This window comes from Corvus kubaryi, unplaced genomic scaffold (genome assembly GCF_017639235.1).
Source record: "Corvus kubaryi isolate FWS band 111438036 unplaced genomic scaffold, C.kubaryi_AGA036_p1.0 37353, whole genome shotgun sequence".
NCBI lineage: Eukaryota > Metazoa > Chordata > Aves > Passeriformes > Corvidae > Corvus > Corvus kubaryi.
Genome location: NW_024581115.1, coordinates 3,028,989 through 3,159,039, shown reverse-complemented (window position 1 = coordinate 3,159,039; position 130,051 = coordinate 3,028,989). Strand labels below are relative to the sequence as shown.

The 130,051-nt window shown below is 53.8% G+C and overlaps 8 protein-coding genes across 16 annotated transcripts in view; 5 read left to right on the top strand and 3 right to left on the bottom strand.

Moving 5' to 3' along the window:
* Window positions 1-16,993, bottom strand: part of OTOP2 (otopetrin 2) — a 25,917-nt gene extending 8,924 nt beyond the window's left edge. Inside the window, exon 1 of the mRNA XM_042032490.1 lies at window positions 16,790-16,993. The gene's annotated coding sequence lies outside the window, so the exon portion shown is untranslated. The remainder of the gene's footprint in view (window positions 1-16,789) is intronic.
* Window positions 94-10,550, top strand: USH1G (USH1 protein network component sans). Of its 2 annotated transcripts, XM_042032491.1 has the most exons (3): window positions 95-852; window positions 8,255-9,496; window positions 10,185-10,550. In XM_042032491.1, exons 1-3 carry the CDS (start codon window positions 689-691, stop codon window positions 10,186-10,188), a joined length of 1,410 nt encoding a protein of 469 aa, XP_041888425.1. In that variant the 5' UTR covers window positions 95-688; the 3' UTR covers window positions 10,189-10,550. The 2 variants fall into 2 exon arrangements, with proteins under 2 accessions (XP_041888426.1, XP_041888425.1); XM_042032492.1 differs by lacking the exon at window positions 10,185-10,550 and having other exon boundaries at window positions 94-852; window positions 8,255-9,500.
* A 10,007-nt stretch (window positions 16,994-27,000) lies between the features above and the next one.
* FADS6 (fatty acid desaturase 6) lies at window positions 27,001-32,387 on the top strand. Of its 2 annotated transcripts, none has more exons than XM_042032489.1 (7): window positions 27,001-27,177; window positions 27,406-27,758; window positions 28,504-28,670; window positions 28,926-29,106; window positions 29,919-30,106; window positions 30,663-30,842; window positions 31,750-32,387. In XM_042032489.1, exons 1-7 carry the CDS (start codon window positions 27,143-27,145, stop codon window positions 31,897-31,899), a joined length of 1,254 nt encoding a protein of 417 aa, XP_041888423.1. In that variant the 5' UTR covers window positions 27,001-27,142; the 3' UTR covers window positions 31,900-32,387. The 2 variants fall into 2 exon arrangements, with proteins under 2 accessions (XP_041888423.1, XP_041888422.1); XM_042032488.1 differs by having other exon boundaries at window positions 27,005-27,177; window positions 27,403-27,758.
* A 2,555-nt stretch (window positions 32,388-34,942) lies between these two features.
* Window positions 34,943-44,811, top strand: FDXR (ferredoxin reductase). Its single transcript, XM_042032487.1, has 12 exons — window positions 34,943-35,274; window positions 35,359-35,456; window positions 36,573-36,668; window positions 37,853-37,975; window positions 38,497-38,610; window positions 39,121-39,222; window positions 40,462-40,569; window positions 40,782-40,866; window positions 41,487-41,680; window positions 41,988-42,159; window positions 42,562-42,735; window positions 43,416-44,811. Exons 1-12 carry the CDS (start codon window positions 35,244-35,246, stop codon window positions 43,544-43,546), a joined length of 1,428 nt encoding a protein of 475 aa, XP_041888421.1. The 5' UTR covers window positions 34,943-35,243; the 3' UTR covers window positions 43,547-44,811.
* A 6,298-nt stretch (window positions 44,812-51,109) lies between these two features.
* On the top strand, window positions 51,110-66,179 carry GRIN2C (glutamate ionotropic receptor NMDA type subunit 2C). Its single transcript, XM_042032482.1, has 13 exons — window positions 51,110-51,738; window positions 55,789-56,212; window positions 57,753-58,348; window positions 58,861-58,975; window positions 59,497-59,708; window positions 59,824-59,992; window positions 60,335-60,488; window positions 61,779-61,904; window positions 61,996-62,225; window positions 62,429-62,589; window positions 63,129-63,316; window positions 63,822-64,054; window positions 64,434-66,179. Exons 1-13 carry the CDS (start codon window positions 51,125-51,127, stop codon window positions 65,841-65,843), a joined length of 4,632 nt encoding a protein of 1,543 aa, XP_041888416.1. The 5' UTR covers window positions 51,110-51,124; the 3' UTR covers window positions 65,844-66,179.
* A 3,238-nt stretch (window positions 66,180-69,417) lies between these two features.
* TMEM104 (transmembrane protein 104) lies at window positions 69,418-113,331 on the bottom strand. 3 transcript variants are annotated; one of them, XM_042032483.1, is made up of 10 exons: window positions 113,242-113,331; window positions 111,801-111,925; window positions 109,884-110,005; window positions 107,905-107,986; window positions 106,888-106,990; window positions 106,417-106,497; window positions 101,973-102,072; window positions 101,084-101,192; window positions 84,762-84,855; window positions 69,418-73,005 (listed from the first exon to the last, which is right to left on the bottom strand). In XM_042032483.1, exons 2-10 carry the CDS (start codon window positions 111,843-111,845, stop codon window positions 72,245-72,247), a joined length of 1,497 nt encoding a protein of 498 aa, XP_041888417.1. In that variant the 5' UTR covers window positions 111,846-111,925; window positions 113,242-113,331; the 3' UTR covers window positions 69,418-72,244. The 3 variants fall into 3 exon arrangements, with proteins under 3 accessions (XP_041888417.1, XP_041888420.1, XP_041888419.1); XM_042032486.1 differs by having other exon boundaries at window positions 101,084-101,189; XM_042032485.1 differs by having other exon boundaries at window positions 113,187-113,278.
* Window positions 113,332-113,693: 362 nt separating this feature from the next.
* Window positions 113,694-117,143, top strand: NAT9 (N-acetyltransferase 9 (putative)). 5 transcript variants are annotated; one of them, XM_042032478.1, is made up of 6 exons: window positions 113,694-114,060; window positions 114,787-114,896; window positions 115,847-115,981; window positions 116,202-116,261; window positions 116,421-116,515; window positions 116,604-117,143. In XM_042032478.1, the coding sequence occupies exons 1-6, from the start codon at window positions 113,837-113,839 to the stop codon at window positions 116,748-116,750; spliced, it is 771 nt and encodes a 256-aa protein (XP_041888412.1). In that variant the 5' UTR covers window positions 113,694-113,836; the 3' UTR covers window positions 116,751-117,143. The 5 variants fall into 5 exon arrangements, with proteins under 5 accessions (XP_041888412.1, XP_041888411.1, XP_041888413.1 ...); XM_042032477.1 differs by having other exon boundaries at window positions 115,808-115,981; XM_042032479.1 differs by lacking the exon at window positions 115,847-115,981.
* Window positions 117,144-119,604: 2,461 nt separating this feature from the next.
* Window positions 119,605-129,581, bottom strand: SLC9A3R1 (SLC9A3 regulator 1). Its single transcript, XM_042032476.1, has 6 exons — window positions 129,120-129,581; window positions 122,927-123,088; window positions 122,003-122,156; window positions 121,415-121,455; window positions 120,789-120,887; window positions 119,605-120,659 (listed from the first exon to the last, which is right to left on the bottom strand). The coding sequence occupies exons 1-6, from the start codon at window positions 129,510-129,512 to the stop codon at window positions 120,507-120,509; spliced, it is 1,002 nt and encodes a 333-aa protein (XP_041888410.1). The 5' UTR covers window positions 129,513-129,581; the 3' UTR covers window positions 119,605-120,506.
* Window positions 129,582-130,051: the final 470 nt, after the last annotated feature.

The window sequence follows — 130,051 nt, the reverse complement described above, 5'->3', positions numbered from 1 at the left end:
AATATAAATATAAATATAAATATAAATATAAATATAAATATAAATATAAATATAAATATATATGTATCACTCTCTCTCTCTTTTTTTTCCAATGGGAAAAGCTGAGCTGTGAACACCCCTGGTATTACTTTGGAATCAGTCACCAAACTGCTCTCAGCCAGCTCTGCACAGAGCAGGATTATCTATCACAGGGCTGTGAGTGGAGGCCGTGGGGGCTCGTGCTCCACTGACCCACTCTTCCTCCTCTGGCTACTGCTGCCCCTTCCTTGAGATGGGGTCGCTATGAAATACAGGCATATTGGGCAGGACACAGCCCAGGAGAGCCTTTCTGACAGCCTGCTGTGCTTTGGGGACACGTAAACCTGGCGAATTGTCACTGTGTGACCCCGTGCTGAGCCCGACAGAGCGATGCTGCTTAATTGGAGCTTTTAATGTGCCGTGGAGCTGGTGCGTGTTACAAGGAGCCGGGGCCGGAGGATGCTTAGGACCCAGGGGAAGCGCTGTGGAGCCTGGCTGGCTGGGCTTGGAACAACTCCTGCCTCCCCGGCCAGGACTTCTCAGGTGTCCTGGTACGCGGAGCTGTGCGAGGCGAGCGGGGCCCTCCTGGCAGCTGCCCCTGCCCCACGTCCGTGCCCATGCTCTGAACCCCCTGAGCACCCATGTGCTGGCCCGGGGACCCCTTCACACCATGAATGACCAGTACCACCGAGCCGCCCGGGACGGCTACCTGGACCTGCTGAAGGAAGCCACCAAGAAGGACCTGAACTCGCCGGATGAGGATGGCATGACCCCGACCCTATGGGCCGCCTACCACGGCAACCTGGATGCCCTGCGCCTCATTGTCAGCAGAGGGTGAGTGTTGGCCAGGGCACGGTGCTGGTCTGGGGAACAGAGTAGCGGAGACCCCCTTCTTCCCCCTTCCCTGCTCGCAGGTCAGTGCACCACACAAAATTATGGCTTCTGTCCATAAGACCCCTGCTCCTGTCCTCCTTGCTGTTACTTTTCTCTGCTTGTGGTGCTTTGAATCTAATCCGACACTCCTGGTAACTGCTCTGTGTTTTCCCAGCTCCTCTGACCCTGTAAGTGCTCCTGCCCCCAGCCCTGCTTGCAGCACCCTGGGTAGGGATGAGTTGCCCTTTCCAAGTGCTTTGTAATCTTTTACAGCTCCTGTAAAGACAAACACATTCTGTTGCTGAACTGAAAAAAGCCCTTTAAAGTGAGGGGGCAGAGAGAATAACTGCTCCCTCTGTCCCAAGAATGCTCACAGAGGGATGTGTGCAGTGCCAGCTGGCAGTGGGTGGCACTTGTCTGTTTTACCCAAAGCAAGGTCTCAGTATGTGACCTCTGGGCAGCTCGTCATACACTTGGAGCCTGGAAAATTCGGGTTTTCCAAGAGCAGATTTCTTTAAGCCCAGCCTCCCCCACAGGGCCTGCTCCATACTGGTCTGTCTCTCTGTACCTCACCCTGGGCTGCCAAATCTTAGAGTTTCTGGCTCCCTAAATGTGGATGTGGTGGAGAGGTGGGAGTGGGATTTAGGGGACCTGTTAGACTGGAGGGATTTACGCCTTGGTGTTGGGGGAGGTCTGTGCTAAAGCAAGATCTGCCATTCCTAGTTCTTCTGGGACAGTCTGTGACTCTCCAGTTCTTACCAACCCCCCAAGGACACATCCCAGTGCTTCCTTCTGCTCCAGTAGCTTTTCTGAGCATCTCATCTAAAGCCATCCAAGCTGGAGTGGCTTCTGCCTTGTGTTGAGAGATTGCTGGTGCTGATTTTGATTTATGTCTTGCTAATATTGAGGGATGGTACTGAGGTCAGCAGCCTGGATGGACATCACACCTCCTTGGAAGGGCTTTGCTTCTCCATGTTGGGCTTGGTGGGGCTGTGAGCTCCCATGCAGGGATTTTTGGTCCATCCTGTGCTGTGTTAGCAGCTCTTGTACCTGTCCAGCCACATCTCCACTGTACCTGTTCCTGGGCTCTTGCCATCTCCTGATACTCTGGCTTGCTTGTGCAAAACCTTCAGCCAATACCCCAGCTGTGCTCACAGGCAGAGCTCCTCCATCCATTGTTGTCCTTTCATTGTAAATCATTTCCTTTCAGATCCTGGGGGAAGAAAGGCTGTGTACAGAGTAGCTTTGAGAAGTCCTTGAGCACCTGATGCAGCAGGAGTGTGTTCAGGAAAAGATTGTTTCAGAGCCTGGAAGGGAGAGAGCAAGACAGTGCTCCGAGTGGAGCATCCTGAGATGGTCCTGGGCTGAGAACCCTGTGATGCTTCTCTGGGTGGGGGCTCTGTGACTCCCTGTGTACCTCCCAGGAAAGACTGCACCCAGCAAAAACCTGCCCAGAGCTCCTGTCAGGACAGGAATTGCTAGCCAGGGCCAGAGAGACATGGGAGGAAGGCTCAGGGGATGAGACCCTGAAGTTGAAAATGGTTCCAAAGACTTTGATGGCCAAGAAGTCAATCTGGAAGGCTCAAGCCGAGGATGAATGCCCCTTCAGAAAGGCAAAGCCTTTTGGACTGACTTTATAATCTCTTTACAACACTGTATCTCCTCATACTGCTCATCTCCATCACAGGGCACCCTGCAGCACCCCTGCCTGCCCTGCCAACCCCCATCCAAGCCAGCAGTTTCTGCCTCTCCACAAAGCCCAAGGGCTGCTTTTATAAACTCACATTGGCTTAAAAGGTCCTTGTGGGCTTAAATTGTGTTCGAGTGCAGCCTGGCTGCTGTTTAATTAACAACCTAATATACATTTGTTCCTGACGAGGAAAACAGCCTGGCAAAAGCCCAGTGCCCTTTACATGATGGATGGTGGAGCAAGGTACGTGGCTGTGCGACTGCAGGATGTGTTTGCATTCTTGCACTCATCTCCATGTGTCAGATCCTTGCCTAGGGCCACAGAAGGACCAGCAAAGTGCTTGGCATGGAGGCAGGCACATCCCTGCTCCTTGGAGCTGGCTTTGGGCCTGTGAGAGGCAGGGAAAGCCCCAGCCTGGGGACAAGGGTACCAGAGAGGTGCAATTGTGCAAGACCCAGGAGAGCCTGAGGGCAGACCTTGTAATTTTCTGCCAGTGCCCAGGATGATGTGCCACAGTATTTAAGCCTTGTTCAGAGATGAAACTTAATGCTGTGTTATATAGGTTACTATTACACCTGCACAGTAACAACTGTGAGGCAAGAGGGAGGGCTCTGAGTATCCCAAAATGTCAGGGAATTGCTCTCTGGCCTCTGCTGCCAAAATATTCCTCCTTTGGTTCAGAGAGCCCCACACTACAAGGCAGGGGAGTGTGGGACTATGGCACGGGGCAGTGTCTAGGGGAGTGGGGGCTTTGGGGCTGGCCTGGCTCCATGCAGGGATGGGGTGGGAGGCATCTTCAGGGTCTGAGCAGGCTGGTGAGCCTCCAGCTGGGTTGCATGGGGATGTCAAAGCACAGAGGGTGATGGGGGAGTCCTGGGGCAGCAAGAAACACCAAAATCTCCTTGCCAGTTCTGGGCAGCTGTGCCAGTGCCCAAACAAGCCAAGGCATAGAGTGCTGGGACCAGGCTGTTATGAAACGTCCTAGTGAGGGTGGCCAGAGAAACCCTGAGAAAGCAGGACTGTGGGAGGGGGCTCCTGGGGGCCAAAATCATGGCTCTAATGGTCATGCCAGGCAGGTGGGCACATCTAGGCTCTGTCCTCAGTGAAGGAGCACCATCCATATGTGCTCAGCAGGTTGTGGTGTCAGGCTGAAACAGGGAGGGGGAAAGAAATCCTTTGGTAGATCCTTGAGGGAAGCTTGTTGCCCCAACCCACATGGAAGGGGTAATGAAGCAGACTTATTGCTGTGCCCTTACCAGCTGCTGATGTGTCTGTGCCTCTGTGCCCCCTTTGCAACGGACAGAGAGAGGGTTTGGGATGGAGGGATCAACAGTGGCTCATCCTTCTTGTTTGCCACACAAAAAGCCTTTTTCTTCCTCCTGGCTGGGCTCCAGTGAGGAAAACAAACTCAATTAACATGATGGCTGGGAAGAGGCAGGCGAGCTGGCATTTAGCATTGCAGCTTTTCAGACACAGTAATTCTTCAGTGGGGTTCATTAGGAACCACGGTGGCCGTGGCGGGCACCAGTCCAGCTCCAGTTATAGGCAGGTCTGGGGGCCTTTGCTGGGATCAGCCAGGACTTCCTTGGAGTGGACAGCAGGAGAGGTGAGGATGTGTCTGCAGGTCCTCACTCAGCTTTGTCACCCAGCAGAGCTGGTCCTCAGTTTCCCTTCTTACAAAAACAGGGGGTGGGGATACTTTGAATGTCAGTGGCAGAGGGGACAAGTGGCTCAGCCATGGTTTGGGGGTGATGGTGGCTCCTGACATCAGCCGGGCTGCTCAAGGGCATCACATCACCCCAGCCAGGGCAGGGTTGCAGCGGAGGTTGCAGCAAAGGCACGTGAAGGTGATGTGCATCCTCTGCACGCCACAGGGCCGGAGGCCACGTGGGAGCCAGGGCAGCCTGGCTGTGCTGGTGGGGACATTCCCTGCTGGGAAGGTGAAGGAGCAGGGTGGGGCACTGCTGCAGCTTCGTGGCTTCCGGCACCTGAGCTGTCTGCTGGGAGTGAGGGTGAGCCCTGGGCATGGCGAGGTGCTGAGCCAGGAGACGTGGCCCCGGGCACTGCCCCAGCATGGACAGTCACCCGGCTCAGGAACTGCCAGCCCAGCTTTCTGCTGGGACAAGAGGCAGAGAGCCCTGGCACGACCCTCATCTACAGTGTCTCTGCTGGATTTTTTGAGATTTGAATTTGGAGAACAGCTGAATCCTTGGGCTACCACGACCTGGGCAAAACTTGGCATATAGGACCCAAAGCTCTGCTGTGGGCCCAAAACCTCATATTTTCTGTTCTTTTCTAGGCTTTACTTGGCTCATTGTCCTGACTGACTATGCTGAAGGTAGTGAGGATTGTTCCTCAAGCCATAAATTATTTTTTTTACTCTTCCTCTATTCAAAACCATTTTATGGGAGCCAGAGACACTCTGCACCCAGCTGGCTCCTGCTCTGAGGCCCGATTCCTCACACACAGCCAAGAGCCAAGGGTGAGCCAGCCCTTTGCTATTGGAGGAACTTCACACATGCAGCCAGGGAAGAACATATGTAAGTGCCACTGGATTCCCCACTGGCTAATTGGGATCCTACGGGAGAAGCACAGGGGAAAAACCAGCAGGAAGGGAGTGTGCATGTCATGGTGCAAACGCAGTGACTCAGGAGATGCACATGTCCACCTAAGGGGCCCAATTAACAGTGTTTTAATAATGATTATTACAGGAGTTGACTCAGTGCTTGAAAACGCTTTGAAGCTGAGAAGTGCTGCACTTTACACCTGTTATTAAAATATGTTCCCACTTAGTGGACCCTGCAGTCAGCATCTCCTCATGTGCAGCACCCTGGAGGTGAAGTTTTGCTCAGACAGACACCTGCCAGAGGGAGGGCCTCATGTTTATTATCTGAGTTGAATCAAACATCTCTACTTTGCAAGTCACCGTTCTTCTTTTCTTCTGATGCATTTTTAGCGCCTGTGGCAGGCATTTATAGGGCAGAGGGCCTGAGAGATCTCATTTTGCTCTGATACTCTTGCTTCTAGACAGTGGAAATGACCACGGAAAGCTGGTTTGGATGTTCTTTCCCCTCACTCTCTGAGCAAAGTAGACCTGCACATATGAAACCCTCAAGACCTCCCTGGCTTAGCCCTGAACCAGAGAGACCTGAGAATAGGCTCCAAAAGGTACTTTATGGATTGAGCATCCACACACTTGGTTTAGGGAGCAAGACTGTTTCCAGGGAGTCCACTGCTCAGTCACTGTGCACATCATGAGTCCATGTACACACTGGGACCCTCATGGTGTCCTGGCTCACCTGCCCACACGTGCCAGGCACACAAGTGCCCTTTCAGAGCACACCAAACAAACCAATAGCCCTTCACACACCAGAGTCTCTCCACCAGCACCAGCAGTTCCATGTGGAACAGCTTCACTGGCTCTTTAAATCCAGCTCCATCAATAATTTACTCTTCTCTTGCAATTCATCAAATATTTATCCTCCCCATGCATTTCCCAGCCTGGACATGTCACTACGAGGCTAGAAGCAAGGGCTGGGGAGTTACTGCTCCTGGGAACTCAGCATTGCCAGAGTACTATCAGCTCCCTTCTCTCCTTTTCTTGGCTTCATGGCTTCTCAACCCCGTGATCTCCTGCCTTCCCCCTCCCTATCACCCATCTTTGAAACCTTTTTCTCCTTCTATGAGAGATGTCAAAGGCTCTGGCTCAGAAGTCCTGAAGGGTTTGTGGGGTTTTTTTGCCTTACAGAGTTTTGAACCTTTTGACTAACTTGCTGAATTTGCCAATGAGCTCAAGGTTGTACTTACTACATTTCTGTGAATTTAGTGAAAACACATTTATGATGGAGTTACAGCTCATGCTCCCACAGAGAAAGCTGAGTGCACCTCATAGCAGTTTTCAGGGAGTTAGGAAGCTCATACTCTGGGTCCAAATAATCTCCAGCTTAAACTCTGGACAGGCTTTATTGTTTCTGTAAAACCTGAGGATTGCAAACTTGGCATTACACTGACTGGGCAGCTCCTCTCTGTCTCTGCTGCCCCTTGGAGAGTGTTCCAAGCAGGCAGTGGGGTCCCTGTGTGGGGGTGAATGTGCTGGATGAGGCTATTTCTGGGGTTTGTGCATTGGCACAAAGTGATGAAGGTGCAAAGCAGCAGGGCAAAGAGGTCCCTCTGCTCCTGTGATCTCCTGCTCTTTCCCTGGAGAAGTTTTCGGACTGTTTGAAGTCAGACAAGCCATAGCTCAGAGCACATGGGATTTGGGAGAGGGCTCTGAGCTCTGCTTCTCCCAGCTTTTGTCACCACAGAACTTAAAGCAGCAAGGAGTTAAGTAACCCTTGCTGAAGGTCTCAAGTGTGCATTTAAGGAGCTGGACTTGATGATCCTTGATGGGTCACTTCCAACTCTCCATATTCTATGATTTGCTTTCTGCACTCCTGGTGTCACCATGGATTGGAGATGAGGTCTGCTGCGCTCCTCCGGAGCTCGCTGAAAGGGTGGTGTGGGAACAGGCAGGAGCTGTGCTAAACCAGAGCTCTGCCAGGGCTCTGCTGCCCACGAGGAGTTGCTCCTGAGGGTGGTGGAGCTGCCCAGCCTTAATAAAAGGCTTTGCCATATCCATGTGCATGGAGGGAGAGCGCCCTGTTGACAGATACTGCTGCTGGCTGCATATCATTAGCACACACGCTCAGGAGAGGGCTGGTGCCAGCAGGGGTGTGAACTTTCTCTTGTTTCACCTGAGCACAAATACAGAGGAATGTCAGGAGGACAGACTTCCCTTGAATCCCAGGTTTGTGTTCGTCCTGGCACAGGGGGCAGGAGATGTGGGCAAGTGGTTGTGTCCTGCCAGCAGCTTGCTGGGGCAGGGGCTGCAGATGCTACTGGCAGTGTCCAGCTCTTGAGGAGTGCAGAAACCTAATCTCCACTTTCTCTGAAACTGGATTCTCAGGATGTGCTAATACCAACATGCTTCCAGCCGTGCTGTCAAGACCAAGCACAGTACGGCAAAATCCCCCAGAGAACCCCAATGCCGAGGCCAAGGACAGCCAATTCACTCTTATTCTCTCCTGCCAGCATTCCCCTTTGTGCCACAGATTTCCCCAGGTGCCAAGGAACAGGTGGGTGGGAAGGTACAGCAGCTGGGGGGTTTCAGAACCACTGCTGAGGATGGGTGTTTCATGGTGGGATCCCAAGGTCTCCCACCCAGGATGTGGCATACAGAGAGGCATTTTGGCATGCCCCCCCACAGAGTCTGAAAGAAGCCAAGATCTGAAGACAAAATCTGACTAGAATTTAATGGGATATTTGAGATTTGAAATTTCCTACCAAGCTTAAGGCCTAAGCTGGAATCAGACGCATACCTCAGCTCTGGGCTGTTCAGAACCTGGCTTGCCTTCCCCCAGAAGTTGGTTTGATGCAGGAATACATTTGTCTTGAGACCTAAATTCAACTGACATTGCCACAGACTTGCACGTGGGGCACATGATTCCACGTCAGTAGTACACCCCTCCAGAAGACCCCTTTAAAATTAAGTTGCAGGAACCAGAGGCATGTAGCTTGATATTTCAAAGAGCCAACAGTTCATGGTGCTGATTTGCCCCTGCACAGCTGGGAATATCTCAGTGGAGTCTGTCATCAATCCCTGCATGCTAACCAGTTGTTTTTCTTGCTGCCTAGGGGAGATCCAGACAAATGTGACATCTGGGGGAACACCCCCCTCCATCTGGCAGCAGCCAACGGCCACCTGAACTGCCTCTCCTTCCTCATCTCCTTTGGGGCCAACATCTGGTGCCTGGACAATGACTACCACACCCCACTGGACATGGCAGCCATGAAGGGGCACATGGAGTGTGTGCGGTACCTGGACTCGATTGCTGCCAAGCAGAGCAGCCTCAACCCCAAGCTGGTGAGCAAACTGAAGGACAAGGCCTTTCGAGATGCAGAGAGGAGGATTAAGGACTGTGTGAAGCTGCAGAAGAAGCACCACAAAAGGATGGAGAAACGGTACAGAAAGGAGATGTCAGATAATTCGGATACCATGAGCTTTTCCAGCTATTCAAGCAGCACCTTAAGCAAGAAGTTCCAGCACATGTCTATGGTGACTTCCCTGCCATATTCACAAGCCACCATCCACGGCACAGCCAAGGGAAAGACGAAAATACAAAAGAAATTAGAGAAGAAGAAGCAGGTGGACGGGACATTCAAGATCTACGAGGATGGGAGGAAAAGCGTGCGCTCTCTGTCCGGTCTGCAGCTGGGCAACGACGTCATGTTTGTGAAGCAGGGCACATACGCCAGCCCCAAGGAGTGGACTCGCCGCAATATCCGAGACATGTTCCTCACGGATGAAGACACTGTCTCCCGTGCCATAAGCGACCCGGGTTTGCACATGGACTCTGCCCACTCGGAGGTCAGCACCGACTCCGGACACGACTCCTTGTTCAACCGCCCCGGGCTGGGCACCATGGTGTTCCGGCGCAACTACGTCAGCAGCGGGCTCTTCGGGATCGGCCGAGAGGACGGGGGCGCGCTGGGGGAGGACAGCGCCGATGGGATGGGCGTCAAACTGCGGAGCCGCCTGCAGCGCTCGCCAAGTCTCAACGACAGCATTGGCAGTGCCAACAGCCTGCAGGAGAGGAACGCGGAGGAGCTGCCCTGGGATGAGGTGGAGCTGGGCTTAGACGATGACGACGAACCAGACACCAGCCCCTTGGAAACTTTTCTGGCTTCCCTGCACATGTTTGAGTTCATCTCCATCCTGAAGAAGGAAAAGATTGACTTGGAGGCCCTCATGCTGTGCTCAGACAATGACCTGAAGAGCATCAATATCCCATTGGGCCCCAGGAAAAAGATTGTGGATGCCATCCAGAGGAGACGACAAACGCTGGAGAAGCCAGATGTCATTGTAGACACTGAACTGTAAGTAGGAGATGGGGTGTCTGAGAGGTTAAACTCTTCAGCAGGTGGAGATGTGGATAATGTAATGTCTTGTTTTCAACCTGCTTGGAAGAATAGGAGTCCAGGTAACCTCAGCACTTCCGCGTGTGGGCAAATTCCTGCTCGTGTGGAAAGGATTTGGAGAGGTGGCAGTAGCGTTAGTTCATTACTCAACAGCCCTAATGTGACTGGGCAGGACGTGAAGCCCTTGTTTTGTTTCATAACCCATATGAATGCAGACTGCTCTGTGGTCTGATGCTTCTCAGTCCCTGTAGCTGAGATTTTCAACCACGCTGGGGCTTGTCTTGACTCTTCACCTTTTGAAGACGTTAGGAAATCAACCGCAATTCCCGGTGGGAGCTGGCTGACGGCAGTGCCCGGTGGCATTGGGAATCCTTCCCCAAGTGCTTGAGATCTTACTCAGGCCTCTGGAGATTGCATATCTGGGTTGGAGCTGTTGCTGTTTTATGGTGTTTCCAGGGTTTGGTTGGTAGAGTTAAAGGACCGTGTGCCTTTCAGAGAGGTGAAGGGAAGGCCACGTGCACTGACACCCCAATTCACTGGGTTGTTTGGGCTTCCCAGCCTTCAGATATCTGTGTGCTGCTTTTACAGCCTTTTAGTACAGCTTGTTCTTGGAGGTGCTGATAGATTTTTCTCTCTCCCTTTGCAGATAGCAGCAGCATCTTTTTTTTTTTATGCTCGAGAAACAAACCCAGTTCTAAGTTGCCAGAAAACACAAGCCAGAGACTCCCTTCCTGGGGCAGCTGAAAGCTACAGCCATCCCCACCAGTCCCACAGGACTGCTCCCTTGCTCTGCTCCCTGTCTGTGTGATGCTCCTGGGTGGTTCCTGGCACAGAGATCGGACCAGGCAGCTCCAACCTGCCAGCCTTCAAGGGACCACTCACTGGAGGAAGGAGTGAGCTGCACAGCTGGCTGGGACGCTGCTGTCACAGGCTGTGAGACCACACCAAGCCATGAACGGAAGGAGATAACATGATATTTTCAAAGGGATCCAAAATAAATAATTACAATCCATTCTTCCCTGAGCAAGTGGTTGTTTTGGGGTTTGGGCTTGAGGAGAGGAGGGTTGGGGAATTTTGCTCTCTCTCCTGGTGAGAAGGATCATCTTGTCTGGTGCTGTGTTTTTGGAAGGGAGTTCTGATTACCGTGGTCTCAGTTTGAGATGTGCCAGCCCTGACTTTGGCCAGCTGGTGCCCAGTAAGTCTGTGAGTCTGGTCTGTGCTGTCTTGAGGGCAAAATCCAGAATGAAGATGATGCTTTGAACATGTTGGTAGTTGCCTTCCAGTGGTCAAATGGCTGTTTCACAGACGCAACATTTCTGTCCCACCTCTCCGGGGCACTGAGCTGTGTCAGCAGGTTGTGTGCAAAGGACCTTGTCTCTGAAATCCAGGAATTTCCCAGGACTGAGCACAGCAGCGAGCTGCAGCCCAGAGCCTCTTCTGAGCATCCCTGATGCATCAGTGCTCAAAGCACAGCTCTGAACTGCAGTGTCAGGTGTTTCCACAGACCCGTCCCACTGACCATTGCACTCCCAGCTCCACTGCAGCATTTTACAGGTGATCTGGGAATGGCTCCTGGGGGGCAGGAGTTTCTGGGGTGCAGCAGCAGGATGGGCAGTGACAGATCCTAATGAGGGAGAGTCAGCAGCCCATGCCATGGGGTATTGGCAAAGTGCCTGTTCAGGCTGTGATGCAGACTGCCAGATCAGAAAAATGCTGCACGTTGTTACTGGCGTTGCTTATCCACTTTATTTTGCAGGGATGCAAATGATAAGGAATGACCTGTTTGTGCTCGTCCCAGGCCAGGCTGGCATCTGGACCCCACTTAGTCCCTTTGGAGCTGCAGAGGCTGTGGTTATGCTGTTTGGAAGACAGGGACTGGTTTGGTGTGAAGCAGCTGTGCTACTCTGCCTGTGCTTGCCCTGGGTGTGTGGGTGTAGGGGAGGAAAATTACTCTTTGCAAGTTAGAAATACTCAGGTGTCCTGCTGCTCCCCAAGTGGCTGAATCCCCACCAGGAGAGGTGTGGGGTCCCAGCCTCGTGCCACTGCACACAGGGATGCTCCAGCATCCCCCACACACCACCACTGCGCTGAGGATCCAAGATCTTTCTGCACAGATGCAAACTGATTTGCTTTTTTTAAGCATTTTGTAGACCTAACAGTGCATTTATATTTGAAATTACAAGTTCTGCATAACTCTTGGCTCAACTTCCAGGCAAAAGGGGGAGAGATCAGATGTGCTGAGTCAGTGAGTTCTCCAAGAAGGCTGCACTACCCCGGCCCCAGCACTGTTTTCTTTGGTCCCTTTCCAAAGCCCAGGGCTGTGTCCCAGCAGGGAGAGCAGTGCTTTGGCTGATGTCACAGCTCCCTCTGCCGGGACCGGGTCTGGGAGAGCAGGATAGGACCCACAGCCCACTGGGATCCACTGCTGCCAGCAGGACGTGCACCCTCAGGCCAGTGTTCAGGTGAGGCTGTGATGACTAAATTCACCTCTTCCTCATGCACATGTGAAGCTCATCCAAGCCCTCTGGCCCTTCTCTGGATAACTGCCAGAGTGCCAGCTGCCCACCACAAACCAGTCCCCAGCCCCAGTATCCCCAGGGACGGATTGTGCCTTTGGGTCTGTGCTGGGCACAGGAGGGGAGTGACTTGCCATGGCTCACTCCAGTGCCACTCCAGTGCAATGGGGACCAGTTTATCCCAGCAGATGGCAAAGAGAAGTGGATCTATTGGCTTGGCACCCACTGGAGACCTTAGCAGGCCAGGCACTGGGATGTGGAGGGTATTTCAGAGCTCTAGGCACTTGGGGTGTGCACACTCCCTAACTTTTGCACTGTTGCTTAGGAGCACCCAGGCAGTTGCTGATGTTGAGCTGATGCTGACAGAGATCTTTTCTCCCAACTTGTCTTTCCTTCAAAGAGCCAGTGAAATGTTTGGTGACATGACAGTACCCAAGTGCCATGGGACGTGTCGTGCATAGCTAAGACCAAGCCCAAAAATGCCATTTGGGATCACCAAGCCCTGAGATCAACGTGGTCACCTCTGTGATGCAGGGAGAGCCAAAACTGAGCTGTGGCATCAATGCAGAGCCAAAGAGATGGGCTCTGTGGGATGAGGAGGGTGGTCTGTGGGCATGGGGTGGCTGTCACTGGCATCAAAAGCCCCAGAACAAGCACCTGCATTTGGATCTCATGTGTGTTCCTTGTCTTGAGGTTTGGTCCACAGTTTCCAGCCAGGTTTGTCTCACAAAGTGTGGGGCCACAGTCCTTGCAGGACACAACATCCAAAGCCCTGGCCAAAGAGGTGTTTCCTGCATTCCAATCCCCCCTGTCCAGCTGAGTTGCTGCATCCCACTGGGCTCATGATGCAGCCAGGCTCCTCTTGCCCTGGGCATGAGGAGGAAATGTGGCTGTCCCCAGGTTCTCAGAGCTCAGCTTGCCCTGTGGCTGCTCTGCCCATCGGAGCTTCCACGGGGAAACCTCACGGTGCTCATTACACTCCACAACGAGAACAACAAGCTCCTTTCTGAGAGGGCACTTGTGAAAGCAGGGTGGAGATCAAGGCTGGCACACCCTGGAGAACACCCTTAAATACCCTCCCAAACAGAAACCCAGCCAGGCAGCAGGTTTCCCCGTCCCACTGCTGCCAACCAGCAAACACAGTCCCTTGTCCCGGCCTGTGGCACCAGAGCAGGCAGGGCCTGCAGTGGATGGCAGCATGTGCCCGTCAGGGAACCAGTGACCCTGGGGATGCTTGTCCTGTAACACCCCAAGCCACAAACACCAAACCACCCTGTGCCTGTGTTAAATGGGGCTTCCCAGCAAAACCCGTCCCCTGGGTTTAGCTTGGACACGTGTTTCCTTGCTCCTGACGGTGTAGAAGGTGGTCTGTAGGGAGTGGAGAAAGGCCAATGGGCCATGCCAGTGGTCAAGCCATGGCATGGACACTCCATCCTTAAGCTGGACATCCTCAGCTCCTCAGCTAAAGGAGCATTGCTCACATGATGCTGATTCCCAGGCCCTGCCTTTATCCCCAGGCAGCTGCTGCAAGAGGGGCTGTACTGGCACTCATTAGCACTCAGGTGCTCCAGACCACAGTCTGGAGCTGGGAGAGAGCAGGGGAGGTTTTTGGGGATGACTGAGGTCCTACAGTGGTGGTGTTGGAGATGTGGGTTTGCAGGCACCATTGAAGCATTCCTGCTTGGCTGCTGGGTACCACCACTCGCCCATGGGGACGTGGCTGCTTCCCCAGGCTGCTGGCAGCACCAGGTTATTGGCTGCTGCCTTCAGATGGCACGTGTGCTCAGCCTTGCCACGTGGGATTGACATGGGAACTGAGAAAGGACATCGACCACAGGACACTGGGTAGGTCCTACAGGACACTAGATAGGTCCTACAGGTAGAGAGGACCAGGAGAAGGCATCTTCCTTGGGCTGGAGCACCTTGTCCTCAGCCCTGCCTGGTGCTCCTCTCCCCCAGGCTCGCCCGGAGTTGGTGACAGCCACGGTGCCCACACCGGAGGGTGACTCTGGGGTCCAGGACCTGCCAGGCCAGCGTGGGCCATTTCACCCCACTTGCTTAACTATTTCCTGCCCATCCCACCAGGGATTCACTTCCTGGCCCAGCAGCTGAGTAATGCATGGCTGCAGGAAGGTGCATGGCCAGGATGGAGGCGAGGGGCAAGGGGATTGTTGCAGAGCACCCCCGGCATGCTCTGGCTTTGCCGTGCCTTGCGTGGTGTTCCCTGGCAGCCCAGCACAGGGATGGATGTGCCACTGATATGGGTTGGATGCAGCACCTCACAGGGGCCTTGCAACTGCTTTTGGGAGTCTCCATGGCTATTCCCAAAACCGAAGTGCCCCAAAAAGCAGAAGCATGGACACAGCTCAGCGTGTCTTCCCAGTGGCACACTTGCTGAGTGGGCCAGGAAAGTGGGAGAAGTTGAGGGCCATTTTATTTAAATTCTGGCTTTAGATATTAACAGGGCAAATAATTTTCTACATTTACAACTCATAAATTTTCCACTTAATGCCCATTCATAAGTATTAGCAAAATATCAAGCAATGCCACGGATTCTGACACCAGTTTTCTCAAGGCTGGAGTGAGCTCCCTGGTACCCACTGTCCTGGTACCCATCATCCTGGCTTGCTCCCAAGAAGGAGCACAGGGACACATCTGCAGATGGCACCGAGCATCCCAGGGGGGAGCCAGGGCAGAGAAAGGTGTGAGGCATCACCAGTGTCCTGGGCCCACTCAGGATTCATCCCACTGGGCACTGACAGTGCTGCTGGGAAAAAGTGTACTTGGAGCACAGGCACCACCTGACTATCCCAGGTCATTGCCCAGGACATCATCATCCCCAGCTGCTGAACATCCCTGGTCCCCCATGACACCCAGGCCCTGGCACAGCCCTGAAACCTGCAGGGAGGATGGGCTCCTGGAAACACTGCTGCAAGGAAACTGAAACTGGGGAACTATTTTAGGAGGACTTGACTCAAGCCCAGTGATGGAGCTGGCTCTGTGCCCTCCACGTGCTGGGGTGAGAACACTGAGCAGTCAGGAACAGCCCCAGCACCACAACATCCCCTGTGTGAACAACAAATCAGCTCAGCAGGGACACCTGGGTCCCAGGGGTGATGGCAGGTGGGAAACCCTCAGTAACCAGGACAATACCAACAGTGGCTCCTTGGCAGTGCTGGTAGCTGTGACCATGCTGTGCCTGGGGCAAATACTTGCACTGCAGGATTGATGCTCTGGATGGCCTGTACATCCTGCTCTGGACACTTTGGTGGGAGAAAGTGGGGGGCAAAGGCACTGAGGGGGTTGTGGGACCCTTGGCTGGTGTGGGGCCAGGCCAATGACTGTCACTACATGTGCCGTGGCACCGCCTGCCCTGTGGCACCGGGGATCCCTGTTCACAGATCCTGAGCTCCAGGGTGCCTCTGAGGGCTGTGGTGATCCCAACTTTCATCATTATCTCTCTCCTTCTTGGAGTGACAGAGACAACCTTCCTGCTGCTCCTGATCTCTGTCTAAGCTTTAATCTTTCGGTCTGTACTTTGACAACAACTATATCTTCCTATTCTAACACATCGGCACTCTACACAGCCAGCAGAGCCACCCAGCCCAGAAAGTCCTGGTGGGACCAGGAGCAGCCATCACCAAAGGAGACACCTGGGTGAAGGCTGGGCCACCTAATCCCTCATGGAACTGCACTGGCTGGAGCAGCAAGTACAGGGCTGCCAGGGTGGCATCCAGTCCAAACACCACCTAAACCCAGACAGTAAGCAAGCATGGATGGACTTCCCAAGGCTCCCATCTCCTCTCTGTTGAGGCTGCAGCCACCGCTGCCTGGGCAGAGGTAGAAGCAGGCTCAGCTCCAGCCCAAGGACGGGCTCTGCCCTCACAGGAGGCGCCAGCGACAGATCTGTCTGCCACAACATCCCTTTGTTCCCATCCATTATCTCTACCCCAGGAAACAGCAAAACTCGGCGGGCATGACCATGTCCAAGCAAAGCCTGGGATCCTCACCCACGCTCATCCCCCCAGGACACTGCCCTGGGCTCTCTGGCTGCATTTTGGAAATGCACCCATGTCTGGGATGGCCGGGCTTCACACGTCCCTATACGTGGAGTGCAGTGCCAGCAGCTGTGGGCAGCACTGGTGACCCGTGTAGAGAAATGTGTGGGAATTCCAGAATGCCAAAAGGCCTGAACAGGGCAGAAGGCGGATTCTGGAAGCAGGCCTGGTGCTGCCTTTTACGTCTGCGGTGATAAACCCACAGCCTGGCCCTTCTCCACAGCCACAAACAAACAAACACTGAGCGTGGCACTGTGGCTCGGCTGACCCGGGATGCCTGCGTGTCACAGCACCAGAGTCAGACGGGGATGCTACCCCCAAACCTTTCCACATCCCTGGCACTGCACACCTCCCACACCAACGCCCCTTATTTCAGCACCTCGACCCCACCAATGTTTTGGAGCAGACTTCCCAGGGCAGGGGGATGCCGTGGGGTCCCACGAGGCCAGGGAAGGCTGAGCAGCACAGCTGCCCACCTGGAGAGGGATGGGAAGCTGCACAGGGCATCCATGACCCCCTCGGAGCCGCTACCTCCGGAGGAGCAGGGAGCCCAGCCCTCGGCCCCGGCTCAATAACCGAGCTAACGAGAGCCGCTGTCAACAAGTCCGCAGCTCCCCAGCCGGCGCAGGAAGGACGCCTGCTCCAGGGATCCGGGAGGAGAAACCTGTTTCACTGACCTTGCTCCATCACCGCCTTCCTGGCTGCGCCGTGGGCGTTTGGGGCTGCGGCGGGGGGCGAGCGGCTCGGCGGCCCCTCAGGGGCACGGCGAGGAGGAGGAGGAGGAGGAGGAGGAGCGGGGCTGGGGCCGCATCGCCGGCGGGCCGGGGCGCGGGGGACGCGCCGGGCGGGAGGGAGGGAGGATGAGCCCCGCTCCGTCGATGCCGAACCTCGGCGCGGCTCCTCGCCTGCCTGCGGAGCCTCGCTCCACCCCTCATCCGCTAATAAAGCCTCCGCCGCGCCGGTCCCTCCTTTGCCACTGACTCACGAGCTGACCCAGCCCAATCCCCGAACTGCCCCGCACTTCCATTTTCTGACCTACAAAGCCCGGCTCATCCCCGCCACTCTCCTGCTCCTTTACATAAGAGCACCCGGCTCCAAACCCAACCCTGCGGCACTGGGACACTCTCAAGGGATGCCCGAGGGGCCACAGTGGGTGCTCGATGGCGGGGTATGGGCTCGGTCATCCGTGCCCAGGGAAGTGGACCCCAGCTGTGGTTTCATGGGTGCTGCACAGCCCTCGAGGGCACTCGCTGACACCCACAGACAGCATCTCCCCAGGGGCTTTGCTCGCATTTCAGGGAGTGGGAAGGGAGGGTGAGCAGCAGGTGCTGTTCTTGGCATGGTGTCCTGCCTGCTTTAGTGCCAGGGAATGCCTTCACCCCGCTGCCCTGGTGCATTGGCACCCCTCCAGTACCCCGAAACCCAGCCAGTCGGGTTTGAAAAGCAGGCCAGGGATGGCTGGGGAGGTGGAGGCTTTATGGGCACTTGTCAGACTGTGATGGGATGTGCTGGACTCATCTCCACTGCTGGTCAGGGAGCAACTCTGGCCACATCCTGCCCCTTCTCTTCTCACCTGGGAAAAGCATAAAAACATCTTTTTTTTTTTTTTTTTTCCCCAGTTGCTTTCACAGGCAATGGCAAGTGCTGCTCTGTGAGAAGCAGGACTGTGCCCCAAAAGGTCGTGAGGTGGAGGATGAGCATCCTTGGGTCACAGTGGGGATCAGGTGACAGCAGCTGCCAGCATCCCTGCAGGAAGGCTACAGGGCAGAGAGGTCCCCAGGGTAATCAGAAGATGCAGGGATCCCCAGGGAGTGAGACCTCGGAGCTCTGTGTCCCAGGACTGGATGCAGTGCCAGGCCAGGATGGGTTGGGAGAGGAGCTGGCTCAGCCGTGGCCCAGCACTGCCTGACGTAAGGGGTTATACAATCCAGTGCAGGCAGGGTGCTGGGAGCAGCACTGGCGTGTCTGTGACCAGAGCCCTGCTCCAGCTCCAGGGTAACACCTACAGGAATGGAGACAGCCCTGCCCTGTGCTGGGCATCCCTCACGAAAACCCGGGGTGCAGTGAGGGCTCCCTGACCCTCCCCAGGAGGCATTTTGGAGGTGCCAAGATAGGCTCCCTGGTGCCAGCGAAGCAGCATGGCTCCTCCCTGCTGGCATCAGGTGAGAGATCAGCCCCCGGTATTCGAGGCAGGCGGCTGAAGGTGTTACTCACTTGGCCCGGGGCTGCTTGGCTCCACCGGGCAGAGATGCCACGTGCTCAAACTGCCTTTCCCAAGGGAGGATCAGCCAGTGCCTCCTGGGTGGCTTTCCGTGCCAGGGGGGATGAGCAGGTCCCCAGCCCTCCCCAGGCATCCCTCAGACACCAGGGCCTGAAGGAGGTGACATGGAATGGGTGTCTTCTTCTGTGAAGGGGACCGCAAGCTCGCTTTCTCACCACCCCAGGGACAGGTGATGCCAAGGACTGTGCCTGCCCTGACAGCAGGATAAAGCTGTGAAGGGACTGAAGGCTGAAAGAATTACCTTTTTACACTGTTTCTTCCCAAAATTATTATGTATGTAAAGAAGGGGTGGGATCTGGCAGCTCTGACTCTCTCTCCTCAGATGTCCTCCCCACCCTGGATCCCCACCAGACCTGCCACCAGCAGAGCCTTCCCAAGGGACTGAGGGCAATCTGCCCTGCACTTCCATGGGACAGGGAATGGGCACTGGAACCTACTCATGATATCACTGTGGACTTGTCTTCAGGAAAGGTAATTTTGTTGACCACAGGGCTTCTTAGGAAAGGGAAACCTACTGCTAGGGGAAAGCAGAGATTATGGGGATATTTTTGCTGTCGGATAGCAGGTTTTCTCCCACTCTAGAGCAGATGGAGTGCGTTCCTAGGTGACAAGTTGTCCCATCAGATTTGGAAAAGCCATCAATCCATGTGCAGGCTCAACATGAGATTTCCCATGAATTTCAAGGAGGCTGGTTTCACCCCTTTTTCCAACAAAACATGAGTCTTAGTCACTTCCCGTCCAGCAAATTTCCTGGTTTTCTGAGGGCATCACCTTTGCCACGTGCCAGAAGGAAACAACCTTGGAAGCAGGCTCAGGCTGGGCAGAAGGGCTATTCCCAGAACTGCCTCTGGCCTCTCTTGGCAAATTCTGCTATCAGCTCCCTGTCTGGCTCCAGCTGGCTGTGGTCCAGCCAGGGATGTGGCCACAAGATGCCTTCTGTGTTTTCTGGCAGGCCCAGCTGCCCTTGGGCTCCCTGGGCTGGCAGGTGCCAGGGTGGTGCTGGTGGCACCTCGTGAGTGCTCTGTGTGTTTCGCAGGAACCCTCTGGGCTGTGCCAAGGGCCCTATGACTCTCATGGTGCCACTGTAGGTGCTGCAGGAGGCCAGTCTTATCTCACCTTGTGCCCAGCTTGGCTCATTGTTGATTGTTCTCTTCCCAGTTAGGAAGAAAAGTAAAAACAAACCCTACTTTTTCTGCAGAACTTCTCTGAGTCTCCATTTGTGATGTGTCACTTCTGGGTGTGACACTTCTGGGGCAGCAAGGACCCTCTGGAGGCATGTGGCCATCCGATGGACCAGAAGAGCCCTTGCAGGATGAAGCAATGGCTTTAGGGCTGAGCTCTTGTTCATTTTGCACCCAGCCTCATCCCTGGAGTCCCTCTCTCCCTGTGGCCTCCAGCCCAGCAGCTCCCAGAACCAGAGGATGGAAAACCCTGGAAACCTGGTGAGGATGCAGAGGATGGCTCGGAGGCGCTCTGGTCCCCTGGGCTGGCAGGGCAGCCAGCTCCACCTGCCACGGCAGCTTCTACACCCACAGTTTAGCCCTAACCTGGTTTCTATTCTAAGCCCTATTTTTTTTTCATGGGCCTCCTCCCTCTTTTGCTGTGCCCCACTTTGCCCTCCTGCCAGTGAGGTCCAGCTGCCACTGACCCCGATCCCAGCAGGACCTTGCTGAAGTCGGTAATAAAATGCACTGGTGAGGCGAGGTTGCTTGGGTCAGGGTGGCTCCTGCTTCCCCATGCTGGGATTAAGGAGCAGCACATTGGATTTACCTGCAATGGCTTATGGTGGGAGGGGAAAAGCGGGAGGAATGGGGCCAGGGAGACTTTTCTTTCATGGGAAAACCACTTGGAGGATTAACAGCTTTTCCGGTGTTTGTGTTTTCTTAGTGGGCTGCAAAAAAAGCCGTTTTTAAGGTGCTGGGGATGGAAGGCAGCTTCTTCACCCAGTGCTGCTGGCAGGGCTGGGTTTGAAGCCATGTGCCAGCCAGAGCTGACCCACAACCTCCTCAGGGCTCGTCCAGATATTCCCTCGGTCGACTGGGAACCAGAGCACCACTTCTCCAAAGGTGTCATTAGAAGAATCATGTTTTTCCGAGCTAACTGGTTGTATGGGTCTGGCTGTGCTGATGAAATAGCTGCCAGGCAGCATGTGAGTTATCCCTCTGGATGGCAGGGAGCATTGGGCACTCACCTGGAAGAAGAAACAAAAACTGCCCTCGGTGAGTGCCCAGTTCAGCAGGGCTCTGGTGGTCTGCCTGTGCCCACTGGGAAGGATGTAATGGACAAAGTGGACACACTGGGTGCTGGTTGGATGTGTCCCTAAGCCTGGCAGGAAGATGGAGCTGAGACAGACCCTCTCCCCATCCCCTCAGCTCAACTATCATCTCTCCACAGCAGCTGAGAGTGGGAAAATAGGTAACAGCCACGCGAGACTGGTGAGGTGGGGATGCATTCTTGGAGTCCAGCTGGATTTGGGCAGCCCTTTGGCTCCCAACCAACTTTCCAGCCCGAATGAGTGACACAGCACACTGGATTCCCAGGCTGGCTGGGCGGCTCGCTCCCTTCCAGCACTGCCTCCCGGGCACAGCCAGTTACATCATGGCCCTGGCTGCCCTCGCCTACCCTGCGGCCGGAGCAGCATGGGGTCGGGCACCTGCCCGCAGACTGTGGCACCTAATTGCTGTTTGCATCCAGGGTGGCACCAACCTGCCATGCCAGGGAAAAGCGTGGACACATGCCCAGAGGAGGGCAGTGCCCATCTCAGGTGCAGGGGCTGCACGGTGCAATCTCTCCTCTTGCCAATTAAAGCTGTACTGGGGCTTCTTAATGAGCAGGGAGCTTTCTGTCTCGCAGGAATTCCTGGTTTCCATGAATTCAAGGTATCCTGATACCACAAAGAACAGGAACAGAGAAAAGACAGGTATTGGTTGGTGCCCACCTTAGCTCTGGTTTCTTAAAATGGGCAAACACAACAGCCCCAGCAGAGCCTGTTCAAAAACTCCTGGGGAAGAAAGGAAGAGGCACTCGGCCTTGAGCCCTGCACTCCCTGCCAGGCCCTTTCCCTTCTGGCATGTGAAGCCAGCAGTGGAAGCTGGCAGGGAGAACTGCCCCCCAAAAGCAGCTCTGGGTAGTGACACTCAACCACCCCAGCAAACCGTCCTTGCTCAGTCACAGATTGGCCCAAGGTGGCAAGTGCTGGCTAATGCCATCCTGGGGTCCACATCCTCCTTCTGCACACTGAGGAGGTTGGAAATGTCCCTCTTTCCTCGAGAGGGCAGAGGATGGAGCCTGGAGTTACACTGCCTGCACCGAGTGGTAAAAATTTTGTGTGGGCGTCTGATAGGAAGCTGCCGGCCTGGGTGCCTGCCTGCAGGGACATGTGTGTGGCCAGCCCCAGTGGCTCTGGCTGGGGACCAGGAGGGCACCTGGGAGCTGGGAGGGCTGGGGTTGGGTAATGCCATGTTTACAAGGAGAAACATACTTAATTTTTGAGGACTGGAAGCGTAGAGTTGTGTCCAGGAGCATCGTTCCAGCCGCTGGCTGCTGACTGGCACTGGAGCCATGGCTGGTTCCCTCCTCAGGGCTGATCCTTGCCAGGACAGGACCCCACAGAACCTCAGGGTTACAAAAGAGCTGCTGGGCTGGCAGAAGAGAAGACTCGGCCATCCCTTGGTGGCACTGTTGGGGGCAGGCTCAGCATTTTGGCAGCGGAGAAGGACGGAGCCCACAGCATCTCCACCGCGCACCTGCGTTGGGTAACACCTGGCCAGGCTGTGACGCCAGGGACACAGGGGTGGGGGCAAGCAGTTTCGGTCGGGGCAAGAGCAGAGGCATCCAAACCAGTGATTACCTTGGCCCTGAGCTGCTAAGTGGAGGAAGTCTGTGATTAGTTGACACCTCCAGCCAGGCTTTGGAAATTAAGCTGGGCTGGAGCAGGGGTGGATGACAACTGCTTTATTCACTGCTGATATATAAAACTGAAAACACAGCCTAGGCACGGTATCAGGATATGCTGATGGTGGATATGCAGTGAGTCCCCAGGGGCTTTGGGGGTGCTCAAGGGGAAAGGTGGATTTTGGTGCTGTGGATTTGAGCCCTGGGCTGGGATGTCCAAGGACTCAGAGCAGGGCTTTTTGTTGGGTTTGGTTTTCATGTGCTTTGAATAAACCTCTGTTCACGAGCCACTGCTGCGAGTCTCATACAGCCTTGGGAAGTAAAGAAATTACACGTGGTGCTGATCCCTGAGCTTTGGGATTCTTGTGTTTGCACGTGGCTACTAGAAAGGGAAGAGGGGAGATGGTTGTGTTTGGATCTATGGCACAGCTGATACCAGGCACGTGTTTGACTCTATGCAGGGAAGAATCTCCCACTCTGTCAGGCAGTCTCACGAGTCTGTCCCCACCCTGCAAGTGGGGGGATATTCGTGGTCTATCCCTGCAGCACAGCAGCACTCTGGCCTAGCTGGGGCCTGGAGGACCATTGTCCCAATCCCAGAGCCAGGAGGGTTCAGGCTCTACAATGCCATGTAGCCCCTACATCTTACAGGAGTGAGGAGTTAGGTTGATGTCTCCATACCTGGCTGCTGCTGGCAGGTAAATCCCAGCTGTTCTCACCCCGGGGTGAACATCACTGAGGTTTAGCAGAGCAATTCCCCACCTACAACCCCTCCAGCATCCATCTCGGGGTCAAATGGATGAGAAAAATACAGCAGCAATGAAAAGTATGGTGTGAATGACACTGGGGGTGTGGGGCCTCCAATGCCTTTCTGGCTGGACAATGTCCTTTGTGGGGTTTTGCCATTCAGCCGGAGGTGCTGGGGCAGCGCAGGGCAGAGCTGGACCAACATGAGGCCTGGATAAGACCAGACTTCTGTCCACAATTCCTCCCCCACAGCCAGTGCATGACCCAGGGCTCTGCCCGCCCCGTCTCGCCGTCATCCGGTCTGTGCCATGCAAACAGGTCAGCCAGATTAGCCAGCAGCAGGATCCAGCTTTTTCCCGGAGCTGCTGAGCATGAGCAGGAAGTTTTCTGTGGCCCAAAGTGGCCATTTGGGCCCTGCAAACAGTGAGACATCCTGGGGAGGATTATTTTATTTAAGGTTAAAAGCATGACCTTGCCAAAGGAGGATGTGGACTAAAAAATAGCCCTTGATAGGTCTGGCATCTCACCCCCCCCTGCCAGCACCACTGGAGCTCTCAGAGAGGCTGTGGCTGCACCCAAGGTCTTGATCCTTAAGAGGGGAGTTTGCAACCCATGGGATGGGGCTCAGTGTCTATGTGCCCCCCAGCATCCAAGCTTTTGGTCCCTGGAAGGGGACTTTGCAACCTCTGGGTGAGGGCTTGGTGGCTGTGCCAGCTCTGGTGTCCCCTGAGAGCTTGTTGCCCTGACACACAGATCAGGCTGGGTCTCACATTTTGGGAGCCCAGCAGCTCAGGGCTAAGCATCCCTTGGGAGTCCACCAGCTCAATTTCCTGCACTTTTGGCCAAACGACAGTGCTAGCAGCCGCTGCACGGAGCTGTGACTCCCTCTGGTGCCTGCCCGGTGGCTCCCGAGCTCGTCCTTCGCCCTTTCCTCATTCCACAGCCCCAGGCAGGGAGGGTTTGGGGTGCCCCAGCTGGCCTTGGGGTGGATGAGTGAGTGGGGACCGGAGCTAATCTCCCAGCTTGGCAGCAGCTGCGGGAGCTGCTCGGCTCTGGAGCTCGGGATATGACGAACACCGTGTGCCAGGGCCGGAATGCGGGAGGAGGGAGCTGGTTTTGGGGGTGATGGAGGCAGAGCTTTGCCTGCAGATGGAGCTCCTCGCTCGGCCTCCGGGCTCAGGGAAAAGGGAGGAGTGAGGGGATGAATCCGGAGATTTTCTCCTTTTTGAGGACCCCGCAGCTCAGGCAGACCCCAAAAGACAAAGAGAGGCGGTGCTTAAGGTCTCCCTGCTGGGCAGGAGATAGTGGTAATTAATCCCTCATTAAGTTAATTACCCAAAAGCGCTTGGTCTAAAAGAGGTGGGGGGAAGTGCCGCCCCAAACCTGGGTATTATAAAAGTGAATCTCTGCAGACTCAGCCACGTCAGGGGAAGGGGAGGTGGTGGTTTTGGGAGTGTCTGGCTGAGGCAACCAGGGGATCTGGTGGTGTCCCACTGCCAGCCCCTGCAGCCTGAGCCTTCCTCCCCCAGGGAGGAGGATGAGGGTGTGCAAGGTAGGCAATTGGAGGGAGGGAGGGGCTGCTGAGGGAGCTCTACCCCCTCACCACGGCCCTGGGGTGCAAATACTGCAGCTTTTCCAAACTCCTGGATTTGGGCTGGAAACTGCACTTCTGGGGCTGCAGCAGGTGCTGTCCCACGAGCTGGGGGGAGCCTGGGGGGGCTCAGCAGGGAAGCATGTGCAGCTGCTGGGTCCTGATGGCCTGACGTGTGTGTCCTTATGCCAGGCTAAAATGACCTGTTTTCCCCTCTTTTGGGAGCAGGGACATGGGGGGAGCTTTTTGGGAGCCAGGTGTAGCCTTTCTAGGAGCTCAGTTCTAGGGGCAGAGGGGGTCAGATGAGGACCGTGGCGGGGTTCTGATTCCCATGGCTCCCTCAGGCCGGCAGATGCCTGAGGAGGCAGTGGGGGCTGCCTGTGGGACCCTCGTGCTGCCCAGGACAAGGGACAGCCACAGGGTCAGCAGCTGCTGGCCAGAGCTCGCTGCTCCAGGGATTACATTGATCCCCTCCAGCTGCCCTGCTGTGTGCTGAAGGATTTCTGAGCCTTACACGTGTTTTCCTTGCTAAATTGGAGGTCTTTGTGTCCACGGTGCAAGGGCCAGGCCAGCATTTGCTTTGATCTCTAAGATCTCAGCTGTGTCAGGGCAATGGTGTGAGTTGGTGTGTGGTGGGAAATCAGACGTAAATTGGGGTTTAAAAGTCTATTTTGGAAATGGAGCTCTGTAAGGTGGCAGATTTAGGGTTACAATCCTGAACCTGCTGCCTGTCCTGATGGCTCTGCAGACTCCTACAATTTCTGGTCTGTTGTCAGCATTGTGAATCACACCTTGGCTGTACCTTGATGGAAGAAACTCTTTTGGGTTCAGCACTTTTCCTCAGGAGCCAAAACTCAGCCTCTCCCGTGTAGTTTTCAACCCACTATTTGTTCTCTTCTCCCAGGTGGTCTCTGGTCCTGGTGGCAGCACAGAACTGAGCGATGCCATGCTGCCTCTCCCTGTGCCAGCTGCAGTGGGATCCTCATCGATCGTGTTGGTCTTGGATGTGTGGCTGATTCCCACCCCCTGCTCCTCCTCAGCTGCCACCATGTAACCGGTTCTGCCCCGCTGTGCAATGCTCGCCCTTGGCCCTGCCAAACAGCACCCCCTGAGCAGGGCTGCCACCCTCCTGCCGCTGTCCCTTTTGTGGTGACATCCGAGGTGTGACAGTGAAGGTTTGTGTCTCTCAGGAGCAGCCTCAGCCGCCCCACCCGATGCACCTGTGGGTCTGACACCCTCCTCCCCCGGCCTGGCAGCACCCATGGGTGCTCTCCCAGCGTGGGCAGGTGACAAAAGCCATTCTGCTCATCAGAATGAATCGCTGGCTGGGCTTCACACACTGCCGTGATTCCTCAGCGCCCCTGGCTCTAGAAATGGTCTTTCCTAAATGAAAGCTCAGCAGGTCTCTGATGGACTCTCAGCTCTGCCCCTTTTGCAGCAGCTGGGATTTTTTTTTAATTGTTATTAATTTTTTTTTTTCCCCAGAGGATGATGGCAATTCCCTGGGGCTTGGTGTAACTTGGGCGTGGGGTTTGCTTCCCTGCAAATTGCGGCAGTGACGTAGTGTTACTGGAGGTGCTGAGCCCATCCCAGTTTGAGGCTGGGATACCCTAGTGATGGGTGTAGCTAACCAGCCTTGTTTGTTGCAAATCCATAGGGATTTGATGGATGTCAATGTTCATTAAGGTTTTGGTGAATCAGTTGAGCTGATTTGAGGTTTGGCAAGGAGAAAATAACAAAGCAAGAAGAAATCCAGTGCCACAGCGAGGAACAATGCGATTTTAGCTTTCCTTCATAAAGAAATACGGCTCTGGGGGTCCTGGTCTGTGCAGGGGCATCCCCAAAGCTTTTGGATGCCTGTGGGTGGGTGGAGGACAGTGATGGAAAATGGAGGAAATTCACACAGGAATAGGTCAGAAGAGAAGAGAGACCCTGCGGGGGTCAGAGCTGGTTGCCAGAGCTGCTAGGGACAGATTTGGCGTGGCCTGGCCCCTGGCGGGTGCCCCCGGGCTCGATGTGCCCCCGGCAGAGCGGAGGGTGCTGGGCGGCTCTCAGCAGCAGCAGTTTGGGCAGGCGGGCACAGGCAGCCCCTCCTTCCCGCAGCCTGCTCCTTGCTGTGGAAAAGGTCGGTTTTCTCCCCAAAACGGCTCCCTCGTGGGACAGACAACGTTTGCTCCCTCTCCCTGGCAGAAGCGAAACCCTATCCCTGTCCTCTGTGCTCCGCTTGGGTTTCTCAGGGCTATTCCTGGCGCTTGGCTTCTTCGCCTCCAGCATTTCCAGCCTCTCTCCATCTTTTTTCCACTCCTTCCCTCCTCTGCTGCCGTCGCTTCCCTGTCTCGCCGAGCGTCCTCCCCGCGGCCCCGCTGCCACGGCTGCTCCCCGAAATGGGCCACCAAGGCGGATTATTGCCATCGCTAATCTGCATTCGCCCTCCCCCAGTCCTCCCCCGCTCCTCCCTTCTCCAAATCGCAGCTGCCCTGGTGCGCGGAGCCGCACGGGCTGCCCGGCCACCCTGGGATGGCCAGCGCAGGAGCCACCGAGCCAGGGCTGGCGTGAGTAGGGGGCTGTGGTGGCCGGGGTGTCCGTGTGGTGGGAGGATGGGTGGCTCCTCCGGCCGTCTCCGCTGGCTGCGTCCTCCTTGGATTGTTTGTTTTTTTTTCCATCCCTGCCCTTCCCGTGTCCTTCGGCGGCAGCAGGAGCCGGGAAGCCCGTCCGCGGTGGGTCGGGGTGCTGGGGTTGATCGTCTGGGGGTGACACCCTGCGTGGCCTCTGCTCAGCAGGGAGATGCCGCTGGAGGATGGGGACCCGGCGAGGCCGAGGGGACGGCAGGTCAACGGTGAGGTCGGCGGTACCCCCCGGCTCAGGGGGATGGGGGACCCCTCGCTCCGCGGCACGACAGCACCTGGTGGCAGCAGGACAGAGGTGATGGCAGAGGGCTGGGAGTGGGGGCCAGCACTGGGTGACGGGGACGTGACCCCCGGGGGAGCCCCAGAGCGAGCAGGGCAGCCCGAGGAAGCCCTGATGACCGAGCTCTCGGAGCTGGTGCAGAAGGTGGTGAAGAGCAGCAGCTGGTGGGAACGGCACGGTGTGGACATCAGCATCCTTGCCTGCAGCTTCCTCCTGCTCCCAGCAGGTAACCGGGCTCAGTGCCCCCCAAACCACAGCCAGGGGAGTCCCCAGGGGTCCCACTGCCTCCTCGTGACTGCTTTGTGCTGGGAGCCTGTTGGCACCTATTGAGGTTGTAGCAAAGCCACAGTAACTCCTTCACCCCGTGACTTGGTGCACCCTGACCCCACAGCGGGTGACAATGACACCCGGGGGACAGCCTGGGGTGTGGGGACAGTGGTATCTGGGGTACAGCCTGGGCTGAGGGGATGGTGCCCAGGCAGATGTACACAGGGCAGGACGGGGAGTGATGTGTCCCACCATGGGACAGGGAAACCGTGGTGGTTTTGGTGGCAATGGCCCTGGCTGTGGTGGGTGCAGGGGAAAACGGTTGGGCATGGGTCTCTGGCTGGAAAGCTGGGACCTTCCCTTGCTTTTGAACTCCTGGGGATGCTGAAATCCTGGCAGGGTCATGACAGCAGGTGGATCCCACATCCCAGAGCTGTGGGGTGGGATCGGGCACCTGCAGCACCTGTTGCCATCAAGGCTGGAAGTGGCCAAACCTTCAGCACAAGGGTGAGTGTGACTGGCCCAGTCATGAGGGTGATGAGGAGGCAGACTCTGACTTCTGTGGTTTAAATACCTGTAACTATGGCTGAAGAACAGGTTTAGAGCCGTGGCTGGCGTGTTTGGGTGTAGCAACACCTCCAGCCTGGCTCAGAGGGCTGCAGGACGTGCATGGCCGAGCTCCTGCCCAGCTGGTTTCTCCACAGGATTCTTGTGCCTGCGGTCAGCCCAGGCCATCCCTTTCTTGGTGGGTGTCCTCACCCTTGGCGTGGTGCATCACACCCTCACCGTCAAGGGCAGCCACCTGGCCAGCCACAATGCCTTGACTGAGTCCAAGTCCTGGGGCAAAGTGTGGGCTATCTTCTTCATTGAGGTGAGTGAGGCAGCCCCCAAAAACACCCCATCAGCTCCTTGCTGTGGTGGGGAATGTTTGGAATGGTGGGAATGGTTTCTAATGCTTAACTCTTAAAAGTCCATTTCCAGACTGGTTTGGGGTCTGTGGGGTGCAGAGCATCTCCCCATGGTGCTTCGTTATGGTTCCAGAGCATCTCCCTGGGTTCCTCCCACACAAGCCCAAGCCAGGCAGTGCCCAACCCTGGCACCACAACTTCTCTCTCTTCCCTCCCAGCTCTGCTCATCTTTCACAGTTGAGCAGGCCACCTACAACCATGTGAAGATCCACCACGGCTACACCAACGTCATCGGCCTGGGGGACTCCAGCACCTGGAAACTTCCTTTCCTGAACCGCTACGTTTACATGTTCATCGCGCCTCTCGCAGTGCCCATCCTAACCCCTCTGGTTGCATTTGGTACGTGTCCCAGGCACCTGGGGACAGGGTGCTGGGTGCAGGGAGCTTGTACTGCCCACCCCACCCAAGGGTCCTGCTTTGTTTGGAGGCATCACATTAACTACACCAGCCCCTGGAGGGACACTGGGCTGCAGGAAAGGCAGGAGATGCTGCACTTGCCCTGGGGACCCCATGTGCTGCATCTACTTTCTGCTGATGCTGAGAAAACCCTTCACCATTTCCTCTGTTGAATGTCGAAATCTCTGGCAAAAGCCATCATGAGCCTGAAGCACCCCAAATCCATTCTCCTTTAACTCAGATCTGTGGCCATAATGGGTGTCACAAGTGGGTCTCAGGTTGATCAGAGCATCACACAGCGTGTTTGATGGCTGTGTATGGGGTGGAGGTGTGGGGGGCAGGGGCCAGACATAAAGAGCTTGGGCAGGAAAGGTGATGGTGCCAGAAAACAATCAGGGAGAAGAGCCCAGAGAGCAGTAAGAGGCTGGGGAAGCAAAGCCCTCCAGGCTGCATGACCCAGCCCTGGGCAGTGCCAAATGCACGGACAATGACTTGGCAAATTGTAAGAAATGAAGATGCATCTGAGTCCCCTGAGTGATGATGCACGGCTGGATCTGCTGCTCTGGGGAGGCTCTCAGACCCAAACCCCAGCAGTTCTATAGAGTTTGGGCCAACCTGGAGGATGGGGAAAGTGAGTTCATGGGCTGGGCTGGGCTGTGGGGCTATTGGCACACTGGGCAGCCTGGCTGCTGGAGCAGCAGTGGTGGTAAGGAAACAACACCTCTCCCATGTGCTGCCTCCTCTTCCTTGTGCAGATTTATTGAGGAATGTGGAGTGGAAAGCAGCTCTCCGGACCCTCTGCTGCATGTTTCTGGGGTTTTACTGCCACTACTGGCTCCTGCTCCACATCTCAGGCTTCCAGTCACCGTGGTCCGCCCTGCTCTGCATGCTGCTCACCCGCTCCCTCCTGGCCCATCCCTACATCCATGTCAACATATTCCAGGTAGAGACCTGAAGCTTCAAGATATCCCAACAGTGCTGGAGACAGGCCAGCCACCACCCAGGGCTGGTGGCAAAGCCCTGATGCTGATGGCTGGAGCTTGTGTCACCTTAAGGCGAGTGGGTCACCTGCCTTGTGCTGATGTTGTCACTGGGAGGATCAGGCTGGTGGTGCTGGGTGGAAAGTGGTGGTCCTTGGAAAATGTCAGGGCAGATGAGTGCAAAGGGTGTGAGGATGATGTCCTCTGCAGTGGCTGGCAGGATTGGGAGGGCTGATGTGGGTTTCAGGTGGTGTTACAGGCCCTGGGATGGGGAGAGGCTGGTGGCTCTAAGTGTGGATGAGTTGGGGGAACAGAGCCTGGGAGCTCCTTGGTGGCTCCATGGACAGACAAACACAAGATGGAGTGACTTTAGGGACCAACCCAGCTCTGGGGCTGGCAGAGAGACCCCAAAATGTGGCTCTTCATGCCCACACACAGACAGAGCTGCCATTGGCTCTGCTGGGAAGAGACTGGGGAGGTGACAGATGCCACAAGGTGCCCACCCTGCCTCTCCCACAGCACATCGGCCTCCCCATGTTCGCGGCCGACCGCAAACCCAAGCGGATCCACCTCATGAGCCTGGGTGTCCTCAACCTGCCCCGCAACGCCCTCCTTGACTGGTCCTTCGGCCACTCGCTCATCAGCTGCCACGTGGAGCATCACCTCTTCCCCAGCCTCTCTGACAACATGTGCCTGAAGGTGAGACGACCCCACAGGGTGGCTGAGAGTGCTGGGAGGTGACATGGGGATGAGACATCCACCACCTCCGGTCCCCACTGCCAGACCTGTCTGTGCTGCTCCTTCCCGTGTTGGAAAGCACTCGCTGCTTTGCCACAGCCCGTAACCCACCTCCTGCTATCCCATTCCTGTTTCTCCTGGGTTTCTGCTCCCTGCCCCTTCTCCTGGTCGCAGTTCCAGCCTGCAACAGCCTTTCTGCAGTCCAGGATCCTCCCAGTTATTCCATTGGGAAAGCATCCCCAGCACTGTGCAGTTTTTGGTTCAGACAACATCCAAGCAAACCTCCTATCACTTTGGTCATGCTCTCGCTGCTCTGAGGTGTGGGGTGTGTTTAAAACGTGGGCTCTGAGCACTGCCCTGGCTGGAGGGGATCCCAAGGCAGGTCCACACACTGCCCTTCAGCACAGGATCGCCATTCACTTAATGCTGTGCCCTTATTTTCAGTGCCCTTTGCTCAAGCTCACAGGGCTGGCAGAACCTACCTCCCCCAAAGGGGTGTTGCAGGGAAGGGGGTAATTAAGTCTGTGGGAACTTCCCAGTCCCATCACCGAGCTGGCTGTGTGGGCACGTGGGGATAACAATGGGTGTGAACGATGAGCATTCGTGGCTGGCTCTCATTAGAAGCCTCATTAGGGCATCTCTCCTAATTCAGAGCCCTACAAAGGCGTTTTGCCAGGGTGAACTCCCTGTGATGCTGCAGCTGGAAACTACCTTCCTCTTAATGTTCACAGCAAAGATATTACAGCTGGTGCTGCCTGCTCCAGCCTAGCTTTGGGGATCGGGGATGGGTTTTCTGGGCACGTTTCAGGCACCGTGTACAAACACCAGGGCGTCCTGCACAGAGGTGACGCTGCCTTTGCCTTTGCAGATCAAACCCATCGTCTCCCAGTACCTGAAGCAGAAGAAGCTGCCCTACAACGAGGACACCTACAGCTCCAGGCTCCGGCTCTTCCTCCAGAGATACGAGGAGCTGATGGTCCATGCTCCCCCCATAACGGAGCTGGTGGGCATCCAGTGAGGACCGTGGGGGCCACAGCACTCGGGGGGCTGTTTCCCACAGGGACATGCAGCAGGGATGGTTTTAACAGGACCAACACCTCCACGAAGCCGTGGCGTAGGAAACAGCCCTCCCTGAAGTTTTGCTTTTGGCTAGAAAATGGTGCACGGAGCCACTGCAGGGGGAGAGCCACATGGTGCAACACCAGGGACGGAAAAATCGGGGTCCCCCCACAGTTATTCCCAGCCAGGGCTTAGTTTTATTCACTCTGCTTTCACACCTGGGGAGAGGAAACCTCCCCCATCCGTGGGGGATACGGCGCCACATCCAGGACATCCAGAACTGAGAAGCACCAGGATCTGTAGGATGGAGCTGCAGCTGTGTGGTCGGGGTCTCAGGGGAGGGGTGGATGGTGGGGAGGGGATTGTGTCACTGCTGCTTGTGCTTTGCCTGACTTTGGGCTAAATCAGTCGCTTCTAGGAACAGAGATTTGGCAAATTCAGCCTTAACACTTCGGGGTGGATTTCCTTTATCGTTGGGTTTTGTTGCTGGTGGAAGTCTTACTGGTATCCTGTGGTACCCAGGGTAGGACTGGGGGAAAGACCCTCACCCCAAGGGTGGTGTCTGCACTGGGGTCCCAGAGGTGACCCCAGACCTGGTCATTGCTGTGGCAAGGATTTATCAGGGCAATCATCTGCCAGAGGCAGGCAGGTGTCCAGGGCTTGGGAGATTTTCCCTGTTTACGAGGGTTAACTTTGCCCCCTGTGCTGCTGCCAGGGGCCAGGATGCTCCTGTGGCCAGTTCCAACCTCCTCTGGGAAGCTGTGTCTGGCTTTACCAGGGTCCTCTGCTGTCCCTGACCCACAAGACCGATGACAAAGTCCACCCCAGTGTCACGGTGGGGAGCTGGCAGCAGAAAGGGCAGATGGCCAAACTGGGATCAGCGTGGCTTTGCTCTGAGCCTGGGGTTTTATTCCCTGATTTGAGCTCTCCTCCCATCAGGGCTGGACCCCCACAGTCCCACAGTGTGGATTTATAAGGCTGTACAAACAGATGTGTCCCAAGGCACAGGGAGGCTCTGCCCGGTCCTGGCCCATGGCAGGGTGATTGTTGCAGCAGGCAGTCCATGGTGCTTTACCCCGCTTCTCCTCCACCAAGACCAGGAACATCCTCAGATGCACTGTGGAAGTGTCCCTGTGATGTGAGGCTGGAGCTGGGATGACCATGGCATTCCTGTGTAGACGATCCAGACTCAGGACAAGGAGAAGTGGCCCTGGGTCCATCCAGTGTGACCCCTTTGGCATCAGAAATGTTGAATTATTGATTTATCCTGGGCTGGTGCCCAGGGAATGCTGATGCACTGATCTGGTGGCATTGCCACCTCTCTCCAGGCCCATGTGGGTCATCGATCCAGGACATTATGAAACATCCAAAGGGCAAATTCCCATCCTTTGAGCATGGGTTAGGCTGGGTCTGTAGGTAGGGGAGCAGCTGGAGGGGTTTGACCAAACTAAATGGCCTGAATGGTCCCGGGGGTCAAAGACCCTCCCCAGAACTGCCTCCCTGATTCATCTCTCAGTTGAGCATCAGAGAAAAATTAAGATAAATGTGATGAATTAGCAGCATTCCCAGCTCCAGTGAGGGGGTGAGGGTCATTAGAGGTGCTTTTTGTTCAGGCAGGGTAATCTCAACCTCACGTGTTCCCGTTTGAGGGCACAAGATGCTCTTTTGCCCTCTCCTGCTGCAAAGAGATCAGCCCCAAATTGTGCCAAGCACTGGTGGGAGCAACAGCCCTTTTCCCAGCCGGATTTCATGGGTGTTGTTTAACGCAGTGCCATCTAAAGGCGAGCGTTTGCAGGTCCTTCAGCCAGCGGGGGACGGCCTGTGACTTGGGAAACAGGTGCATTATTCCCTGCCAGAACTGCTGGATACAGAAGTTAATGGGGGAAAGGGAGAATTCTGGGAAAAAGGAGGATTCTGACTCCTGTGATTGGAACCCTCCAAATTTAAGCGTTCGTGGATGACCTCTATGGTGATACTTGGAGCCTTCAGCCTTGCCTCTCTGGGCAGGGGGTCGATGATTGCTGTGCTGACCTGAGGATGAGGGGTTGGAGCCGTCGGAATTCCTGGTCCTCACTACAACCCCCCTGAAGGAGCAGCTGCAGAGGGAGGCACAGAGCCAGCTGCCGTTCTCAGCGTGTCTTTGCAGAAAGCCATCAACTCATTTCCAGGACCAGGAGAGAGCGTGTGGGTTTTATGACCTGTATTACAACCGGCTCCTGGCTGTAAACTCCTCATGGTCTTAATTGCATTTAAAAAGGCCCGTGAAGCACTCGCCTGTGTGCTCTGGCATCTGGCCAACTTTTAAACGTCTGCTGGGCCCGCTGAGCTGATATTTCTGGCTGGTGTGTTGTGCAGAGGCTGAACCAAGATGGGATGTGGTGCTCCTGCATGGGAGGTGTGAGCGCCAGCATTTGAAATGAGCTGAGTGATGGGGATTAAGGAGGAAATAAGGCAGAGACCATGGGGACGCTGGGCCAGGAGCTCTGTCATTTTTCCACTCTCTCTGGCGTTAATGTTTGACCCTCTATCGAAGGATGCTGTGAGTTTCTCCTGGTAAGAGCAGGGCGGCTGTGCAGCGCATGGTTAAAATCACTCTGAACTTCTTTTTCCCTCGGTTGACCTCGGCAGCTGGTCGCTTTTTTGGGTGATAAAGGGGCGCAAGCAATTAGCAGCATCAGCGATGACGACGCTGCGAGAGCGCACCGGGTACCGCGGACGGCTCACCATAAAGAGCGGCGGTGCGAACGGCCGCCACCCGGCCGCTCCTTCCCCGCTCTCTATGGTATCGCCTCGTTTCCGGTCAGCCTCAATGGAAACGGCGAGCCGCCATTAACTGTCGGGGCGGGGGCGGGGCCAGGCGGCGGCGGGGGGCGGGGTTATGCTAAGCAAGGCGCTGTCCGGCCTCACGATTGGTCGGCGGAGAGGAGGGGGCGGGGCCGGACGGGCGGGGGCGGGGCCCGGCGGCGGCGGAACCGGGCCTGGGGGGGCCGCATGTGCGAGGGGAGAGCGGGCCCGGATAACCGGGATAAGCGGGGCAGCCGGGGCTGTGGGCCCGGGGGGCTGCGAGAACCGCGCCCCGCAGGCCCGTGCGCCAGCCCAGGGGGGACTGAGACGCACGGGGACCCCGGTGCGCGGGGTCGGGGGTCTCGGTTCTGGCGCTCTGGAGCAGCTGACACCCCTCCGGGCACCCCGGTACCGCCGGCCCCGGCCCGGCCGTAAGCGCCAAGGCCCCTGGCCTAGGGGTGTTTCCGCCTGCCCGGGTGCGGTGCATCAACCCCGGCCGCTCTGTGCTCCGCTGCGGCCATGGCCGGCGCGAGGGGACGAGCCCCGCCGGGTGCGTGCCGGGCTGCAGGGAGGGGCTGTGCCGGCCCTGGCCGCTCCTGTGGCTTCACGCCCTGCCTGTCCTTGTGCCCTGCAGGTCTGCGGCGGTGGCTGTCCTCGCCTGCCGCGGCGCCTCGGGTCTGCGTGGTGGGCAGCGGCCCCGCCGGCTTCTACACGGCTCAGCACATCCTCAAGGTACCGGGATGGGACCTGGGCACCGAGGGAGGCATCTCTGTGCTGCCTGGCTCTCGGCAGGTTGTGGGGTGGCTTAGTGGGCTCCTGGCCCTGCTCCAGCCGGGTCTGTGTTGTTGTGGGGCTGCTTGGGACAGCCCAGACGCCACAAGGTCCTCCTGGGCCTCTTTGGTTGGGGTAGGTAGCGCTGCTTTCATCCCTGCCCTGTGCCTGGCCCGTCCATTCAGGATTTAGGTTGGTTGCTGCGAGTTCATTCCAGGTGATTTTTCTAGAATCAAGTAATCAGCAGGAATCTGCCTCTCTCAGAGCTGTTGTCACCCAGCAGGAATGACATTACCTGTGTGTTAAAAGTGGGTGTGTAGGACCTGCTCTCCTCCCTCCTCCTTCCCCACCAGAATTAAGGCACATGGGTGGTGCTTTACCTTGTGTCTGCAAACTTCAGTGCTCCAGGCAGTCAGGTCTGTTGGGAAATGAGACCTGAACACAGAACTGGGCTGCTGGCACCCTCCAGAGATACAGCAGCTTAACCCCATCATTAAACCGTGCTGTGTTGTCTCTGGAATATGTTGGAAAATAGCTGTTACTAAGCCTCAGGGACGAATTTCAGGGCTGCTTAATCTTGGGAAGAGGCTGACTCAAAATACAAGATAACAAAAGCCTTGAAGCCAAACATCTGTCTACAGCTCTGACCCTGAGGTGACTCAACTCAGGGCATGGGCTTCTCTACTGGGGACTGGGAGATGTCTGGCAGGCCCCCCAGCACCCAGGGTGCTGCACTGGGAGCTTCCCAGCTGGCCTGGGGGCTCTCTGATCAGCCCCCCGGGTATTGGATCCCACCAGGTTAGTGTGGAAAAGGAGCTCAGGACTGGGTAGGGACATGGAGCCCCACAAGGTGGACTTGATGGTAGTTGGGGGTTGCTCTGTGCTAGACCTTGTGGTCTGAGCTGGCAGTAACAGGTGCAGCATCATCCTGCTCATGGAAAACTCTGGGTGAGGCTGTTTCTTACTTGCTGCAGCCCCCCCTCCTGCCCTGCATTTCCCCCAGTGGCAGATGACTGTTGCTAGGCTCCTGTGACCTTTCTGTCCTCATCCCCTGACTGTGACTTTCTTCTCCCACAGCACCATGGCGGGGCCCTGGTGGACATCTATGAGAAGCTGCCTGTTCCCTTCGGGCTCGTCCGTTTTGGGGTGGCCCCAGACCACCCCGAGGTGAAGGTTGGTGCTGGCTCCCTGCCCTTGCCTGTGAATGTGGTGACAGTGGTGGGTGCAGCTGAGGTGGTCACTGTCCTTCCTGGTGCGTCAGGCTCTCTGTGACCTGGAGCTGTCACACCAGAGAGGTCCAGATCTCCTCCTTGTCCATGCCACGGACAGGTGACATGGAACACCTGGTATTAGGGCTCTGGACAGCGGGTCAGAACCAGGGGCTTGTGATGGGAGGTGCTGCTCCTGGTGCTGGTCAGCCTGGCCCAGAGCAAGGCCGAGGAGCATGGATGGGTTTCTTTGTCCCTGGGCACTTTGTACCAGCAAGATCTCACCTGCTCATTGCTGCTGCCGTTTGCCCCTCAGTCAGTACCCATTCTGGGAACACACAGAACTCCTCATGGGGGCCGTGGAGTTGGGCTGTAGGTGCTCTCCTGGGCAAGGAAAAGCTAAGCCAAAGATTTCCCGACCATTTTCCTTTGCCTGGCAGTGAGTTGTACCCAGGGGTATCTGCTGTATCTGAGCTGGAGTGGAGGAGGTTGGAAGGGTAGGACACAGGAGATCCAGACACAGCAATATCTTGCAGCAATTTCCTCAATCCCTGGAGATCATAAGACCAAAATGCCTGGATCCCTTTGTGCTGAGAGAGGAGGAATGGACATACTGCAGATGCTGCCCCAGCTGTTACAGTGGTATCTGTCCTGTCCTGTCCTGTCCCCAGGCTGAGTCCATCTGGAGCTGCAGGGATGGGAGTGGTGGTTTTGCTGTGTAGCCCTGATCACTCAGAAAAAGGTCTGGATGCCATCCTGGCCTGCATCCTCTCTCGAGGCTTTCAGGAAGGGCTGAGATGAGATGCTGACAGAGGCAGTCGGGTGGGCTGCACACCTCATTTTTGGGAAGTTCTCCCCTGCAGAGGGGTTTATTTTGAGGGGCTGAATGTACTGGTAAGGTCTTGTCCTCCTCAGGTGGGTGCAAAATACGGATTTTTCTTTCACAAAGGGTGGTGGAGAGTCACAGCTGTGCTTATCTTCCCTGTGAGTTATCTCTGGCTGTTGGTAGATAAGAGTCTCAGAATAGCTTGACTGGGATGAGACGGTGAAGCATCTCAAGGCTGGAGGGGATGGGGACAGGGATCTCCTGCTGGCAGTAGGCCTTGTCCCTGGCTGTGGGACATAACTCCAGGTCTGTGCTCTCTGCAGAACGTGATCAACACCTTCACGCAGACGGCGCGCTCGGAGCGCTGCGCCTACTACGGGAACGTCACCGTGGGGAGGGACGTGATGGTGCCGGAGCTGCAGCAGGCCTACCACGCCGTGGTGCTGGTGGGTACCCACCACCTTGGTGCCCCAGGGGTCCTGGGAAAGGTCTGCAGGGTTACTCCCCACTAGGATCTTGGGAAGAGTGTTTGGGTGAGGTGTTTCTGGGTGCCCTGTTATCATGGGAAACTCTTTCCAGCCTTGGGACAGCTTGGGGATTGTCCGAAGTCCTTGCAGGGGGAGTGTGTGCTGGAGCTTGGCATTGAGTGCAGGTCTCTGAAACCTCTCCCTGTGCTGGCCAGTGCTTATTTCAGCCTGCCATGCATTTGTCCTTGCTGCTCAGTCCTCAGCTTGTCATGCTCTGCCTTGGACCAAGGACGTCAAATTTGGCTCTGGAGCCCAGGATGATGAGGTGGATGAAGCCCCTCTGCTTGGGCTGTGTTTAGCCCTTCCATTGAGTATCCCAGCCCTTGGCATGGGATATCACAGCCATGCAGCGACCCTGGCAGCAGCTGGAAGGGGAGATTTGTGTTTTGGTGTCCAACCCTGCACATGGTGACATCTCTGACTGTCTGCTCCCTCCTCAGAGTTATGGTGCTGAAGACAGCCGGGTCCTGGGGATCCCAGGGGAGAACCTCCCTGGTGTTTACTCAGCCCGAGCCTTCGTGGGCTGGTACAACGGGCTGCCCGAGAACCGGGACGTGAGTACGGCCCTGTGCTTCCCTGCCCTTCCTCCCATCCTTCTTCCCATCCCAACACAGGCATTCATCTCCAGATTAAGTCCTGAAAGGCCTGCAATTGGAAAAGATTAGCAGGAGCCATGTTAAATCCTTCTTAGATGGTAGAAATGTGAACAATTTGCACATCAGTGAGAGCGGATTAGCTGGCTCTGCACGTTGGCAGCACATTTTGGCAGGGCCAGATGGGAACCTGTAGGGGTGATGCTCTGCTTCCTGAGGAGGCTTTTTGGCCAAAACAGCTCCTGCTCCCAGGAGAGCAGGCAAGCTGGGAAGAGGGATCGTGTGGGGTGCCTGGGGCGGCTCTGTTGCTGTGTCTGCTTGGGGAGGAGGCTCGTGTGGAGTTTCCCCATCTGCATCACCTCTTTCTGAGGCAAAGCAGCGTGGAAGGGAATTTGAGTGGTAGGAGCGGGTCTAAAGGGCTGGACATCATGGAGGCCATGTGGATTCAGTCACAGCTGGGTCTCCCCACAGCTAAAGCCTGACCTGAGCTGTGAGACGGCGCTGATTCTGGGTCATGGCAACGTGGCACTGGACATTGCCCGGATCCTCCTGTCTCCACTGCAGCTCCTCAGGGTGAGTGATGGGTCCTCTGCACCATGAGGGCAGCCCAGGCCCCAGATTCCCTCCCTGCTGGGTGGCTGCTGGCTCCCACCCGTCTCCTGGTCAAAGACAGACTCCCCTGCCTTTGGGATCTTTCCCCAGGGAAGGCTGCTGCCTCTCGGGTGCACCCATGGATTCACAGTCTGTAGGGAGTGATCCAAGGCTGTGGCCATGCCTTGGGTGATGCTGCAGAACCCTCTGGATTGCTCTTCTGGCATCCAAAAAGTTGGAAATCGAGCATCATCCCTTGCTTTCCCATGAGAAGCAAAAGAGGAGCCGCTTTCCCTCTTCTGCCACCAAACTGGAAACTTCTGCTGGGGTTTATCTTTTCCTACTGGAGCTGAGGGCAGCAGTCTGGTTTCAGCTGGTGGCACTGGGCAGACTGGGGCACCTCATCCCTACAGACAGCTGGGAGCTGGTGTGCACCAGCTGCTGCCCCAGATGTTGGCAGCAAAGGCTCTCCCTCTGGGAGAAATGCCACGAGGTTTGTTACAGCTGTGCAACAACTTCCTGTATTAATATCTAAATTAATTTAAAAAAAAACCCCAAACTTGGAGGCTCTGCCAACCAGTGACTAAAGCCAGCTGGGAGCTGTGCTGCAAAAGACATGGCACTGGAATGAGTGCCAGGGTGGGCAGGAATGGTTTATCCTGGTTACCTGGTGTCCCTCCCATCTTGTTTTCTCTGGAAAAGATCGTGCAATCTAGATAAACACACATGACTGAAACAGAGCACAGGATTTCTGTGAGGTGCCAGTGCCAGGTTGAGGCCTGGCCGTGCTTGTGCTGGAGCTGCCTGGGGCAGGCAGGTGGTGATTTGAGCTGTGGGTTGCAGCTGGTTTCAGGCAGAGCCTGTATATCCTGAGCTGGGAAGTCACCTAACAGCATCTGCAGGCACCTCAGAATGGAGCTCACTGGAGGGCTTTGCTCTGTTAGCCCCAAGGTGAACCTGCTGGGTGGATCCCCTGAGGCAGTCAGGGAGTGCTGGCTCGTTACCTCTGGTGCATTATGGCCTCAGAAGGAACATTCAGTGATGAGGGACCAGCTGTGCAAATAGCTCTGTGCAAAGGGAGATGAGTTGTTTCCCGTCCTCCCCGGGCTCTCTGCATGCACAGCCAGCTTTTCTGCTGATTTTTCACCTTCAGAGGCTGTGCCTTCCCCCCAGCTCCCTCCAGATCTGCCCTCGTCCCACTCTGCTGTCTCTGTTTTGCAGAAGACAGACATCACTGACAGGTCCCTGGCAGCTCTTGCCTGCAGCAAGGTGAAGCGTGTCTGGCTGGTTGGGAGGAGGGGACCTCTCCAAGTCGCTTTCACCATCAAGGTGAGGCTGGAGGTGCTGCTGTTTCCCAAAGTTGAGCCCCAAACTGCTCGTCCCTGGTGGGGAGAGGTGGTTTGAGGGTGAGTGTGGATCCCAGGCATCCTCCTTCCTGCACCCATTTCCTGGCTCCTAGCCTGGACTGCTGAGGGAGGGGCTCTGGGGCTGTTGGATGTCCTCTCTGCTGGAGGTAACATTTTCCTGCCCACAATTCCCAGGAGCTGCGGGAGATGATAAACCTGCCTGGTGCCAGAGCTGTCCTGGACCCTGCCGACTTCACAGGCCTCGAAAATGCTGTTAAAGGTGAGGGAAGTGTGCCATGCTCCTCCAGACAGGGAATCACCTTGGTAGGCGAGCATCTAGGAGCAATCTGGAGGTGCTCAGAGTGCACATCAGAGAATTTCTTGTCCTCTGCTTAATGCCTGGCTCGTGCAGGCTCAGTGACCATGGTGTGTCACGTCCTCAGAGTGCCAGGAGGCACCAAGACAAGGGAACATTGTGTATCTCTGTTTGTGCAGCCACTCAGTGCTTACAACCTGAGTGATGAGGGCAGGAGACTCAGGAGGGCTGAGGGAACCTTGCAGGGGAGATCCCAAGGCTGTTGATTTAAGAGTTTCCTGTAAACCTAAAAAGAAAACACTGAGTTCAAGGGTGTCCAGAGACCTGCTCTTCTCCACAGGCTGCTGCCTCCAAGCACCAGCAAGACAGGAAATTGCAGACTTTGATTTGTGTGTCCCACTGGCCTCAAGCCTCAGGAGGTCCCCTGGTCACTTTGCCTTGCAGTTTGTCATCTCAAAGGTGTCAGACTCCCACCAACATGACAGACTCACATACTGACACTGCCCTGACGCAGCCTTGGCCCCGTGCTGTGTCCCGAGGGGCTTTTGCTGATTCCTGTTGCGATGATTTCTCTCTTTTCCTAGATGCTCCCAGGCCCAGGAAGCGACTGACTGAGCTGATGATCAAAACAGCCCTGGATAAGCCAGTGGAGGTGCAGGAAGGGGCAGCAGCCCCTCGGGCGTGGGGGCTGAAGTTCCAGCGCAGCCCCCAGGAAATTCTGCCCAGTGCTGATGGGAGGAGGGCGAGGGGCGTCCGCATGGCCCTGACCCGCCTGGAGGTACCAGGGGGGCTGGTGTGGCCCTGGGAAGCTGGGATGGAGCAGAACACTGTTGCATCCCTTGGGAATCTCTCCAAGGACAGCTCTGTGTTCCCTGTGTGGCTGGAGTGGCCTCTGGCAGGCTCTCAGGGGATCTGGTACCAACAAGAGCTTCTGGTACCACCAGGAGTTTTTCCACAGGGAGCTTCTTCCCTGATGCTGCTTTTAGCAAATACCCAGGGGTCAAAGATGCCAAAGGGGACTGGAGGGGGTTGCTGCTCTGCAGTGGTGACTGGGGTGGTCAGCAGCCTTTTCCTCCCTCTCTCAGGGCTCGGGTGACTCTGCCAAAGCCATTCCCACTGGAGATGTGGAGGAGCTGGAGTGTGGGCTGGTGCTCAGCAGCATCGGCTACCGGAGCCTGCCACTGGACCCGGCTGTGCCCTTTGACAGCCAGCATGGGGTCATCCCCAACAGCTCGGGCAGAGTGGAGGGTGTCCCAGGTCTGTATCCACAGGGATTTGCATGGGACATGCTGAGCACAGCGGGTGGGTTGGGGGCTTTGGGGTGGGAAGTTCATTCACCAAGGGGATGGATATTGCACACCTTAGAGGGTGGAAGCTGGGGAAATGCTGCCTCCATCAGGGGTTAAGAGCTGGCCACTCTCCATCTCTTTTTAGGGTTGTCTGGTTTAACACAGGGGGGTTTTACTGGATGCTGTTAACTGAAGTGACACAGCCCACACAGCTGCTTAGGGCTGATCTGCAGGCACACAGATTCCTGCCACAGCACTGTCTAAGGGTCTGTTCACACCACCAAGGTGGGGAGCAGGGCAAGGACTTGCAGCCAGAAGGGTCTGAGGGCATGTGCTGACCCCAGCCTGGCTGCTCCATGTGCCCCTGCAGGTCTGTACTGCAGCGGGTGGGTGAAGAGAGGACCCACGGGCGTGATCATCACCACCATGAACGACAGCTTTGACACTGCCCAGTCTGTGCTGGAGGATCTCCAGCGAGGTGTGCTGGATATATCCCCCTCCAGAGAAGGCTTTGGGGTCGTGGAGAGCATCCTGCGCAGCCGAGGTCAGTGCAAGGCTTGGTAGCAGCCAGCAGGAGGGTTCAATGCAGCCAGACTCCTCCTGGATCTGTGAGGGAGCAGAGTCTGAACCATGGGAATGGATTTTGCTGCTGTTTCGATGTTCCAAAACCCAGGGAGAACAGGACTTGAATTTTCTCAAATATCTGTGTCATTGCTAAGGTTAATGACCACTTTCTGGGAAGGGCCATTAAAAGCAGCACAGACCTTGGGTAAAATGTCACTGTCAGCTGCCGAGACAGTGAGCTATTGCTCTTGAGTGGTTTTCCTAGTAATCCTTCCAAGCAAGTTAGGGGAAAGATTAAAATGCCCAGGAGAGTAATTTCTTGTAGCCGTGTTTAAAGACATTCAATTAAAGTGTGTGTGTGTTTTGCCTCTTAAACTGTCTGAGGTTTAACAGTGAGCTGGAAGCATTTTGTCCCCTGAGGTGGTTTGTGCTTGCAGTTGTTACGGCTCACAAAGGTCTGACTGATCCGAGCCGACTGGAACCTGCCATCCCTCTCCTTGTGGCGTTAGAAATTATTTCTCCTTTGCGAGGCTGAGCTCTGGCACCGTGTCGGAAAAGGGCAGCTCTGCTGCCACATCGGGGCCCTGCCAACGGGGAGGTGAGGCTGAACTTGTTCTCACCTGGTTAAGTTCTCTCTCCTGTCTCTCACCATCACCCCAGGGGTCCGTCCTGTTTCCTTCTCGGACTGGGAGAAGATTGATGCTGCTGAGGTGGCAAGAGGCAAAGCTGCTGGCAAACCCCGGGAGAAGATCGTGGATCCCGCGGAGATGCTGCGGATCATCGGCCACTAAGGCAGCAGTGGTGGGAACGTGGCACTGCTCCATCCTGGGGCAACACCAGTGGGTCATGAGCAGAGCCTGGGAGCCCAGGGCTTGTGCCTGGGGCTGGTGGTGGCTCCAGAGGGGTGTGTGACACTTGAGGCCTCTCTGGTAATGATGAACTCTGGGTTCCCAAAATCTCAAGACCTGAGGCTGCTGGCTGGCCCCACATCCCTGCAGCCAGCTGCCATTCCTGGGGGTGATTCTTGTCGTGTCCTTGGAGCATTAATGAATCATGTACTGCAGGTGAAGGGAGGTGTGTGTGCACCTGGGGGACTCCTGGCCAGCCACTTTCCCGTGGCAAGTCGCATGGAGAAGCTTCCCTGTGTCTTGCTGCCTCCCCTTTAGCCACCAGCCAAATGGCTTTGTTGCCTTGTCATTTGTGCCAGAGCAGGCATCTTTTAATAATGATTGTATTTTTAAATAAACCATTCCAGGGAAGCCAAAACAGACCTGCTACTTGAGTCTGGCTTCTTTGTCTGCCACTGCCTTAACCTCGGAGCAGCCTCTAAGTGCTGCAGCTCCTGCAACATCCCAAGGCAAGGCAGCTCTGGGTGCTCTCCATTTGTGAGCTCTACACAGGCAGAAAAGGGCATTAATTTGCTTTCTGCTTCCCACAGTTAAATCCTGGGTTCTGTTTTGTGGGGTAGGTTGGGATAACAAGCATGTAATTGCTTTGTTCTGGATCAGAAGGGGTCCTGTGTCCATCAGTACCTGCCAGTGCTGACTGGTGCAAGCAGTGCCTTGAGCTCTTTGTTTCCTTTCACTGGTGAGGTTATTTTTCTGGCCTGTGTGTTTTGAAGCTTATTAAATGCTTCTCTTAGCCCAGATTGCCTACAGTGACGGTGTCAGGTTTTAAGCCAGATTACAAGCCGTGAGCTGTAATCTCTTCTTTATCCGTGGCGCAGGGGCAGCGTCAGCGGGGCCCCTTCCCTGGCTGTCCCTGACCCCCCCGTGCTCCCCGCCAGAGCACTGCAGGATTGCAACCCCTCCTCCCTGGCCTGTGGAAATGGTGACGGTGGCAGTGGCTCTGTGATGGAGGCAGAGGGTAAACCCACCTCACGGCAGAGGACTTGCCCACAGGGCACTGTTCTCCCACCTCATCTCTGTCTCGACTCAAGGAAGGGAGATCTCTGACTTCTCCCTATTTAAATCTCATTTGCAAGCTCATTAAGAAACTCAGGAAATGTGATAATGGGAACTCGTACTCAAACGTGCAATAAAGCTTTTGTGGAACAGCTGCTTGTGTGATGTGGCTCTCCTTATGTCTCGCGGCTGATGCAGTCCTAATGCTGAACTCTTGAGCAGGAGATTACATCAGTGCTGGTTTCTGAGGTGATTCAGAGCTTTGGCAAGGGGGGTGTGGAGGTGAGGGGGGCTGCACCTATCATGGGGAGCAGCAGTTCAGGTTGACAGCCCAGCCAGGAATGTGATGGCAAAGGGGTTGTTGTGGCTGCATCAAATCTGAAGGTTTGGGGAAGAGAGAAGACGGCTCCTCCCCAGGGTTTTCTTCCACATCGCCTTGAATGTTGATGCCAGGGTGCTTTTGTAGCCTTGGTAAAGGCCACCGTGCTCGCGCTGAGCCTGGCACACGGCTGTTCCCAAGCTGAGGATGCTTCAGGGTGGTTTTTGGGCTGTGATAACAGATTAATGGGAGTGTCTGTCCTTGCTGAGCTCAGTGACCTTGCTCAACCCTGAACTTGGCCAAGGCCCTGGGGTTAATGCTGGTCTGTGGGAAAACCATGGGATGATGAAGGTCAGTGAAGGACAGGGGACTGAGCCTCATGGGCAGAGGGAGGATGGTTACAATCGTGTAAATTCTTATTCAACACCTCCAGCTCCCCTTCCTCTGCCGCCTACGCTCCCAAGCCCCAGCCCCGTGTCCCGGTTTTTCCAGCCTCCCCATCGCGCTCCCTGCTCTCCATCCTCCTGGGGGCAGCGGGATGCATCCAGCACCGGGAAGGGAAGGTCCCTGTCCCCGGCCGCCGTGTCGTTAGATGGCGCTGGGAGGCCGTACCGGGGAGCGGAGGGGCAGGGAGGGCAGGGGGGTGACCTGGCACCCCCGGGCCGGGGGGGTCTCAGCGCTCCTGCTGCCCGCCGGGGCTCCGGGCAGCCTGGGGGGCTCTCGCAGGCTCCCGCTCGCATTCGGGTTCTGCTTTTAGGCATGAATAACCTTGTGTTTGCTCCAGGTGTGTCCCCACCGCGGAGGTGAGAGAGAGCAGCCTCGCTGGGCAGCCGTCCCCTCGCCCTCCGCTCTCCCGAGCTGCCAGAGGAGCAGCTCCAAGGCAATTTTCTGACGCAGGTGAGGAGCTGGGAAGGCGATGCTGTGACTGACACCCGTCTGCTGTTGGAAAGAGGCCTGAAAGTCTTCGCTGCCAGCTCTGCATGTGGATTGCCCCGCTCGGATGAGTTATGGCTCAGCTTAGCTTTAATGAGGCTGCACAAAGCTGCTGGAGGTCAGCATCTGGTGAGCGATAGCCTGGATGAGCAGGACATGGCTCCCTGCTCCGTGCTCTCCTTGCTGTCTGTGTGCTTCTCCGGGCTGGCTGTGGGGCACAGCTTGTCACACTGTGGGCTGATGCCATGGTTTCGTTGGGGTCTTTGCAACTTCTTCTTGCTGCTTTGCACTGCCGTGCCTCAGTTTCCCTGTCTGAAAGACTGTCCAGGCAAGCTCTTCGTTGCCCGTGGGCTCCTGCCTTGGAGTAGCACATCCCAGTCTGACACATCCCAGAAGCTCCTGTTGATGCTGCGTTTTCCAATCACTCCCAGAAGACAAGTGCAGGTCTCTCACTGGCTTTGCTAGTTGACTGCCTGCTGAAGTTGGCCTTTTCCAACGAGTATTTAGAGCCCACGAAGCAGGAGGTTTCCTGCGCTCTGGAATAAGGGAAGAACCAGCTTGAGTTGGATCTCTGGCCTGGCACTGAGGTGGTGTGTTGCTCTTTAAAAGCCAGCTCACGCGACCAGAAAAATGGTTGAAAAGGCTTTTCCCCAACGTGGCTAATACACGATTTCCCAGCCCCATCCCCGGAGCTGGCGTGGCGCAGAGGCGGTGTCCGGCTCTACGCCGGCCCCTCGCCGCGTGAATCACCGAATTGCGGCACCCGCTGCCGGGAGCCCGGGCGAGTCCGTCTGCGCCGGGGCCTCGCCGGGAACAGATGGCTCCGGAGAGTGCTGACTTCAGCGCCTTGGCTGAGCACAGCACCGGCCCCTGCCTCAACCCACCCTCGCTGCTTGCTCTCCCGGGCACATCCCTCATGTTCTTTTCTCCTCCAGATCCATCCCCAGCCCTGGGCAGGGGTGGAGAACATGTTGGCATACCAAGCTCCGGGGTCGTTTGAGCGGGATACCAACCCCACTGTGCCCAGGAAGCCACTTCACGCCAGGGACATCATCATCCCTTCTCCCAGAGGACCCCAAGCATGTCCTTGACTCCAGGCCCACCAGAGGCTCATGGTTTCCACTCTCAGTCTTACAGATCCAGCCTTGCCAGGGTTCTGCACTCGCCAAAGTCCTGCTTGTGGTTGAAGGGTTGTGCAGGGTCGGGTAGAGGTGCTGTAAGCCCAGATGTTTTCCCTCTGCTTGGGATGAATTACTTTGGAAATTGGGACTGCATGAGCCCATTTCCCAAGGTCAAGAGAGGAGCAGAGGTGTAGGAGATGTTTCCAAGCAGCTGTTTCCAGGAGTTATTTAGGGATACGACAGAGGCAAATAAAGTTGTTGGCGGGTGATGGCTAGTTACGCCCCAGAAGGAAGCGATTTCCTCCCTTCCTGGGAAATTTCCATTTCCAGCAGCTTTGTCTGCCTTATCCCCAACCTCTGGGGCAGCCCTGCAGGCACACAGCACCCCAGGGGGAGGAATTATCCCTGCAGGGATGAAACCATCCCTGTTTATTTTTGCTCCCTTAATTACTGTGAGGGTAGGACATGGTGGCAGCAGAGCAGAGCTGTGCCAGATCGGAGCTGCGCCGGATCCGTGCCAGACATGCACCGTGCACAGCACCATCCTCGTGACTTCTGTCCCACCTTTCTCCTTGCTCCACTCTCTGCCTTGATTGTTTTTATGGCTGCTGGGGATCCAAGACACTGGCCAGCTCTGTGTGATTATTTAAACACTGAAGCCCTGAATTCTCTAGGGGATGGAGCAGATAGGGGAGGTGGGGAAGGAGGGGTGGTCCTGTCAGCTCAAGGTGGCACAGGGCGGAAGAAGGTGATCTACACCTATGTTTACTTCTTAAGTGAGACCCAGCAGGACAGGGTCAGGTGGGTCCAGGGATAGGAGCAGCTTGGCTCAGATCTTCTTAATTTTCGGCCAGACTTCTTGGGAAGGGGAGGTTGGCAGCCAACAGGAAGGATTGGGATGGATGCAGGACCGGGACAAGTGCAGGGCAGGGAATGGGTGTAGGTCCATGGCCAAATCTCATGTGTCACAAGTGTCACCAGCAAGACTCAGCTCTGGCAGAGGGACCTGTGGGCATCTGATGTCAGATGCCATTAGTGGGATGCAGATGCCTGTGGAGACAGCCCAAGAGGGCTGTGTCACCCAGATGCCACCCTGCCTTTCCAGGGACAGCTCTGGCTTTGTGCTGGCAGTGCACAGACGCAGGTCCTTCCCCAAGTCCTGGTTTAGGATGCACATGGGTTAGAAACCTTAGGCTGACTTTCTCCTAGGAACAGGAGGGTGATGCTGGGGTTTGCCCCACAGAGCTGGAGAGACCAAAGCCTTGGTGTGTTGCTCTCGTGGCTGGGGATGTGCCCTGGGGTGGATGCTTTGAGTAGGGTCTGGGGTGCAGGTTTATGCTGGAGGTGGGGGCTCCCAGAGGCTCTGCCAGGCTGGAGTTCTGGGGGAACCAGAATGGAGGCGGCTGGGCCAGGCTGTGGGGCTTTTCCCCAGTTTAGGATGTGGGATGCCAGTGGGGTTGCCGTGAGTTCTGAGGAGTCTGCATGGAGCCCAGAGCACTTCTCTGACTCTGGTGTTGGCCTGGATGGGCCAGTGCAAAGCTGGACAAACATCAGGGTCCCAACACGACCCTTCCACATTCCTCTTGCTCCCCTGGCCCGGCTGCCAGCGAGCTCTTCCCTGCAGGAGGTGGCTGCACACCAGGAGCTGTCGGAGCACAGTGCCTTGCATTTATCAACCTGCTTACAGAGCCTCCTGCAAGAGGAGATGCCAGGGAAAGGTAACGAGCCAGTGGAGAAGCTGGCTGAGCTCCCTTTTGCTGAGACTGTGCCGTGGTTAAGGGACAAGCTGGGATGCCGAGGGTCACACACTGGGGCACTACCACAGCAGTGGGAGGGAGGACGAAGGTGGAGACAGGCACTTTGTGCCCGTGCTGTCGCCACCCAGCCCAGAAAGCTGGGCAAAGAGGGCACAGCATCCCCTGAGAGAGTGGCACCAAGGGGCTGGGGAAGCAAGAGGAAAAGTGCAGTTGCATTTCCTGGGGCTGTGGGCTTCATCTTGGGATGCTATTGGTGCTTGTGTTTCAACCTGGACTTTTGTAGCCATCAGGGCACTTTTAAAAAAAATATAAAAAGGACTTTAGGTGTTTAAATGCACAAATGAATTATTTTGATGATGCAGAACAGCCCCCACAGGCTGCACGGTGTCTGGTGGCCCAGACCCAGCAGCAGGTTGGATTTGGGAATTCACTGCATTTTCCCCAAAAAAAAATGTTGGGGGTTTTTGTTTTTTAAGACACTGAAGGACTTGGCCAGGAAAGCTGCAAACCTGGAGTTGGGCTCTCGGTGCAGCTGCTCACTGTGAGCCACTGGACCCAGTGGAGAGGAGATGTGGCTGGGGGGCCTGGCATGAGAGTGTCACCACCAGTCCTTGCCCTCCACTGCTTGTCCCCACTGCAGACACCTTCCAGCTGTGCCCAGTTGTGCACCAGACTTGGGGTTGTCTCTGTCTCACATGTGGGGATTGGGCTCGGATGGGGATCAAATGTCCCATGGGATGGGGATGCTGGGGAGTCATGGATGTGATGGTGGAGCTGGGTATTATCCCAGGTGTGGGGTTGCTGTTGCCCCCCTCAATCCACCTGGAAGCTCTGCTGGGAAATATTTGTGAGCCAAGACCCTCTGAGGGATCCAGTCCAGGGAGCAGCCACTCCTGGGAGAGATAGATGAAGACCCTGAGCTGCTGGAGAAGCAATAAATGTGTGGGAACAGCTCAGTGCTTCTATGCCAGCCCCAAGGAGCCAGATCCCTGGGAAGCTGATCCCCCAGGCCCTGTCACACTGGATCATGAAGGCAACAGAAAGGGTTAAATGCAGCCGCTGCCTCCTTCAATGTTAAACCCAAGATCGGCCCTTTTGTAGTCCTAGGAGAAGAATTTGAGGCATTGAGGACCTGTTGCCTACCCTTACATCTCTCTCAGGGCAAGAGAGGGACAATGCTGCCAGAATCAAGCAGACGTGGGCAGCCTGATGCTGGGGGAGCAGGACACGGCCAGCAGGGATCCAGGACAGGATAGATCCTGCATCCCCCATTGCCCCGAGCCCCCACACTGCAGCAGCCTCAGAGATTTGGCTGAGCTCTCCTGCAGAGAGAGCGGGTGCTGCTTTACAGGGATTAAAATGTAGCCTCAGATGCATTTTTCTCTTCAATTTTTTTTGGCACCTCTTCCATCCCCGGGGTGCCCTGAAGGCACCCTCAGCACCTGGGCAGAAGGTGGCCAGGCTGTCTCAGGGACTAGGAGTGTGTGTGGAGGTCCTGCATCAGGCAGCTCATGGCTGAGGACAGACAGAAGGTTTTTAGGCAAGTTGAAACCTCTCTGGAAACGGCCTCTCCAAGCCCAGCAGCCACAAGGATGCTGTTGCAGGTGGCTGCAGTGCCAGTCTGGGTGGCAGACACCCAACCGCCCACTTGGGTGACCCTGTCCCGGAGCCAGGCGTCTGTCCCTGGGGAAGGCAGAAGCGCAGTGCCTGGGCTCTGTTGAGAGGGCAGCTGCTCTCGGGGTGATGCCCAGTGTTTTGGTGGCTCTGAGCCGGGACATGAGGAGGTTTGGGAGAATCTGCCCCCCACAGTGTGGTCTGAGTTGGGCTCTAACTCCGGCCAGGTCCTGCCAGAGCCGTAGTCCCTTTGCCCGCAGACAGTGGCTCGTTTTGGGGCAGAGTGGGCACCACCCAGGGACAAGGGAGCCCCAGCAGGGCCCCTGCCTGTCTCCCCCCTTCCTTTACTGTATCTCCCCCCTTTTCTCCCCCCCCCCTCCCGTCCCCCAGTCTGGCTTGCTCTAAACCAGTGCTCCGGGATCAGCTGACGCTTTAATACTGGCCCTGGCGACAGCTGGAGGATGCTGCTGCCTGCGGGGGCTTTGTTCAGTCACCCCCCTCCCTGTGACCGATGGGGACCCTGAGGCTATCCTGCACCGGCTGGGGGGCACCAGGGTGGGCAGCTGGCCAGTGCCCACCACTTCAGTCACCAAAGGGATGGAAGATACTGGCGGGAGGGAAGGAGTCCAACCGCATTCCTCCAGCCCTCCCTGGGACTGGGGACGGGCAGTGCCCAGAGACGGCGTCTGTGCCATTTTGCCATGGGTTTTCCCTCCTGGAGATGGAGGAGAGGGGCGAAGGAAAGGAGGGGGTCTTGCCCTCTTCTCTCTCCGGCACTGGGGCCGGCCCCGGTGCCAGGAGAGGCGGGCCGGTTTCTGGAGGGAGGGCTGTCCGTCCCCCGTCCCCCCCCTTCCACCGGGGCTGGCGGCCAGCCCCGAAGTTGCGGCGAGGCGGGAGGACACACGTCCTGTCCTTCCACCGCCCCCGGGCTCCCCCCAGCCTCCATCCCCGCATCCCTCCGCGCTCCTCCCGACCGTCCCGCCCGGACAGCCCCGCCGGTGCCGGGGCGGGGGGAGATGGCTGCCGGGGCTCGGAGGTCGCCGAGACACCTGCTGCCACCGGGCCCCCCCCCGTGCACACCCGCTCCGCTCCCGCTCCCTCCTTCCTCCGCTCCCGTCCCTGCCTCCAGCCGCCGCTGCAGAGCCGCCGCCGCCGCCGCCAAGGACGAGCCGGGACCGACGGCGGCCGCCGGAGCCCCCCGCCAGCCGCGGCGGGGGCTGACCCTGCCCCGAGGGGCTGCCCCGCAGGAGGAGAAGCTTTGGAAGAGCCGAGCCCCCGGTGGGACGAGCCCCGCCGGAGCCGCGGGGCATGTAGGCACCGAGCAGCGGCGGTCCCGTAAGTACCGGGCGGGCTGGGGGCAACCGGGGCCCGACGGGCTCCGCTGCCGCCCCGCCATCGCCGTCAGCAACTTTTAGGGATGAGGCGGTTGTTTTTTTGGGGTGGGGGCTTTCCCCGTCCGTCTCTCCCTACCTCAGCATCCCCCCGCATCCCTAGAGCTGCCGTTCCCCATCCCGGGCACGGGACAGAAATGAGCCTTCATCCTGGGCGCTGTTCTGGGGGGTTTTGGGGGGAGTGGGAGGCAGGAAAAATTGAGGAGACCTCCCTGGGTGCCACCAGCCCTGTGTCCCCCGCCGCCACCTTGCGTAACCCAGCGGCAGGCAGGACACTTGGCGTTTATTTTTGGTTAATCCATATTCGACCTTTTTAAGCTGCGTTTAGGTGCGTGCGTGTGTGGGGCCCTCACCATCGCCCCGGCCCGCAGCCCCCGGCCCGCAACTGTTGCTGTCGGAGGTGCGGGCGAGGAAGGGAAGGGTGATGAGGAAGAGGAGGGTGATCCCGGGTGGTGACGGATGAAGGTTGAAAGGAGACGGTGCTTGCCGGGGGCTGCCAGTGCTTTTCTCTCCCGAGTCATCCCCCCTGCATGGGGACAGGGATGGTGATGAGTTGTCTTTGAGGAGGTTTTGCTGCTTTTTCCCCTTCTGAGGGGCTTCATCGTGGTCTCCTTGTTCCACAGGGGTGTCCCCATCGGGGCAATGACAAGCCCTGGCACATCCTGGTGCCCTCCTCTGTGCCGCCTCTCCTCCCCACCTGGCTCCTGCCATGTTTGGCTTCGCTCTGTCCTTTCCGTCCATCAGCAGCACTTCCCCATCCCCTGGCGCAGGCTGCGTTTTCCCTCTGATTTCAGGCTCGGAGGCTTTTTTTGGGGGATAAGGTTTCTCTTTCCTGAATGATATTTTGCGTGTCGGAATTTTATTTCTCCCCTTCCTGAGGTCAAAATATCTGCATGAGCTCTCCCTCTCTTGGAGCAGGGGAGGGAGTGAGGGCAAAAAAGGAGGTTTAAAATTAGGAGCAAACTTTCCCTGTTGCATTAAAAATGACATCTCAGGGTCTGGTGGGAGGTAGGGGTTCTATCGGTGCCTTTAGCGTGAGGCTTCTGTGAGTTTGGTGCACCAGAGGAAGCTGTGCCTAGGAAGGGGGTTAACCTGCTCAAAACTACCCCAAAGCAACAAAAACAAGTGCCAAAGCCATCAAGCAGCTTTGTGGTGTCCTCTGGGGAGGCTGCCAGGAGGTGGCATTGCCTTGCCCAGTCTCCTGGCCATGGCCACCTTCTTCCTGACCCAGACTGGCCACTGGCGCTTCACCCGGCTGGAAAACCTCCCTTTTGGGAAAGCCTTTTCCAAAGGGACCGATTCTGCAGTGCTTCCTACGAGGGGTTGGAAAATGTGGGTTTTCTTTGAAGTCAGCAGGGCTTTGCTGTGTTGTGCTGAGCCCAAGAGCAGCCCCAGCTCTGGCAGTAGCTCAGGAATGGGCTCAGTTTCTCCTCAGCCTCCACCACTTTCCTGCAATCTGTCATCCCCCGCCAAAAACCCAAATTTTCCTGGACCCCTCCAGCTCAGTACGAGAAACAATGGGCTGGAAACGCATGGTGCTGGCTGGGCTGGAGGAGCTGGCTGCCCTTTGCCTCCCAAATTCGGCCATTTTGGAGTGGCCCTGTCTCCAAGCTGTGCATGGACCCCTTGGCAGCCATGGGCTCTCTGGCCTTAAACCCCTCCATCCTCTTCCATGTCTGCCAAAGGCTGTGGTGAGCCAGCCTGACTCTGCATGGTGGCACTGGGTTCCTGGGAAGGATGGAAGTTCATTGCCCTGATTGCCTCAGCACTGGCTGAACGATGGGATGAGCCCGTGCCCACCTCCCCTCTGCCGCTCCAGTGCGTTCTGGCTGTGAGGGATGGGGATATTTTCCACCTGTGGCTTGGTCCATGGGAAACCAGATTGCTGAACCCTGTCCCCAGTCACAGCCAGGAGCAGGGGGTGACAGAGCTTAGCATCGCAAGGGGCGTCAGCTGCTCTGTGCCTGGATTACTCGGTACTGGAAGAGGCTCCTGAGCTTGGGCAAGAGCTGGGTTGAGGAAGAGGAGGATAGGGCCCTGGAGTAGGTGAGGTGCCAGGGCTGGCACAAGCAAACCCCATCAGCCACCACAAGGGCCCAGAGTATATTTAAACGTCCTTGAGGAGGGCTCAGACGGGCAGTGCTGCTGGCAGGGCGGTTCTGTTTGTTTTGGGTGGCGTGTTGCTCCCCTTCCTCTCTGCTCGGGTAGCTGATGCCGGATTCCCGATGAATTATTTATCACAGGACTAAAAATACTTGGGAATTCGCAGTGAGGAGCAGGCAGCGCAGGCTGCCCGGCCACTGAGCTGGCCGTGCCAGAGCATGGGATGCTGCCAGCATGGCATGACTCACCTGCTGCCCTCTCTGGCCAAGGGGCCCTGGCTGTGGCCATCGGTGTGGCGTTGTGGCTCCTGCAGCTCCACCAGCTGTGATGGGAGTGGGGTGGGGGATGTAGTCAGGTAGGGTGAACCCGCTGGGTGATGGTGGGTGCTGGGGGTTGATGACTCCCTGATGAAACTCACCTGGTTGAGAGAGATGCTGCCCGGTGAGCATCAGTGCCTGGACAGCTGCCTGAGCCTTCCCGGTACCCATGGGGCACAGGAGGGAAATGTAAGGTTTGTGTTCCTTGTCTTCTGGAGGTGACAGTCCTGGTGCTCAAATCTGCACCACGCAGCTCTTGCAGGGTGCCCAGCCTGGCAGTCATTGGGTTTAAATCGCGCATTTTGAGTCCAACATGCCGGCAGCGTTTTCGCAGTGTGCTGAAGGGGTGTCCGTCACTGCGGCACGGAGGAGTGTTGGGGTGCAGGTCACTGGGGCAGCCCAGACCCCAAAACCAGCTGGGACTCAGTGAGAGAAGCATCTGGCTGTGCTGTAAACACGTTAAGCAACAGCAGCTTTTAATTGCAAGTGACGTTTCTGAGAACCAGCTGGCACCTTGCTGCATGAAGCAACACCAGCGCGTGGCTGGTGCCACCACGGAGGGCTGCTCGTCCCCCTCCCCGCTGCCCAGCTTGGCACGAGGGTGACAGCCCTGGGGGAAATGGGGCTCAGAGGGGCTTGGATGCCCCTGACCACAGGTTGGTGGGCTCTGAGGGGTGAGCTCCTGCACAGGGGTGCATCACTGTGGGCAGGGATGTGTCCCCCTTCAGGGGACTGTCACCCCAACTGCTGCAGCATGAGCACCCACTGGCAGTGGGGAACTGGGGACTTGGCAGGGAGGATGTGCCCAAACAGCCCCTGAGAGCCTGGATTTGGGGTGCAGCCAGCAGAGACACGGTGTGAAGGGTGTCCCATCTGGGCGGGCACTACCAGCAGGGGACACACGTTGTGGGTAAAGACAAGAAGGCGGAAAGATGAAGGACGCTGTGTAGAGGGAAAACTTGGAGATACGGAGCCAGACAGGTGCATTGGTTGGGATTTTGTGGCAGAGAAGGGGCTGAGGTAGTGTGATGGGCGGGAGACAGGCAGCAGGACAGGCAGGGGACTACCTGCTTCAGGGACTGTGATGTGCAAAATCTCAGTAAGAGGGGTGCAGGCTGAACCCTTCCTCAAGGGCAAAGCCTTTGAATATTGAGGGTGGCTGTCTGCTGCAGAGAGAGGCACCAAGGAGCTGCCAGCCCCTCCTGGCACCTCTTGCAGCTGTCCCTGAAGCTGAAGGGACAATACGGACCAGCGTAGCAGTGGTGGCTTTTGGATGGGGTGGGAGGGAGATGGTGGTGGTGGGATGGGGGCAGGGTGGTGGTGGGAAGCAGGGACTCTCTGTGAAGGGTTAGTGCTTGACAGGACTGGAGACAAGTGACACAGTACTGAGGGGTACAGTGGGTGGTGAATACATTCCTTCACCACATCCAGTATCCAAGGGATGAGGGTCCCCTTGTTCCCCCGGGGTCAACCTGCAATGGTGATGCCCCAGGGCAGTGGGGAGGGCTGGGGTGAGTGGGGCTGGTGGTCCTGGTGTTCGGCTGGATGCGAGGGGCTGTGTCCTGTGCTGGCAGGGACGCGCTGGTGGACATGGGCAGAGCGCCGGCGCACGCTCTGCTACTGTCGATGGTGCTGGGCTGCTCGGCTGCCTTCACGGACATCCTGCTGCCGGGCCCTGAGGAGCCGGTGGTCAACGTGGCCGTGGTGTTCGGGGGCACGTCCTACCCCCTGCATATCCGCTCCCGCCTGAGCCCCCAGAGCTTCCTGGACATGCCCCTGGAGATCCACCCCATCACTGTCGTCGTCAACAACACCAACCCCAGCACCCTCCTCACCCAGATCTGCAACATCCTCGCCAGTCACAAGATCCACGGCATCGTCTTTGAGGACAACGTGGGCACGGAGGCCGTGGCCCAGATCCTTGACTTCATCTCCTCCCAGACCCAGGTCCCCATCATCAGCATCAGCGGCGGGTCTGCAGTGGTCCTGACCCCAAAGGTGAGACCCTCACTTGGTATTTCCAAGGGGGATGAGAGAAATGAGGAATTATTAGAGAGAGTATGTAAGGGATGTGGAATGCTGGAGGGCAGAGGAGCTGCTGGGCTGCAGCCTTTGGGATCAGGGGCAGGAATAGGCAGTGGCTGTGGCAGTGTGGCCAGCTGGGGTGATGGGACGTGGTGGGGACTTCAAGGAGGGGCCCCGTTGATGGGATGTGGGAGAGGACCTTAACGCCCTGTGGAAGGACCTTCCCCGGTGTGCTGCTTCCTGTGCCCACCACGGGGTGCTGGGTTGGTGGCACTGGGGCTACTGGCGCAGTGGCAAGGTGATCACAACCTCATCTTCCTCTCACCCTGCTGGGGCTGGATGCAGCCCTGGAATGGCCGGGTGGGCAGCGTGAAGAGCCTTGCTCAGCTGTGGTGGCGATCTCAGGTGCACCATGGCTGACACAGGATTTCTGTCTTCCCTGCTCCTCGCTGGCACCAGACACTGTCAGTTACTGTCCCCTGCCTGCTGGGAAGTGCTGGTGGCAGGGAGAGCTGGAGCCAGGCTGGAGGGTGCTGGGCATTGGGGATTTGGGTTATCTCCTCATAGTGGCTCATCCCACCCTGCCCGGCCGGGGTGCTGGACGGGTTTCAGTGCTTGCTCTTTCCTGTGGCTGGAGATCCTGCCCTTCTTCAGGGCACAGATTTTGTGCTTTTCTTGCATAGTGGTTTGGGGTCCAACCCCTCTGGATTGCACCCCCCCAGCCCTGCCTGTACCCGCTGGTGCTCCTGGAGCACCTCAAGCTCATTTTGGCTGGGTGGCAGTGGGTGCAGTGGGCTCTGGTGGGGGCAGTGGACTCGTGTGGGTGTAGAGGGCTCAGATGGAGCCTGGAGCAATGGAAAATAATCCATGGCTTTGCTGCGGTCCAGGTGATTTTCTGCATCTTTCTCCAGGGGTTGGATGTTTTGGGGTCAGTGGAGGGATCTTGTCTCCTCCTCCCTGTCTGGGATTTCCTGGGGCTCACCCCAGACTACTTCTCTGGAGGTGGAGGGGGTCTGGGTGGCAAAACCCTGCTGCCTGCATGTGACCTTCGGCAAATGCCATTCGCTGAATCATTTAAGACAGAATCAGATCAATTAAGGTTTGCTAATGAGAGGCCAGATGGCCGGGGAGGTGGGGCGAGAGGGAAGGAGCTTCACAGGCTCTGGCTGCAGGTAGTGAGACGGAGCAGGGATGGGATTTATGCTCCTGGCAGAGCTCTTGCCTACCTCTTTCTCCTGGTTTAAGGAGAAACTGTTGATCTCCTTTGGAGGATGGAAGAATTTTTGGTATATAAGCTCAGAATTGGATATGAGGCTGCAGGAGTTGACCCTTTGCATGGGGTGAGGTCCTTTGGAGGAGGATCAGTCTGATTTTGGGTGTCTCCAGCCCATGGACTGTACTGGTTCATGGCAATCGTAAACTTTTCATGATGGCAAATTCAAGGAGGCTTGCATAGGTGCAAGAGATCTGGATCATGATGCCAGAGCAGCCCCTGACCCCTCTCCTCCCGCAGGAGCCCGGATCAGCTTTCCTGCAGTTGGGTGTCTCCATCGAGCAGCAAATCCAGGTGATCTTCAAGGTGCTGGAGGAATACGACTGGGGCTCCTTTGCTGTCATCACCAGCCTCTACCCAGGCTACAACATCTTCCTGGATGTCATCCGCTCCTTCACGGATGCCAGCTACTTCGGCTGGGAGCTGCAGGAGGTGCTCACCTTCGAGATGAGCCAGGAGCAGAGCAGCTCCAGGATGCAGCGGCTCCTGCGCCAGATCGATGCCCAGGTCCTCATTGTTTACTGCTCCCGAGAGGAGGCCGAGTATCTCTTCTCCATGGCGGAACAAGCTGGGCTTGTGGGGCCAGGATACGTCTGGATCGTGCCCAGCATGACAGTAGGCAACATGGAGGTGCCGCCCTCCTCCTTCCCTGTCGGCCTCATCAGCGTGGTGACAGAGAGCTGGAAGCTGAGCCTGAGGCAGAAGGTGCGGGATGGGGTGGCCATCATTGCCATGGGGGCAGCCAGCTTCTTCCGTGCCCATGGCTACCTCCCAGAGGTGGGGCGGGACTGCTGGACCCCCACCAGGGCCACAGCCACCAACACAAGCTTCTACCGGTGAGGCTTGGGGTCCCCCTGGGATGGGTGGGAAATGGGAGGAGTGGGGAAAAGAGAGGGAAAGGGCAGGGGAGGAGGGGTACAGAGCTGGTGGGCAGCAAGGATGATGCTCCCTGAGGGCTGCAGCTGGTGGTCCATGCCTCTTGGCTGGGACTCTTCTGCAGCATCTCCCCAGAGCAGCCCTTGCCTTTTCCCACGTTTCTTGGCAACTCAGGACCCCTGGGGATCTCAGGGGGGTTTTCATAGCTCTGTGGCACCTTGGGGCTGCTGTGGCAGTCTGTGCATCCTCAGCCCTGCAGTGGACCATCATCCTCAGTGCCTCCTTGCTGGAAGAGCTTTCTCCAGCTCCTCTCTGCCCCTTGCATGGGGGCTACAGCTGGTCCCCAGCTCTCAGCCCCACATGTTTCCATGGGACCTGTGGCAGCCTGGCTGAAGGTGGTGGAGAAGGAGGAGGAGGGCTGTACAGTGCAGGGCTACACAGCCAGGAGCTTACAGGCTCTGTGTCCCACCAGGCACCTCCTCAATGTGACGTGGGAGCACAGGGACTTCTCCTTCAATGAAGGTGGCTACCTGGTCAGGCCCACCATGGTGGTGATCACGCTCAACCAGCACCGGCTCTGGGAGATGGTAGGACCCCCAGGCCCCCCGGGATGGGCACACTGAGGGGTGGCTGGGCAGGGTGAGCCTGGGGCCATGCACAGGCTAGGGTCCCACCCTGGGGTGGGTTGTACCATGTGAAACCCAAAAGTACCGTGGCTGGTCCCAAAAGTACCCGTGGTGCCATGGTGGGGGTTTGCAGCAATGGTTCTCCCCTGCAATTTGGCTGATAAGTTCAGTCAGAAACGCAGATGCCCACCTCTGGAGAACAGCAGTCAAACACCTAGACCTGAAACAAGATGTGCGGAGGGGTTTTTGCTAGTTTGAAAGTATTTTGGGTAAAGTTTGGCCAGGTTTGTGTTCACCCAAGTGTGAAGCTTGGGGCTCAGGAGGAAACACCTCACCCCGTGGTCCGGGGGTGTGTGGGGAAAGGGATGCTGAGATGGGGCTCACCAGGAATAAGCCCCAAAGGTGGGAGGATGGATATGGGATCCCGTGTGATCCCCCAGAGCCCCTTGCTGGGGTGACCATGTGCTCTCCCTTGGGGGCAGGTGGGCAAGTGGGAGAAAGGCATCATCCACATGAAGTACCCGGTGTGGCCCCGCTACGGCTCCTTCATGCAGCCCGTGGTCGACAACCGCCACCTGACAGTGGCCACCCTGGAGGAGAGACCCTTCGTCATCGTGGAGAACACGGACCCCAGCACTGGGGTCTGCGTGCGCAACACCGTGCCCTGCCGCAAGCAGACCAACTCCTCCCAGAGGTGAGCAGGGACATGGAGCTCAACAATTCTGGCCACCACTCCCTTGGCACGTGGTGTCCAGGGTGCTCAGAGCATCTCTGGTTGGTCCAACCCCTCTTTCCCGGTGTGTTTCCAGTGGCGATGGCCTCGTGGATCCCTACACCAAGCTGTGCTGCAAAGGTTTCTGCATAGACATCCTGAAGAAGCTGGCCAAGACAGTGAAGTTCTCCTACGACCTCTACCTGGTGACCAATGGCAAACATGGCAAGATCGTCCGTGGGGTCTGGAATGGCATGATTGGTGAGGTAGGGGTGGGCATGGCTCAGACCCCCGCTTCAACACTCCCTGGAGGGCACCACTCACCCCTGACCTGAGGCTTTGCTGGTGGAGATGAGATCTGTGGTGGCACTGTGGGCAGGGGACAGCTTGGCATGAGCTCCTCCTTGGAGGAGGAGTCAGATGAACATTTACAACCCCACAGCAGGTTGTGTCTGTGCCACTGCTAACTTTAGAAGTTAATTTTTTTTTTTAATAAAGGCAGAAATTAAGGCTGGAAATGCTGGAGATGAGGAAATGCCTGGGGAAAGTGGTCTGGGTTCCTCTGCTTGTCCCTCTGCCCATGCCAAGCCCACCTGCCCCTTTTCCAGGTGTACTACAAGCGTGCAGACATGGCCATCGGCTCCCTCACCATCAACGAGGAGCGCTCCGAGATTGTGGATTTCTCCGTGCCCTTTGTGGAGACGGGCATCAGCGTCATGGTGGCCCGGAGCAATGGCACCGTGTCCCCCTCCGCTTTCCTGGGTGAGCCCTGTGTCCCCCTGTCTTTCTGCAGGTTCATCCCACGCTCCCTACAAATGCAAATTGGAAATATTGTTCAGTTTTAATAACTTTCAAGAAAAAAAAAGCCTAAGTCATAAGGGAAGGAGATTGTGCTGTCAGCTTTGGGGCTTCCTCCTTCCCTGTCTGAATAATCCTTTTATTATGGAGATGGAGGCTGGAGACTGAGGCTGGGCTCAGTGGTTTTCTCCCCTTCATTTTTGTGTGGAGGAGGAGGATGGGCACGTGGGGGGATTTGCCAGCTTGGAGCTCTGCTTTGGGGATCCATCTCTGCCACCGTCACCAGAGCCAGTGGTTAAGCCAAGTGCAGGAAACCTCCAGTGCTAAAAGTTTTATTTAATGAGTTTTACACCAGCAAAGCTGCAGCCTAGGAAGGGGAGGAGACTGGCCAAGGTCGTCAGGAAATTCGGCTTGGGCAGGGCTTGAGGCTCTCAGCAAGGGCACAGCAGCAACGTCCCAGCTCAGCTGGAGCTGGGCTCTTGTGTGGGGAAGGTGCAGGTGGTTGCTAAGGATGCCATGGAAGGTGGGACCACCAGCCTGGGCACATCTTCCTCATCCTGTCCCCCCCACACCACAGAGCCCAACCTCCCAAGGAAGCAGGATCACCTTCACCAGCCCCGGGGACAGACGGAGCATCCTGCCCTGCTTTGGCAGGGCCGGGGTCTGCGGTCCCCACGTCCCCGTGTCTCCTGCCTCTGCGCTAATGAGCCACACCCCCATCAGGGGAGGCCTCTCCTCCCTGACAGCGAAGGACGTGCTGACAAATGGACCTCGGCGGCCGCGCACTGACAGCTCGGATGCATCCCCAGTGCTCCTGCTGCTCCATCCCAGATCATCCCGGGCAGGCAGTGGCTCATTGCCTGTCCCCACTCACGGGCTAAGCAGGCTGGGGGGCTGGTTCCATGCCTGATGCAGGCACAGTCCTGTGGGCAGAGTTATCACGGGGGAGAACTTGTGATTCCATGGGAAACTCTCCTGCAGTGACCCTGGAGATGGGCAGCATTTTGTAAACATCTCCCTGTTGATGAGGACCTGATTTGGTCTAGGCAGGGCTGCATCCCCCAGCTCTGCACCAACCCCCTTCCCTCCTGATTCCCTGTGGAGCTGCTTGGCCATGGTGCTGCCAGGCTCTGACTCCTCTCCAAGGAGGGGCAATATTCAGGATGAGCCCCATCCACCAGGGAGGGCTCCTGGGAGTCCTCAGAGGACATGGGGATGTCCCAGGAGTCTCACAGAGTTCCACTTGCTTTGCAGAACCTTATAGTCCAGCCGTGTGGGTCATGATGTTCGTCATGTGCCTCACCGTGGTGGCCATCACCGTCTTCGTGTTCGAGTATTTCAGCCCCGTTGGCTACAACCAGAACCTCACCAGTGGCAAGAGTGAGTTGGGCAGGTGGGAGCTGGGAGCTGGGAGGGGGGACACACCCCTGGCTGGGCTGACAACTGTCCCCTCTGTTCCCTGTCCCTGCAGGGCCGGGAGGTCCCACCTTCACCATCGGCAAGTCCGTGTGGCTGCTGTGGGCTCTGGTCTTCAACAACTCAGTGCCCATCGAGAATCCCAAGGGCACCACCAGCAAGATCATGGTGCTCATCTGGGCCTTCTTCGCTGTCATCTTCCTCGCCAGCTACACAGCCAACCTGGCTGCCTTCATGATCCAGGAGCAGTACATTGACACTGTGTCGGGGCTGAGTGACAGGAAGGTGGGGCTGATCACTGGGGTGGGAGCCCTAAAAAAATCCCTAAAAAAACCCCTTTTTGAAGTTACTGGCAGTGATGTGTGTGAAGCTGCACATCACTGCCAGTTGGCTGGGCATGAATGCATGAGTGGAGGGCTGGCTGTGGGGAGGGGACATGGAAAGACATGGGCACTGTGTGATGCCACCCCTGGGGCTCCCCATTGCAGTTCCAGAGGCCGCAGGAGCAGTACCCACCCTTCCGCTTTGGCACTGTCCCCAACGGCAGCACCGAGAGGAACATCCGCAGCAACTACCCCGACATGCACACCCACATGGTGAAGTACAACCAGCGCTCTGTGGAGGACGCCCTCACCAGCCTCAAAATGGGGTACGGCTCCTCCAGATGGGGTGTGGTTCTTAGAGCTCCTTCAAAAGGGATACAGCACCCCCAAATAACTATGGCTCCCTGGAATGGGGTACAGGACCTCCCAGATGGAGAAGGGATTTCTCAACTGGGGTACAGCCCCCCACAAGCTGGATGTGGGCCCCCCAGGCTGCGTACAGCTCTCCCAGACTGCGTATGGCTCTGTGCATCTTCCCTGGATGAAGTACAGGACCCCCAGACAGGACATAACCTGCTACAGATGGGGTGCAGCTTCATACAGCTCCCCTCAAAAGGGATGCAGCTCACCCCAGATGGGCATGGCTCCCCCAAGTGGGACACAACTCCCCCCAAGGTTGGGTACTTCCCCTCCAAGTGTAGTTACAGCTCTCCAGGATGGGTCAGGGGCCCCAAGAGCACATAGAACCCCCTCCAGATGGGCTACAGCTTTCTGAAAGGGATAGAGCTTCCCCAAATAGGCACAGCCCTCCCCCAGAAATGGGCTTTCAGACCCCCCCTCACCCTTCCTCCTGTTGGTGGGGCAGGAAGCTGGATGCCTTCATCTACGATGCGGCGGTGCTCAACTACATGGCGGGCAAGGACGAGGGCTGCAAGCTGGTGACCATCGGCAGTGGGAAGGTGTTTGCCACCACGGGCTATGGCATCGCCCTGCAGAAGGACTCGCACTGGAAGCGGGCCATCGACCTGGCCCTGCTCCAGTTCCTGGGAGACGGTGGGTGCTTGCGTGAGCTCCTCGTTAGCCCTGTCCCCATCCTCACCCCACCCCTGCCCTGCAGATTAACCCAGGGGACAGGGCTCAAACCCTGTGCTCAAACCCAGGCTCACATCCTCATGGCAGGATGGCACTGAGGGACTTCACCAGCTCCTTTCAGGGGATATTAAATCCTCTGGATGTTGTGCTCGTCATTCCCTCTGGGGTTGTAAAATCCAGGAAATGGCTGTGCACAAGATTTGAGGGTCCTGAGGAGAAGCCTGGGAAGAGGACAGTAAGCACTGGTGGCTGGCGCATGGGTGGGGGACAGAGTCAGGAGAGGACCCTGGCGGTGGGATGCTCAGGCCAAGGGCAGCAGCAAGCATTAGGTGATTACAGCTCCAGAGCCTCAAGGGTCTCCTTCTCCTCCTCTACCCACAGTGGGGTGGAGAGGGGCAAGGATGTGCTTGGGAAGGTGATTCCCAAGGGTGGATTTTCACCCCCTGCACCGTTGTGCGTGTCCCAGGCGAGACCCAGAAGCTGGAGACGGTTTGGCTGTCAGGGATCTGCCAGAATGAGAAGAATGAGGTGATGAGCAGCAAGCTGGACATCGACAACATGGCCGGGGTTTTCTACATGCTGCTGGTGGCCATGGGGCTGAGCCTGCTGGTCTTCGCCTGGGAGCACCTCGTCTACTGGAAGCTGCGTCACTCCGTCCCCAAGTCCCACAAGCTTGACTTCCTCCTGGCCATCAGCAGGGTGAGGGATGCTGACAGGGGCTTTCGAGGGGCGCAAATGTCTTCACACGGTGTCACAGGGATGGACACGGCTTGGTGGGCATTGTCCTTTGACCCTCATGGGAGGGATTGGAGATGTTTGTGTTGATGTGAGAAAAGCCAGCTTTTGAGGAAAGGGCTCACTCCTGGAATGACCCCACATCCTTATTAGCATCCCTGGGGAAAGGGGTGATAGAGGATGGTGTCGCCCACCCTGACAGTTCTTGGAATGCTGGGGAGGGGGCATCAGTGCTCTGAAGCCACCTCACCTCAGCAGCATGAACTCAGCTCAGGAGGGTGGGCTCAGGGGGCAGGACCCCACTGACCTTGCTGACGGTGAGGGGGCCCATTTCTCCCCACAGGGCATCTACAGCTGCTTCAATGGGGTTCAGAGCCTGTCGAGCCCCGGGCGGGCGCCCACACCCGATGTCACTGCCAGCTCAGCCCAGGCCAACGTGCTGAAGATGCTGCAGGCTGCCAAGGAGATGGTGACAACGGCCAGCGTGGGCGGCTCGCTGGAGCAGGCCACCCGCACCATCGAGGACTGGAGCAACCACAGCGAGCGCCTCCAGACCACCTTCTCCCTGAGGACACCCCAGCTTGTGGTGCAGAACAGCACCGGCGCACACCGGGGCCCCCCCTCTGGCCCGCACCCCACCGAGAGGCTGGGGAGAGCCTACGCTCCCAAGGGTGCTCCCCTGGGGCTGCCGCTGCCCCAGCCCATCCCTGTGGACTCCCGTCTGCACGGGGAGGAGAACTGGAGAGGGGCAAACGAGCACCCCCACCTGCTACACCCCTTGAAGTTTCGGGGTGGCTGTGTAGGGGATGAAGCCCTTACAGGTTTCCCCCACCTCCTGGTGAAGACTTCCCCAGGAGGGGATTATGGGGAGCAGGTGCTGGTGGGGAACCATGTCGGGGCTCCCCTCCCGCCCCCCACATCCCCCAGGGACCTCCCACCACCGGACATCTACAGGGAGCACAAGCGGCCATCGGGGCGGGGGGACCGGCTCCAAAACAACCCCCTGCTCCAGAGGGACGGGGCACACGGGAGCTCAGGGACTCTGCCTCGGCTGCTCTCGGCAGCGGAGAAAAAGCGGGAGGTGGGCAGCGCCTTCCTGCCTTCATCCTGCTCTCGCGGAGCCTTCCCGAAAGTCACCAGGACTTGCAGAGCCAGGGGCGAGCCGGCGCGGCAGGAGGCGGCGGTGATGGAGCGGGAGAAGCCGAACCGGTGGGCGAGCTCGGCCAGGGCGCCCGGGGAGCGCGGCGAGAAGCGGCGTCCCGGGGGGCTGCGGCGCTGCGGGGCCGCTCGCCCGCCCGCCCGCACCGACGTGCCCGACCTCTTCCCCGAAGCCGAGGCCGGCTACGGCTGCGGCTCCCGCTGTCCACAGGCCGCTGGCCGGCTCCCACCGCGCTCGCCCGTGACCAGGCTGCCGTCCTACCGGGAGGCTTGCCGGCAAAACCCCCGTGCCACCGCCACCGTGCCGGCGTGCGCGCCCCACGCCTGCATGAACTCCTACGCCAACCTGCCCCTCTACGCGGGACACCTCTCGCGGGGGTCCCCGCCGCCCCGGGAGCACGCCGGGGTGCACCCCTGTGACCGGGGGTCCGGGCGCTGGGACAGCGCCTGCAGAGACTGTGGGAGGCGCGGGGAGCTGGCCTTTCTGCGGGCGCTGGGGGCGGAGAGGAGGGACCCGCTGGTGGCCCGCGGGGTGGCGAGTCCCTGCGCCGGCGGGTCCTGGCGGCGGGTCTCCAGCCTGGAGTCGGAGGTGTGATGGGGGGACAGGGGGGTGTTCGCACCCCTCTGCCTGCCCTTTGCCCGGGTGTCCCCACGGGCCAGCCAGCGGCTCCCGGCCGGGCTCCGGCCTCCCGGGGTCCTGCACCGCCGGCAGCGGGATGCTCCAAGCGGCTCGGCGGGTCCCGGTGCGCTCTTTGGGAGAGTCGGAGGAGCCTGGCAAAGGCTGGTACATGCTGGGTCGAGCTCTCCCCACAGGCAGGGCTGGCATCGGGGACGCCAAACGCATCGCCGCCGTTTTGCCGTCACGTTTTGTTTTCATTCAAAGGGACTCGAAACGCCACGTCCAGGTCATTAAAAAGACATTTTCAGCTGTCTGGGGACCCTTCTTCCATCCTCCGGGGCTGCCCTTGGTATCATGGATTCCTATGAATATTCGTGGTGCTGTGCACCCCCTCCCCGTCCGTGTCCCGTTACTGCTGAGCCGGGGCACGGGCTCGTCCCACCGGCAAAGGAAAGCTGGAAAAGGCAAATGGCAACTGCGCTGAGGGGTAATTAGGAGCCATCAGCCTGTGCAGAGGCTGGAGCCGAGCACTGGAGCCGGGGTTCCTGCCCCCTGCTCAGGTTTTGGGGTGCTGGGCACTGATAGCCCTGGGCTCGGGTCACGGCTACACACGGCAGCCTGGCAGGGATCTCCAGCTCGGCACAGCAGCCCCGGGAAGGTGTTCTGTGGGGAATGAGAAAGGGAAAAATTCCTTCCAGGCTGATGGAGCCATAAATCAGGTGTGATAGATGAGCAGGGTTTAATTCTTCTCTTCAGGTACGTCTGACACAGTCCTTTCCCTGCCGGGCTGGGGCGCGAGCAGAGGCGGCCGTGACTCACAGGCAGGGGAGAGGGTCTTTGGGAAATGGGAATTGAGGCTCCGGGGCTCCGGGCTGCAGCCAGGGCTTTGCCGGGAGATTCCAGCCCCATCCCAGAGCAGCACCAGGACTACACGGAGCTGCCCGTGACTGGCTGGCAGGCTGTCCCAGGGAGATGCCAGCCCTCAGCCCCTCTTCCCAGCTGGTTTGGCATCGCCTTCCTCCATGAACATCTCAGGAAGCTGCTCTAGAGCTCCTTTTTTTTTTTTTTTTTTTTTTTTTCCTCCTTTTTTCTTCTTTCCCGATTAAAACGCAGTTGTTGGGGGTTGCTGGCAGCCACCGAGCAGCCGGGGCCGGTAACAGCGAGGGGACGATGGCAGGGACTGCCCCGGGACACCCAACCCTGCCGCAGGGACGGCTGCAAAGCCCCGAGGAGGTCCAGAAGGGCCCGGCCACGCGTGGTCCAGGCTCAAAAGCATTGGCAGTATCTGGCTGTCCATCCATCTGTCTGGGGTTAAATCCAGCCAGTCCCCCATCCCCCAGCCTGGCTGCCATCACACACTGGTGCCGGCGCTTTAATTCCTTTTACTTATTTATCATCGCAATTGTCTCTTAATTGTTTTGGCAGCCCCTCCAAGCCTCCTGGCGAGGGTGGGAGGTGCTGGTGTATAAATAAAGGCCATAAATAAATAAATCCGGTGGAAGAGGAGGGTATTCATCCAGGTTGCCCCAGGTGATGGCACCCATTCACCTGGGGCAGCTCTTCCCAGTTGAGTGCCCCAGATGCCTCGTCGGGTGACAGGCTGGTCCCCGGGAAGCTCCAGTGTGGTCTTGGGAACTTTCCCTCAAATTGCTGCTCTCTGGCTCGAGGAAGCCAGCACACACAGCTGCAGTCAAACCTCAGCTGGGGTTGGGGCTGTAACAGCAAAGGGGAGCAGAAAAGGGAAAAAAGTATCCAAAATCCCCAACCCACGTTTTGAATTAATTAGTGATGTCCCTGGTGACTCAGCAGAAGACAAATGGATCTGCTTCATGTTTTATTGAAGGACTTCGCTGTGGAAGGCTGAGGACAGCGAGGAACAGGGCAAATGGGGTGCAGGGGGTGCTCGCAGGGGAGGTGGCCTCAGGATTGGGTGTCAGCACCCGGTGTAAGGCCAGGGCTATTCAGGGTGCCCCATGTGAATGCCCACGTCCCTGGCCATCATGGTGGCATTTGCATAATCATCTTTACATGCTAATTGGGATGGAAAAGCACAGTTTTTCTCCCATTCCTGGTGCCAGGTGCTGGGCACTGGTGGGAAAGGAGGTGTTTGGGGCATGACCAGCCCAGAGCCGGTGGGATCTGTGACCCCCAAGGACCAAGGAAGGGCCGAGCTGCTCCTGCAGCATTTCCCTGCTCCTGGGTGCACAAGGAACAAAGCTTCAGGGAAGCAGTAGTCTGGAAGCACCGTGTAGCAAAGCTTTCCAAAGAGGGGCTGGGTAATTTAGTGTTTAACAGACGTTGAGGGATATTATTTCTTTTTGGTGAAATTGTCTAATCAATCACTTTTTAATTCAGCCTGCTCTGGCACCCGGGACACCCCAGGAGGCTGTGGGCTGCTGTGCAGAGAGAAATATGGCTGGATCACTGCTGGGCACCCACCTCTGGGGCTCAGCCCCACTGTGGGGAGTGGGCAGTGTCCCCCCAAACCCACCCCCTGCCTCTGCCAGCTCTGACATCTCCATGGCAGGTCCTATTTTCACTGCCCCATTGCTCAGCATCATAAGATCCATCCTGATGAGGAGAGGGGGAATGAAGCAGATCAGCACAGGTCAGCCACTGGGAAGGGGTTCCAATGGCAAGGAGATGCTGGTGCTGCTATGGGAGATGGTAACTCAGGTTAAGGCAGAGGGAACTGGTTAAATCACAATCCAGGACAGATATGGGGTCAGGAAGGTGCTGGGGACAGCTGCCATGCCTGTGCCTGAGGATGCCTGAGGGAGCAGCAGGTGCAGCCACCTCCTGGTTACTGCCTCCTGCCAGGCCAAAGCCATGGCACAAAACCTTCCCCAGCTGAGACCCTGCAGCAGGTGCCCTTCCCTGAGCCACTGACAGCTCCTGGGCTGCCCAAATCCATCCAGGAAAAAGGCTGGTGAGCACTTTCCCTAAACCTTCAAACAGCTGAATCCCCTCAGGGACACGCAGCTCCGTGGTGGTGGTCAAGCTTTGCCTAAAGCTTCTTCTCAGGTTCAAAGTTTTTCTTTCCCTGGCCATTGCTATTCCAAGCACTGCAATAGACTGAATTCCTCCCCGATGCCAGTTTGGCCTCAGATTTACAGCCCAAACCCCAAAATCCGCCACTGCTTGTGAGGTCCTTCGAGAGAATCACAGCAGAAAGTGTTTATTTCCATCATAAAGATCTGCTTTAATATTTTAACATAAATCAAGCTGCGCTTTATGGTGATAATAAATTTGCTAGCAGAAACTGCCTTTGCAGCCTGAGGCAGCAGAGCAATTCAATTTGTTTGGCTTTAAGTGTAAAGAGCCATAATTGAGAAGGGGAAAGTACAGATGTTTTAATTGAGTTTGCAGCTAGCACCCAGAGTTGCAGGAGGCTAATAGAGAAGAGGTGAGGGTCTCCATTAGCCTCTCCACTTGCCATTTCTCCTTGGCCTGCACCCCCATCCGTCACGGCCATCCCCTCCAGGAATAGCTGCTCTGTGCCTAAGCACGAGGAAGAAAGAGATGGAAAAAGAAGTCACACTAAACCAGATGTATAATGTGCATTTTATTGGTTTTAATCCCATTTTTGTAAAACTAATTACAGTCAGGACAAAGCATCACGTGTGAATCTGTAATAATGAATCGTTAGTGCTGATAATGGCCAAATAAAAATAGACTTATTCGTGATGAGCGAGAGGAGAGAGCTCATGCCCTGCACCATGGGGTCACCCAGCATCCCCTCAGCCAGTGCTGGCTGCACTGAACCATCCCCTTCCTGCTTTCTCCAGTAATTTTTAAGGCATTGCTATGTCATGTTTTATATGAAAAATGTTCTCTTCCGTAGAGCTTCTTACTGTTAATCACCCCAATTCCAATTCCCAATTTGTTTTGCTGCTGTGCAAGGACAGCAGGTGTCTAGGAATTCATGGTTTTTTATCTGAGAAGCACTCGTGCTCCTTGGGGAGCAAAGCCCTTCCCAGTAAGGAACCACGGCAAAGGCTGGGGCTGGAACACAAGCCCTCAGCATGCCACTGCATCCAAAACCTGGATTCCAGCAGCTCTTGGAGGTGCAGCCCCTCAGAAGTCACTGTCACACACTGTGTTGAGGGGGAGAGGGGGACACATGGGCCAGGGAAGAGAAGGCACATCTTTAAATGTCAGAGATGGCAGGAAAGAGGGTGCCAGGCTGGGCCCCCTCCCTTCCCCCTCAGTGGGGCAACCCTGAGAAGGGGAGGGTGAGAGGAGATGAAACAACAGAGAACAGCCCCGTTCCCTGGCTGCAATGAAACGTGAAGGCAATAGACTGAAATGGGCATGTGGGGGGCAGGGGCTGAGCCAAGAACCTTGCAAAGCATGGGCAGCCCAGGGCAGACAGCCCTCAGCCTCTCCATGAACCCACACCTGCACACTCGTGCAGAGGAACAGCCCCCTCAGCCTCTCCAGCTTCCAAAGGCTCATTTCATCAGCATTCAATTCCTCCCTCCAGCTCTGCCCAGCTCCCAGCTGCCACGCAGGTGGCTCCCAGCTCAGCTGCCCCATGGATCTGCCCCCCAAACTACTGCTGCCTAAACAAGACACCAGCACCAGCTACCTGTAAAACCCCTTCTTAATTTGGTACTGAAGATACCACATCAGCTTTGCAGGAGCACTTGGGGATGTTTAAACTCACTAGCAGGGGCTGTCAATGCCTGTTTGGGATCAAGCTGGAGAGAAGATGAACAGTCCCTCCAGATCCTCTCCAGGCAGCTCGGCAAGGACACAGTGGCGGTGCTCAGGCTTGAGAGGTGCAGGGTTTTGCTTTAAAAGCCATGAAGTGGTTTTATACAGCTCCAGGTACTTGCATATTCCCCCAGGAGGAGCACTTCAGGTCATATGGAAACCAGAAAGTCCTACTTGAAAACAGAGCTTGATTAAAAAGAGCTGCAGTTCAAAGCTTGCTTTAGTGAGCAATGACATTTAATACTGCAGCAAGTGCAGAGGGCAGGAGGATCTGACATGCACCTGGCTTTGAACCTGCTTTGATAACAGGGGGGTTAAAATAGTTCAGGTGAAAACTTTTAGAGTTCTTCCTTCTGTCAGGAAACCCTGGATGATCTGTACCCAAGGGCTTCTGAACACAGGACCCGAAGACAGAGTGTGGTGTTACAGTGACCACACTCATCCTAAAAGCAGACTCACCTAGAGCTGCCTAAGGTAGGAGCAGCCCAATTCTGAGAGCAGCAGAGCAGGAGCAGCCCAAAGCCCACCCTGACCCTGTGCAGAAAGACAAGAGGGGGAATTCAAGCCCAGTTCCAGCAGGGTTTCAGGTTTTGCTCCCTTGTTTCGGGAGCTCTGCTGCTGCAGGCAGGGCTGAGCCAGGGCACAGCGCTTCCTCCTGGCACCGGCTCATTCCCCTGAGTTAACACCCACCTCGTTTCAAGGCTAATTACCCAGCGCGGGAGCCGGGAACGCATCAGTGTGCACAGCCGGAGCCTCCCGCGTGTCAGGACTGGGTAATTAGCACCTCCCCAGCCCACACCGATCCCGGCCGCTGGAGTCAGGGTCTGGCTGCTTGTACCAGCCCCGGGCAAAGCTGAGAAAGGGAGAAGGGCTCTGCCGGTGGAAAGCTCAGAGTCGCAAACCGGTGCTGAGGGAAGCAAGGCTGATTTCCTTTCCAGTGGAAAGAGCTGTACCCTGCATGCAGAGGGGCACTGCTCTGCCCAAATGGGCTGCCACAGCACTGGAGAACAGGATGGAAGTGTGAATGTAAACTCCCAGGCTGGAGAAATCCAGCTCTAAGCAAAAGATCCCCAATCCCAGGCAATGTGCATAAACATGATAATGCTTCTACAAAAAGAAAGTGTAACAGCACAAAATTATTTCCTTCTGAATTAGGTCTATTTCCACCCTTATGTTTTCCTTCAGCTGGCACAGAAGGTTGGTCTGAAGGAGTCTCAGCAGAAAGAAGAGACTCAGTTCTCCCAAACTCCTGCTGGATTCTGCACAGCACATTCCTGCCTTTGGGAGAAGGGACATTTAGTGATGCAGCCAAGGCTGTCTCCTGTGTGCTGAGACCAGCAGCACACAGAGAGCCAGGGAGGGACAGACAGAGAATGTGCTGCTCTGACAGAGCCAAAGGCAGGAATGGCTAGACACTGTTTAATGGTGCAGGCTGCCGAGGGCTCAGCCCCAGGGCTTCGTCTGAGAACCAGAACTGTAACAAGGCTGAGTCCACTCCATCCACACCCAAAGTGGAGTGAAGAAAAGTCTGTGTCACCACGCCAACGGCCTGGAAACTTCCCTTCACACTGCCTCTCCCTCTCACTGCACAGTTCCAGAGGGGGAGCTGAAATGCTGGAGTCTCTGGAGCTCCAGAGGGAGTGTGCTGCTACCCCTCATCAGAGCTTTGACTCACTCAGGACAATGTTCGCAGTTACAAACACGAAGCAAGAGAAGCCCCAAATGAGCACAAACACAATCCAGAAGGTGTGCCGGAAAGGGGAGAGGTGCTTGTTCACGGTCCCGCTGCCAAAGACCAGCTGAGTGTCTTTCCGACTGCAGTACGCAAGGAAAGCTGGGATGAGATACTGGATCCCATTCCCGGCATAGGCTCCCGTGATCCCCACCAAGGACTCCAGATCGTGAGTGCAGAAAGCCACCAGCACTGGGGGAATCAGCGTGATGGCAGGAAAGACAATCCTATCCACCACCCACGGGTAGGTGCCCCCTTCTCTGTGGAAAAGGGTCTTCCAGTTGTTGCGCAGGGTCACTGCAATGATGGGGAAGTTGGTGCTGATGGTGAAGACCGGGAAGAGGCCCAGGAAGTAGCGAATGAAGGCCACGCTGATGATCTCGCAGTTGGTGAAGTTGAGCGTGTACATGTCCATGAGGGTGTCGTTGCGGAAGCAGTAAATGGCAGTGAAGGACAGGAGGCTGTAGAACGCCAGGATCAGGATGTAATCGAGCACCACAAGCTTGTTGATGTGCTTCTTCTTGGAGATGGGAGTGATGAGGGATGGCAGGGAGTGCTGGCACATGAAGGAGTAGACGCACACCCCAAACAGATTGCGGATGCCCGACAGCTGGGCCATGGACGGGTGACCTTCAGCTTGGCCTCTGCCGATGCGGATGAGGGCCAGAATAATCATGAGGATGAAAGCTGGAGAGAGAGAAGGTCTCAGGTCAAGCCCAGGCCCGCACTCCCCATGACCCTCCTCCCATTGCACTGGCAGTCTTGGCACCAACTCTCTCCTGCTATGCAAGAGCATCTCCTTATCTCTTTGATGTACCACCTTATCTGAGGGTGCTACATCAAAGGCGAGGTGCACAGGAATTAATCGTGATTTGCTGTCAGTGCCAGTCAGCAGATAAGGGAATGGGCTCAGGCATCTCCCTCCAGTCTCCTTCCCACAGGGACGCACCCTCCCACCCCCAAGAGCATAGGGCTGCCCTGAGCCCTTTGGAGGCAGAAGGCTGACATGGCTGGTGAACCCTAAGCCCTCAAGGGTTTTGGTCCATGGATGCTTCTGCCACACACACACACGGGTTAAATATCACCTTTTAAAAAAGCCTTAGAGATGTCTGAGCTCTGACTTGGCTCCAGTCAACCCCAGTAATATTCCTACACATTTCCAACCGGACTAATGTTTTCAAGACCTCCCCTACGCGCACAGGAGCAGCAGCTACTACCATGCTTTCCTGTCCCTGGGATCTGTCAAGCATGATAGAGCAAGAGCTAGCCAGGCATTTCCTGGGCAGGAGGAACAGGCTGTCTGTGGCGAATCCCAGGGTGGAGAAGCCAGTCTGGAAGGGACTAAAGCAGCACTGAAGGACTGCTATTAAAATTCATCGTTTCTAGACACAAAGTCTGCTCGTCTACCCTTCAGTTATGTCAGGAAAAAGCCTAACAACATTTTACAAAGCTTATTACAAATAACAACATGCCAGGGACAAAATGAATTGAGAAGATTGGGCTAATGCCCTTATTACTCTGAGGGTGGAAATTTGAGCCAGAGCAGTTACTGTGAGACTCATTCCCAGCACGGCATATAAAACCAGCAGAAAACTAATTCTGGTGTCACAAAAATTGCATCAACCTGGGAAAGATGATCATCAGCTGCTGGAGTTAACAAGCAACAGGGAGAAAAGGACCTGCCTGGCAGGGCAGCAAGCAGTGAGATTTACAGTCTGGCACTGCAATGGGTGGGCCACTGTGGCTCGCACAGAGCTGTCCTTGCATCAGCCTGAGGCACAGGAACAGAGCCGTGAATTGTCAGGTAATGAAAAAAATCAACAAAATGCTGAGACAACTACTACAGACAACTTTGAATGCCATTAATATAAATCCAGAGGAATTAAACAGAGCAGTGCACAGTTCAAATCCATAGGAGGCTGGCACCAGTGCTAGGAGCTGGGCAGGCTGACTTTGGGGTGACAAGATTATGGGCCTGCTCTGTGCCCAGTCCTGCTCCCCACAACAAGCGGCTGGAGATGGGAACCCCTGCCAGGGATGCGACTGGGGAAGACAGTTGCAGACCAGTTAGTGAATGCTGCCTCTCTTGTGCCCAGCAAGATCAGATTAACCTCACTGAACGTTGCCTCCCACACACCCCCAGCACTCTCCAAAACCCTCTCTCAGAAATTCACGTTCTCCTGCAGCAAACACCAGCTCCATGCTGAACCCTTCCCAAGCCACATGCTGCATTTCATCCTGTGCTGCCTCAGGAAACCTCTCCCTTCCAACTGTTTTCCAGTGACAGGGCACGTCTACCAGCCCTCCCCAAACACTGGACTGAAGGCAGCAGAGCCATTCCTTCACGGTACCACAAGGCCAGGTCGTTTTGGGAGTGCTAGGTTCTACTTCCTCCCCCAAGGGCAGTCACAGAGAGCTATGGAAGGCAACAGCTCATTGCTCTGGAGGTGTACAATTCCCCTTGCCTTCACTCAAGCCCAGCAAGTGAGGGGCACTGCGAACATGGGTACAGTTGTTGTGCCTCCCCCACTGCTCCCCAGAGGGGTAATGCTTGCCAGCCGTATCTGCTCAGCAAGAGAGCCAGAGAGAGCTGTGTTCCAGGTGATGTGACATGGCTGCACTCCCTGGGGCTGCACATGCTACAAGGAAGAGGAGAAGATGCCCTGAGTAATAAAACAAAGCAGGTTGGGCAGCTCTGGAAATGTGCTGAGACTGTTCCTTTCCTGCTTGCCTGGGAGAGGTAGTCAGGCTCTGCAGCCCCATCCTGAGCTGGTCCCGTATCTGAGCTAGACGTGACTCAGAAGTCTCACACCTCTTCCCCTGCACACTAGACAGTGAATCTCCTCAGGCTCTGCTCAACACAGTAATGAGTGACCTACATCCATCCCCCAAACCCACTCTTACCATTGGCTCAAAGCCCCACTTTCTGCACCAGTGCCAACAGGACCAGTTCAGGGGCACTTTCAGGCAGGCACCCCATCCTTGAAGTGTCTCCCACAGGCTCTCCTCTGCCCCAACACGTGCTTTTTTGGCAGGGAACACTGAAGGAACAGAGTTCTTGTGGATTCCCTAAATGATGGATGGTCTTTGGCTTAAGCAACTAGAATTTAATACATTTGTTTTTCATTAAATGTGCGTTTCAGAAATTTATTAAAATTACAAGGAGTGAGGATCCAATACTAAGATCCAAACTAGTTTTGCTTCCAACAAGATAAGCTCTGCTTCCCCTGCCTGAGCACTGGTGCTCTGCAGATGCAAGATCCTTGAGAGAAATGGTGCTGGGTAAACTGGACACCTCCCTTGCACAGTTCCAGCCTCAGAGAGGACAACAAAAGCCCTGCCCCACGGTTGTTTTCTCTCACTCCCTGTGGCAAAAGAGTTTCTCACTCCTGGAACTGGAGAGCTAAAACACTTGCATGTCAAATTTATCTCTCTGTCCCTGAGAGGAGGCAAACCCAAAAATGAAACTCTGAAACCTAGATATGATCTGGATGATAAGTCAAAATGAAAAGAAGATGACAGGCTGACTGACAGGCAGCTTTGAGCAGAAAAGTGGCAGCACAGGATCCTCAGGCACACACGAAGCTCCCACTCACATCCCCTACCCGGGACAGCAGGCTGAAAGCAGACTCACATGACACTATTTCATGTCACCTATTGTTGTCACATCAGCTGTCCAACAGCGTTCCTTCACCACAAGGATCCTGGTGAAGTAAGACATGGATTCACAGAAACCCCTTGATGTGATCCTCTCCACACAGAACAGAGGACAAGCAACGTGTTCCAGGGATGAAACACCTTCAGACTATGATCAACAGCACCTGGAGCCACAAAGCAAGGTCAACAGTGATGGCACCAAGGATTGTTAGTTGGTTACATGAAAAATTTGCTTTGAGCCTTGTTTTATATAAATGCTTAAAAAGCAATCAAGGGTTTTGCTTGTCCTGATTTTTCCACAGTGTTAAACCCACTCCAAGGCCCCACACCACAGGCTTGGCAGTCAGCAAGGCACAGAGGCCACTTCTTGTCTCATCTTGTCTCCTCTAGGTGTTCGAGCATCATTTTTAGTGAAGGATATGAGTGAGCCTGAGGAAAAAAATAAAGAGGGGCTATGCCATAAAGGAAAACTTGTGATGAATCTCATCCCAACCATCCAACTGCCTCTCCTACAGACTTTCTTTGTTCCCCTCACTATTTGAGGAACAAATGCTCTTCTCAGATAAAGCAGACCCTGCAGTCAGCTACTGCTGCCTCTCCTGCTTGACTCAGGAGATGTTGATTCAGAGACAGGGCAGTTCTGCTCTGGTTCTTGCAGGTGAAGTAAAGATGAATACGGATGAGCAGACATCCAAAGTAGTACAGTTTGGGAAATATGGGAGTCTGGGGATATTAAGAAATACATTTTTGTGCATTTTGATAGAAACATAACAGAACTGCAGAGAAGCAGTGGAGATAATTTAGCCATTCTGAGTTTAAGGATCATTTTACAAAGGCAGAGAAAACACCTCTGTAAATGAAAAATGGTGTTTGTACATGAGCTTCATCTCTCTGCAGAAAGGCTATTGCAGAAAAGAAAATAAGTCCAAGCCTCAAACACATTTTTTCCCTGTCATGGTAGGTTCCTGCAAGAACTGATGCTCAGAACAAGCTTCTGGCTTAAGCCCCCCCTTGCATCCCTGCAAGACATGGTACTTGTGAGATGTTCACATCTTCTCCAGCCCTGTCCCTACTCCCATTCCTCCTTCTACAAGGAAAGCCTGGAGAGAACATCACCACACCTGCCTGCCATCCCTTCCAGGGACTCAGAGAGGCAGTGGTGTGCAGCCACCCCACGCCTGGCTGCTCCCCTACCCCCCAGCCATTTGTCTGAGCTGCTGCCATGACACGTTTGTGGCAGGGCCATCCGTCACTGCCGGCTGATGGTGTGACAGAGCTTTCCTGTCCAAGCAGAGAATCAATATGCCAGGAAATAATGATAACGGATCACCCTATCCCAACGCATGCCGCTTGCTTCCCTTTTCATACATTAAGCAGCATGATGGATTCCAAGAGGAAGATGTTTTTAGGAGCTTCCTAAACCCAGTCTCTTTAGAAAGGGGAAGATTTCTCCCCACCTCAATCCCCTATCAAGTCAAAACACAGCAGGCCACTCTTAAACAGAGGAACAGATCTCATTTAATTTAACATTAGGCAGCTCTTTCATAGAAAGGGCATAAAAATAGGAGCATCTGCTCTGTACACACTGAACAGCCCAGGAGCACATCGAGACAGTCCTACCTTCTGCATCCCCACCTGACACTTGTGCTGTCTACTTCCCTGCTGATGTCTTTCTAGGATGTTGGTGCCCCTTCTCAGAGCCAGCTGCCTTCCAGCAGTGATGTGGGCAAGCTGAAGAGCCCACTGCAGCTCTGGAACCACCAGGCATTCTGGATCCTGTGGCATTTGAAGTATTAAAGCACAGCTGGAGTTCAACATGCTGGCAGAACAAAGTATCTGAAATTAAGACATTGATTTTTAAATTTAAAACTCATTTAGCCAGTTTCTTTTGCAGAAGCTATATCCTGCCATTTGTTCATGATCTCCGGTTCTCCATAAATTCCAGAGCAGCAACTGATTAATTTCTCCAACCTTAGAGGGGGTTTCTGTATGAATTGACAGTAAAGAGGTAACATGAAAACCAGGTTTGCTTCATCAGATGTGGGAGCTGCAGTAGTTAAGGATCGGATTTGACAATGACAGAGCCTAAAACACCATCTCTAGGAAGATGAAGGATTTATGAGTGCAGAGATTGTGGGGAAGCAAGATGGATATATTCATAGAAGACAGCAATTCTCTGGAGAGAGACATCACAAGGAAAAGAGGAGGGAAATTACTTCCCAGAAGAAAGGTATGAGCAAAAGTTGTGGAACATCACTGTGGCTCCTTCCTCTAATGGAGAGCAGGGACTTGCAGGGACAGTGTTACCCTCCCTGCCCCAAAGCCTAAGGCAGAGTCCACATGGCAGGGGACTGTTGCTCATACACAGAAGTGTGACACAGCTTACCAAGAAGGCAAGAAAAAGCACCTCCACTCCCCCAGGCCTGGCTTGTACCTGCTGCCTTGGGCCAGGTGGAGCACCTTTCCTTCACAAAGGGAAATTCCATTTAAAAAGTACTACCAGGACTTTTTGGCTGTCAAAAGCAGTTCAGTGGAGCTTCTTTGCTCTAAGGGCATAATTTCCCTGCTTTTCTTCATCAGGCTTGCAATACCATAACCAACATTTACAAGTAGCTTCCCCTATTGTGGTAACAACTCCTGCCATGAAACCAGTGTAGCTGCCTCATCTCAGCCCACATCAGCTGGTCCCATAGACATCTGCACACCAGTAACAGTTCACAGGGAGAAAAATGGCTCTGCACTTGGGCATTTATCACAGATGCTTTTTCTCAACACATGGGAAGGAAAGAGCAGCCAGCAAGGCTTGTTTGCTTCTGGTGGAAAATTACCCGTGTAGTTTATGGTCCCCTCTCTGCCGGTCACCTTTGGCACAAGAACCATAAAGCCTCTGCAACCAGGACTCTGCTCTCAGCTCTGCTGCTGGCTTGGCCTATTAGCTCTGACAGTCACTTCTCTGTCCATGTCAGAATTTACTCTTCTGAGAGAAGGGAATAATACACACTTCAGTGTCGCTGTGAGCCCAAACTATGGCTGTGCATGCTTTGGAAAGCACTAGTTGCAGAGCACCCATGTCCCCTGAAATCCAGGTGCTCTGCAGACTTAGCCACATCTTGCCCATCCTGCCTTGGGCCCTACACAGCAAAGTTTTTTATCATCTTGTTCAACCAACATCCACTCTGAACAGAGAGCAACTTTTCATGCCACAGCCCCATTCTGAAAACCTGCCTGGGCACAGTCATCCAGACCCTTCTGCAGGGTTGAACATGTCCTTACATTTCCAGCTCCCCTTCTTCAGCTCTCAGACTCATCAGTGTCTCCTGCTGCCTGAATAAAGTGCTCTTTTCAGGAGCATCATCTCCTCAGGCAGGATCTCAGTGGTCCCGTCCAGCACTGCAAATCACTCTCCATCTGCATCTGAAGCTCACAAGGCTCTTTCCCTCACACAGGCACTGCTTCACCCCACTGCCCCCCATAAACAGTACTGAAATGAGCTCCTCAGTCGACAATTCCAAAAGCAGGCATGACAGAAGCACAGCATTTTAACTAACTCTTCATAAATATATTCACTTCTCTTAGTGAATTATTTACCCTGGGCTCTGGCAGCAGCTTCATCTGCTCCAAAAGAGATATAAGAACACGAAGTAACTTTGTTGAAGCAGCTTGTCAGAACGAACATGCAACAGTGTCCTGATTTACAGTCCAATCCCCTCAGCCTCCTGTATGCCCTGCAGTGTGAAAGGAGAGGGGCAGAGATCACAATGATCCCTCCTTAAGCTATTTGTAGAAAGCTCCATTTCTGATGTGAAAAGAGACCACCCACCTTGAGGACTGTGGGCATTGGCAGAATAATTTCTCGGCAGGAGACTGGAAATGCAGGACTTCAGATAACTGTCACTCCCTCCTAAATCAGCCTCCTCTGTAATTCTTAGTCTCAGCAGTGGAAGGGATGTAGCACAGTGACTCCAGGTTTCTGCATCAAATCAACTCCAGCACAGATAGTTCTGCTGCTAAGGATGGCAGTGACAGTTACCTGAGACTGCTCACAAGGTGAGATGGTCTGAGAACAGTTCTCTGCAGAGCAGTGCTGTAAAGAGCAGGGCTCTGGTGGAAAGAGCAGAACTACCAGAGAAAGCAGCAGATACAGAAAGTTAGCCCCACTGTCACGCTCTGCAGAGCCCTTTCCTAGTTTCTTCCCCAGAAGCCTTCTACCAAGTATCCTGGAAGGGGACGGGATGGAAAAAAAAAGGGTTTAACACAGACTTCCTGGAAATTCTTGTCTGCTTTCCCTCCATCTTACTGGCCAGGGGAAAGAGCTAGAGGAGAGATTTTATTCCTGGGCATGTAATTGTGAGATCATTGTTTGGGCAGGGTTGGGAAGGCATTGTCTCAAGGGCTGCATTTACTTGAATAGATGTGGTGTGATCCAACAGGGAGAGAGAACTGAGCCTGTTCAACCAAACCCAGAAGTTTATTACTCTATAAACCATCTCTTCATTAAAATACAATACTTTCTAATAATTACAATACAGCATCACAAGCAGCACTCAGAGCACAGGCCCCACATGGGAGCTGTCTGGGAACATTTGGCAGAGACAATTTAATAACAGCAGTGATAATCACTCTACCAATGTCTTTAAAGCCAGCAGTCCTCACCTATAGAGCTCCACATCTCAGGCTGCAACAGGCTGCAATTAATCGGGTTAGCTGCTTAATACACAATAGCCCAATGTTTGATGCTGAGCTCCACCAAGCTCTGTCCTTTTGTTATCTTTCCTAATCCATATCCTAACCCATGATGCTGCTAGACAGTTATTATCCAATATTATCCAATAATAAAGAGGTAGGGCTGTGCCCCAGCGAGCTGTGTCCCCTCTGCTTTGAGAGGTGCGTGGGACTTGCCTGACTCAGTCCCTCTTGCTGGGCTGTGACCTTCAGCAGCTCTCCCCTAACAGCATCCACTTGATCAGGACTGAAGAAATGAGGGGAAAAAAACCAGCTAGACAATCAAATCTCTTTAGAGAGTAATCCATCGCCACCATAGATTTAAACCCTCCAGGAAAAAAAAAGTGCCAGAAGTCCAAACAGCAGAATTGAAAATATCAACAGCTCTAATTTATTGATGGCTTAGTTGGTTTAGCCTTCAGCAGGAAGCCCTGCTCCAATAACTTTGTACAAGACCTGGAAAAAGGCTCCAAAACTGGTAAAGGAATTGACCTAATAACAGCTTTACACTTTCCCGAGGCTGAGGTAGAGGGGAGCTGAAAGGAAGGAAGGAATTACACTTTGGGGAAGGACCCTCCTGTCTTGGGGTGATTGACACCTCCCCACCCCATAGGAACAATCTGTACTCACATGGCCCCAGAGCCGGGTGAGCCAACAAGGTTCTAATCACAAATCAAAACAAGGCTTCACTGTAAGCACATTGTCAGGATTTAAACCAAATGATTTTTCATGACTGGCCCTTTCTCCAGGGAAGCACAGCAGGCAGGCTCCCTGTTGAACCCCTTAGGGTGCCTGTGCTCCATCTCCCAAGGCAGCTTTAGGTACCTGCAAAAGGCTGACAGAGCAGTCTGAGGAGCTTCTGCATTGGGAAAGGGATGAGAACTTGGGTAGGCAAAGCCTTACACACCTGCCAGCTCCTGGAGAACAGAGATCTCTAAGCAAGGATAAGGCCAGCAGTTCAAGCACCAACTGCTGCACTGAATTTAACCATTGGCACTCACCCATGGCAAGTGACAGCCAGTTCTGCAGCCAAGTGTGTGAGCTGCTACTCTTCAGAAGACTGGCAACAGCTCGATTCCTCTGGAAGCCCTCTCTGCCACCAGCCCCACTCCACCTGGAGACACAGATCCACCCTCTGTGCTCCTATCAGTCCTGGCAGGGAAGTGCCTTGCCATGCCAGTCTTCTTTCCAGATGAGCTGTCTGTGATCAACAGGCCCAGACAAGAAGAGCCCATCTGTCTGGGCTCTCTAGCAGCACAACACTTGGGCTTGCAAGCTCCTCCTTCAACTTTCTCCTTTCAGAGGCTTCAGAGGTGCTTGTCCTGGCTTAGTCCCTTATCCTGGGAGGATGCCAGATGAAGGGATGAACATCCCTGGAACATCTCCACATTCTTTGAACTGGCCCATTTTTAATTTCCAGCTTGTTCCAGTGTTTAAGCCTATTTTTCAGAGAGAGAATGATTTTTTTTTTTTATCTGTGAGGTGTGGAAAGAGACTGCTGTAGGCTTTGATAGCCGATGTGCTGCTTGTAATGAGCACAAGGCTACGGAAGAGGCTTGGTGACATTTGATTATCACTTAGATCAGGAGAAAGAGGGAAAGCAACTTTCAAAGGCAAGGCTGACACTGTTACAAACACCAGCAGAAATGACCTTCACACACAGCTAGCTCTCTCTGCTGCCAAGAACCATCCTCTCAGCCGCTATCATTTGAATCACCAGTACACCTGGGGCAGTGCTGCTTTACATCAGCCCCTTCTGCTCTGAAATCCAGGAACTTTCCACCAGGCTGGAGAGAAGGGTGTGTGGTGGGTCCTGTGACAGGCACATTGCAAAGTCTGTACTGACCTCCCAGCTCAGGGAGGCTTGATTTTTTTCAAATCATGATGCAAAGCATGGGTCAGATTCCCATCCACACCATGAGCACAGGTAAGCTGAATCAGCCACTGTCCACATGGGAATGTTTTTTTCCCTAGCACAACAAACAGGCAGGAGGGAAGCTCCAGTGTTGCTCTGCTGCTCAGAGTGCTTCGCAGAACCACCCTCAGCACCACACGGCTAAAACCAGCCCAAGGAAGGTAAAGGAAAGGCACAGTTTATACAGGACAAGGAGTTCACATCTGGCCATTGGCATACAGGCAGGAAAAGTCCAGAAGACCACAAAACACTACCCAAGACTATTCTTTAGGATCTAAGCTCAAAAAGTACCAACCTGTGTTTAACTCACAGCCCTGCTTTTGGAGGAGGGGACAGCAGTGATGTGAGGACATGGGAGAAGCCAGCTTGACAAATCTCAGCAGTACGGGATTGATCCTTACCCCAGGATCTGCAGCAAGAGCTTTTCTCTGCTCCCTGCATCACATGGCTTTTTGATGAATTATCTTTCCCAATAAATCTATCCCTCATTGTACACATATGGAATCCGTTCTTCTAAGTAGCCACTGAGGTGCTGTCAGGGTCATTAACTATCATTATCTGGGGCAGCTGTTCCCCAGCGTGCTGACGCAGGAATCAATCAGGCTAAAGCATGAATTTCCCCTACACTTCTCCAAACACTGCCTTTATCCCTCTCCATCAAGTGATGAAAAAGAGGAACAGTTCTGCCATCGTGCCAAGGTTTAGCAATCCTCATACTGGAAGGAGCTGGCTAAAGGGAAACCAATGGCAGATGAGGCAGGCATCAGGCTGTCACACAGACAGGATGAGGTCTGACTGATGTCTTTACCAGGGAAGAGGAGGCAGGGTGATTGGAATCAGGCCAGTCAGCTGAACAGAGATCACTCTCATTAAAGAAAAAAAAAACCCGAACGCAAAACTTCCTCATTTCCTTCAGTACCCCTTAATGAGATAACCTCTTTCTCTGAAGAACTGGGGGGCTTTCAAACCTTTCATGTGCTCAGACAACAAAGGAGAAAAAACAGGTATTCAGGATTTTCACACCATCCAAAGTCAGGATTTATTAACTCAAACTGTTCAACATCTGAGACTTGAGAGCTTAAAATCCAACTTAATTTTCCTGGGTGTCAACTGCTTAACCCCATCTCAGGAATTCTCTAGAACAGAGGATCTCTATTCCTCTGCAGTGACTGTCAGCCACTTCCAGACAGGATGAATTCACAGAGAAGGGACAATATCCAACTGCAGTCAGGTCAAGAGCATGTGTGTAATGGGAAATAGTTAGAGAAGCAGCTTTTCTTCTTATTTCAGTAATAGATATAAACAGAGCTAATTCTGTGCTTGAATGGTCTGGATTCACACACCAGGAGACTGTTAACCTGCAGAAATGCTGGTCATTAACCTGCAGAAATGCTCTTTATTAACCCTGAGTATCAGTCACTCTGTCTAGGTGACACAAAAATAGACAAACCTGAACATAAACCTTCACAACCCACACACACCTCTCAGCCTTTAAGGGCAGGTACACACACAAGCCAGACGTGAGGCAGCTGCATCTTTGAATGACGAAGGCATTGGGAAAAAAAAGAGGAGTGATGTCTTACTTCCCTTAAGGGAATGATCTGTCTTCCCAGAAGTTCTTGGCAATATTTTGGAAAGAACTCATAGGAGCAGGACTTCCCAAGGACAACACACATTGGTTTGGGGGTTTCCAATGCAGCACATCCTACCATAAAGGAAGGCCCAGGAAAATAAATGCAAGCAGATGATAAAACTAAGGGTGGAAAGTCTGACAGAAATGCCTTTTGTTTTCAGATCAAAACAAAGATTGTCTAAAGTCTGTTGTGCATATGCTGTGAGAAGGAGAAACTTCCAACTGGTGGGTATCACAGTCAGCACCCAGACACGAGACTCTGCCAAACCTCTTCTGCCCCTCACACAAACCAGACTAAAACTTCATTTACCATCCATGTCTGACTGAGAGCAATTTCATCCTAGACTAAAAACTTTCTCCTCAAAGATTTATTAGGCCTGCACAATTGTCCTCAAAGAGGTTGTTTTGACAAGCACTCGCTTCCAAACAAGAAGATCTTGCCAAAGAGAAGTGTCAGTGGCGTGACTCAGGTTCCATCAATGGTAAAGAGGTGGCCGAGTCTCTGCCAAGACTCACCTATCCATCTCATGAGGGACGTCATGATTTGAAGATACTTGGTCTTCTGCACATTGAAGAAGGTGAAAGGACCCAGGAGGAGCGTGAATGCTGCCTGGAAGGACAACAAAATCACATATTAGGTTAAAAAACAGAAATTCTGCCAGCAAGATGAATTTATCAGTAGAACAAAGCTTGCACTGAAAGTTCACTCCAGACATGTCCGTTTGTCATGAAGCTTTCTTTGTTGCTTAATTTTACAGCTAAGTTGGCTGAGACACAGGGGGTCAAGTAAGCTGTTGGGTATCAGAGAACATGCCTCAGGCAGAAGCGGAGCTCAGGATCCTCTTAGCTCTCAGCCGTTTGCTATCACTGCTACAGCACTCCTTTACTGACACATTTCAGTAAAAGCTCTCAGTGTAGCCTTACAGAACATTAAATATTAAACTGTGGCCTCTTTGCCCAAGTACAGGCTCCGTTTAGGTCTGAATAGCAATAGCCCTGACCAGTCTGCTTCCATTAACATTGATGGGGTGGCTTCGGGGTATCCCAGGCTCAACGGCAACGGAGCCAGGTCTGCCTGGAGCTTTTTCCCCCCACGCTTTAAGTAGCTTGTGTAAAACACAGAGGTTTTTTTTTATATGTAAAATCAGATAGTGGGAAGCTACAGTGTAACAGTTCAGCTCCAGGAAGCTGAAAACCCGTTCAAAGTCAGGAAAAAAGTCACCAAAGAGATACTCATAAGAAAGAGCTTAATTCAGTGTGGAAAGTAAAGGTTCTTCAATGAAGAACTTCCTCACTGCCCTCCTGGATGTCTATTAAGAGACTGGTGTTTCATAGAATCACAGATTGGTTTGATTGAGATTTGGGATCTCGTTCCAACCCCCTGCCATGGGCAGAGACCTTGCTCTAGACCAAGTTGCTCAAAGCCCTGTCCAACTTGACCTTGAACACTTCCAGGGACGGGGCAAATTAAACTGCGGTACACTGCAGCACCAATCTGCTGCATCTCTTCCAGCTGGGCTGCAAAATACATCCAACAAAGATCCATCCTAGAAACCTGGACTACACAGCTGCCCATGAGAGTTTCTTCTAGCACCTCCTAGAGCACACAAGGCAACCATGCTATCAGCCCATGCCCAGAGGTGACATGTCCTGCGCAGCACTGTCACCTCTGCTTGGGCACTACGCAGCACTCGAGCCTTACCTACCCCAGAGAGAAGAGAAGAGAAAAGGCTTCACTGCAGGAAGAAACAGACCTTGGCTGCAGTCTGAACATAGACTGAGAGAAGCTACTTGTGACAGGGTGACAAAATGGGTGTTACTGAAGAGAGCTCTGCCTGTCCTCCATGGGATGGCACCGGCTAGTGATACGCTAACATGTCCAAACGCTGTAAGCAGGCAGTGCTTAGAAAGCCACAGCATACACAGCAAAGGTTTGTAGAGCATCCCAAAGAGATTTTTAAAGACAAATATTCAACATTAATATTTACACATTGCTCTTTTCCATGACTTCTTAAAGCAGTTCAAGAAAAGGTGTCACCAGAAGTGAAGAACTGGGACTCAAAGGGGCAGGTCTGCTGAGCCTCAAGGTCTCTGTCAACCCCAACAGAGTCAGGACAGAACAGAATCCAAGCTATTTTAAGACTAGCACAACCCCAAGAAACCTTTTTTGAGACAGTTTCAGAATATCTGCAAGGCAAATTGGAAATGCCTCACATCACAAGTATTCTCAGGTGATGAAAGTAAACCCAGAAGGGGAGCAGGGGAGAGAACCCTTGGTTTGACATGTTGCTCGGTAGGGATATATTCTGATCCAGGACCATTGCTTACACCAAGTCTTGCTTTTTCTGCTCAGATTTAAAAAAAGGACAGGAAGCATGCACAGAATTCAGATTTGTGAAGCAGTTGATGGTTGTTGGAGGAAACACCGAAATCACAGAGAACACAAAGCCACAGGCATAACTGGCAAGACTGAGAGCCAAACCAGCTTTAACAGTTATGGGACTTGAGGTTTTAACACAGAAGCAAACCAGCCAGTTACAAGCCTTTTTTTACTCTTCTCCCTCTTGTTCCTTTCTTCTAATTGGCAGCTTAACTCCACTCTCCTGCCCAGTAGGGACTGCCACTCCACCCTAGAGCAGTGCACAAACCCCAACAGACTAAATAAACCTTTGACTAAAATGTGACATAGGACAAGGGCCCAAAACAAACAAAAGTAGACACCAACTCTCTTACTGAAGAGTATTCTTGGGTTTGTGACTAATCTCTTTCAACCTTCTCTCCCAACACTGCTCAACATAGCCTCCCTTCAAATCAGTTTATAGCTCCTGCATCAGAAAGTGCTGAACACAGAGACACAGCTAAGGATGGTGATAATTAAGGACCAGGTGTCTGCTGCAAATGAGAATGCTCCAGATCCAGTTGGCAAAACAGCCCCTCAAACCATAGCAAGGATTGACACAAAATCACCAAGCACCAAAGCAGCTGGGTCTGAAACACAGATTTGCCTCACCCACTGAGGAAAGAGGCTATATTAAAGTAGATTTGGGGCTCAGTTGCTGAAAAGCATCACAAAGCATCCTTAGGTGCTGGAAGAACCTGGGTGTCCTTCACCTTTTGCAGTTATTCTCCAGTCTGCAGAGTACCTTAAACAACTAAATCCATTCAGCAAAGTTTTCAACTCTCCTCCTCTCTGGCCTTTACTGTTTAACTCATGGGGAAGAGATACAAGTTGTTGTGCTTGAATGGTTGAATGCCCCCCCCCCAATCCTTTAGGATGATCAGTGTCTTCTGTTCTTAACAAGATCCTGGTTAATTCTAGTGCAACAGAAATTTATTACCTTTTCCACTTGACACCCATTAGTGATCCAAGGTGGATGTCCATGGATCAATACAAACAATGCTAAAGCCTGCAATGAGTTGAGGTTGCCCTGCTCTGCAGGGATTTGTGCCAACCACTTTTAGGAAGGAAAGCTAAAGAACACACTGGACTGCTTGGGAGGAGAAAGGCTAGGCAGAACAGGATGTTAAACAGCCAGATTAACATCATTTTGAAGTGAAGTTGTGTACAGCTTAACAGGATTGAGCACAGGGCAGGAAAAAGGGGCCAGTTTCTCACCAACAGTCAGGATGTGAGGACAAAGACTCAGTCCCTGGATTAGAGCTAATCTCACCATCAACCATCAGAAGAGTCCCAAGGCCAGGAACCCTATTTAAAAACACATCCCCAAAAGGATGAGATCACAGTTCTTAGCAGGAGGATGTCTGCTTCCTCTACCTCGCTGTGCCAGACACCTCAATGCTCTTCTGATCCATTAAGTCAATTAGTTTTATAACTTCTCCCTAAGGAAAAAATAAGACCAAATAAGCACCTCAGACATATACCCAAACTTTCTACCTGATGTTTTCCAAGCTCAAGTCTCTCCCAGAGGGAAAAAATTTACCAAGTGCTTCATTACACACATAATTCAAACAATCTAAAACCTACACAGAAAACTGTATCAGCCCTGTCAGATATCAAATATGCAGAGCCCTGGCACATGAAAAAAACCCTCCCAAGTTTTCCAGTTCACCTCTTGAGTCAGTTGAGGTATTTTCTAGGAGTCTATCATTCTCTTCCTAAGCTTCAGCAAATAAACCCACCCAAGGCAGAATGGGCATAGTCTACTTTGAGTAAGATTTTCCTGCTAGTGAAGTGGTTTCTTAACAGAAACAAGCAGGCATAGGGGGCTGGCTTATTGCTAAACTGAAACAAGATAAAGGAATGCTTCCTTCAGCTGAAGAGAACTGAAACTATTAAATGCTGTCTAAATTCACAGGATGTCAGAGAGAAGCCATTACAGTGCCTTTGCACAGAGCTGGCTATTAAGAGTGATTCCCTTATTTCCCTCCAAGCTCCTCCATTAAACGGGAAAGGCCAGGTAAATCACCAGGCTCATAGTGGAGGGTATGTGGAACCCACACACAGCAAATAAATGAAAAATTCTTTATTTTTCCTTCCTTTCTCATGCTGAAAAACAGCATGAAAATCCAGCACACTGATGACTAAAAAGGACAGTGTTTTTGTTGCTTTTACTGACATTCCCAGTCAAAAAATGAGAAACCAGCGAGGGTATAAGAAAGAACAGCAGCTTGTCACCCTGAATTATACTCTTCCCTGCAGGCTAGTAGGAGCCACAAGCAGCACACCAGCTTCCTCAACCGCTGGGAGGGTCTTCAAATCCATTCCTCCCACCAAGCCAAGCCACAGCAGTACAGGCACCAAGGTTTGGGATCTTTCCTGAGCTGGCAACTCAGCTGACACCACTTTCCCAGCCTCTGCACCTGTCAGCTCTCAGTATTTCAAAATGAAAAAGCAGGCTGGTCAACTCGAGTCTTCTTGCCACGGGGGAACTAGCTAGGGCTTACCGTTGCCTGGAATATATTTTTATATATATTTATATATTTTTAAAAGTATATTTTATTAAAGCTCTTCTGTTAAAACTTGGTTACATAACCTTGTTTATTGGATTATCTTATAAAAGCAAGAGTAAGATCAAGCGTTAATAGGACATCTGGTTGGTTTTTATCAGCTTAGTTGCAGCCAAGAGGACCACCAAGAGAGCTCTCAACCACTCAGTGATGGCCAGCTAATGCCAGGAGTCTTTCAGACCATACAAACATGCTTTAAGCCAGTCAGAGGGCTGTTTGACCAAACAGGTTCTTTATTGACCTGAAGGGTCCATCTATCACTCTGAACCAGTACAGTTCAATAGCTTTCATCTGCTGCTCAGCATGTGGCTTTTACAGAAGCAGCCAATACAGCTCAGGAAGCACAATTAGCATCCAAAACGTGGCTGATTCATGTATTAGATGCAGTACTTACAGCATTATGGCTAGTGCCTGCATACATTTGCAAGAGGACCATCTGAAAAACCAGCCTCATTCATAACTGTCATCAGAACTTGATTGTTTTCATGCTACACAAACTCATCTGTAAGAATTACATCTATCTTTGGTGCTTGCCAAGTAGTGAATTAAAACCAGTAGCAATTGCTTCTTATTGATTCAGAGCCTTGAAACTTTCAGAAAGATTGGGTGGAAGCAGGGTAGGTACCTGAGCAAAGTGAGACCGTGATTGTTAAATGCAGCAAATGTGCCAAGAGCAGCGCAAAAAGTTCAAGAGCTTTTGAATAAAATAATTCGTGCAGCACAGGGCTATCATACCAATGAGAAGTTACTAAGTTTCAGAAAACAGAGCAATGATCCCTCAGTTTTAATGTGAAGATGGAGAAGAGGTGTTGTAGTGCTCACTCCTTAGATATCCATCTCCATTTGGGCCCCCAGCCACCCTGCCTTTTCCTTTTCCTCATCCCAGCCTTTCACACCCTCATTCAAAACCAGAACCTGCCCCAAACCATTTAATTATTTGGAGTTCTTGCTTCCTTTTGATAGAAGTGACAACATCTCAGACAAACTTCACCTTAGGATGGTATCAACTCCATCTCTGCAGATATTGATGTTTAAATTTCACAGCTGTTGAGCAATGGTACCTCTGCCCCAGAAGACAGCACAGCAAATAACCCTGCCCTAAAGAGGGGTAAGAGAAGATCTCATTAAAAAAGTCACTGCTATAATAAAATGGATCACTCTCCTTGGTAGACTTTGATACTTTTGCAGGAGAGCCAAAGGTTGAATGCTTGATACTGGACTGTGGGTACACAACGTTTCCACAGCAAAGCCTGACACCAACAAGAAGACACAGGCTCGACTGGACAAGCACTTGCCAAAGGAAGCTTTGCTTGATTCTGTGCTCAGATGCAAGGAAAGTCTCCTTGAGCATGGCAGGAAAAAGCAGACATTTCTTACATGCTGCCAAAAGTGCAACTCTGACACTCACTCTGCTTCTGCAAGACATCCCTGAGCTCAGAGCTATTTCACAACCCAGATGAGCACTGGAAGGGACAGATGAAACAATCCAACAAAACCAGACTGCGCAAGTACAGAGAGCAAAGAAGATGTCAGGGAACTGGGATACTCTGTTCCCACCTCAGGTGCTTTCCACTAGAATGTGTCACATGTAGGGAAAAAAACAGGTCCAAAAAGCAAAGCTGGATTTATTGGCATGGGTACAGGTCAGAGGTTTTATTCCTGGTTGGAAGGCTGAACCAGACCTATCACCTTCAGTAATTCCTTAGGAACTGGTGTTCTAGTCACATCCTCAGGGAATTTTTAGGGCTGACTTGGAGAGAAATACTAAAGGCACGGTGCTTTCCCCACTCTTGTTTGGGACTCCTAGATAAAGAAAACAGCTTCATGGCATTTCAGACCTACCTGCAGCTCCCCCAGCACACACCTACAGCCTCTGCAAGCTCTTCTGCACCCATTTCAAGTTGTAGCTACTGCAGTGCTACCCCATGGTGGGCTCCAGTTACTCCTGCCAGGGCCTCAGGGCTTTTCAGCTGAAACATCTTAAGGGAAAAGGGTCTTGAGCATGGTGTCCCCTCTGCCATCTCTCATCCCCTTCACTAGGGTGACAAGGCCATGTTTCTGTCCTACATGAGCTCATATCTCAAGCTACAGAGCCAGATGGCCTATCAGCAAGGGCAGCAATCCAAGCTTTCCTTGGTAAAGCTTTACCCCTTGCAGTGGACAGTACAAATATAAATACATGGAAAGAGTCTGATTGTTCAGGAAGGAGCTTTTTAGAGAGCTGAAAAAAAAAAAAAAGCTGAAAATCCACAGCCTCTCAAGGCTGGAGGCAGGGCTGCAGCAGGGGCCGTGCTGATAGGCAGCAAGTTATCAGCAGACAAGCTGTTATGAAGCTCAAAGTTGGTTGAAAAGAGATAAACCAGCCACAGAACAAGGATTGCTCAAAGAAGTTGAGAGGCAAGAGGGATTTTAACCTCCAGATCCCCTGTGGAGTCAGGAAGTCACAATGGAGGGAGGATGCAGCCATCAGACATCCCACAAGGAATATTTATAGCTGAAGAAACAAGGGCAGTTATGCTTTGGGTACAGCAGGCAGCTGCCACAGCAGCTCTGGTAATTAACGTGCTGGTCTCGGGACACCTGGCAGAGCTTTATAATCATAACTCACACCAGGCATATTCCTGGCACTGAGGAGCCCTCACCCACCTTTTTCCCCAGTTCCTTCAGGCAGAGAGCAGGTATCCTCCAGGAATTAAGACCTCTGCTGCTGCCAGGCTGGTTTGTGCCAGCGAAGCAAAGTGGCCTTTCACCCACAGTACCCTTTAAGCTGGATGCTGCCTCCCACAGTTCCTGTGCCACAGCGATCCCAAGGCCTCTTCCAAAATGGAAGACTTTCTGCAAGGGATGAAAAGAAGTGCTTGTATCCCCAAAGATACCAACTTCAGTGGATCTGAACACTATCTAGAGATTTTCAAAGGCTCTAGCCCATCTAGCATTTGATTCTAACTGCTCACCCAGCAAAAAGGTGTAGTCACCCCAGCTCTTTACAAGCTCTGATCTTGCTGGGCATCCAACACACCAAAAACCAGCTGTGAACTGGGCAGCCTCCACATGCAGCTCTGGGAGGCCAAGGCAGAAGCAGCACAAGGACAGCAAGGCAGTACTTGAGGGTGCTGCTCTCCTCTCCCTGTCCTTACTCAGGGCCACAGTCTGTTTCTGGAACTGGCCAATCTCTGAGCACCGGGAACATTCCACTTTGGAAAGAATACCCAGAAATACCAGCTCTTTCTCCACTTAAATTGAAGGAATTCAGGCACAAAGTGTTCTCAGAAAGTCATTAGGTGCAAGGATTCTGTCCCTGGCATACCTGGGGTGTGCAGGATCACAGCCAGCGGCAAGCTTACGCTCTCTGGGGTAAATACACTTCCATTATCATTTTTCACAACAAGAGAGAGATAGAGGCCAGCAATAACCCCGAGGTGACTGGCATCCAAATTTTCATCATTGGAGTATTTATGGCACAGCCGTTTGCAGCATCTTGTAATCACTTTACCGCCTCCTTGACCCCTGGCTCCCCCTTATTCTGCATCTCCTAATTGCATCTGAACAAGCAGGAGGGAAGCAGCAAAGTGGATAGATGCAGGAGAGCTGAATGCTTGGGTTGTGATACTTGGAAGGACAGCAGAGAAGGTGCAGAGCCAAGTTTGGCTGTACCCCCCACCACCAGCTTGCTCTGATCTCCCACAGCGTATGAAAGTGGAGCTTTCCTCCTTCCTGACACTGGGTGACCTTGAGGAGTTGCTCTCTGCCTCCCCAATTCATTAGCGTGGTACGAGAGATTAATGAGTTTCCCCCAAGAAAGTGTGAGGGCATCATCTTTATACACAGATACTGCCCCAAATTCCTGCATATTTGTTGCCTCTCCTGGCAGGGCATTGGCAACTACAACAGCATTTTTATTGACTACAAAAGCCCCGGGGTTAGACAGCACAAAGCAAGAGAGACGTGGGCCAGCATGACACGGATGCACAGAGGGCCCTGCAAACATGTCAAGCTACAAGCTGCCAGGGTTAGGAGGTACTTGGGTTCAGCAAGGATGAATGTTCCTGAAGGCCACTAACCCCTTGTCTGCCACAACACCAACAGTGCTTCCACCACTAAGCTGTTAGTTTTCCTCTTTACTTTTTTCCCCTACAAACTTCTCAGTTGAGTTTCACAGGATTCTCCAGCTGCCTGGAGGATGCAGCTTCAGGGGCAGCATCACCCTGCTCACTGTGTCATGCAGGAGTTGCCTGAAGGGAAGGAAAGTCCCTCACTTTGTAACTACTTAGCACAAAAGAAGAGATTAAGCCTTGTTGCCCGGGGCTAGTGGGGTGTCTGTTCACTTCCAGCCTTCTTCCCTGTAGGTGCACACCAAACTGGTGCAACAGGCTTGGGAGATCAGCTCTGCCCCAGAGCATTATACTGCCTTCAACTTAAAAGATAAATCCCAGCTGCATTATTTGTATTTATAGTCCTGCTTACAAAGGCATGAGCTACGTGTGGGATTTGCTGATGTAGTCCAAAAATCCACATTTTTGGACAAGAGCGCCAGTGATCTCACTCAGTCATACAGCGCTATTTAGGATGACGTTAAGTTGCAGACTTATTTAGGAGTAAAAAGAGATATGGGTCTGTCCAGAGCTTTCCTCCACAGCTTCTGATAACGTTCAGAGCAGCAGAACTGCACAGTTCTGCAGCCCTGGTGCTTTCTACCTGTATATTAAGGAATTAATGGTAATTTCAGGGGATGAGAGATCAAGACTGCTGTCTTACTCGATGAAAATGCTGATGTGAATCAAGCAGGCAGCAAGGTCAGACCTCTGTTTAAAAACAAAGCTGGTGCTAAAGCACCAAACAAAATACTGGAAAATATGCTGTTAAGAAAAAGGCTTATATTGCATTTCCCAGGGGTCTGTTTAGCTGACTTAACAGGTCTTCTCCAACTCTGGCTCCTAGGATGCTGTCCAAAAAGTAACACTGCACAGGGGAAATGTATTTATTACTTATTTTCTACAAATGTTCTGAAAACCAAAGATTTGTGGCTCTGCTGGAACAGCCTAGTCCAAGAAAGGAATTTTAAAAGGCCCTTTTTAAACGTTTACCACTCGGTGTGGGCAGAGGCTGATCACATATATTGGTTCTGACACCTGCCCTATTCAGGAGAGATTGGTCTCCAGTATCAGGAGAGAACAGTGTCAGCTTTGGTGCCTTGCTGCCCAAGTGAGCTGACTCCAAAAGACAGCTTTATTCAGGGAAAGCAACAGCATGGCCTCTCAGCCTTGGCAGGGTGGCTGTGCTGGGCAGCAGGGCTGTGGTTTGAGCCCAGCATCACCTCTGGTGAGCTCCCAGCTGCAGGATGTGCAGAAAAGCAAACAGAGATCTATCTAGAGCCACTGCTTCATCCAGTTTGTTTAGCTGGTTAGCTTCCAAGGTTCATGCTCACCATCCAACACCAAGTAAGTTAAACCAAGCACTAAAGTGTGCAGGACAGTCCTCCTTGGGGAAGCCAAGAGTGTCTGAGCTCACTGATGGCCTCTGCCCATTGCATCAGCCACCTTGCTTCTCTGAAGGCCTGGTAGCACCTACAGCACACCTGGCCATGCCTTCAAGCAGCACCACCACACCCTTCCGTTCCAGACAGCCCTTGCCAGCCTGCTGGAGGAGCCAGAGAGGCAGGACTGGTCCTTTGGAAAAGCTCAGCGTCCAAGTGACAAGCACAACCCAAGCTCCACTTAGGAAAAACCCACTTCTCATTGTGAAGTGAACAGACAGCTCTGTACAGAAAACACATTCCAGTCCCCTGCACTATTGATTTTCCAGTGAAAAGAGACAAGCTAATCCATTAATGTTAGTTGCTTCAAAGCGTGGTTCTTGCAGTTGCTTCAGTCTGGTCCCAAAGGCTGACTCTCTCACCCAGTGTTTGCCTTCTGGCTGATGTTTCTTTTACTTAAAATGCCATCAGTTAAAAGGAAGCAAGAAAAATCACCCATCAGAAGCTGAGCTCCAGCTCTTAGGTCACTGGTACAACAAGTTCATATTTCACCACACTCATCTGCCTCTCCTCCTGATGGCTCAGGAGGAACCTCTTTTTCACAAGGCCAGTTATTATCTGCAGATCCCTTTGCATAAGGAAACGCAAGGGGTCTGGAAACCTCCAGTAGAGCCAGTTTATCTGTCACAGGCATATGATGAGCAAGCAATTGAAAGGATTTATTGATGAGGCCACAGAAGAATGGACCAGGATGAAGGAGGCAGGATTTATGCCATATTAACAAGGCTGTATGCCAATTTCAACCTATTAGTTGTTCAATAAAAAGAGCTGAGACTTGCCTTCCCATCCCACATCCAGACACCATTTATTTTAGCAGAACTTGGCTCCTATCCTTCTTCAAGCACTTCAGACCAAAGCAACAACTTAACTGACCTTACTTTTTGGAGGCCGAGTAGATGAGAGGCATGAGAAGACTCCAATCAGCCTCTGAGACAGGGCTTTTAGCCAAGCAATGCTGTATGTCAGAGGCACCTGTAACAATTTGCCCTACTGATATTGATAACTAATGCAGTACTAATTCCTCTCGTGGCACAGCAATGCTTCAAAACTCAGGTGGCCTGTACACACAGAAATGGCACAATATTCTGGACTCTTGAAAAGCTTTTCCTTATTTTGAAGTCTTTCAGAACTGCCTTTATGCACAGAAGTAGCAGCTGACTTTTTTGTACATTAGTTTCTATTTCTATATCAGTACCATAATAAACCACATCAAAGCATTTGTGGGAAGGAATATAATGCAATATTTTTGGCAAGAAGGTCTTACCCATGAACAACTTCTTATAGGATATGCAGGGTGACAAGCTAATAGTGCCCCAGTCCTGCTGCATCCTTACTGCAAGCTGAGGTAACCTAGAACACAACATGCTACAGTTTAAGCAATTTATTTAAACAAGATGATGACTTCACACCATCAGGATAAACTTCCATCAGCTTTCCTTCCTTCTACTGGCTCACTCTGGGAGCCCAGGACAAGTGTCCCAAACCTTTTTGACTGATGTGCTGTGAAATCAGCCCTCCTTGCTCCAGCTCCTGCCACTGAGGCAGCTTCCTTCCCCACCATGGGCTCTCAAGGTCTCTAGACATTGAGACCTGTAAGAATAAATATCCAGGAGACAGCAGCTGTGACCCATTTATTACCGGATATTGCTGCAGGGTACAGCTGAGGAAGGCAGGGCAGAGGAAAAGCACTTGCTGCAAAGGGAACCATGGAGAAAACCCAGGTGCCCTTGGAAGAAGCACTCTGGCTTGCAGCACTGCTCCAGCTCTGTTGCTCCAGCTCCCAGATGGCAACAGACAGTTTAGATCAAGCATAGATGTTCAAGTACTGCCATGAGGGCTCCTCTCATATCAGTGTTGGGAGGCAAAATATAAATCAAAAAACGAAAAATAAAAATCTACAGAGGCCAACAATGGACCAAGAGGCCACAAGAGCATCGTGTACCAAACAAGCTGATAAAACTGCCCCAGTGCCGGTAAATGCATTTGGAAAGATCCATTTCGACAATAAAAATCTGAGACACCTTTACCCAGAGCAGGGCACAGGCAGAGCCTGGAAGGAGAAATGCCATAGAGGGAAGCAGAGCACATGCAGCAGCAGGCACACAAAGCCCAGCACTCCAGGAAGGCAGCCCCGCGCCGAGGCCGATGGGATCCACATCAACACTTATCAGCTCAGCCTTGGCATTTGCTGATGAAGTTCTGCCGGCACTGAGCAATGCTACAATGGTACAATGGTACGTGTGTCCTCAGCCCACCCCCTCACCCTCCTGCACAGCCTCCTGCAGCTGCAGCCCGGCCCCGCTCTGGCCACCGATCAGAGCGTCAGGCCGGGGTGACATTGTCCCTCCTGAAGAGGGACAGTAAGCGCCTGCGAGCCCGCTCATTTTCTTCACTGCACAAGCACGTTTCCAACTGGGATAATCTCCATTAAACCATCTGCGCTCCCATCCTCGCCCGGCCCGCACCCGCTGGGCTGCCTGCGATACTGCAGCATCTGTGAACCGGCACAAGCGGATGCCGCGTCCCTTCCCAATCAGCTAAAAAAACCAACAGAGACTCAGACAGAACAGATGCATCTCGTGGCTTTGACGCGCTACCGAGCCAGGCTACCAGGAGTACCTGTGCCAGTGCCTCTTCTGAAAGGCACACGGCTCCCCTTGAGAATTTAAGCCATTTCCTTTCCATCATGGGAAGACACCATGTCCCAGATTGCCAGAAGAGGAGGGCTGGGAACAGAGTAGAGCTTTCAGCCTCAAGGGCTGCCCTGGTGCAGAACAGAAGCGTTGTTTGCCAGGTCATGAACACAGTTTGGATCAGACATTCTGAATGGCTGCTGATTCCCAGGATTTAATCTCTTATTTATCTCGGTATCTGCTTTCTAGAAACAGGGACTATCATGTCACACTCGTACATGACTTGGACAGAAAGACAAAGAAGTGTTACGATGAAAGATCTGAAACTTAAATCTGCTGCCCCTTCCCCACGACCTCCACAGCAGAGCCCTGTGGACCCTACAGAGAGCATGATAAAACAACTGCACTGAAGTGTGAATTCAGCACTGAGAGAATGTGACCCTGTCCTCCCCATTGCCAGAGACAGCCAAGGGACTTGGGAGTCACTCCAGCTGTTGAGGACATGGCAGGGTGGTGACAGGTCTGAAGCAAAGATAGAAAGCCATCGATCTGCTTTAACTGTGATCACTGCTTTTCTTCAACAAGGTCGCTGGGCTGCCCAACACACACCTTTCTTCCAGCCCGTTTGTCCTGCAGGGTCTTGCCCTCACAGGAGTGGAACAGCACAGCAAGGCTCACCCTTCAAACCTCTCAGGTCTTTTATGGTCCCAAAAAGGAGGCAAATATTAGCAGCAAGTGATGGGACAGGAGAAAAAGTCTATTTACATATTTCCTGCCCTTGCCTTCACTTATTTGTTTTGCAAGTCTTTATTTTCCAAAGCAATTTATAAACAAGAAGTGAGACAACCATTTGTTCAGACAAAGGTTAATAGGGGCCTAGCGGTCTCTGAAGACTCTGCAGACACACTTAGGTGTGAAATCTTGGAGCAGCAATAAAGATGCTGCACAGACAAGCAAGTCTCAAGAGAAGAATTTAATCTGTCTAAATATTCTCATTATGTACATAGTTTTCAGCTTCCATTCACAGTAATCAGAGCAGAGACAGCTTCCAGAAGCCTTTTTAGACAATAAGGCGTGAAAAAGGATTTTTACGTCAGTCATTATTCTTCTCTCCATCCCCAGCTTGAAGAGTCAATGTTTGAAATGGTTTTTGTTGAAAAGAAGACACAGTTTTGGGAGAGAAAAAGTTGACAGGAGGAAGGCAGCACGGGTCTTTGGCAGACTGGTGGGACTTGGCACAAGGCAGCTCCCATTGGCACCATTTGTCCAGAAAACCTCAAATAGATCATTCTCCTGGTAGTCCAAAATAGGTTTTCTGTAGGGTCATGCACAGAGTATGAAATACAATACTACTTCCAGAGAACTGCTTCATTGGAACTGGCAAGAAGTTTCAGCTACATCCACCCATCTTACTCCTAAAAGTCACTTAAACCTAAATACAGTACTAAGATAAGGTAGGAAAACTAGAGGCAGGCATCTCGGACAAATGGGCTGATCCAAAAACTCAGCTGCTTTCTTTTGGGATCACAGTGTCCATCTGTCCCCTTGCCACAGGGGAACTTGTCTGCAAAAAGAGACCTTGTTTGTCCACTGAAACGTGGAACCTGAATTATTCCATCAGGCAAGAATTCAAAATAGAAAGTTAAGAAAACAGAATAGTTCTCTATGGGTATGATCCCCTGGGACCAAGAGAAGCTGTGCTTTTGATGCATCTCACCCCTCCTCACTTTCATATTGCGTTTTCCCCTTCAGACAGGCAGGTTTCAGCTTTTCTGGCATGTTCAAAACTCTATTTCTATACACAAGAAGCTTGGACAAAATGTGTAGAGATAATTACAGTGGTTTACTACTGAATTGTTTGCTTGAAGTCAAGTGACTTCCTTCCCCTGCCCTCCCATCCCCCAGTTTCTCTCAGAAAGTTTAAGAACTCAACTGGTCACTGGTTGTCCACACTGCAAACAGGACAGTGGGGAAAATATTAACCAGGACAGCAGGGGAAAAATATTAGCCAGCACAGCCACTTCAGAGGCAGCCCAAACTCAGAGCCAGGGTCAGTACTGTGGTCTGAGTGTTTTATAAATTATTACATCTCTTATCCCTCTCTAAGGAGGTCACCATCCTCTCTGCTTTCTGGAGAATGAAACCACACAGGTCAAGCAGGGAGTGGGACCAGAAGAGCTGAAGGCAGAACAAGTCCCAGTTTACTCCCATCCTCACCCAGTAATAAGCATTAGAGACCTTAACAGAAAAGCATGACTTGGAGATAATGCTGACACCCAGCAGCCTCCTGAAAACAGTGATTGTGACCCCACCAGTAACCCAGTATAGACTGGTCTGCTCTCCCACAAACAATCCCACCCTCCATCTAAGGGGGCACAGAGAACAACATTGAAGCCTCATCCCAGTAACTGAGCAGGAAAGGATTAACCACTAGCAAAGACTTTGCAGATATTTATTTTCCAAATCCACAAGACAAGCAGAGGGAAAAGCTCCTCTGAGAGTTATGTACACAGACTGCAAGTCTAATGCTTACAGAGTCTTAATTTTTTTAATTTTGCAAGACGTAACAACAATTATCTTCATGAATTATAGACATAATATCCGAGAGTTGCAGGCAGTAATTAATGCATGTCTGCTTTTTCTGACTAGCTCCTTCTGCTGGGTCAGGGAGAGTTATTGAAATTCAGGAAGGAAATCTTCAATCTTCTAGAAGTTTTAAAGAAGCAGACCAAGACAGAATTTAATAAAGCAATAATATTTCTCTTAAATAATTAACTAGACTTTGACATTCACTAATATTTCTGAGGCCTATCTCTTACTTTTGCAATAACACTGGATGTGATCCACTGCATGTCCAAAATGTACTAACTCCAAAATTACCTCTGGATTTCCCTGCACACACACAGCCACCCTCATTCCTTTTACTTAAAATTCTCACTGAGACCCTTAACAGAAGCCACACTATGCAGCACTGGCATCCTTCCCTCCTCCCATTTTGCCCTACCGACATCTGTCTCCAAATACAAGCACTCAGCGCTCCCCAAGCTCTAGAGAAGCCATGTTCATCATCCTTTGGGAAGAACCCTGGGTTCAGAGCAGAACCCCAGCACAGCATTAGATGCAATAGACAATCCTGAACTAGACAAAGCTATTACTAAGGCAGTGAGTAGCACTGGATGTTGTCTAAGCTGGTTGTTTCCATCATCTTTCAAGTAGCAGATTCTCCTGCAGCATTAACAATTTTATTCACATAAAGGATGGACTCAATGATCCTTGCGGGTCCCTACCAACTCTGGCTATTTTATATTCTAAAGCACTCAAGTGAGTTTAATAGACTTCAGTATCTTGACAACAATTACCCCCAAGTGAATATTACTTAGCCAGCCACTGAAAAACCCAGTGAAGAAAAACCCAGCCTTTGGCAAAAACATCTCACCTGCTTAAGCAATATAAAACTACACACCAAGATGGACAGAACTCAAACTCAAAACCATAAGGATCATTTTGATGCCCAACAAGTTCAAACACAGACATGTCCCCAAGAATAGGGAGGGGGTATTTGGCCAAAAAAGTCAGACTGAACCAAAAGTTTCATACTCTGTTGTTCACTTGAACTACATTATTTCTATGAGAAATAAAAATCCCTATGCACTAGAAGCAGAGTTTAAATGGCAACAATAGTCATCCCAATTCAAGAAGCTCACCAGATACAGCCTGTAAGCATCAATCCTTCGAATTGGCCCCCAGCACTTGTCCGTGTCGTTGTACTTTGTGCCATCTCCAACACTGCAAGAATGGTTGCCAGTGACACTGCTGGGAAAGGAGGGAGAAACAAAAGACAGTAATTAACTCCTAGCAGATGTCTTCCCCTCTCCTGCATTCAAGAAAGAAGAATGAGCAGAGGCCAATCCTCCTCTCTGTCCCTGATTACACTCACTTTCTTACATTTTCTGGACGGTGTAACACAGCAAGTCACTGAGCACCAGAGGTTTGAAGGCAAATTCTTGAATTGCCTGCAGTTATTTGCAAGTTTGATCATTTGATCATCAAGCTGGTGAGCTCAAGTCTTTTATGGTTCACTGAGGTTTTCCGTTTTCGAGATACAAGTCCAAATCCAGCTCAGATTTGATCAAACCAATCTTTTTCATTATCTGTTTCTTTGAGAAAGGCACCACTCCCAGTCCAGAGCTAAGTCCATGTACCATCATCCGTCACTGGCCTCAGGCTTAGTAAGCATTACACCTCCCAGCTCTTACCCAAAGAGACAGAGAAGGGAACACATTGCAGAGTATTGCAATCAAACTGTGGAGCAACAAGTCCCATGTCTGCAAGTGCTGAAGCTGGAAATACTTCACATCTGAGGACTTGTCTGGAATCAGGTCAGCTACTTTGCAGACAGGCAGCAAGCACTCAGGTGGGGAATACAAAACAATTTCACCTCCCACCCACAAGAGATGAGCTGTCCTTGAGTCATTTCTCCATCCCATGTTTTGGAAAGTACAGCTGATCCTAGTCAGACTTATCACCCCATCAAACCCTAAGCCTGCCCTGTCCCCTGGCAGCACACAGCCCCTCAGCAGTAAGCACACTTACCAGGTCACCTGCATGAGAGAGACTGGCACCGCTGCTGCATAGATTGCCAGATCTCCATAGAGGTAGATAATTATGCAGAAATAGAAGAGGTTGACACCCACTGCAGAAAAAGAAAATATTGTCCAGATTCAGCAGAGTACATGGAGACTCTTGTACTCTGCGCTTCAACTATACAAATTTTTAAGGTCTTAAATCACCATTTGTCTCCATAGTTTCTACAGCAAACTCCACCCAAGCTCAGGGAACTTAACCATGGAACAGGAACTGATGAGGCATGAGGGGTCTCAGAGCTCCACTATGCCTTCTTCAATAGCTGGCACTGTCACTAAACCCTCTAGTTCAAGCCCATCCTGCAGTCAAGACCAACAGGTCTCACATAAGTCACTGGCCAGATGAAGCTGTCAGCTCGGAACAGCCACAGGCAAACATCCAGGTGATGCTCTCAGACTCAGTGTGAGCACAGCCTGACAAAGTGAAATGTAGAGAGAATGTTTTTAGGCTCTGCTGATTCCAAACCCTCTGACTGCAAACCTGCAGGACCTTCACAAAAGGGATTTGTAGGGATTTGGCCCTGCAGAGCTCAGATTCCAATGGGCTGAAATGGAGCTGCTTTGGGAGATTCCCTACCACTAGCAACTTGAGCCAAGGTCCAATCCTGCAAACTTTAAAACTCTTTCTGCAGCCTACTTACCCTGATGCCACCACATACACTCTTCCTGCCCCTACTTGCTTTTTTGGATAGGTTTTTTCTCAGCTTTTAAAAACTATTTTTAATTTAAATCTTGCCTTGCCTTCACCTATGAGATTAAAAAAAAAACCTTACACAAATTAATTGGGTGCATAGAACAGCCTTATTGAGGCACAAGAAGACACTGCTGTGAAGGGCTAAAATCTACAGGGATAAAGAAATGCTTGATGAGACTCCAGGATTCTCTTCTTGCAAGCACGTCTGTATAAATCTCACCAAGGAAAAACAAATTGGAAGATATTTTATTTCAGAGTCAGATGAGTTACAGAATAAAAGCCTCAAATTTATTTAATTTAGGAAGTTGACATTGAAGGAAAACAGCTTAAGAAACCTGCTCATACTTTCAAGTTGTGATGCCACATGATGCTTAATCCCAGTGCAGCTTAGCAAACCTCACACTCACAGCTGTGACAACTATCAAACAAGGATAACACTGCTGCAGGAATGAGGACCCATTCCTAGTGTGCTTGGGTACCCCAAAGTATGTTTTGATGATTTGCCATCACACTGCCCCTGGATCCCTGGATGTCAGGAAACATTAACAGGCATTCTCCTTTGTTTAAATAACTTATTCCATATGCTGAACCTGCTTAGCATAAAAGGGGCTGTATCAGGAAAGCACCGAGAGCACTTCCCTGCTTCTGTACAGTAGCACACTGAATCAGTGCTCTGGAGTTGCTCCTGGAGACAAATGGACCTATCACAGAAATTGTCAGATCATTCCATATAGCTCTTCCCTTGTTTTCTTGCTCTGTGAAAGACATCTTCACAGTTAGGGAGTCTCTGAATTGTTTTGGAAACAGCAACAAACTACCTACCAGTCTTCTCCAATTTCCCATTAAGAAGGGTTGAAGGTTTTAAAAAATATCTGACATAGGACAGAAGCTGCAGAGACACGAAGCTCAGGACTACACTGACTCAGACAGATATTCTGTTTTGGGATCTGTGACTGGTCTCAGGACTCAGCTGCCCCACACACCCAAAATAAGGCTGATGTGACCAGCTAAGCCACAGAAGCACCAGCCAGTACCCAGCAGCACACACTCCATCCCCATTCCAGTGCAGAGCTCTCTGTCTGCAGGAAGCACAGGTGACACTCCTCTCCCAAACTCATCCTCTCCAAGACAGGAAGACTTTAGCATCAGCTCTTTTATAAACTGCTGCTGACCCTCCCTGATCAATACTTTCATTACTGGGCACAAAACAGGGTGAAAAAAAAAAATCAATGACTTCCTGTGAGGAAACAGCATGATAGATGTGCCTAGAATCTATTGCTGCAATAAATGACTGCTCAGTCCCAGAAGAAAGCACCCAACATTGCATGCTAAAAAATAAAAATATTAAATCAAGAAAAAAAGTAGTTTTTCAGAGCCAGTTCTTTCAAAAGAGCACACAGGATCTTCACAGCCTAAACCTAAGTCAGCTCCCTTTAAGAAAGCAGACAATCTGAAATTGAGATTTATCCCCATCTTATCTCCTAGGACTGCGGATTCAACTCCTGTCAGATTGTTGAAAATAAAAATCAGTCAAGGGAAAGGAGCAGAGAACTCACTAGAAATCAGGGGTTTTGAGGTCTACTGCACAGCTTTCATCAGCCTTTCCTCTGGAGGCTGTGAAGCCCTCCCCATCACCGTGGGTTTGGATCCATACTTTGTATATCATGAGTAAACACCCAGACATTTGCCAGCTGTGAAACCTCACAGGCTGGTGCTTGGAGCTGGGAACTCCCCAGTGTGGCCCAGTTTCTCTGCACTAAGTGGTCACTGATCAGCTGCCCTTGCTGAAGGCCTTTCTGTGCAGCTGTGGGAAGGGAGCACCTCAGCAGGGACCTGCAGAGGGAGGCCCTTCACTTGTCTGTCTCTGCAGCCACTTGCAGGCCAGAGGGTGTCTCTGAATCGGGACTCAGTGACAGGGATGGAGCCTCACTGCTGAGCTCAGACAGAGGGAAAGCAGCAAATGAGTTACAGCTGCCCCAGGCCCTTTGCTTCGGGCACCTCATCCCATCTGCAAGTCACAAGCGGGGTCAGGCCATGGTCTGCAGCTGTTCCAGCCACCTTCCTGCAGATGGATTCATCCCTTCGCAATGGGCTGAGTACACCCTGGGGAGGATCCCTAACACAGAAATCAGATAACTCTGGCTAAAGCAACATTAAGAAGAGGGATTAAGATTTAAGAGTACTAAGCAGTTTATTTCACTTTGCTCAGAAGCTACATCAGCGCCGACAGACAGAGGACACATATTCCCAGCACCCTCTACTGGCTGAGGCACCCCCTACTACCAGAGATGCCCAGAACCTGCCTGGCTTCTGGGGGTCCTTTCCAGCTCCCCTGTGAAGCACATGCAAAGAAGGGGCCTCCCGAAACTTGATGAGAACACACTGACTCCTGTGATCACCAGCCCTCCACAGCCCAATGCTCAGTAATACTGCTGAACCCTTTCACATGATTGCTCTCAAAGCACTTCTCAAATATTACTCCTCAGAGGAACATCGGAGACAGGGATGTGCTCACCGTATTTCACACACAGCAAAGCAAACAAGCAAGAAAACTTGCCTAAGGTTGTAACAACTCAGTGCTAGAGGCAAGACCAGGAACAAGATGTTTCTGACACACTTCACTTCTCTGACTAAAAACATGGCAGCCTAGTCCAAGGTGGATTATTTTGATAGTCCTAAGTGGATTCAAATCTACAAAATCCCCGAAGAGGCACGCAGGAAAATTAAAAGGTTTTATTCAATTAACTTTAAAATCAAAAAATAAAGTTCAAAGAATATTCACTCCTTAAGCCCAGCTGTCCTTCAGAGGCAACAGCTTTACGCTGGCATAATACTGATGTAATGCAGTGGAAAAAACCCAGCCTTCCAATACCTCTTTGCAAGGTGGCCAGTGAACAAGGGAAAAACATCACTTTCCACAAAAAATGGGGCCTGACAGGCTCAAAACTGCACAGCCATGGTGTCTGATGATGTTCTGGCTCTGCACAGCATTTCATTGTCCTGCTTTACAGGTTTCAGAATCCTCATCACTGTGGTTTGCATTTCTATCACACACAGGAACGGATAGGGCTTTATTACAGCAGGGTTACAAGTTTGTTCCCTGGCATACAAAAGACATTTAAAAGCAAAAAGACAAGCCAGCTGTCTATCATATCCTCAGCAGGGACCTCTTCAGCAGCTCATGTCCCAGCTCTCCTGATGATTCCCCAGACGCAGACAATTCCTAGAAGCTCCTATCAGAAGTCTCTCTCCTTCAGACTGCTATTTACAGGGCTCAAGGAAGCCTGAATGTCTTACTCTCAAATGCTACAACCAAGATGGAGCTGGAAAACACTACAGCTGGGCTTCAGACAGCGGAGGTCACAGAGGACAGATGCAGTTCAGAGGTAGGTGAAGTGCAGTCAGAAAAGGCACTGACTTACACTTGTCTGTATCAAGAAACTGGTCCCATAACCTGCAGTGTTTTGCTGGTTCCATGCTCACCACAGCAGGTTCTGGCCCAGCTGGCCCATAAATACTTTGTAGAAACATCACAAAGAAGGATGAATACAGTCCACAGAGAGAAGGAACAGCACATTTGGGTGGAATTATCACAAACTCAGGATGCAAACCCACACTGAGAAGCATGCAAACTTACAGAACAGCCATACACACAACGTGCAGGAGGACCCACAGGGACTTGAAAATGTTCATCACTTACCTTTATTGAAGAACATGGAAGCCATCTGGCCCATTTCCACCCTCTCAGTGATTTCAAAGATATTGGCTGAGCCACGTCTCTCTGCAAGTTAAAAACAAGAAGTGTTTCAACCAGTCCCTCCAATAAGCCCTGAGGCCGGATTACCTGGATGCTTGGGAGGCTCTAGCAGCAGTTTGAAGGACAGTATGTACAACTCCACAGCTGCAGAGTCACTGGGCCAATTACTCTGCTAAAGCTAGTTTAGAAGTGTTTGGAAAATAAGATGCTCTCATCTTAGTGACCTAGAAGGAAAAGATCTTTATCAGGCAGCAGAAGGCAAACTGAATTCTCAATGAGTCTTATCTTGCAAGTGCTGAGGACTTTGGGATGAGAGCATGTGGAATTAAGGGTGAAACGGACAGAGGAGACCACTGGAACACTGTCTGCAGAGAAGAGGCCTCACACCAGTGAAAGCATGAACTGGGTACTCACGAACTGACAGGATAGGCCGCGTCTCTGCTCGCTCGTAGCCATCATGGAGGAGAACATCACTGTCAGACACTCCAGAAGAAGAATCCTCATCTTCATCATCCTCCTGCATGAAAAGACCAGACCACTGCTGAGATATCTGCTACCCACAGTACAGGCTGTGCCACTCCCAGTGCCGCGGTCACACTGAGTGTTCCAGACACTCAAAGGAAGGTCCCAAACAGGGAGGGTAGGACATGCAAGCAAAGGCAATACCAGGGAGCCCTTGGGATGCTGTGGAGGGCAGAAGAGGACACTAGCAAAGCAGGCTGAAGTGAGTGACAGGCTCTGCTGTCCCAGCCCCGGGTCATAACACACACACAGCAACACTGCCCAATTCATGCAGCGATAAGTGGCACAAGGAAGCTGGAAACTTCCGGCAGATCTGCAGTGTTGCAGAACTGGTAGAAAAAAATAAATCCAACCATATCTATGCAGAGCAGGCAGGTCTAGTTCCTAACTCCATCCCACTAATACCAAGGCAGGGGTCTAAATTAGTGCAAACAATTATGCCTCCCTCTGATCCAGTAATGCCACAAGTTTTACAGCAAGGACATAATTCAGAACTGTCCACAACCTGGGATACAGCCCGAGGAACAGCAAGGACATCCCAGCCTGTCCCAGTTAAATGACCTGAAATCAACAAGGATTTATAGTCCTCAGCACACTCCAAATAGCACCAATATATTGGCTGCCACCTCTCCACATTCAGTGAGCAGCGCTTCTGGGCAAGGAGAGCATGATCAGTAAGAAATGTGAACAGCACAAGAGATTTTTCAAAGCAGGAACAGAAAATCCTGTCTTTAATGAGCAACCCCACAGGGAACTAATAGCTATATTTTATATGGCAAAGTTAAGTACAGTAGAAATTTATTTCTTTAGAGTTAGTAACAAGGCAAGGCAAAGATGCAGGGGAATGCCAGGAAAATCCTATGTGATACAACAACAGGAGAAAAAGGAAAAATTAAACCCCACACAAACCTTGTGTTTTTCCATTCTCTTCCATCTCAGCTGGGCATTTGCAGCAGCCATGGCTTCCACCACAAAGGTCGTAGTCATATAGCTACGGAGAGAAAAATTCAATTGATATCATCAGTAATAGTCAAGAACTGTCACTGAAGAGAGATGGAGAATAATTCCCATCTGTTTGTTGAAGCAAACAAACAAACCAAAACAATCCTTTTGCCAGCTCCCCACACACTGTTTTGACAGTGTTTCATCTCAGCTTATTGCTCCCTTCTGCTCTTGAGATTCAGGTGTTCAAGCAGACCACAACATGCAGTAAAATATAACACACCTTCAGATATAGTAACACTTTAGGTATTTGGAAGGCACATTCCTGGTGTTCCTGTGGGTTGAAGGCAGCAAGAGGACTTTGACCTTTGCTAGAAAGCAAGTTTCCTTCCTCTTTCTAGAACCTAGGACAAACCCAGTTCTATTCTGAAGCTTGTGGCAAAGGTACTCTGGTCCCTTAAAGAATCTTACACACGGCATCAGAAGCAAAGCATCAATACAAGAACAAGGAGCAGATCACACGTGCAGGCAAATACTGGAGGACAGCGAAAAAGCCATCCAGGGAGATAGGGAGAGCCACTGATGGAAGGAATATCATTATCTCAGCTAAAACCAGTCCTATAATATGAATCAATAAATTTTAAAACCCCCTCAAATCAATCTAAGGCTTTAAAGTGGTTTCTCACTGCTTCAGGAACTGGACTTGCCTATCAAGCTCAAATAAGAGATCAGTTTTGCAAGAATAAGGAAGTGCTGAGGCCTGTGTAGCAATTTCCACCCAGGCTTTTTGTGAGGGTGCCCAGTGGGCACAAGGAAGTCACAAGTACCAGGACAAAAGCAACAGAGCTCCCAAGGCATGCAGCACTTTGAGCTGTGTCTTCTCAGCTTAATCCACTGCAGTTTGGGTGCACAGGTTTGGAGGTTTGTGCTCTTCTGCTGACCTTGAAGGATTGTCTGCTGGTGCTGAGTTCCATATATTGAATTCATGCTTTTAAACTAACATAGCTAAAAGGAATTGCTTCTAAAGCTCCCAGTTACTGGTAACCCCACAGATAGCATTTGATCAAACCTTTGCAGCACCCAGCTCTGAGGTGAGGCACTCACAAGCATTTGTACAGTCAGTACTGACCATACAGTCCCCCTGCACAGCAGCTCAGAACAGATCCCAAAAGCTCTGCCTCCAAACCAAAGGCACATTCAGGCTGGCAGAGCTGGTTACTGAAAAGGCTGGGACTTCAAAAGTCCATTTATACAAATGGCAGGAGGGGATTTTGTTTTATCTTATTTTAAAACCAAGCAAGGAGCAAGCAGCGATTCCCAGCCCACCAGAAGATGGCAATTGTATCAGTAACTCCTTAGAAATCAGTGCTGTATCCACAGCCTTCAGCTCCACCTGCTGCTCCAGCAGGGAGGCACCTGGGCAGGGGCTCACAGTGAGCCAGCATGACAAACAGGAGACCACCTCCAAGGTCTTGAGCAGCACAGGTCTGGAGGGGCTAAGACAGGCCTGAATATACAGGAATTTGTGTTCCTGACACTCTTGCAGCTGTGAGAAAGAGAAAGCTTACACATCTGCAAGCCACAAAGCAAAGACTTGACCCTGTGCCACCTGTGACCTGGTTGGTGTTTGGGGAACTGATCCGTGCCAGAGGCAAGCATGGAATGTATCCACAGCGAGGACAATGTCAAAAAGGTAGCTGGGATAAAGGTTCCAGAAGACTCTGGACTGGAGGAAAAAAAGTCCTTCCCATCAGTCAGGAAATGGGATGTAGCAGAGAGTCAGGAAGTCTATCCCCCCCCAAATCAGGTCCACAGGCAACACCACTGCAGAAACCAACACTCAAGGAGCAGAGGGACAGAGCACACAGGAAAACAGCAGAAGTCTTCACACTGTCCTCACCCTGCTGAACCTCCCAGTCCCCTAAAGACACACACTCACATCCTACCTCATAAATCCCAGGAACAGCAGGAGGATGAGGCTGACGAGCCATCCTGCTGTGGCAAAGGCCTTGGGCATGGTCAGGGCTCCCGTTCCGACGATGAGGTTGAACATGTAAACCAGGCCAACCTGCAACCAGCCACATGATCCAGCATCAGAGCGTGCCGGGAATCACCCAAAACACCTCACACACCCCCTGATTTAAATGGACAGGGCAATCCCTGAGCCAGCAGGGTGGGAGCAAGTCCACGTGAGAAATAACTGGAGGAGGGGACTGCCATCCAAAGAGAACAATGTGGGTGTCAGCACATTTCTGGAGACACTGACGTTCCCCTCCAGTTTTCTAATTATTTTAAATTATTTTTTCCTCTCTAGCCTGTAAAGTTATAAAGTACATGAGATTTTTTTTTTGTTTGTTTTCAAATCACTGCCTTCTACCAGAAGTGGGTTGGGGTCTCTCCTTTTTTTCTGACCTGAACACAAGTAGTTATGACTATGCACCTTTCAGGATCTTTTATTCTCAGTCAAGCAGGAAATATCCAAACAGAATTCTAATTCAAAGCCTGCTTGCCATTTCACCAGTAAGAAGCTGAGCAAATGCTGAAGAAGGGATTTTACTTCCTGAAGGGAAAGGATTTTATCTTCCCTGGCAATGAGCTTTTTCAGTGTCCAGAGACAAAAGAGAACTCTGCACTTGGACAGGACCCCCCAGGCTATGAATTTAGCTGAATTCAAGATCAAAAGCTGCCAAAGTTGTTGTGCTTTGGTGGGGTTATTTTAATATAGGTCAGAGTCCCTCCAGAGGAAAGCCAGTAAAGAGCTGTGTATGAGCAGACTTTTCTGGGTGTGGAGCAATTAACACCAGGAGAACTATTCCCCGGTGACCCTGAGAGCACTTCACTGGCATAAGCACAGCAAATTCATCTTTTGCTGAACATCCCAGAACGAGGCTTTTCCTTTGGTCAAGCAGAGTTTAGAGGGTGCCTGTATGTTCAGCCTGGTCAGACATCTTCAGGGAAAGAGGAGAGTCTCAGCCTTTGAGATTACTCTAGGAAATTCATGCAGCACCAGCATAACAACATCAGAGCAGGTGACACTAATCCTTGAAGGTCCAGACATCCCAGTTATTGTCTTACTTCTCCATTTTCTCAGTTGTGACCTATTTCTGCAGCCTAATATCCACTTCTCCTACACTCAATCATTAACATGGAGATGAAAATTTTAAAGCATTTAAAATCCAACACACAGACTTCAGGGCTGGTTCTATATTTATTGAGTTCACTTAAAAAAACAAAAACACTGTTTACAAAGTGTTGTTTTTAAAAGCTGACATTTTATGAAGACTTGTGGCTATGAAAACCGGTATTTCCAGTAATATAGGAAAGCAGTAATTGGCTCTGCAGTTGCACAGGACACCACATTACAGGGAAGAAACCTCTTAATTACTCACTTTTAATGAAGTGGTATAAAACAAATTACTGCAACAGCTGCAGCTAAGTAAACTTTGAGAAATTCAGGAGAAATTGTTTATTTAAAGCAACAAAAGAGAAGAAAGTGGGATAGTTTCAATGTCCCAGTCCCCCCATTTATGCCAACGACAATTTGGGTAGATGAAAACATTAACAAAATGTGAGAATGTGGCCAGTAGGATGAAGAGCTGGTATGGGACATTAAACTCTTTTTAGCACTTTTAGATCTATACTTTAAGCAGACATCATCCCTTTACTTTATGAAAAGTGATCTGTGATGTAAAAAAACCCCCAATAACTACAAACATCAAGCATTTTTAACCACCTTTGACCTCCATCATCTCCCGAAATGCTGAGGTTGTGTCCATGAGGAAGTAGGATTTGCAAACACAACGCTGAGGCAAGAGGATTTTGAAAAAAAACTTGTGACCAAACCCACAAGCAGTGGAACTTACATAGGGAGAGTAAAGCTCTCCGGTGTCAGTGATGCCACCTGCCATCCTGAAGGTGGAGGGGAACCCCAGAGCAAAGCCAGAAGGATATTTTTGGGAGGGTGTTTTCAACTTCTGTTGCCTTTAACCTAGGGAAACATCGTAACACTGTGTTATCTTTGCTGGAAAAAGGAAGAACTCACAAGTTAGCTTTTGCACACCAGTTTTCTGGTACTTGAACACATTCCAGCAGGACCTTGTCCTTCAGACAGACCCCACTCACCAACACCACTCGGTTCAATGCTCTGTGAGAAGTTTTCATACCTGTTAAACTGGTTTAAAAGCAACCAAAAGACCCTGCCCTTTCACAGCATGTGATGACCAAATTTCATCTTCTCCAAACAGCCAGAGGAGCTGTTTCAGACAACTAAAACCTCAACAGGAAAAATGACTGCCTTGAGGATGATCTCAAACTGCTGCTTCTCATGCAGCTACTACTCCTTACAAACACATGCCTCCAGCAAACCAAACAGCAAAAACCAGCCTAAAGTCTCTCCTCCTAAATTCAGAAAGAAGTAGACAAATGAAAATGTTGGACCAATTAAACACACCAAGATGCTTTTCACACACCAACATTTCCAAAGCAGAAGCACTGTAGAAGCTTTACATTGTTAAAAACAAAACTAGAGGTGTAGGGGGGAACTGAAGCCTTCTGGAAGGTTTCAGTGTCAATGATTAGCCATAACTGAATTGTTTAAGGGCCTCACACTTCTACATGTGCTCCTACTCAGCCACACCAGCTGGGACAAGCCATCAGCACAAACTGAGCTCCACTAAAAAACCCAAACAGTTCTAAGCTTGTACACCTACGCTGCATGACAGAAAAGAATCAGGGAGCACAGCTCACTGAGGTCACAACTGGACCAGCCTCAGAAGAACAGGTCATAACACCACCTTTTAGAACAAACCTCGGCTCAAAACACCGAAGCCAAGCTTGGCAAAGCCAGAGCAAGCAGCAAGACAACGAACACCTCGGGACGCGGCCGGGGACAGCGTGTCCCCGTGCAGGGCCCCCAGCCGAGCCGGGGGAACCGACCCCAGGGCCCGGGGCCCACCGAGGGCACCAGAGCCCCCCGGCCCTACCCCGGCCTGGCTCCCCCCGGGCCGGTCCCACAGACGGAACGCTGCTCGCCCCCGCTGCCCTCCGCGGGGAACTCCCCCCGCCCCACAGAGCGCCTACAGCCCCGGCAGCCGCCTCCCCTACCCCACGGCCTTCTCCCCCCGCCCGTGTCCCGCCGCTCCGGTGCAACCACCGCCCCACACCGGGACCCTTCCCAGGCCTCGCTCCGCCCGTCGAGCCCCTCCCCAGCCCTCATCCCACGCTGTCCCCACACAGGGCCGCCCCCGAACCTCCTCTGAGGGGCCGCGTCCCGCCCAGGACCCCTCGGCACCCCCGGCCCCTCACCGGCGGCGGCGGCAGCAGCTCGTGCCCGCGGCCCCGCCCCCGGCCGCGCGGGGGCACTCACGGCGCACGCGCTGCCCTCGAGCGGGGCCTTCCGCGCACGTGACCGGCCGGCGGGGCGGGGCGGGGCGAAGGGGCCGAGCGCGATTGGGTGAGGGCAGGGGGCGGGGCCCGGGGACGGGGTGGGGCCTGCAGGGGGCGGGGCCCGAATGGGCGAGGGCCGGGAAGGGGCGTGGCCAGAGAGGGGCGGGGCCGTGCAGGAAAGGGGCGTGGCCGGGAGGCAGGAGCGGGGCGGGGACGGAGCGGGGCGGGGACAGGGTGAGAACGCCGAGCGCGATTGGGTCACGGCAGGCGCGGGGCGGAGGCAGAGGCGGGGCCTCGCGGGGCCGGGGGCGGGGCCGTGGGGGGCGGGGCAGACGGGGCGGAGCGATGACGCCACACATCCCGTGGCGGGGAGGTGCGGGGGTCTGCGCGCATGCGCGGAAGGGGGCAGGGCGGGCGCCCGTGACCGCCCGTCCCGAGTCCCCCCGGTTCCCCCGGATCGCCCCCAGCCCCGAGGGTCCCGCCGCGATGTTGGAACAGGGATTCGGGCGTTTTAATGCAGGGGTATTGGTGCGACCTGGGAGATCCGGACACTGAGAGCCGCCGGGCGCTCCCGAAAGGCCCCAGGCCAACGCTGCCCCATCCCTTGGCCTTGGCGGAGACACGGAGTGGGGCGTTGGGTCTCTCCCTCAGTTCAGAGGCCATGAAGATTAACCAGGACACGGTGCTGCGAGGAAAGAAGGTGACGCTGGTGCCCTACACCGCTGCACACGTGCTCCGGTACGTGCCCCGTGCCCTCCTCGGACGCTCCTGCATGGTCTGATTCCATTCTCCCTTTGAAGACGATGTTAGGGTCAGGAAGGTCAGGGCAGAGTGGCAGCTGCAGGGCCCGCTCCCCCCTGGGAATCAGTCAGAGGACTCCTAGGAACTCAGTGAGATGCTCTCCGTGCCCGGCAGCACCGTCCCTGCCAGGGCTGTGGTCTGTGCCAGCCCTGCTGGCAGAGAGAACTTCACCTGTGCCCCTGGGAAAGGGAAATACCTGGCTGTGGGTGAACGCAGCAGTTCTTCTGTTCATGGAGGCCTTTCCCTGGTGACAGTGGAAGAGCAATGCTTCAGCGTGTAAAGCCAGGTGGATGTTTGACAAATTAGGCATGCCAGCAGTTTGTAAAGTAAATCAGCACAAAGGTACCAGCGTTAGTGTTTTGTCAGTGTCCAGGAGGTGCTGTGTCAGTGTCACTCGGGATGAAATGCAGCAGAACTCTAAAAACATCAGGTTTGCATTGGGCACTCCAGACAAAGCCCCAGGACGGCAAGCTTCCTAAATTTCCACAGAGAGCACTGTGTTAGCTAAGGAACAGAGGCTTGCAGATACATTTTAAGTTGCCATGAAAGCCAGGCTGGTGTTGCCAGAGCTGCTTTGTGATGGCCTGACCCCTAGAGCACTGTTGGGGCTCCTCCTGCGGTGCTGCAGCTGGGGCAGTGATGAGGGCCCGGATCCATTGCCAGGTACCACGAGTGGATGCAGTCGGAGGAGCTGCAGCGCCTGACGGCCTCGGAGCCCCTGAGCCTGGAGCAGGAGTACGAAATGCAGCGCAGCTGGCAGAATGACGCTGACAGTGAGCATCTGGAACGCTTTCTGAGGGAGGGTGGGAGTGGTGAGCAGGTCCTTCCCATTCTGAGAAGGACCCACAGTGATCTGGGAGTACCCTGTGAGTGGGTTCCCCTAAACCAGAGGGGATGTGAGACTTTCTACAACAGCAGCTTGAACTGGTTTTCTCATTATAGCTGGTATATACTGAAGGAAGTGGAGAATATCCACTTCCTCGAGCTGTTTGTGTCCTTTTTATGCAGTTTTCCAGAGACTGTAGTGCTTCATTTCCCACAGCATTTTGTGCTGAGCTAAAAATCTTTCAGCATCACTCCCACACAGCCAACACTCCCCAGGTCTGATCATTGCAATAAAGGTGGATAGAAGGTTGTATTTCTCCTTGATAAATTGAATGATTTTATGATCGCCTGGTTGAGGTGTGTTGATTAAATTGGTTCCCTGACTCTCCTACAGGTAATGAATCACTGCCCATAAAAGCCTGGTAGAAGTTTAGTCAGCTGGAAGATACTGAAGCTGGCAAAGGCCTCATTCTGGAGCATTTGCCTTAGGTGGCATTAAAAACCTTACTCAGAGCAGCAATAACATGGACCGGGTGAATCACTCAGTCTCAGCCTCTTGTGCACCAAACAATTCTTTGCCCCAACTTGCTGCTGAGTAAGACAAGGCAGGGAGACCTCAGACATGGGAAGGAAGTTCTCACACTTCTTCCACAGGCTGTTTCTAGTCTTGGTGTCTGTGCCATCCTCACAGTGGGTTTTTCAAAGTATTTCTTACATTTCTGCGGGTGGGAACAGGCACAGCTGGTGTGGGAAGCCTAATTATTAACTCTTCCTTGCTGTTAACACGTGGAAACTGTTGTTCCTCTGTCCATTATATACCTTTAATTTCGTTCTTTGGTAATTTATGAATCATTATCAGCACACTCTGAAGGTGCTGCCACGTTCTTGTTTTCCCCAGAGTGCACCTTCATTGTGCTGGATGCGGGGTGCTGGCCTGGGCAGGCAGAGGAGAACTCCATGGTGGGGGATGTGAATCTCTTCCTCACCAACACCGAGGACCCGACTCTGGGCGAGATTGAAATCATGATTGCAGGTCAAGTTCTCCTTCATAGCTTGGGGCTCTGTCACTGTGGCTGCATGCTGCAGGCAGTTGTTGATGTTCCTGCATCAGCTTTTTAGTCTCATGCTTTACCATGGCTGTTCAGCACTGATCAGTCCATGGCGTGTCCAGGTCACAGCCTCTTCTGAGAAGTGTCTGGTGTGGCTGGTTTGTGTCCCCTAACTGGATGCTGACTCTGTGCTGTCTCTTTCAGAGCCCAGCTACCGTGGCAGAGGGTTTGGCAAGGAGGCAACTCTGCTGATGATGGCCTATGGTGAGGGAACAGGAGTGTGGTGGGGCTGGGATCTGGGAGCACATAATTCCCAGTGATACAGGCAGGGTGGTAAGGGATGCATCTGCCTCACAAGTGGAGTCCTGTGCTTTTGCAGATGTAGCAAGTAATAGAAGTACTTCTCTCTGACTTCTTCTGCAGGAGTGAGAAACCTGGGCATCACCAAGTTTGAGGCTAAGATTGGTCAGGAAAATGAAGCCAGTATCTGCATGTTCAAAAAGCTTCACTTTAAGGAGGTGCAGTAACGCCCATCTTCTCCACAGAGAATGCGAGCAGCATTTGCCCTGTGGCTGGGATTGAGCTGCTTTCCTCTGTGTGCTACAGGTTGCTGTGAACAGCGTTTTCCAGGAGGTGACGCTGAGGCTGGATGTCAGTGACCAGGAGAGACGGTGGCTCCTGGAGCAGACAAACCACATGGAGGAGAAGAGCTACGCTGAGCTGAAGCAGGCAGCTGGGGTGCTGGACACCTGACAGACACACGCAGACACCGGCTGGGTTTCCAGGGAGAAGTTGGACGTTGTTTCAAGGTCTGGGTGTGGAGGACACCACTGAGCCAGCACTGGAACTGTTTTCATCTGTCTCCTTCAGCTGCTTTGTCATCTTGTCAACTTTGCACTTCGCTGCTCCAGCCAGGATTACTGTCTGAAATTTGGGCCTGGGGAACAGCCACTAACTCACACGTTTGGCTAGGAATGACTCTGACTTTGATGTGCTGTTCCAGCAGAGCCTAAAATCACCAGCAGTTGATTCCTGGACAAGCAGAAACTTTTCCCACTGCTCTTAAATCAGGAGTCATCAGCGAGGCAGTTTCATATACTGGCAGCTCAATCTTTTTTACTCTTGAATAAAAAAAAATCACAAAGATCTGAGGTGTCTGAGCACTGTGTGGGGCTCAGCTGCTCACTTTGGCAGCTCAAAGAGTGGTTTAGAAGCTGTAAAGGACAGCAGAGACTCTTTAAACCAAATGTCCTGGGGTCTGTTAGGTTGCAGGGACCACTGCTGGGTCCTGGTAGGGAGAAGCCCAGGTGTGAGTGAGCACAAACAAAGGGCAAATTAATATGATGGAAGTTGCTGATATTGGCTGATCAAGACTAGATCTGAGCCCCACCACAATGAGGGGCTGAGAGCTGCAGGAGGCTTCTGAGACAAAGGCCCTTCAGCTTCAGGGCTGTGCTCCAGAGCTGAAAACCTCAGGCCAGCAGTGATGTTGCATTTAATTTTCCTTGGCTGCTTTGATGAAAGCAAGGAGGAGAACACACTGAAAGGAGACAGCTCCCTTCTTCCAGCAGCTCAGGACTGCTCTGCTGAGCCTGGAGGCTCCATTTGCTGCTCTCCACTGAGATGAATGGGGGGGAAATATCTCTTACTGGGGGGCAGATGCGTTTAGGGCAGGAGTTATCCAGCCTCTGCTACAGTAGTTGTGAGGTCTGTGGATGAAAAAGAGGCACTTGCCAGACTCCCACTGGACAAACTTCCCTGTGCAGTTACTCAGCCTGACCTCTCCTGCCCTACACATGCTGTCCACAGCAGGGAAGCTGCTACAGGAGAGGACAGAAGGTCAGAAGGATAACTGATGCTCCTGTGTGTCTTCCTACTGTAACAGCAGCTGGAGTGGCTAATCCTAGATCACAAATTATCTGTGTCAGTGATGGAGGATCAGGTAATAACTTTCAGATTTGCCCAGGGATGTTCTGGAGATTGGCAGTTTGTGGAATTTTTAGTGTTGCTGTGCCTGTATTTTTAGGGCCTGGGGGCTTTAGTTTTCCAATTTTAGCTAATTTAAATACATGATTCCTGTGACTAATATTAAAGCCAAGCGTGGGAACAGCGTATCATGGCATTTTAAACAACTATTTAGCGTGGATTTAGTTGTAGCAAAAGCTTTGTGTGGTAATAAAGTGAAGGGCAGCTCTATCTCCCACTGGGATTACCATGGCAAGGGCTACTAATCCTCCTGCTCCTCATCACCTGCTGCAGGCAGAAATGGATTCTGTCCTCCACAACAAGATTTGCAGAACCTGCTGGGTGAACTGCTGGCTCTGTTGCTCCTTCCATGGAGCACCTCATCCCTCTGCCAGAGAAACAAGGCCAAACTGGCAGGAGAGACGGAGCTGGGCTGGGATTTGCTCCCCTAAAACCCAACCAAGGTGGGAAAAATAATTTCTTTGAACCTCTGCTGTCAGGGAGAAGGGGCAGGGTGATGTCCTGTCGCAGCTCCCCACAGCCAGCTGGTTGCTCTGGAGCCAGCGAGGGCCCTGCTTGGCATCCCCGGTCCCCGGCAATGCCGGCGCTGCCCCGGCTCCACGGGCGGCTGGGAACAGCCTTTCCCTGGCAACCCAAAACAAAGTTGGGTCTGTCCCGGAGCTCAGCTCGCCCCAAAGGCTGGGGGGAGAGTCCCAGCAGGGCTCAAATGGGGTTCCCACAGGGAACCAGTGCCCAGCTGCTCTGACCAGGGCAAGAGGCAAAAGATGCTGCTGGGACCCAGTGGGTGCCCCCACTCCTGCCCTGCATGGGCTGCCCCACCCTGAGGCATCCATCCTAGGTAGGGGTGGTCCTGCTGCCCCAATGGGATGAGGATGGGAGAACAGGGGATGGGGGCTCACCTTCCCTCAGAGGACACGGCTTTGGAGGATGAGACAGGTTGGAATGGGTTCCCCCAGCTTCCTGGGGGAAGTGACAGCCTGCACATCCCCCAGAAATCTGGTGGCACTTTGTCACCTTGGTGTCTTCGCAGGTGCATAGATCTGTGACCATTCCTGTGCTCAAGTAGAGGAGCTTCTATGCAGATTTGGAGCACAAAACCAGAGTGTGCAGAAGGGGAGGAAGCAAAGGTACCAAACAGAGGCCAGGCACAGCCCTGCCCTGTCCCACTGTGCCACCAGTCTGGCCCCACTGAGCCACCCAGGGCTAGATCCATTCATTTAGAGGGACAAGCACCGCCCTCCTCACCAATCCCCCCTGCCTTCCCTCAACCCAGGTGCAACCCCCATCCCCTCAGAGGGACTGGGGGCACATTTGGGCTGCCCCCAGCAGAGCTGCTGCCCTCCAACCTGGCTGGCAGACACGGATTAGAGCTTTGCATCATTCCCCTCACCCCCCCTGCACTCCCCAGGGGATTAAAGCCTGTTAATCACCCTGAGGCATTAACCCCCACTGGGACCAGCCGGTGCCTCCCCAACCCCCTCAACCTGTCCTCATCAGGTGCTGAGAGGTACCAAAAGCAGGCCCAGTGTCACCCAGTTATCTGCCTTTGCCCCTAGCCCCTGGCCACAGCAAGCCCTCTGCACCCCCTCAGGCTCTGGAAGGATTTAGCCTTAAACCAGACTTGTGAAGTCAGAAAGGTTTATTCCAGTAAACAGAATTTCTCTTGAGCTCAACAGTACAACAACATCTGATTGCAGCACATGGAAACAAAACATCCACAGGAAGAATTTCCACAAAATACAGTTTAAAAAAAATGGTGTGATTGGAAAAACGCTTATTTCAGAAAAAAAAAAAAAAAAGTCTATGAGAAGCCTTTAAATTAAGCAGTGTTGGATTCAAACCCTGATCAGCTCTGTCTCCAGGAGTGTGCAGGAGCAAAGGAGACTATTATTGCTTGCTGTGCTGGCTCCAGACACCCTCTCCTCTCCCAAAATTGCCCCAGGGCAGAGTGCTGGGCACTCCCCAATGCTGGGCACCCATACCCCTCCTTGCAGCTGAAGAGGCAAAGGGACAGGGTCATCGTGGACGGAGCTTGCCAGGCCAGGGTCAAACACCCCGGCTGTGGCCAGTGGCTTGGCAGGTGGGGTTTGGTAGAAGACACTAAAAGCCTCAGATTTTGCAGTTAAAGGGTAATTTGGGGGACTGGCTCAAATGAAAATGGTGTTTGTGGTGGGGAAAAAAACAGGGAACAGTGGGGACCAGGAGTGTTGGGCATCAGGCCACCCCAAATCCTTGATCCCTCCCAAACCCCTGCTTGTGCCTACCAGGGTGTGCAGGGCTTCAAGACAGGGCTGGAGAAGCACCCTGGGGATGAGCTTTTGGGAGGGGGCACCCCCAGCACCCCCGGCCCAGGACCCCTCTGCAGGGATGCTCACTGGCCACCAAACCCTGGCACTTGGGTCAGGGTGGTGGGGAGCAGCCCCACATCCCCACCGGGAGCCCATGGCAGGGAGGAGAGGAGCACAGGAGAGGCGGGTATGAGGCTGGGGGGGGCTAGAAGACCCTCACCCCGCCTCAGGGCATTCACAGGTTGCTGAACAGTTCATTTTTCTTGCTCCAGTCCATCTGGGGTGCCCTCTTGCTGGTGCGCTTCTGGTGCGCCCGCTCCTTGGCCACGGCCAGCGGGATGTCAAGGTCCAGGAGGGAGCCGGATGCTGAATGGCGTTTGTCACCCTCCTGTGCGTGGGGTTGGGGGTGAGAGGCGGTGTCAGCCCCACTGTGTGTCCCTTGGACAGCCCCACAGTGGGGGCTCAGCACAGATCCTACTTTCCAGCCACTGCCTCCCCCCGGCATTCCCAGCCCTACCTCGCTGTGGGTCTCGCTGGAGTTGGGGGACACGGCCAGCGGCACAGGGCTGGACGGGCTCTCGGACACCGAGCTGGACTGCAGCTCTCCACCGTTTTCCTGGGGGGAGCAGGGAGGGAGTGTGAGCTCCAGCCCTGGGGCTTGAGAACAGCCTCCAGGGTTGCAAGTCCCACCCAGGGGGCCATGAAATCCATCCTCCTCACGTAATCCCCTGCAAGCTCCAGACACATAAATACCTCTAGCGCTGCCCATCCAGGGCGGGGAAGGATTAAACCCCAGGCCTGACTGCCCTGGCTTTAGCGGGAGCAGGAGGAGGAGGGTGGCTGCAGGGCTGGGTGCTACTTCCCTACAGCAGCACAAGGGCTCCTGGCCCTGGAGCAGCAGGAGGCAAAAGGGAGGAAGAAAACAGGCAACATAGCCACCTCCGTGACACTCAGCACCACGAGCATCCCCCCTCCTGGGGGGCACCAGTTCCCAGTCCCCTTCCCAGTGGCACCAGCTCTTCTGTGGCAGCCTAGGACCACTGTAGTGTCTGGTGGCATCACTCACCCATGGGCAGAGGGGACATGAACAGGAGGGTCCCTGACTGGAGATGGGCATAGATAGAATCAAGACGAAGCTCTTACCTTCCCCATATCGCCATTGGCAACTGGCTCTGGCAAGGGACCTGTGGGATGAGGACACAGGCACCCAATGAGGATGTGTTTGCTTTGTCACCTTGCCAACGGAGGGCAAGCCAAGGCTGTACATGGCCAATGCTCACACAACACTGCCCAGCTCCTGGCCAGGTCCTGAATTTTTTAACCACCTGGTGCAGCCAGCCCCGTGGCACAGGCAGATGCTGCCAGACACATCCCCATGATGGCAGATGTGATATGGAGCCCAGTGAGACCCCCTCCCATCCTCCTGGAGACCACCATGACAGCAAGGAGGGGGCCACAGAGGAGAGCAAAGGGCAGCTGATGCCTGTTTGCTCCCCGAGCCATAAACCCTGCCAAAGTGCAACCCAGGGCCATAAACCTGCCCACATCAGCCTCACCAGCCCAGCATGGGGCCCTCAGCCAGGCAGGGAGATGCCAAAGCCAGGTGACTCTGCTTGGCCCTAGGGTGATAAGACCCCCTCCCAGGGCTCAGCACCCTTAGGTTTGGTGAAAAGGTGACAGAGCCAGCAGAGGTGGCACAAACCCCTCCCAGCAGCACAGCCCCCAGCCCACCTGTCAGGTGCTGCTCCGAGGGCACCACCTTGCACTTCTTGAAGAACTCATCTGCGAGGACGTCCACCACCAGCAGCCTGGTCTCGTTGCCACTCGCCTTGATGGCTGCCACCACGTCACTGTGCTGCTTGCCCTCCATGCACACACCGTTCACCTGCAGGCACCACATCACCACTGGAGCCAGGGGACATCCATCCCTCAGAAGCACCATGGAGGGGTCAGGTACCAGCCTTGGTACCAGTGACAATCCCAGCACAGCCACCTCACAGCCCCCACAGACATTTGCAGCCTTGAAGGGATTAGCAGTGAAGCCAGGAAAACCTCATTAAAAGCAGATTTTCCTCTGAGTGATTAGCATGGGATGGAATGGGCAAAGCTGGCAGGGAACTCCCAGCAGGGCATGGACCCGGGGCTGGCACGGGATATGGGCAAGACACAAAGCCCTTGTGCCATGCCATGGTCTCCAGAAACATCAAAAGCTTCACCCCAGAAGAGGCAGCAGCCCCACGCCCTGGTGAACAGCAAGGCTGGGGCTCACTTGGTCCTTGTCCTCATGGATCATCATCCCACCTGGCACAAACCTGAGCTCATCCCCACCCCGGTCACACCTGACAGCAAGACTGGTGACCATCATGAACCTTGTCCCTAGCCTCCCCCACCCCAGGGGCATCCCAGGGACAGAGCACAGTGCTACCGCTAATTAACCCCCAGCTAGCTAATTAACGCCCAGCCCTCCACAGTGCTGCACCCCTGGGTGGGGACCGGCAGGCTGCTGCAGGTCGGGCAGCTGTGCCGTGAGTCACCGCCGGCAGCAGGGACACTGCGCCTTCCCAGCCAAGGGCAGCTGTCTCCCAGGCACCAGGATGAGAGGGAGTGCCAAGCTTTCCAGAGAGACGCCTCAGACCCGCCCCCACCCCAGCACACCTCGATGATGCGGTCGTGGGGGGCCAGCCCTGCTGCCTCAGCCGGCGAGCCGGGGTCGACGGCGCGCACGTACTGCCCTGGGCGGCTCTTGTCGCTGTGCAGGTTGAAGCCGTAGCCATCGGGGCCCTTCTTCATGTGGCACAGCCGAGGTCTCAGCTCCTCCTGCAATGGGAACAATCTGTGGGTGAACTTCTCCCGGACCCCCCAACACCCAGGGACAGCACCAGGAACCCCAGACAGCTGCTGGACTGGCAAGGACACCATCCTCAGGTGGCCACCTGCGGGCACTGACACCTCAAGATGGGATGCAGGGTGCCAAACACGCTATGATCCTGGGCTCTAATTAATTAATTAGGTGCAGGGCACACTAATTGCAGTGAAGCATTGAAGAAACATGTTATCATGTGTGTGTTCCCAGACCATGCTCTTCCTTTTGGGATCAGGATTGCAACTGCCATGAAGGTGGAGGAGGAAACACAGCCCAGGCTGCTGGGAAGCACCCCCACTCCACCCCATCCCACTCAGGAAGCTTTGGCTCCTGGAGAGGTCTTAGGTGCTGGCACAAGTCCCCTCCACCACCCCCTTGCCAACTGTAGCCCCTCTCCTTGGCAAACCCAGCCACGGGATCAGGGAGCTTCCCCACCCAGAGCACCCCACAGCCACTCTCAGCACAGAAGGGGCACACAGGGCTCGGGCAGGCAGCTGGAATCCACATGGAGCAGCTGCAATGCCCCGGCATGACCTTCCAGGATTGCAAAACAGAAACCTGCTCCACCGCAGTGGCACGACTGGGACATTCACCTCTCCAGGAGGCAACACCCAGCTCATCTGCACCTGGTTTCACCTTGACCTGTGGATCCACCAGTACCTGGAGCTGGGGAACCCCACTGGGGCAGCCACAGCCACTCTCTTGGCCCACCTGGCACCCTTTAAGCTCCCCACATGGTGAGCAGCAGGAAGAAGCAGGAGCATCCCTGGGAGCCTGGCACACAGGAACTGCCTTTGCTCACCCAGTGGGGAGTGGGATGTCCAGGAGGCATCAGAGGGAACCAGGTGACACAAACCAGACACCTGCATGTGGTACTGTCAGAACTGCTCTGACCCTAGCACCCAACACCACTTCTACAATTTATATATAAAATGGTTTAATCCCACCTTGACCACCAGAACCTGGGCTTTGGTTGGGCTCTCCCAGCAGCTGAGCCTTGCTCAAGCTGCTGGAATATTCCTCACCAAGGGGGTTAGTACTGAGTCTTTCATCCGAGATAATTTTTTCTCTGATTGTACCCACAGCATCACTGAGGACAGGCACTGCAGGAATTTGCCCTCCCACACCTGCACTGGGCTGCTCGTTACCCCCTGCACAGCACTCTTGCTTCTTGCCATGAAATCCCCTTTGTCCAGTGCCAGGAAAACCTGGGTCCTGGGGTGCTGACACCCCACATCTGATACACTGATGTGGCACAGGGTCCTACACAGGCCGGGGTGATGCATTTACAATTGCTGAGCCCAACGCTGCAATAAAGCCCTGATAAGCCCTGATAAAGCCCCATCCTCTTGCACAACTCTTCCTTCATGGTCAAGACTGGCTGCCACCCCAGCACCACTTGACAACACCCCAGGAAGGGAGGTGCAGGCAGCACCCAGCACATCTGCCAGGAGTGAAGGTGATCCCTTCAGCACTGGCATGCAGGACTCGTTCTCCACGTGTATCAGCTTCACATGCCCAGTGCAACAGCCCAGCTGTGGATTCCCTGGCTGGATGGAGGACTGTGACCCCCTCGACTTCGCCCCATCTACTCTGCATTTCCCCCTGTGCCCAGGCGGCAGCAGGTTCACAGGGTGTGACAGCATCTTCCACCCAGGCAACAATCCCAAGCAATGGTGGGGACAGACAATAGCCAAAATAAGGACAAAAGGCAGGAGCTGCTGGAGCCTGGAGGAAGGCAGCACCTCCCCGGGTCCCTGCCCTGGCTCGACCCTGAGCAAAGGGTTCAGGCTCTGGAGCACCCACGCTCCCGGTGCCCTTGGCAGCACTGCGGGGTTGCTCCATGCCGATAGCTCAGGACAAAGCCAGAGGGAGCACCCAGCGAGCGGTGCTGGCAGTGCTCCCGGGCGAGGAGGAGGAGGAGCGAGGGCTTCGCTCCCACCCATACCAACAAAGCCCTGGCAGCCTGGGCTCCCTGAGATGCTGGTGCCATGAATTTTTGAGGGGGATGGGAAGGCCTGCAGGGTGGACAGATGTCTCAGGACACGGGGACAGGTCATGGCAGTGAGGGAGGCACTGATCCCGCCAAGGCAGCTGGCCAAGGCAGCAGCACTCAGTGCGAGGGCAGCCTGGCTGAGCCATGACCCAGCCTTCTAGCATCCCCCCACCAGCCCGGTGTGCCAGGCTGCCTGCACCCTCCTCAAACCGCAGAAACTCTGCGGGCAGCCACCATTCTGTCTCCCAGAGACGAAAACAAATGCATCCGATCCTCCAGCAGCTTTATCTTGCCCATCCATGGGGCGAGCACCCCATGGCATGGCACCCTTCCAGCCCCAAAGTCCCCTTTGGGCTGAGCAACACGAGGCAAGAGGGTTTGGGGCCAACACCTGGGATGCAAGAAGACCCATGGCTACAGAGCTGGGCAACAGAAATGCCCCTAATTTCTCTAAGCTGCTGCATCCTCTCCTGCAGGGCCGGCAGCTCTCCCACCACGCTGGGACAGGGATTAGCCAGCAGAGCCCCGTTACAAGCAATTACAGCCTCTGTCAGGGAGGGCAGCGGGGGAAACTGGAACCAGCCCCCAGCACAGGCATCCCACGCCACCCCTCTCCTCTACACCCAGGGAAGGCAGAGGCGCCTCTGTCTGCAGAGATGCCCACTTGGGATGAGGAGTTCTGCAGCATCACACTGCTATTCCTACCCTGGAACAGGATTTGGGGCACATCCAGATGCTTCTCCCTCCGCAGCACCTTCAGCCACCTGGCAGGACCAGCAATCCAAAGATTGTGGGGACCCCAACTGCAAAATATGTCAGGACTCACTCCCCATTTCCCAGCCCCCCAACAGCAATTTCAGGACAGCTTTTGAAGCCTCAAGTCCCAGGAAATTCCCTGCAGCCCTACAAGCAGCATCAAGCCCGCTGGCGGCAGCAACATTCCCGGTTACTCAAAGAGAAACACAACAACTCTGAGGATGCCTGGGCCAGCAAATTCACACGGGTCCCAAAATCTGGCGCACACATTCGGGCTTCATACAAAGGGGATGCAAAGCAGCCTCCTTGCAGCATCCCTGTCACGTCCTGTTTGACTGGAGCTGCTTTTCATGCAGCTGCCTTGAGAGGAAATTTAATTCATTTCCTAATTAACCACCAGCTACCCCAGTAGCTGTGCAATGCTCCCAATGCCGGGGGAACTGCTCCCTGTTACACTCTGAAACCCAGCCCTGGGAGGCTCACCCAGGTTTTACAAGAAGGGATGAGCCTCGCTGGCAGGGAGGGCTCTAATTTAACACTAAATTTGCAAGAGGGAAGCCCGGGGCTGGTAGCAAATGCCTTGCCCTGGTACCAGGGTGCTGCACTGGCAGCACCCAGTGCTGCCCCGGGAACACTGTGTGGTTTGCATGAAACTTTCTCAAGACACTTCCGAGCAGCTGAAGCCTCCGGAAACAGGAGACAAACTATCACAGCTCTTGGTGGGGGGGACACAGCACAGGCCCCAGGAAATGGGGCTGACCTCAGGGATGTGAAACTATCACCATGCTGGCTCAGCACCGCAGACACGGATCAGCTCCTCAGGGGAGGCTCAGAACCTCCACTGCAGCATCAGGGGGATTTTCACACTTCAGGTTTGATAGGAATGAAAAAGGAGCCCATGACGAGTCTCCCACAACTGCCTCAGGGATCTGTGGGGGTGTCCGAGTGCCTGGGCAGTCCCAATCATGCAGGACCCAGCAGACTTTGGAGAGACAATGGATTCTGCTGGAAGGTGGGACACACTAAACATTGCTCACCACAAGCAGCTCTCCCAGCTCTTAAGCATCTCCAGGCTAATTAAACAAATAAAGGCAAGTCCAGCCCAATAAAGCAAACAGGACTCTGACGTGTACAAATCTCCTGCTTCCCCTGCGATCCCAGGGAATCCCAAGTGACGGGATGGGGCTGCAGGGGGATGGGGCAGCTGGCACCAGCTGCCTGCCAGTGGCCAGAGAACAGGCCACTAGCATGTTTCTGCCTCACTGAAGAGAAATCCCTTTCTGCCTGCTCCGGCTTGGCTCGGCATCCCGCCCGGCATCTTCCCACCCTGCTTGTGGGTGCCTGGCCGGGGCGATGTCTCCAAACCCACTTGCCTTTTCCACTGGGCCCTGCCCCTAACCGCAAGATTTCCTGCTGCTACCTGTTGAGAAACCGTCTGGGGCCTTGTGGCGATGTCACCCCATGTCACCTGCTTCCTGCTCTAGTGAGGAGAGAAACCGCCAGTAGTAACTGTGCCTGAGTAACTGTGCCCTGAGCCTGCTCCCCAAGACTGTGGGGAATCTTCAGCTAAGACTGTCCCCCAAACCCCATGAGGTATCTTCATCTGGGGCTGTCTCCCAAAATCTTGCAGGGCATCTCTTTTCATCTTCCTAAGCTCTTTCCATCGCAGCGAGCAGGCAGCTGTCCCACAGCATGTGAGGGCTCCATCCTCTTTGGGGACTGCACGTCCTCAACCCCCCAAGCCTGGCCGGGGACTCAGGTGAGCTGAATTAACGACATGCCTTTTATTTTCCCCAGCCGATGGAGAGGTCTGGGAGCAGAAAGCAGAGCACAGACGGTCTCGCTAGCCCAGAGGGAGAGCTGGCACCATGACATACGGGAGAGCAGGCATGTTCTCCCTATGTGGGGCAGCACTGGAGCCCGGCATGGAGCCAAACCCGAGGGATGTGGGATAATACAGGGAACAGTGAGCAAGAGAGACAGCAGAGGGATAGAGCCTGGCTGTTCCCACCCAAAAAAGCCCATGAAGGAGGTGCTGGAGTGATGCTTTAGTCAGGCAGGGATGAGAGCTGTGCCTGCAGTGCATCAGCCCAACCAGGGGAACAAGCACAAGGCTAAAGTCCAACAGGAGGCACAGCTCAAAACCACCTAATCCTCAGCAAAACCCTATGTGACAACAGCTCAGTCGAGCACCAAGGTCTTCCTAGGCCTCAGCATCCACACTGGGAAAGTTCCACTGCACCAACCTCTCCGGGAACAGGTCATAAAATTTCCCCAGAAGGTTCCTCACACTGGGGACACCAAGAGGCTGCTGGCCAGGAAGCCATCCACATGTCTGTTGTAACAACAAATAAGTCTTTGCTGGGTAAATAAAAAGCAGTATTATCTCCCGGAGCCCAGAGCGTCTCTTAGAAACCAATTGGGGCACAAAAGCTCAGCTGTTTCTCAATTCCTCACCTTTCTACATCACTTTGTTTGAGCAACTGCTCACTCCCACGCGTGCTAAGGCCGACATTCCTGAGTTAGGAAGGGTCTGTGGGGACTGACTGCCAGGATCAAGCCCCCAGCCCGGGAAGGGCTCTGCTATCTCCACTCCACAGCAGAGACTGGACATACTCAAAGCAGGAGCGTGCCCCTGCCGCCAATACCTGCAGTCTCAGCCCCAAAAAATACCCTCTGCCACGGATTTTTTGTTGTATCTTGAGGTGGGTTAGTGCCAGCCGCCCTTGGCCCAGCCCTGGGCTCAGCTGCACGTCAAAGCTCACCCTGTTGCTTTTCTCACCCCGTTTTACCGGCCCTGCAGCACAAGGATGGGCCGAAGGGCTCCCGGGCTCAACGGGCCCAGTTATGGGTCCAACCAGCCCGGTGTGCCCGCCTGCCCCGCCCGTCGCTGACACGGCTGGGAGACAGGAGCATAAAGCAAAAAAAAAAGAAAAAAAAAAAGGAAGAAAAATTATATAAAATTAAAAAGGCAAAGCAGCCGGGCGCGGCAGGACCCGGGGCTTCTGGGAAGCCGCCTTTAAAGCAAAGGCAAAAAAAGAAAGAAAGAAAGAAAGAAAGAAAGACTAGAGACCGAAACCACACAGGACGCCCAGGACAGCCGCGGCGGCCGCGGCTCCCGCTCGCTTGCCTGGAAGGCGATGACCGCGGCCGGTCGCGACCCCTCCTCCTCGGACAACACCCTCTGCCCCGAAAACTTCGGAGCCCCAGTCCCCCCCCGGCCGCTCATTTACCCGCTGGTCGCCGCCGCTGGGCTCCCGCGCCGCGGGTTCCGCCGGCACCGGGGCCGCTTGCCCGCCGACCACCGGCGGCTCGGCACCCGCCGCGCCCCGGTTCGGCAGCTGATCCTCGGCCGTCGAGTCTACGACGAGGAGGCTGACAGCGCCGGCGGCGGCGCGGATCCGCTCCACCACCTGCTGATGGCTCTCCCGCTCCACGTTCTCGCCGTCCACCTCCAGCAGCCGGTCCCCAGCGCGCAGCCCAGAGCGCTCGGCCGGCGAGCCCGCCTCCACCAGCCGGATGAACTGGCCCAGCTTGCCCTTCTCGCCGTGCAGGTGGAAGCCATACCCGTCCGGGCCGCGCTCCAGGCGGCAGAGCCGGGCGGCGGGGCCCGTGCCGCTGCTCATGGCGGGGGGAGCGGCGGGAGCAGCGGCGGGCCCGTCCCGCCACTCGCGCTCAGCGCACTGCGCGGGGCTGGGCCCGCAGCACGCCTTATATAGGGGGGCGGGGCGCGGGGCCGGTGGCCGCCAATGGGGGAGCGGCACGGGACGATGCTCGCCAAATAAGGACAGTGGTGGGGCGTGGTCATGCAAATATTGGGGGTGTGGTTATGCAAATCCGCGTGGTGGGCATGCAAACGTGTTCTCGCCCCGGTGGGGCGTCCCGGGCGCGCCGCCGCCGGGTCCCGGTGCCCGCGGCGGGACTGGACCGCCGCCCGCTGGGGTCCGGCCGCTCCCCCGATGGAGTCCGACCGCTCCCTCGAGAGTCCGACCGCTCCCCCGTGGGGCCGGGCCGCTCCCCCGATGGAGTCCGACCGCTCCCCCGTGGGGCCGGGCCACTCCCCCGCAGCCACCTCCGCCTCTCCCTGCCAGCCACACGAGCCCACCGCGGCACATCCCGATCCTCGCTGAACTTCCCCCACCGGGGTTCGGCTCTTCCATCGTCT

What these genes read in the sequence shown, in the direction of transcription:
- USH1G (XM_042032491.1), top strand. Translation starts at nt 689, where the DNA reads ATGAATGACCAGTACCACCGAGCCGCCCGGGACGGCTACCTGGACCTG. An exon ending in CGCCTCATTGTCAGCAGAGG is followed by an intron (nt 853 to 8,254) that starts GTGAGTGTTGGC and finishes CTTGCTGCCTAG; the next exon opens with GGGAGATCCAGACAAATGTG.
- FADS6 (XM_042032488.1), top strand. Translation starts at nt 27,143, where the DNA reads ATGGCCAGCGCAGGAGCCACCGAGCCAGGGCTGGC. An exon ending in AACCCCTCTGGTTGCATTTG is followed by an intron (nt 29,107 to 29,918) that starts GTACGTGTCCCA and finishes TTCCTTGTGCAG; the next exon opens with ATTTATTGAGGAATGTGGAG. An exon ending in CTGACAACATGTGCCTGAAG is followed by an intron (nt 30,843 to 31,749) that starts GTGAGACGACCC and finishes TTGCCTTTGCAG; the next exon opens with ATCAAACCCATCGTCTCCCA.
- FDXR (XM_042032487.1), top strand. Translation starts at nt 35,244, where the DNA reads ATGGCCGGCGCGAGGGGACGAGCCCCGCCGG. An exon ending in CGGCTCAGCACATCCTCAAG is followed by an intron (nt 35,457 to 36,572) that starts GTACCGGGATGG and finishes CTTCTCCCACAG; the next exon opens with CACCATGGCGGGGCCCTGGT. An exon ending in CCTACCACGCCGTGGTGCTG is followed by an intron (nt 37,976 to 38,496) that starts GTGGGTACCCAC and finishes CTCCCTCCTCAG; the next exon opens with AGTTATGGTGCTGAAGACAG.
- GRIN2C (XM_042032482.1), top strand. Translation starts at nt 51,125, where the DNA reads ATGGAGGAGAGGGGCGAAGGAAAGGAGGGGGTCTTGCCCTCTTCTCTC. An exon ending in CACCGAGCAGCGGCGGTCCC is followed by an intron (nt 51,739 to 55,788) that starts GTAAGTACCGGG and finishes CTGTGCTGGCAG; the next exon opens with GGACGCGCTGGTGGACATGG. An exon ending in CAGACCAACTCCTCCCAGAG is followed by an intron (nt 59,709 to 59,823) that starts GTGAGCAGGGAC and finishes GTGTGTTTCCAG; the next exon opens with TGGCGATGGCCTCGTGGATC.
- TMEM104 (XM_042032483.1), bottom strand. Translation starts at nt 111,845, where the DNA reads ATGGCAGGTGGCATCACTGACACCGGAGAGCTTTACTCTCCCTAT. An exon ending in GAGAGCTTTACTCTCCCTAT is followed by an intron (nt 110,006 to 111,800) that starts GTAAGTTCCACT and finishes GGCTGGTTGCAG; the next exon opens with GTTGGCCTGGTTTACATGTT. An exon ending in TTCCATGTTCTTCAATAAAG is followed by an intron (nt 102,073 to 106,416) that starts GTAAGTGATGAA and finishes CTTTTTCTGCAG; the next exon opens with TGGGTGTCAACCTCTTCTAT.
- NAT9 (XM_042032477.1), top strand. Translation starts at nt 113,837, where the DNA reads ATGCAGGGGTATTGGTGCGACCTGGGAGATCCGGACACTGAGAGCCGC. An exon ending in CTGGCAGAATGACGCTGACA is followed by an intron (nt 114,897 to 115,807) that starts GTGAGCATCTGG and finishes AATCATTATCAG; the next exon opens with CACACTCTGAAGGTGCTGCC. An exon ending in TCTGCTGATGATGGCCTATG is followed by an intron (nt 116,262 to 116,420) that starts GTGAGGGAACAG and finishes CTTCTTCTGCAG; the next exon opens with GAGTGAGAAACCTGGGCATC.
- SLC9A3R1 (XM_042032476.1), bottom strand. Translation starts at nt 129,512, where the DNA reads ATGAGCAGCGGCACGGGCCCCGCCGCCCGGCTCTGCCGCCTGGAGCGC. An exon ending in CCAGCGGCGGCGACCAGCGG is followed by an intron (nt 123,089 to 129,119) that starts GTAAATGAGCGG and finishes TTCCCATTGCAG; the next exon opens with GAGGAGCTGAGACCTCGGCT. An exon ending in CCCACGACCGCATCATCGAG is followed by an intron (nt 122,157 to 122,926) that starts GTGTGCTGGGGT and finishes TGGTGCCTGCAG; the next exon opens with GTGAACGGTGTGTGCATGGA.